The sequence below is a fragment of the Ciconia boyciana genome, chromosome 12 (genome assembly GCF_034638445.1).
Source record: "Ciconia boyciana chromosome 12, ASM3463844v1, whole genome shotgun sequence".
Lineage (NCBI taxonomy): Eukaryota > Metazoa > Chordata > Aves > Ciconiiformes > Ciconiidae > Ciconia > Ciconia boyciana.
In genome coordinates this window covers 5,772-149,305 of record NC_132945.1, presented here as the reverse complement: position 1 = coordinate 149,305, position 143,534 = coordinate 5,772, and the positions used below count along the sequence as shown (strand labels likewise).

The 143,534-nt window shown below is 42.4% G+C and overlaps 4 protein-coding genes and 1 long non-coding RNA gene across 15 annotated transcripts; 2 read left to right on the top strand and 3 right to left on the bottom strand.

Moving 5' to 3' along the window:
• Window positions 1-13,963: 13,963 nt before the first annotated feature.
• Window positions 13,964-22,105, bottom strand: LOC140658672 (voltage-gated potassium channel KCNC1-like). 7 transcript variants are annotated; one of them, XM_072877354.1, is made up of 6 exons: window positions 21,889-22,105; window positions 19,462-19,715; window positions 18,983-19,029; window positions 16,630-17,167; window positions 16,303-16,401; window positions 13,964-16,015 (listed from the first exon to the last, which is right to left on the bottom strand). In XM_072877354.1, the coding sequence occupies exons 4-6, from the start codon at window positions 17,119-17,121 to the stop codon at window positions 15,212-15,214; spliced, it is 1,395 nt and encodes a 464-aa protein (XP_072733455.1). In that variant the 5' UTR covers window positions 17,122-17,167; window positions 18,983-19,029; window positions 19,462-19,715; window positions 21,889-22,105; the 3' UTR covers window positions 13,964-15,211. The 7 variants fall into 7 exon arrangements, with proteins under 7 accessions (XP_072733455.1, XP_072733453.1, XP_072733454.1 ...); XM_072877352.1 differs by having other exon boundaries at window positions 19,467-19,715; XM_072877353.1 differs by having other exon boundaries at window positions 19,467-19,715; window positions 21,923-22,105.
• Window positions 22,106-22,206: 101 nt separating this feature from the next.
• Window positions 22,207-60,748, top strand: LAS1L (LAS1 like ribosome biogenesis factor). The gene is made up of 13 exons (XM_072877099.1): window positions 22,207-22,443; window positions 23,156-23,281; window positions 23,469-23,538; window positions 24,743-24,824; window positions 25,823-26,014; window positions 27,868-27,914; window positions 31,137-31,246; window positions 39,497-39,582; window positions 40,528-40,743; window positions 41,958-42,093; window positions 42,678-43,057; window positions 45,546-45,687; window positions 59,841-60,748. Exons 1-13 carry the CDS (start codon window positions 22,220-22,222, stop codon window positions 59,929-59,931), a joined length of 1,902 nt encoding a protein of 633 aa, XP_072733200.1. The 5' UTR covers window positions 22,207-22,219; the 3' UTR covers window positions 59,932-60,748.
• Window positions 60,749-64,518: 3,770 nt separating this feature from the next.
• Window positions 64,519-99,120, bottom strand: ZC3H12B (zinc finger CCCH-type containing 12B). 2 transcript variants are annotated; one of them, XM_072876563.1, is made up of 6 exons: window positions 98,656-99,120; window positions 76,037-76,811; window positions 72,288-72,427; window positions 71,311-71,545; window positions 71,112-71,218; window positions 64,519-70,565 (listed from the first exon to the last, which is right to left on the bottom strand). In XM_072876563.1, exons 2-6 carry the CDS (start codon window positions 76,645-76,647, stop codon window positions 69,145-69,147), a joined length of 2,514 nt encoding a protein of 837 aa, XP_072732664.1. In that variant the 5' UTR covers window positions 76,648-76,811; window positions 98,656-99,120; the 3' UTR covers window positions 64,519-69,144. The 2 variants fall into 2 exon arrangements, with proteins under 2 accessions (XP_072732664.1, XP_072732665.1); XM_072876564.1 differs by lacking the exon at window positions 98,656-99,120 and adding an exon at window positions 98,176-98,264.
• A 13,241-nt stretch (window positions 99,121-112,361) lies between these two features.
• ZC4H2 (zinc finger C4H2-type containing) lies at window positions 112,362-125,740 on the top strand. 4 transcript variants are annotated; one of them, XM_072876927.1, is made up of 5 exons: window positions 112,362-112,553; window positions 118,541-118,712; window positions 119,902-120,074; window positions 121,167-121,329; window positions 122,510-125,740. In XM_072876927.1, exons 1-5 carry the CDS (start codon window positions 112,501-112,503, stop codon window positions 122,621-122,623), a joined length of 675 nt encoding a protein of 224 aa, XP_072733028.1. In that variant the 5' UTR covers window positions 112,362-112,500; the 3' UTR covers window positions 122,624-125,740. The 4 variants fall into 4 exon arrangements, with proteins under 4 accessions (XP_072733028.1, XP_072733027.1, XP_072733025.1 ...); XM_072876926.1 differs by lacking the exon at window positions 112,362-112,553 and adding an exon at window positions 112,696-112,867; XM_072876924.1 differs by lacking the exon at window positions 112,362-112,553 and adding an exon at window positions 113,432-113,688.
• Window positions 125,741-133,838: 8,098 nt separating this feature from the next.
• LOC140658465 (uncharacterized) lies at window positions 133,839-136,524 on the bottom strand. Its single transcript, XR_012044743.1, has 3 exons — window positions 136,270-136,524; window positions 135,986-136,058; window positions 133,839-134,451 (listed from the first exon to the last, which is right to left on the bottom strand). It is a non-coding gene; the product is annotated as an uncharacterized lncRNA (long non-coding RNA).
• Between the last annotated feature and the right edge of the window lie 7,010 nt (window positions 136,525-143,534).

Sequence of the window (143,534 nt, the reverse complement as noted above, 5' to 3'; positions counted from 1 at the left end):
TCCATTTCTTGGGCACTGACGTTAATTTTATATCCGTCCACTTGTTGTGTGAATCTTGTCTATTGACTTCAGGGCACCTAAAAGGCCAAGTGTGAGGACAGAATATATGTTCAAATTGCCTGACTCTTTTTCCAGTCTCTCCTGAAAAGGGCCTCAGTCAGGCAAATTGATCTTACATTAGCTCGCTGCTGGAATTTTGCTCCCACTTGCACTCACATACCCAGATCCAGAGTGCCCTGGGGGCTCAGGTAGTCACAATTACATGAACATGCTTACCCAGAGAAAGCTGCTGATCTGTACAGCCACCCCGTACAGACAGTGTCCAAAGGCTCTCTTCTTACACAGGTATCAAGGGACTCTTTTTTCCACTATCTCTGATACCACTCAATGGCATTCACTAAGAACAAAGTACAGAGAAGGTTTCCTGGTTCCTGCTAACAAATGTGAAAAACAGACACTCAAGAACCCAGCCTAGTAGACTATTTTAGTGAATATACAATAGAGAGGTATAAAATTATAGAACAGGCTTAGGCGGGATGCTCCTTTGGCAATTTTTTTCCCCTTCTAAGTTAGCAGATAGATGATGAAACAGCTTGGGAATGTTTTGTAGTTCCCTATTGCGGCCTTTAATAAGGTCAAACCAGCATTAACGGCGTTGTCTGGAAAAGTTCAACACAAGCAATCTTGGCTAGCTGCTTAAACACACTCTAAGTCCTCTGGTTTGTGTGACATTCAGTCAAATGGATTTTTATTCATTGTTTTCAGAGCCACATTCCCTTTCTTCATTTTTAGCTACATGGTGCTCCCTAAATGGTAGTATATTCCAGGTGCTGAGCATCACTCTGGGTATTTATCCAAACTCTGCCCCAATCTGAAGAAGCCATCTGTCCTTTCCATGTCTAAGTCACTACATCTGCAACACTGGGGTAATGTCTTTCACCAGGAGCCTTAAACCTTCGGGGGAAAAAAGTACATTAAATACTATCTAGTACTTTCTGGTTTGCCAATCCACGTATGTGAAGTGGGTCAGTTTCCCTCCAGTTGTGTTTTCTTGAAGTTTCCATTTTACAGTATTTAAAGGAAGTAGACCAACAAAACATAAATGAGGTATTTATTTATTTTTAGAAGATTTCCTTTCACACAGGCTGTGTTTCTATGAACACAGAATACTGGATCCAGATGACAGTAAACTTTTCATCTGGAGCAGGCAGGGACATTTCTGTCTGATTAGCTAGGTCATTCTGAGTTTTGCTGACTTCATGCTTTAATGCTAGCACACTTCAGCAGAGATGAGATTTGATCTGGCATAAATCTATAGGGGCATGGACAGGTGATGTTTGATCCATCTCCCTGGGACAAACAAGTTCAGCAATGTTTTTTTAATAAATTTGAATCAGAAGAAGGAGCCACCTCTGGACTGGCTCCTTGTATCACCAGGCCAATGTGTTTCTGGTCTGATACTTAGCGTCTTAAACCTGGATTTACTGCCCTGATGAATGACTGCTCTTACAGATTCTCTTCCACTTTGTTTTTGCCTAACTTTCCACAATAAATGGAGTCAAACTTTCCAGGATGATTCACCCTGGCTATAAGCAGAGATAATCCTGTACAAATCAGTGGGAAGGAATCAAGCACACTTTTCTGCTCTCCCAAACTCATCATCATAACCTAAACTGCTATCATTTCTACTTTGTCATCTTTACTAGTCTTCTCTCTGCACCATGTCATATTTGTCATAAGGGATGAAGTATTCTCACAAATCCCAATCATACTACATCACAGTACTGTGCCATTTTTATCTTTGTCATACCCAGGAAACATGGCATCACATCATGCCATAAAACCGAAATGGGAAATATTTAGCATCAAAGGCTAGCTATGTCAAAAATCACAGAACACTAACCTGCCCTGCAGAGAACCGAAGCAGCCTGCAGTGCATACGCAGCCTTGTGTAGGCAAGTCATTCCTGTGCTGGGGGAATGAAATGGGACTCAGCACATGACCCAGGCTTTCTCCTGCACAAACAAGGATCAATATCCTAGAAACACACAAGACAGCATCTTAGATGAACATTCACACCACACAAAACTCCACAACTACACCACCCCCCCAACCCCCCCGAACTGCAATCATCAATCTATCGCCAGGATGTTTTCGTGTGAATCAGCAAAACTGCCAGAGGCAGAATAACTGTATGCTACATCTGGCAAATTCAGTGCTTAGAAGAAGGAGCTCCTCTCCTCCCCTCCATTGCCAAGCGTGGTGCCTGGCTCACAGCAGAGCTGGGCATAAATATGCAGGTTCCTGATGCTGTCATCAGAACCTAGCCCTTGATTTCACTGGATGCAGAGTCCTGACATAGTTGTGCATAAATTTAAGTTCACTTCAGTTCCCAGTGCTGCACCCTGCAGCATTGGGAATGAAGAGCAAACTACTTAACAAGTGATAATCGTCTTGTATATATAGCTTTGAAAAGAGCTCAGCATGGTGAAGAATTGAATGCTTTGGTTCTCCCATCCAAAAATAGCTCATGGGGAACAACCCACTTTTTCCAGTATTCCAGTAAGTCCAAATGAGAGTAATAACAGCAAAACTTATACATGGTTGTTATTTTTTGTCCAGTAAACTGCAAGACCATACTGTTTCTTTTTAATGTCAATCCCAAACGTGCTTTATTTACTGGACTTGCTTGTATCATTCCTCTCTAGGCTGACTTTCTTCAGACTTTTCAAGTCTACTTTATGGTAAGACACATCTAATTTTCTGATATTATTTGGAGGTATAGGATTGGTTTAAACTCACATTAAGAGAATCCATTCTATCCTGTAAGGTAGTGGCTCATTTAATCTCAGTGCCTCAGTTTCCTTACATATAACATGAAAACACTAATTTCTCCTGTTTCAAGAACAAAGGTACACTGATGTTTGCCAAGCAGTTGGTGGGTGTGCAAGGGAGGGTATGAGTCTAAATTATTATAAATACAGCACTGTATTTATGAAGTTTGTTACCTTGCTTAGGAAAAAAACAGATGTGGCAGATATCCCACTGTGGTCTATCTGAAAGGCTGCCCAAAGAGATCGTAGCTGAAGGGTGTGGGGTGGAGCCTAGTTATTGTTCCTCTCAGAAAAGTTATGAGAGCCCATCTCCGTGAACCTGATTCTGTTCTTCCTTACAGTGATGCAGAGTGAGGGCAGTGATTCAGGATTAACTGTAACCGAGACACAAATCTGACCCGTTGGGTCAAATTCCAGGATAGTTCATGTATGCCGGCTCTGAAGAGCTTGGCTCTTCGCTTTCCGGGTAAATGTCTCTATTGATTTAATGCTCAGGAAAGGAGGAAGAACATGTCACGGGCAATGTCGGCTATATTGAGGGCTAGCTTCACCTTTCAAAATTATCAAATGAATTCCATATGGGACTGTTTTATATAATCCACAGCTTTTGATTTAACTACCTTGTTTGTAGAGTGATTTGGAATAAAAGTGGGTACTACAGAAAAAGTGGATGTCTGGGAACGATGAACTGACGTGATTTCGGTGAGGGGCTCCCCTGTGCTTGTCCTCAGCTAAGAGCATTTCTTGTATTTCAGCTCTGCTTCTAAAGTAACCATGGTTCAAGGCATCAATATTTCATGAGGCATAAACGGTTCCCCTTTAGGAAAAGTAAAAGCAGTTTTTCCTGTTTGTGAAATTTCCACATTGCCAAGAACAAGAAAGCTTTCGAAACTCTATCTTTGCTGCTTGCAGAGCTTCACTGCCTTATAGGGTCTGAATCCCCTGGATTCACACTGGGGGCGGGCTGGGAATGCTGGCTTTTCCTCCTTCTGGGTGATTCTGGGAGGCCCGCAAATGATGTCATGGTACATTTTAGGCTACAATAACAGGAAATCATCAAGTGTTTACACTGGCAGACTGGGCTGTGATGTGATTTTCCTCCTCTTCCTCTCCGCCCCCCCCGCCCACCTCGCCCCTGCCATTGACTTCCTTGATGTATCTGCTTCCTCCGATTAAAATACTACAAGGTGACAACACTGAAGGAGGAAAAAGGAAAGTGGGGGAGGGAGACAGAAAGGCATATTTTAAAAGGATGATTCCCCTCGTATCACTCACACAGAGCACGATCCCCGCCGCCAGCCCTGTACGCATTGTGTTAGTACAGCAGCCCAGACACAAGTCAGAAACTTGGCCTGCTGAGGCACTAGAGAATGTACCTCTCCAAGCTGCAGAAATGAAAAAGAAACTCTCCCCTCCCTAGCACAGATGAGTCACAGAAGAGATCTCCCTGGCAAAGTTTTGCTTCTGAATTTCCCCGTGGCTGGGGAAACTGTGCCACGCAGGCACATCTGAAAATGTATGGCATAGGATGATGGACTCCAAGGAGCAGGAGGCCACACTTTCAGGGCTTGGGTCAGAGGAAGGATGCAAGTGAACTTTACCCAGAGACTGTGCCACAATTTGAGGCCAGCATCAGGTTCCAGTCAGAGGTGAGTGAAGGTGCTGGGGTTGGGCTGAGTTTCAGGCACTGCTTGGACCAGGGATGCACAGCATGAATGTTAGATATTCTGTCCTTTCCAGCTTGCTAATATGGAGGGAAGAAGGAGGAAGATGTGAGGAAGTATCCAGAAGACAAGGGATTCCAATGAGGAAAAACAGGAGTACTGCTAGAGCAATTGGCTTTGGGCATTCCTGTTTCCCTGGAGGATACAGCATGACTCTATCCTTCCAGCCCATTGCTGCTGCACTGGGCCAGCAGAGCTCGCACGAGCAGCTCAGAGCTGGGGGATGCTGAGGAGTAGCTAGGGGTGGCTAACTCTAGTGCGGATATCAGGATTGCTGGAGCTGAAGGAGGATGTATGAAGAGACAGGTCATTTACAGCGATGTGGAAGGAAGTCTGAGATGAGAAAGATGGCAAATATTAGAGGAGTTTTCTGTAAATGAAGATGTGTAAAAGAAGCATACCTCAAGATAAGCTGGGGTCTCCTTTCTACACTCTGTCACGAGACAAGGTACCCAATGAAACGGAAAAGGCAATTCACTTTAAAGATTTTTTTTTTTTGGCACAGTATGCACTTAGCCTGACATAGGATATCACTGAGACCACAGAATTTCTGCCTGTTCAGGAGACAATTGGACTTTTTATAGATAAAAAGGTCCATGGTGTATAACATACAGAAACAAAGACTGGAGCAGCAGGGTGTACAATCAGGCTAATTTCTAACCTGTCTCTTGCTAGACTGTATGCAAACTTATCCTGCTGCAAGGAAATGGTAGAGACCCACAGGAGCCCTGTCTCTATTCCTTGAGCTCTCCTGTCCCTTGGTTTTCCATGACACAGGAATTTCATGGCTTGCAGCCATGTGAAGATCCTGGTGTGTGTCTTACATTTAGCCCTCCTTGTGGAGAAAGGTCTTTTCTGACACCTTCAGCAACTGTGATAGATTTGCAAAGAGTGGGCCTTCTGCTTTAAAATCCTTATTTTCTGTGGATGCCTTTTTAGTGTGTGTTGGCCATGAGCTCCTCTGACTACAGCCACAAAATAGTGGAAAGGGCACCCCCTGAAACCATATGAGTGTCCTCTCCCTGAAACCCTCTGGTAGAGCATAACGTGTGTGCTTCCCAGAAACAGGCCCTAGTAAGCTCACTCAGTGGGACATTTGCTTTCTTTTGCAGATAGGAAGGACATTGCATCCTGATTGAGGAACACATGACTCCAATATGGGAGACATCCGTCTCCCATCCCCTGTCCAGTGAGAGGGTTCACCATCTTGACCTTGGCATGAATCATCCTCAGCCCAAATGATACTTCTTTGGAGCTGAAGAAATGCTGGATAATAAAGTGGTGTGTTTGTTTATCCTTGCCGAGACTCTAAGTTGTCAACCAAGCCTCAGGCACAGCCGATAGAAATGAAGGCAGAGAATGAGGCCACACTTGTCGCAGCTGATGGAGGTAATGGAGGCTTGGCCAATGCAACTGTGTTCTTCCCTTTTCTGCTGCATCTCCCTGCTCCTTTCTTGTCTCATCCTGCTAAGTCTAGACACGAACAGGGTAGGAAGGGAGAGAGTAGCAAATAAAATAATTTTATTTCTATTGTCTATTCCTCTCCATTCATGCAGCATCAGCAACACTGACAGATTTAAATCATGCCAAGAAATCTCCCAAATGGAAAAGGAAAAAGCCTGAGACAGTCACTCTGCAAAACTACTAGGATGCAAGAAGTCTTTCTCAGAGCACCATGACTGTTCAGCACATTTAGAAATTGCAGATCTCCAGTTCATAAAGCTCAAGAGTAGAAAGGCAGGAAAACCTTTCTGAAAAAAATACAGTTAGAGGCACTTACACCCTGCATCTATGCTGCAAGTGTAAAGTGCAATTTACAGCAGTTAGCAGAAGGAACAGGAACCATGAAGATGTGACTTCACCACTTTAAGTTACTCAAATACTTATCTGTGGTCAGTGACAACTTGATACAAACTGCATTAAAGCCGCTGGTGCTATGTCCTCCATGTTATTACCAATGATGTTATTACCTGAGGCAGCTAATCAGGACTGTGAGGAAAAGACCATCCCAGCAATGCTCACACATTCGTTATCCTCCAGCATGGGTCTATCCTGGTCCAGAATAAACAGCGAGCTTTTGCCCCAAGCAGGCAGCTGGGATCTTAAGCCCACTTAAACATGTACTTCACTCCCAGACATGCTTAAAATGAAGCACAATCTCAAGTGCTTTGCTGAATGAGGGGTTGAGGCTTTCCTCTCTTTAATAATCCCAAAGGCAAATTGTAAGGGTTTACCCGCTGGTAAGTTGTGTGGACTAATTAGCTCATCTTGAGGAAGCACTTTAAAGATGAAGAGTCCTGTGCGCTCTAATTATTATTATTAAATACACCTCTGAGGCAGCAATGTGAAAGGAGAGAATTGTGTACTCTGTCACAAGCTTTTTAACAGATAAAAAGCAATAGCCTAAAACTACAACCTGATCTATGCTATGAAACCGTACTGGCTGCCAAGAACCATGTGAATAGCTATGGATATGATTCTTAACACAGAAGGCACAGAGAGTCGACCTCGTGCGAGGCTGGGGTGAGGGAAGGATATTCACTTCATATTTTGCTCCCAAGTAAATGGCGGAATGGAGATTTGTTTCAAAGAAACCCAAGCAAGCAGGAGTCAACCTCGCTACATCATCCATGCCTCCTTCTGAAATAGTGACAAAGGTTGCCTCACTAGAGAATGACTTCTGCAGCCTGGCAGCCAGGAGGGAGGGCGGCTGCGCTTAAGGCCTTTGGCGGGGAATGATGCAAGAGTCACTCCTCACCAGTTTTCCTCCAATGCTCCTCTGCAGGCAGGGGCAGGCTGAAAGAAGGATACTCAGAGTGTTAGGTAGAAAGGATTTAGCCTTACCGCAAGCAGATGTTTTTCCAGTTATAACCTTTAGGCTGAAAACAAGTTTGTTCAACATGTGGTAGCATCAGAGTGGTTACAAGCTGCCTGGCCACAGCAAGTGGACAGGCCCCCCCGTACACACACACTCTCCCATCATTCAGTCACCAAGGATTTTCCATCAATTCTTTGCAAATTTTGTGGGATCTGAATGAAAACCTCTTTGGACAAGTGCAACAACATCAAATTAAGCATGTCCAGGAGAGCAGTGCTACAATTGCCCAGAAGCACAGAGAGGCAGAAATATCTGGAAGGGGCACTACTTGTACTTCAGTGAGCAAAAGTTTAATAGCATGACCATCTGAGAGTCAGTGTATCTCTTGAGGGTGCTTGTTCTTGAGTCCTGAGAAACATCCAGATTTGGGAACTTTAATTCACTTCCCACATATGTCAAATGCATTTGCTTTCTGTGAGTCAGAGCCTGGGGCTTCACCAGGCCCTGACTTCACCATCCGCAACTGAATTTCCCTTTGCTGCTGAGTCACTCTGCCCACAGACAGGCTGTGCAGACGCCCTGTGCAGATTCAGGCTGAATGATTGTGAGCGTGTACGGCACCAGACCCTAAATTTTCCATACCCTGAAGGCCCAGGGAAGGCACTGCCCTCACTGGCACAACAAGCCCTCACCAGTCATGGTGCTGGCAGTATTCAGGGCAGCTGAGAACATGGCTTGTTTCTCTGAAAGTGTCCTGAGCTGCGTCAGTGGCTCCTCTCATCCATTCCATGGGTACAGCAAGTCTGACATCCTATCCCTTCTGTGAACAGTATCTGTCTCTGTAATAGCCTTGGTAGGGGAAGAGAGAAACAGTGGATGGGGTTGGCCCTTCCCATAATGAAACACTTGACCAAGAGATTTCTTGCAAGGGGCTTATGGCTTCTTCGTCCAGCCTTGGGCAGGTCGGGTCCAATAACTGCAGCATGTTCAAAGCACAGGGAGCACAGAGTTGTCACAATCCCAAGAAGCACAGCAGCAAGCACATGCTTTGGAGTATTTGGGGATGCTATGGAGTTAACATGGCTAAAATCACTGGAAATTCAGCCCCTCGAGTGTAGACAGTGTTAAGAAAACAGACTCAGAAGAGAGGAACAAGGGTACTGAGCTTTTAACTGCTTTCAGGCTGTCACCAGCTGGGAAGAAAGCAGGAGTTAAAATTATCTAACAGTGATGAATGGCCACTGTGAGCAGCCCTCTACCTCATTTTGAATCCTGCTCACCTCACGAGCTCTGCAACTGTGTCGGAAAACACAAGATCAAATTGCATCAGCTAATTTGCTGCCACTCTGTGGCAAAAAGGGTAGGGAGACAGAGCATGGAACTGGCTGCAAATCAATGCAAGAAAAGGGTATGGGACAAAGTAACTTGGCTACCTTGGTCAGGCTCCCACTTGCAGTGGCAGCAAAGAACCTCACTTTGTGCAGTTTACGCCTCAAAATCTCATTCAAGCAAGAAAACTGATAACCAGGATGGCTCATTTTGTCTTGCTGCAGAAGGCTTTAATCTTCCTCTCTCTGCTGGTCCTGATCAGTGGACAACGCTAGCCTGAAAGTGCTTGGCTGGGGTGGGGAGCAGCCACAAAACACACTTCTTTAGAAAGCTATCTTGGAAACCAAGCTCACATGGAAGTGCCAAAGGGTGTGCGTGTCTAGCAGAGCCCTCATGACCACAAATTTATTTATCATGCAGGGCATCAGAAACAGCTTGGTCCTTAACCCCCTGTGAGACAATTTGTGTTAAATACTTTATTTTTAAGTGAAAGAGGAAAGAGTTTTGGAATAGGATAAGAAAACAAGCATTGGGGGTGAATGTAGCAACCTAGAAAGATAGTGCCTTCTAAGCACAAAGTGCATGGCATAGCTGGTTAAGGAAACCACCCACTTAAAAATCATGTCTGGGAGTCCAATACAAGCCATCCCCATGCCATTGCTCTCATCTACTCCTAGATCACCTGTGGCCTGAGCCCTGACTCCCTACTCCCATCCAAGCACTGCAAAAGAGACTGAAAGCTGATCAGAGGCTACAGGTCCTGGCTCCCCAGCAGGGCCAAAGGAGCAGGTCATAAGCATGGATAAGCCTCAGTACCTTCCTCTTTTGGGCTGCGCTGAAGTCATCGGGGAATTATCCCACAAACTGCTCTTATGGTGGATAACACCAGCGAGCAGCAATGGTTTTCCTTTATCACTCACTAAAGCACAGCTCCTCGCAGTGCTCCTCTTGCTTGGGAAATCTGCAGCTAAGAGGCTCCACAAGGGAGAAGTGTGGTCTACATAGGGGAAGGGACTCATCTGCTTTGGCAAAGCTGTATTGCCAAGAACAGGCCCCTCTTCCCCATCGCTTTTGCACTGTGTGAAGCTGTGTTGGTGTTTCCCAGTGACAAGCAACTCCTCATCCTTCCACACTGGGGAGCACTGGGAACATGAAAGGAGGGGGAGCTGTACCTATTCCATGCTGATTCAGAGGTCAGCACAAGTTAGCAGCACTGGTCAGCATGTGCAAGGGAATTTTCTGCTGGGAAATCCTAAGCTGTTTTGCAGGAATGTGTTCTTTTTACTGATATTTTCAAGAAAGAAGTCAAAAGTGCTCTTTGTCGTATGATTTAGTTTTAGGTAGTCCTGCGAGGAGCAGGGAGTTGGACTCAATGATCCTTATGGGTCCCTTCCAACTTGAAATATTCCATGATTCTATGAAAAGTGGTTTTTTTACTTTCTGATCAATAGAGATGGAAGGATTTTGATGAGCTAAAAATGCCTCATTACATCTTTCTTATTTTGGACATTACATCTGTATTAATACATTATTATGTTTGCATGTTAAACACATATAGATGTTATCTCTTGTTTTGCCTTTATTGCAATCAAGTGGGTTTACCAAATCAAAATGAGACAATTTGGTATCCTCAAAGTGATTGTTTCACTCTGGACCTACCTGGTGATCACTGGACTGTGTGACCCTGCTGACTGTCACTGGACGTGATCCTGACACTGGTCTGCAGATTCACTTCTTATCACCACAGATTTGCCTCATGATGAGGAGTCCTGGCTGAATCTGGCTGCCACCTCTGGGTCTGCCCTGTTCACCTCACCTCACTTGGTCCTGTGTAGCTGGGTCCTGGCTGACAAGGACCCTGCTCTGGCAGTTGTGTTTTTGTGCTTGACTCCTGGCTCCCTGACCCTTCAAGAGCTGCTGGCCTCCAGTGCATCCTGACAATCTGATTCTTAAGAGATATCCAGTTTTTGACTTTTTATTCTGATTCAAAATAAAAGCACGTTACCAACAGCTGGGATCCAATCTGGGATGGGAATCCTCACAAAGTCCGCTTTCACTGTACATGAAAGACTCTTACCTGCATCCCATTTGGGTACTTACTGCTGTAGCAAAGAATCTCTTGCAATGTCCAGTGCTCTAGTGACTGGGAAGTCGAAGGTTTGGGTGGGGGCAGTGCACTGATGTAAAATGCCACCAGTTTCTCTTGCTTTCTGTTGTGAATCCCAGCCTTCTCAATACCGAAATCTGCTACAGGCTTTTTCACAGTTTGCTGTCAAAGCTCGCATCTTCTCCCCTTTTTTCAGGAAGAGCCTGCCATGCCCTCTGTAAGGGTTGTGTGTCCACGGCACAGCAGTCAGGCTGACGTGAACAGCCCATGCTGGGAAAGCATTTCCTCCGCCGTTTCTAGCTCCAGGACTCACCGACGAAGGCTAAGTCTGCTGCACTGAGCTGGTGGCAGATGGGCTTGTGCGTTAGGGGTTGTTTCATCCTTGTGCTTACTTACCCCAGGGAGCACCACCTCTTCCCCCAGCCTTCATCCAGCCGCTCCGGCACAGCAGGGCTCGGAGAACGTCTGCGCACGCAGCTCGGTGGTCTCGGGACGGGGTGCACGCGCTCAGTGGCACGACTGCACTGGGTGCTGGCAGCGAGGTGCCAGCGGCGGGGCCTGCATGGGTCCTCTGTCAGAGGGGGCCGGGGGCCGCCCTGGGCCGGGCGCAGGCGGTTCCAGCCAGTTCTGGCGGGCGCAGCGCAGGGCACAGCCGAGCCTGTCAGTCAAGCTGTGGTGCGAGGGGGTAGAAGAGTCAGGAGAGAAGGACTGAACCTGAGCCCAGAAAAAATGGGGAGGGGAAGGTGTTGGTTTAATTTTTGGTTTTGTTTCTCACTATCCGAATCTATTTTAATTGGCAGTAATTTAATTTTCCCCAAGTCGGGTCTGTTTTGCCTGTGACGCTAATTGGTAAGTGATCTCCCTGTCTTTATCTCCACCGACAGGCTTTTCCCCTCTTATTTTCTCTCCCCATCCTGTTGAGGAGGGGAGTGAGAAAGCAGCCGCATGGGCATCTGGCTGCTGGCCAGGGTTAACCCACCGCCGTAACACGTCATTGACCAGTCCCAGACAGGCTATAGAGCACCTGGTCCAATTGTCTGCAATGTGCTTGGCTGTGGTAGCGGCAATTAGCAACGTGGCAAAAGTGCGTCCCATCTGCCTGCGCTACGCAAGCAGAAGAGCTTGGCCAGGCTGCTGTGGCTGCTCAGGCTGTCCCTGTTTGTTCCACTCCAGGGCGTGGGCTGAGGTGACTTTTCAGGCACAAACCTACAAGATGGTCTTGAGAGCAAGCTAGACCCGTGCTTCACTGACCACATAGACTCGGATACCCTCAGAGGCCTGGGCTGAGGATGCCTGAAGGCCCAGAGGAGCCTGGATTCGAGAACAGATGCCCGAGTTTTGACTACCAGGGGAGTTCCACGCAAAGATGTCAGTGAAACCAGAACAGTACAGCCACTCCTCACTGCTGGAGTTGAATTAGTCCTGCACCTATACATACGCTCATGAATGCCACAGCTTGGACACGCATCTAGTTTGGGGTGAAGGCAGACAACAGGAGGTATTAAACTCTGAAAACAGTACAGTAAGAAACCACTTTCTGTTCACGTTCAAGTGATCCAGCTGACCTTGTGGCAATGGGCTGGGCAAAGAACAGGATCATCTATCTTGGCAACACCTCTATCTTGGAGCAACTTCTCTTTGCTTTGAGGCATATGTGAAACACACCCTAAGGATTAGGGAAGTTGCAAGGACTTTGGAGTCTCCTGCAGCACAGTCTGTGATCTATCTCCTTCCATTTCAACACGGTTGCTTCTCGTGTTTTCACAAATGGCAGCTATAACTTAAATGGGTTTTTGAAAACCACTAATCTTATTTTCAGCCCCAAGATACCTGTTCTCCAGCGTGAAGATAGTTTTATTATTTATATATTATTAATATACAGAAAGCTATTTTTCCACAGTATCTTCTGGTGACTGGACAAACCTCAAAAGAGGCAACTCCAGCACATAGCCAAGATAATAATTTCTGCCTTTGGCACTTTGAAACTCAGCTGGATGACTATTCTCTGGAGTGAATTATATCATTCATTGCACTGCTCTCTAAGTTAAGTGTATTTTTTAAGTCATTGTTTTCCTTATATATATAGCACTTTGACTCTCAGAAAATGAGACTCTTTCCCCAAGGAAAAGTCATCTTCCCCAAAAAAACATCTACATTACGAAGATCATGAGCAAGGCATTGAAATCCAGCTGAAGCTTGGCAACACTTCATAGATGATGGTTTTCCATATACTGCTCTTTAACTGAACAACAACTACTGATCTAACCAATTCTGCTTGCCACCAACTCCATGCAGGCTTTGTGAGCTCAGAGTACATATTCTTCCCCTGATGAACCCAGTGCTGAGTTCTCAGCAGGGTTAGATCCTTTGATCCAGAGGAACCACAGTTCCTCTATCACATCGACATTGACTTAACGTTGCTGCTGTAACTGCTGTTTTTATGACAAAGAGGAGCGGACACTAACTGATGTGACAGGAATGCACATTTGGATCTCAACGGAGCCATGTTACAGACAGCAGTGTAACACCCTGTTCGGACGTTCACATCATGCTTGCTGTGCAGGAATGGGACTGCCATGTGCATTTAGAGAGCACCCTCTTCTGGGGGCAGCAGTGAAGGCTGCTCTCCTCAATTGCAGAAAACCCGTCTCCCATTGAAGCATCTGCTGAAAAATGGATGTACACCAGTGGAGCTGGCTAAACACAGAAATAAGCACTGCAGCATTCTGAACCACCTCCTGACTTTGCAGCCAGTAAGATGTAACTGTTCCAGTGGATTTGATTTGGATTCTTAAAATGGGGTCATGGCCTATGATTATATCGTGGACCCTTTCCCAGAGTGGGGAAAACTCGAGAACAGGCCTGGTAAATCTCTGATAAACTGTTGTAATTAATATGAATTTCCAAGAAGACTATATATGTCCACAGAAAACATAGCACCACTTCGATCTAATTAAGAAAAATTCCTATGCATCAGCACGCGTGGCTTTACCCTGCTCACCCCCTCCACTCCATGTATAGCAAAGGTGGGTACAGGAGAACATCTAGACCTTCCTTCCACTGCCAGGGTGTCTCCAACTTCTCATGTGCTTTGTGCCTGAAATGTTTGCAGTGTTTTTTCTTTCTCTTAGACAAAAACTAATTCATTGTAATTGCATTGGAATAGAGGGAAGTTACCTGGTGTTTCAATAAAAATAAAGCAGCCTTAAAATGCTATCCTGAACAGAAAATTCATAGTGACAGACAAAACTTAATCAAAATTGCAATTAAAATACAGCCTTAATGAAATTCAAATACATAAATGTTATTGTATACAGAAATTTTTACTTACTGAAGAAAATAATCTTAGCACATCATCCTGCTATATAAACAATGGGATGTGGGGTTTTTTTCACACCTCAACAATATTTGTTATTTCAAAATTAAACATAGGTAACAATTCAGACTATCCAGTTAAAAGATAAATATTCCTAGTTTGTATCTATGCCTTAAGAAAGTAAATGACATTAAAATCATATTGAGTACTGTAGGTTAAGTTCTTCCTTTTGAACAGCAAAAACCATATAGGTATTTTGGCTAATAGCTCAGTGACTTTGTTACATAAAAATCAAGAACTGTTGAATTGTGCTGATCCACTGGAAGTGTCCAATGAAATTTTGATCTCACTGAGGTCAAGGAAAGGTTGCCATTGACTTCAGCAGAGCCAAAAAGGATTTGCTGTCGGAGGACTCCCTTGCTGCTACCCAAATGCCACAGCGATTCCTGTGAGCCCGCAAAGCAGGTTATCAAAGAGTGCTGGCTCTCAGGACCACAGGTATTCAGTTCAGCCCGCTCCCTTCTTTACATCAGTGTGTGAGCGCAGGCAAGTCAGAGGTACTGGCTTGTTTAGGTAAAATGAGGAAACAGAACATTGTTAAAAACAAAAAAAATACCCATGCTTCCTCCTCGCTGCCAGAGCAGGGCCATGCACAAATCTTTCCCAGCATGCAAAATGAGATTATGGTCTGTCAGGCGATGGAGGGCACAGCTAGCATCATGGGTTGTACGCCAGCTGAGGGAATATGTTGCGGCGCCCGGTCATGGAGCTGGGCTATGTGGTGCACATTCAGGCTACAATGCAGCATCACAGCCTGTCTCCGAACAGCTAGATGAGAAAGAGAAACTGTGGCATGTAAAAGAGCATGGCATGAAGTACAATATGGGAAAGACCCATGGGACTCAACAGGTCTGATCAGTTGTGTATCAAGTACTGCAACCTGAGGCCTCACCAATGGTTTGAAACGTGCTAAGGCAGCAAGTAAATGCAGTAAGAACTATTTGCACTCCCTCCCCACCAAAGGGAATAAACCATGCTGAAGGTTTATTGCTAAAGGCAAAGGGGAACAGAGGTTCTGAAGTGTTAATGTTTCTTGCTCCTTTTCAGCTTCTGTTTGAAGATAGCAATGTCATAATAGCTTTTAAATTTCACCAGGAAAATGGGTATTGGGACGATAATAGTTAACATGCCACATACCGCAGCTAAGGCTGCTGTCACTTGGCCAGCAGTGGTGAAAGGGATAATATCTCCATAGCCCACTGTAGTGAGTGTGATCAAAGCCCACCAGAAGCAAACAAGAATGTCAGTGAAGTGCAGCTCCCCTGTGTAGGAGGGATGGCTACCCAGCAACTCCCCATAGAAGAAGAGAGAGCCAAAGAAGAGGGTCTCAAAGGCCAAAATCATCAGCAGGATGCAAATCTCTCTAAGGATAGACTTGAGGGTGTAGCACAGAACCCTGAGGATCAGTGGCGTTTCTATCAGCTTGGATATCTTCAGGAGTTTGAGGAGATAGACAATGCGAACAAAGCCCAACCAAAGCCCCAGGCTTGGCCTTCTCTGAATCTGCCCAGCCACAAAGAGTTCAATATAAACTGGGAAGAGGGAGAGGAAGTCAACCACATTGAGGGGATTTTGGAAGAACAACTTCTTGTCTGGGCAGAAACAAAATCGCACTGAGAACTCAAAAGTAAACCAGAGGACACAGAAAAGCTCCAGATGAAGCAAGTAGGCTGCCTGGTGGTAATAGGGTTCGTGGTCGTCGTGGGAGACTTCAGAATAGCCAACAGAGGTGAAGTTAGCAGTAAAGAACTCAAACTGTGCCTTGGTCTCCTCACAGAATATGATGACAATTCCAACGATGAACAGCAGAGAAACAAAAGCCAAGCACTGCAGAGGGAGGAAAGGGCACAAATGCAATTAGACCAACAAACCAGTATCACATAACCTCACTGCCCCACTACAACCCCAGGATCCCCTCCACAGGCACAGTACAATCCCAGACTAATCTTTCTCCAGTCACCATTGTTTTGCTCACATGGAGTGCCTTTTCTCCTTCCAGATTTGAAAAATAATAGAGAAGACTGGAGTCAAAGCAAAAAACACCTGAACTCCTACATCGGGGTTTGTAAGGAAGGGGGAATGTCTGACAGCTGGAGTAATGCGGACAGACTCACACTGAGGGCCTCTTCAGCACTAAATGTTGGCTCCAGAAATCCCAGCAGGACAGAAAACATCCTCTGCAGTCTCTGACTTGCGTTTGTTGTTCTGTATGCCTGACATTTTAAAGAGGCACTGAGCATGCATTTTGTACAGAGAACAGGGACAAGAGAAGGACAGAAGAAGGCGGTGTCTATTAATGAGAAGAGAGAATTTTATTTTCTTTTTTAATCTAGGACTCAAAGCATACTTATAAAAGCTATGAACCCATTAGTGTTTCTCATGGACCCATTCCAGTAATCCCAAAGGACACAGGCTGTGTCCATCTCCACATATAGTATTACCTTAGAACTGAAAGAGGAAAAGGGTTTTTCAAATATAGACCAAATCTTTGGCTGCCACCTGGTTCGCCAGCTGAAATCCCTTCTTTCTGTCTGGACTATGAGGCACTGGTCATCAGTCTGTTCATTTTCATCCCAAATGTTAAACTCCTCTGGCTGCACCTCTTTGTTATTCAGCTTCAGCCAGCAGCAGGATGCTAGCTGTGTCTCATTTATTTCCCAGAAAGCCAGCTCTTCTTCTAAGACTGACCTACAGGTATCAATGGGGCAGTGGAAATGTTTGGTCCTATAATAGTTCAACACGTAGCTGAAGATCTCAGCACTCCTATCAAAAAAGAACTCTTTGGTGGTGGGATCATAGTCGTAGATGCTTGGGGCATGGGGCTCTGTTAGGCTGCACAGCTTGGTCCCTGGGAAGGTCCGGAGGGTGCTGCTGTATGTCTCATATCTGACTCCCCCAATATTCAGGATGATTTTTTCCTTGGAGCCTTCCATCTGTGAGGGAGGAGGGAGGTGCAAGTCCTCATAGGCTCTTGTTTATCTTCAGTCAAAGAGAGAAGAACACAAATTAAAAGAAGTAAAGAAAGTTTTGGAGCAGGAAGTTTTTCCAGGGTACCTCATTCCAGTGCTTTTAAAGCACATTTCGTACCTGAAACCTGCATCTCCTATAGGGAGGAAGGCACTTCTGCCATTCCCCATCACGTTCAGTGCCTGTTCCTAGACTCTGCTCCATGGCCATATTGTCTGAGCACTTTTCAGGAGATGCATCAAACAAAAAGACAAACATCTGGTTTGCATTGCTGTCTCACTCAGCTTCTCCCCATGGGGACAGAGCATAGAGTCCAGAGTCTGTTTCACCACATTTGTTCACATACTGTAGATAATCATTGCAATAAACTCATTTGAGGTAAAGTTCTCATTCCCAAGACATTCCTTCCACTATCTCTCCCCTCATCTAGTTCTTCCATCTCCACCCCCAATTTGTTTCTCCACAAGCAGTTTCTTGCAGAGACTTCCATGTGCCAAAGAGGTAAAACAGTCATCAACAGCTTATTCTCCAAACAAGTCTTTAAATATAATCTTCTGTGTTGAGCCTGACATAACAAGTTTCACAAGGGACCCTGCTGCCTAGTGGGAACATTTAGGTTGTCCGAATTATGCTTTTTCCTTGAGTCTTCCCTGTACAGAGGCCCACTGAGCCAAATCACCTTTCCCTCTGCAGGAAGCTGCTTCTTACGTGGAATCTATATGCAGGATTCCTGGACTAGATAGAAATGCAGAACAACATACTGCCTCCTCCTTCAGAGCTGGCTGACATCTCAGAATAGCACCAGAACCTGCTGCCAAGGCCTCTGGCATTGGAAAGCATGTTCAGCTGCTTATTTCCTGTAATACATCCCCTGTTCCGCTCTTCAAAATCCAACATACCTGGGAGAAGCTCGAGCCCTGCTTTATGAACATTATTCTAAGAGGGGAGGGAAACCAAGGATCTCTGTAGCCTTAGGAGCAGGTAGGAGAGGTGCAGAATAGGGGCAGGATGTTCTTGAGAAAGTGACTAGGGCTTTCACCCACACGTATCCACTTCTGACTGTCTGTACCCCTCCATTTCCCCTCCTCCATTCCTACACATTCCCAATCCAACCTTCTCTTATGCCCTGCATTTCTAGTTCTGGCCCTTCTCTTCTTGTAACAGAGCAAGCCTATATTTCCTGCTTGGACTCTCTTACCCAGAGATGGCTGCTCAGTGTGCTGAGACCATGCACGCAGAAATTCCAGTTGTCCCTCCTCCCTTTTTTGCAGAAAGTGCTGAGCATGGGAGTCACAGGTCACTTCTGCAACAAACCTTTCCATCCAGGATCAGCAGGGAAACAAGCCCTGCACCAGGGGAGTCTCCGGGAAGTAAAGAACTACATACAGCACCTCATTCAGCTTTATCAGAAAAGGCTGGAAGCTGCAACTTGGTCACACACTCATGGCACAAGAGAATTACTGCCCATCTGCTGTCTTTGACAATCCCAACATATGTGAGGCTTGATGCAGCTTCACCCGAAAACTTTCCACTAACTTCAAGGAGAGCAGGATTGACCATAAGGACTAAAAGTGCGCAGGCATTGCTTAGTACTTGCTGCAGAGGAATCCACACAGCGTGATTCTAAGCAGGTTAGATTAATTCGGCACTCAGCAAATCTGGAGTTACATTATTGGCCTCTGTTGCCTAGCTCTCTAAAGAGCACAGTGATTTTTGAGATGCCAGCTAAACTTGCCTTTATCTGCTTAGAATGCCAGATACCTCTTGCTCAAACATAACAATCCCCATGTGAGAAATGAGCCAAGAAGTGCCATTTCATATGCTTACCTTGGTGCTATTGCAGCAATTCTGCAACCAGAAGAAAGGAGAAGAGACTGGGAAGAACAGAGACAAATTCAGTGAAAACAGGATGTTTGATGGCTAGTCTCCAAAGCTCAAGTCTCATAGATGCCAGAAAACAAAACCAGCCAATAGCACTGAAAAGATGCAGAGGCCCCTCTCCCTTGTTCTCTGCCCTATCAGCAGTCGCTCTCCCCACTCCAGGGAATAACACTCAAACAAGAAGGCAACAACTGCCAGGCCAGATATGCTCTGACTACTCTGCCACCCACTGCTCTACTAACAATCTCAAAGGGCCATGTGCTTGGGAAATACATGGAGCTCATGTCTTAGGACCAATTAAACTATCAAGCCACAGAAGGGCAGACAGAGCATGGTTCTTTCTTGGCTGTGTCTTATTCAAGTTTGATTAAAAAGTAATATAGAAAACAACAGGAACAAACAAACAAACCAACCAAAAAAACCACCTGACCTCCCATCTTCTTGTCACACTCTCTCCTTTTTTGGTTTAAAGGGCTTTTTCTTCATTCCTGGATGACCCAAAGCTTAATCTTTTGCACCCACTGATTTTAAATGCATTTTTTGTCATTGATTACTCCAGGAAGAAGGTTGGCACATAGTTGTTAATCCCGGTCAAGAAAGGCATGCTGCGTGTGAAATTTCCTTTCAGCTGACATTCCAAGGCTGTTTCTAGGTATCACCTCTGCTTACTTCAAACTCTCTGGAAAGAAAGTAGGAAAAGGAATTTCCTTATTCCCAGCAAGAGCAAGACTATTCAGGAAGGCTCTGGGGGCTTCCTTTTCAGTAATACAAATGAAAAGCAGATTCATGGCTCTTTAGAGGAAGTATTATCACAGTTCACCTGCTGGATTTTTTATTTTAATCCACTACCTACATTACCCTGGCACACTGAAATCTCCTTTCTTTTAAAAAATGGGTTTTCCTTTTAGGCCTTTTACCTAGGTAGCAGTCTGGTTCTTTGCTCTTCCTTGGCACTTCACCTGTAGGTGCAAGTAAACTCGCTCACCCTAACCATCCAGATTCCCAGAGTACTACAGGGACACCACAGACGATCCTGGCCTCTTCTCTCAGCCAACACCACAGCAAGGCTGCAGAAACTAGAACTGCAAACTGTTGCCAGTCTTGTGTGGGACATTCCGGGCATCAAGCCATCTTTGCCTATTACCTCCCAATTCTGTACTGAGCAACCTCGTAGCCAGACATCACAAGCAGAGCAACTAGCACAAGCGTAATTCCCCACAGATCCAGACTCTGAATGCACATGAAGCAAGTGAAATCTATGCTGGTTTAGTCCTTGCTCCCTGCCATCTCTATAACAGACACCAAACCCTTCACATCCTTCTCCCTCTCCACAGAGAATAAGAATGAAAAATACTTTTAGTTTAATTTCTGTTATGTCTCCGAGGTTCTGGAAGCAGGTGATCTGATCAAGTTTGATGTATCCTATCTGTTCCACAGCACTGCAGTATTTGGCTTTTACAACCTTTCCACTGCAGTTGATTTCTGAAACCCAGAAGTAATCTGGCAAGCCAAATGACACATGGTGTTCCTATGCTCTGAATGAGACCCTTTGATTGCAGTAAACAGCTTGTCCTTTTGGAACATTTTTTAAGCAGATGAAAAGTACAGCTCCATTTCCAGAGAACAGGGCCTTATTCCAAGTTTTCTCCCTGCCTCAAATCTTCTGAGAATTCACTTTCACTGCATGAGGCACTGCAGGAGTTTGGCAACAAATGTCAAATCCGTTCCCTCAACCTTACAATTCTTTTGAGTAATGAAACTCGTTTCAGTTTGGCTTACATTTATTTAACACCAAAGAACAAGGTAGACTTTTTTGGGGGGAGGAGATTGAAGCTGTAATCAACCGAGGTATTTTTCAAAGATGGTATTTTAACAGAACTCATTCAGCACTTCTTTCCCATAATCTTCGGTACTTAATAAAATAAATACTTTGTACAGGGCAGAAGTTCTATAATTTTTTCCCGTTCACTCATATTCAGATGCACATGGTCTGAACTATGCACTCAGGCACACTCATGTCAGTCTAAACTGGGGGGGGGGGGGCTTCATTAACTGCATTTGTGCTAGAATATAAGAGGAGTTTTAGCTTTCCAGTATAAGCATTTCTTCAGAGAATGTTCATAAAAAGCAAGTGAGGATGATTAACAGTTTTGCAAACAAAATCTTGCTTCAGAATATTGAACAAAAAAGCTTAAGCTATCCTAAAGTCCTGACAGCCTTGGGGAAAGACCAAGCTACTCTTTAGGTGCTGGAGGTAGCACCAGAACCTACAGGCTTAGCTTTTCTACTAGCAAAACCAGTGTAAGCAGCTTCTGTGGGCTTCCACCTCCAGTGCTTCTTTCCCATCCCATATTTCAGTTCTACCTCCCCTCTGACCTCTAACACAAGTGTATTCCTGCGATTAGGCAAACGGATCAATGAAAAGAGAAGCTTAAAAAAAAATCCTCCAAAAATACGGTGATTTATAGCCTGGAGCATTTATTGGTTCAGCCTACTGCAAAAACCTGTAAAATGTTGCAACTGGAAAAGGAGCGCAGTTACGCCTTCCGCACCCCGCAGCGCACCTTCACGGCTGCCAGGCCAGGGGCGCTGAAAGCACGGCCACGACGCGCGCTGCTGGGGCCAGCAGAGCTGCCTCCTCCCTCGCCCTCCCGGCCCCGGCAGGCCCCGTCTGCCCAGGGGGGCCGAGCTCGGTAAGGCCACCAGGTACAGCGTGAGGCCCCGCGTTCTCCGGCTGCCTTCACCCCTTGCCGCGGGGACGCGCCGGCATCCCGCCAAGTCCCGCACCCCGCCCTGACGTCCTCTGGCCGCCCTCCCCCACACCGCTCTCCTCGCCCTGGCCCCGAACACACCTCACCCTCCCTCGGCTCCCCCGCAACAACGTACGGGGAGATGCCTGTCCTGCACCGGCCTCAAACCACCCCGGCCCCTTTCGGCCGTGGACCGCAGGCCCTGCAGCGAATCCCTGGAGGAGCCCTCCTGCACTTGGGAGACGAGTCCTACAGCCCTCGGGCAAGCCCGGTCCCCACGCGGGCCGAGGACCCCAGCGGCCCGGGACGCGCCACCGCCGCCGCCGCCCGCCCCCCGCCCCGGAAGCGGCGCCCGCGCGCCCCGCCCCAGGGCGGGGAGCGGGAGCCCGCGCAGGCGCGGGGCGGGTGGGCGGGGCGCGGGCGACGGCGCCGCATGGCGGGCGGCATGGCGGGTGGCGGCGCGGCGGCCCGCGCGCAGCTGGCGTTGCGCCGCGGGCGGCGGTGCCTGTCCCCGGCCCGCAAGCGGCTCAAGCCGCTGCGGACTGTGGTGGCGTGGCGGGGCAGGGCGGAGTGGGACCAGGTGATGGTGGGGCTGTACTGCGGCGACAGCCGGCTGCAGCAGGAGGCGCTGGACCGGGTTTCGGCCTGGAAGAGTCGGTACGTGCCGCACATCGCGGGCGGGGAGCGCGCTGCGGCCCTGCGGGGCCGGTGCTGCCTTCTAGGCTGCCTGCTCTGTCCCTGAAGCGGCCCTGCCGGCCCTCCGCCCCGGGCTGCTCTCGGCGCTCTCTGTCCTGGGCCCGCAGGGCGCCCGGGACCCGGCCGCGGCTCCCCGGTGCTGCTCCGCGGCCGGGGTTGGGTGTGCGGATCGCCGGTGCTGCCGGGCAGGCCGCTCCGTCTCGCAGGGCGCCTGCTTCACGCGGTGGGCTTCGGGCATGTAGCTCCTGCCTGAAGTGGGCTGGCCCCGTGGGCTCCAGGGGAGGCAGAAGCCCTGCGTGCCCGCAGCTTCACAGCCTGGTTTCTCACGGCAGAGCGCTGCAGTGAGCATATCCAGGGCCCCCAAATCGCCTTATTCCGTTTGTGTTGCCCCTGCTGCATCCATACACAAGAGCGGTCTAGGTACGGCGTCTTGTTTTGTGTATGTGCTTAGCATATCGGTACGCGCTCATTTAACATATGCTCGGGAGCAGCCATGTAATCACTCTGTTCCAAATAAAAGCCTTCTGGAAAGAGCCTTTGATGCTGTCTTTCTGCATACCGTTTCTCAGGGTGTTGTGTACCACAAGGCACAAAAAGTAGCTGGAAAGGCACGCTTTTTGCAGAGGGAGTGGATTCTTGTGAGGCTGCTCACCTGTTTTTCCTTTATCTCTAGGTATGGTCCCAAAATGCCTCTTGCAGTGGATTGCACCGCTGAACTGATTCGTTGCAAGGTCCTGGATTCATCTGGCAGATTGAAGTCGCATGAGCTCATCCTGTCTTATGGGCTGGCTCTTGTAAGGTAGGGCTCTGAAGGCCTGTGTGCTGTGCGAGAGCGCGACGTGGACAGAACGTGATTCGGCTGTCTAATTTCAGCTTGCGTTTCGGGGACCACAGTGTCGTACAGCATGTGGGGGATTTGTCTCTGGGGTTCCGAGTTTCTCTGCAGCTCTTGACAGTCATTTATCTTTTCTGTAACCTGCATGCAGGTTTGTCAACTTGATCACAGAAAGGAAACAGAAAATGGTCAGCATTCCTCTGAGACAGTTAGCCAGAGAGGTAAATATTTAATAAGAGTTACTCAATAACTTATGTATATACAGAGAGCATATGCATTGTCTGTTAACAATGGGTGGAGGGAGTTGTGGGGGGGGTCGTTCTTTTGTAACCAAAACAATGGATATAGATGCCAGTTCTTTCCAACCGCAAAGTTTTAGAGGCTTGTTGTAACTAGATCTAAAACTTTGTTCTCTAAAGTCGGATTAGGAGTAACAAAGGCTGATGGTCATTAAAGCGTTTTGAATCTTGTGATCAAAAGTCTTGATTTACATGTAAATAGTCCCACTTGACATATACACCACACATTTTTGTTTCTTAGCTACTGAGATATGGAAAAAGAGCTAAATCTATGGTTTATAAAGTCTAGACTTTGGCAAGCAAGGTTATACATAAAAAGCACTTAATCACATTTACAGGCATTTTCATCTCATGTCTCTCGCTTGAGGTGAGCTTGTCTGCTTCTGTGTGGAGGAGGGAGGGTTCAAGGTGTCGTTGTAGTAGCAGGACCAACCTGAGTCCTTTTATTGCCAGCTGCACTGAGCATCATATCTGGGTCTGAACAGCAAGTTTTGAAAGTGAAGAACGGACAGTATTTGAGACTATCCTATATATGCAGCCTTGTCTGGGGCCCCTGTGTGAGAATGAAGAATTGATTTTTTTTTATTTTTTTTTTTGCTGGGTTTTTAAGAAAGGTGCTGCTTCTGACCTTTTAAAACTGCTCAAGCTTAAAAATAGAGGTCTTACGTAGTTAAAGTTAGTTGTCCTTAGGAAGGTTGCAAAAAATTGCGTGCAACTTAGAGTGTGTATGATTAGAGTATTATATGTAATATGATTTGTATCTTTGATATACAAACTGTCATCTAGAATGTTTCATCAGTCTAAATATAATTTAACTGCTTCTCAGTATCTCATTAGACATAGCGCCTCTGTCTAAAAAGACGTCTGTTGTTGCAAGTAACGTTGAAGAACTTAAACTGTAAAATCCCAGGTTTGTATGGATCCTAGGTCACAGGAGGAGTGAGATCAGAGAGGAGGGGATCTCAGCCCACCCTTGAAGTGGGAAACTGGGGGACTGCGCTGCAGGAGTGGCCCGGCAGAGGCCATTCCCACCCACGTAGAGGTTCTCTGCAGCCTTCAGGGCTGCATGCAGTTGCGGCGTGATGCAGTGGGAACTGTGGGGTAACGTCCGTGGCTGTTCTTCCAGGTGGATATCCCCATCTGGGTTGTGGATCTCCGTCATGAGCTGACCCACGGGAAGCTGCCACGGCTGGCTCTGTGCCGCAAGGGTGAGTGCTGCCGGCGGGCGGCATTGGGAGGGCCCAGTCTGAGGTGCGCTCGGGGCGGCAATGCCAGTGCCGCAGGCCCTGAGGGGAGCACCCCTCCCTCCATTTTGGGGTGCTGCAAGGCAGGCAGCGGGCTCGTCCTGGCAGGGAGAGTTGTGGTGTGAGACACTGGGAGGGTTTGCCACTGCCCTGTGGGGGTAGCTGAACTGTGTCCGGTGGCTCCAGGCTGTGGTGCATCACAGGGCAGGTGGTCAGGGACTTTCTCGTTCCCCTGAAAAAAATACTGGAAACAATACTTTGGCCCTCTTGCTTCTTTACAGCACAGGAGGTTCGTCTCAGGGAAAGAGGTAAATGCTTTAGAGATACCTGAGACTCTTGAAAATCCCATTTAGGCAGAAATGCAGCAGGTACTGCAAACCTGAATGAATGACCAGCTCGTGGCATTTGAAGGGATTCCTGGGAATTTGGGGTTAAGCACTGAGGAGCCAGTTAAATAACCAGGGTCCTTAGATTGAGTTGGGTAGTGAAATAGTGATGGGAGAAAAGGGGTTGTCTTTCCATTCTATCTAATGTATGCCTAGTGTAGTCTCTGCACAAAAAATTAATGTTATTGTTATAGGCACTATGTTGATCGTGGTGATACCAGAGAATTAACTCATTTCCTCATCGGAATCCACTGTTGGGACTTAGTTGCTGCTTAAATTTGGCCTGGCTTGAGCGTGGTGCAGCGCTATAGCAGTGTCCAATCTTTTTTGTTGCCAAAAAGACAGTGGATGGGTGTTACCAGGCCTGTGGGGTGTTTTTGTTGTGTTTCGTTGTTGTTTTTTTTTTTAAAAACTCATTCACCTTTTCATTAATGGAATTGTATGTGATTTCAGGGTTCGTAACTTGTTAACAGCATTTCTTTTCACAATGCAAGTTAGCGATGTGCCAGCTTTTTTTTTTTTTTTTTTTTTTTAAATAACAAAACCTCACTGAGAATGTTTTCTGTTCTCCCTTAGGTTGTGATGTTGTGCTGGACTGGCTACGAAAGACGTATTGGAGCCGTCAGCTGGGCAATAACTTGTGTGAAGAAAGTGAGGATGAGGAAGAGGAGCAGGAAGGTGCAGAAGGAAATGCAGAGTTGGACAATGACACATGGGAGATTCAAACCCCACAGCATGAGGCCTGTCAGAAACACAAGGAATTCCATGGTAGGTGTCCCTTGAACAGTGGCAGATACAAGGATTAGATATGTCCCATGCTAGAGAAAGCAGTTTAAAAGCGTCATCTTCTAGCCCTGACAATGCATAAAGATATATCTTCAGCTCAGGTCTTGGGATTCCTCTTTGGGCCTTGGTGGATTCTTGGGGTGATGGACTTTTTTGGTATTAGTTCACTGAATTTGTAGCATAAAATCTTTTACTTCTGTTGGAATATGCAGTATCCTAGTCAGTAGCAACAGTTATACCATTTTGGTATTGAGGCCACTGCTGACAAAGACGCTATGGTCCTTTATAGCCCTCAAAACTGTGTAGATTCATAACTTGAGCAAGAGCAGGATAAAGGCAGTTCAGCCAGTTTCAAAATACTTTGTATGTGGACAGAAAAATCACTAGCTGCCAATAGTATTTAAAAAAAAAAATCACAGGTAACTCAACCTGGACATAATCTAAGATATAAAGTGCAAAACAGTGGGAAAACTTTGGTAAACTGTTCCAGTGGTTGCTTTTCCATCACCAGAAGTATTTGAACCCAAAATAAGGAGCTTTTCTCAAAGTGGATTTCTAGTTTGAATGAGTTACTGGAGGAAGCGGGAGTTCAGATTAGATGGCTGGTCTGCAAGTTTGAGGCATGTGAGGTACCAAACAGTACCTCAAGCAGTAAAACCAATTAGTCATAACTTTTTCTGATGAAACATGGCATGCTTATGGGGCACTCACCCAACAGATTAGAGCAGCCCAATACAAGGTCCAGAGAGTGTGCAGAAATGCTGAAGTGACCTTTATTGCTTCCTGGAAGGTCACACTAGGTGACCATAATGATCTTTCTGGCTTTAGGATCTATGGATTTGTTGCAAGTCTTTTCTAGATTCCTTTATAACAGACTCATACATAGATACAGTAGCTGTGATCCAGAAAATATTAGCTAATTTGTTGTGCACTTTGAGTTTAATACAAAATTTATTAGAACAATCCAAACCTAGTGGCAGTACTAAACTTTGGAACGCAGCAGCACTTGCCACTTTTCTTGTCAGAGTGTATGTCTGGGCTTCTGTCTGACTTCATGTTGGATGAGATCCAAGCATGTGCTATTCCTTCTTCTCCCTGGATACCCTAAAAAAAAAAAAGAACATCCCCAGTTGCCAAAAGAGAGAACCACGGAATGATACAGTAGATTCTGTGATTTATATGGCCAGAGTAATGGAACGGAAATGGTATATCAGTCCTACAGTTCAAATGCATCTGAAGTTTTAGCTAGCTGATACTGGGTGGTGGGCATCCTGATAGCAGGTGACAATGACACCTGAATGGTGAAATATTTTGAAAGATGGTGCTATTTCAGGTACACTAAAAGTCGTCCACAGATAGAGAAAGCACATTTCCTGTAGATGGTAAATTAAAGTTTAGTAAAGTCCAATATGGATATGGTTGGTTTGTGAATAGCCACGGTGCTGTTGCAATAGACTTAAAATGCAAGTATAAGGAATACAAATATGCATCAGGACATGAACTGCCTATGGGAACAATTTCTTCCTAAACTGATCTATTTAGGGTTTTATTTGGAGCTGTCTGGATTTATCCAGCTTGGCTGTCTGTGGCCACTGGTAGTGACGAAATAGTGAACTCCTGGTTCAACTCCACTTGATAAAATTTATGTTGCTGGAAAAGTCTGGGAGCTGTAGGAGTCTTCAGAGCGTCGTCTGAATCGGAATTTATTACTTCATTTGACTGATGTCTTCCTTGAGTGTATATTGAGCAGAACTAAGCAGCTTGCCCAGATACAAAATTCCCTTATAGAGTTGATCCATTCCCTGTTTAAACTATATATTTATGTTTATTTCTAGAAAAAGTCAGAGATGTGCTGATATCCTACAAGAACGAGCAGTTCCGGGTAAGTGCAGTCTGATCATCTGGACTTTCGGTTCTTCTCATTTCCTGCTTGGGGCGTTAAGTCTTCTCTTCAGTCTTGCCCAAACTGAAGAACTGGTGCTCTTGGCCAGGCCTCATTTGAAGTACCTGAGTGCTAGCACAACTGAGTTGCTGTGCCAGGAGTTTATTTCATATAACTGCAGGGATCCCTTTTTTCTCCCTGTAGCGTCCTCCCACAGTTAGAGTCTGTCCAGAAGCGTCAGTGATACAGAAGTGGTATTTGTATCAGTGCTGCAGAGGTGGTGGTACGCCAGTGTCCACAGTGCTACCAACGCTTGCCAGGTTGTGCACTGTTGCCTAAAGTAGTGCTGCCGTCTAGTGCGTAGCCCATAAGGGACCTGTGAGTGCTGCATGTGAGGGGAGAGGCTTGGTTAGTTCCTTGTTCAGATATCTCTTCTAGTGTTGTCATGCATGGCTTGCCGAAGTAAAGCTTCACTGCAAATTGAGCTGTGATGGTTTCTAATGCGAAGACTTTGTTCATGCTTATAAATGATATAGGTACTTGTTGGAGATCCCAAGTCTTCCTTGTCCAGGTGGGTAGTGCTCAGTTTGTTTTCGTTCATCCTAGTGTCTCTGGAAATTGAGTCCTGTCATTCAGAAGTCATTAGCCCGTGTTTTCTATCATCCATCATGAATTTTTGCAGTAGCCCAGTGGCTGAGGTGCTGCAGTTCAGATTTGTGAATAATTTACCTCAGGAATCTCTCTCTGCTCACCTCCTTCTTAATAATGGGGTAGTTCTTAACATGTGTTGAGAGCTGGATTATAGACCCTGTAAAATGTCTTCGGATGTGACCTCACCAACGTACTGTTATTATTGGGGAGCTGTTCTCACTTTTATTTCGATTAATATCATTAGGGGCTAAAGGAGAAAGTGTGCTAACATTCCAGTGAAGTGTAGACTTAATCAGCAACGAGAACTAGGGTCAGGAATTTTATTGAAAACCAACATCCAGTTTCCTTCATCATCTTGGTTTTGGAGTATATGATGGGATTCTCCTTTGTTCATCCTTCGCTTTCCGTAGTTGGTGCTGGCTTACTTTGTACGTTTTGCTTTGCATCGTAAAGGAGACAAATTGATTATATGTGGTGAGTGACCTCTTAACATATTAACAGAACAGCGGGAAGTATTTCAAACTGAAAAGGAAAACGCGACTTCAAAATTTAAACTGGCCAGGGTTGAATGGGGGAAAGGACTAGTCAGTCAATGGCTAAAGAGTAATTTCAAAACTTTTGTTTCGAAGCTCATATGAAACTCTCCTTATCCCATCAAAATGGTGTAAATACAGGCTGAGGAGTAAACTCTACGTTATATGCCTCAATTTAATTGAATGCGGCATACTGTGCTTTTGAAATTTCTCTGTTCACCCTGTAAGGCTGCCTTTCTTGTTGGATAATTTCAAGTGGTGCACTTCTGTCAACTGTGACAAAATACAGCTGAACTGTGAAGAGCGAATGCTCTGTAGATACATGTGTTGTGGATATAGCTTCTTCTAATATATCCTTTTTGCCACTCTGAGGTATGCTGAGTAAGGTTACCTAAGGTTACCAAAGGGCTTGCCAAGATCTGTTAGTGGCAAGGAGTGTTACTCCTTATGGCTCATACTCATGCAAGTTCTTAACTGAAGTTTGTCTTTAATAAAAAACATAATACTATTTTTATGCATTAATAACTATTGCCAGTAATTTGAAGAGATGCAAGCATATTGGTCCTTTGTTGACCTCTGAAACTCTGTTCTGTACAACAGTAGACCTGTAATTTAAAACTGATTATAGCTGATAAAATCTCTGAAACTTAGAAATGGATTGAAAAAAAGATGACATGGTATTGTTCTTGTGTCCTTTAAGGGCAGATGGTTTGATGCATCCAAACAATTTCCTAACCATGGCAGCAATTGAATGTTCCAAATATCAAATAAATACTTCTTGGAGCTTTTTTAGACTTATATTTAAACACTTACCCTGCATTGGCATAGCAAGAGTGGTACGGTATCTTTGCTAGTCTCCCTGCAGGGAGACTGCTGTGAGTCTCCCTGCATAAATGTATAGTCTGTTTCTAATCTTTTTCATGTAAGAAGGAGAATCGGTTATACCTAAGTCATCTTTAAAACAGTGTAACTGTACAGTCTCTGATCCGGGTACTTCTCTAGCTATTTTGTTAACTACTTATTATACTTTAAAGTTTATATAAATCTGTAAGGTGTAAACTAGGCCAAAATAAGCTCTGTCATGGGGGCTATGTACTTTGTTGTCTGATTGTTTGTATGGGTAGGCTAGAGGTTCTTTAGTCACTTTAGGTCATGTCTTTATACTTGATTTGTCATCTAAAGTATCTTTTGCATGCAGTGGTAGCTTTGCATATGTAGGTTTAGAGAGCTAGTCACAGTCCTGAAAAATGATACCTTGGTTTTCCAGTCTCATTTTACATTACATTCCTACCTGGCAGGGAAAATAATTTATTCTTTTCTCTTGGTAGTTATTGTCTTCCAGAAAGAATCTAGTAGATACTTGTTGGTGATGTAACATGCTTCATGCCAATATTTTATAGAAGGTGGTGATGGTAGAAATGCCACTTGGATAGGTTGTGAGCATAAATAGAAGGTATGTCTCGCCTTGCTGGACAGACTCAGATAAGGTATACATCAAACCAAGAAATCACTAACTTTCAGAGGAGTACTAACCTCCAGTATTCTCCTCCATTCTTGGTACAACTTGGTAGTCTCTTTTGTGTATTGCTCCTACTCATCAGATGCTCTCAGCTGATTACAGGTTGCCTAGATGGCTGTGTTGATTTGACATTTTGATCTACTGTATGCATAATATGACTGGCAAGAACCTTGTCCTGCATAGGCAACCTCCTCCTCGCCCCACGTGTGGAGTTAATGATTCAAAATGAGCCTGTCCTGGTTTGTGCTGAAGTTGGGGAGAGCAAGGTTTAGAATGAGAATGAGGATGCCATGGCTGTGACTCCTTGGTGCTTCTGCCTTTTAAATTCAGGCCTTTTCCAAGTATGACATGGCTTATATTAATTTTTAATATACTCCTAGGAAGGGGAACTTTTGTGAGATTTTTGAAGTGCCGTTGATGAAGTACAGATGGCGTGTACATCTTCTCTTCATAGCAGCGCCCTTCTGTTCACCATTGGGGTGTATTTTCTGTTAATGCTTGCATTTTTCCTTCACTCAGGTTATGCAGACTGTGCAGTCTGTTTCGAAGTCTCGAGAACTGTGGTCCGATTCCTCTTCAGAAGTGGACTGGATTTTGGCTCAGATCAAAGACCTGATGCAAGAGAACAGGTACATCTCTGATAAGGAACTGAGGTGAAAAGTACAGTGCAGAGCTGGGCCTGTAGACCTGTTGCACTACCTTTTCACTGTGTTTTTCAGCTGATTGTGGAGAAAGTAATTGGTTGATTTCCTCAACATCTTTGAGGATTGAGTTGTTAATCTGTGTCAATGACTAATGTTTTCTGTGCCGGATGGTCTCCACGGTGTTGTCCCTGACTTAGCTGTGCTGGCCCTAAGGCATGTCAGCGTTCTCAGTGTTTTCAAAAACTCTCCCAACAACCTTGTGTAGACTTTCACAGTAACCTTTAGAATCAGTAACCTGATTTCACAGTAACCTTTAGAATTCTTCAAAATTGCAGGGCAATACTTGGCCTATTCTATACTTTCTATCTATCTTTCTATTACTACAGGGCCTCTAGGACCCAGTGTGTTGAGACTTTATTATTACTGTATACATTTGCATGAAGATCTTGTCCCACTTTGAGAAATGTAATCAGTGTAACTCTGTAGAGGGGAGAGAGTATCATGTTACAGATATGAGCTTTAACTCCTGATGTTTTGAATAAAAATATATATGCCATACAAGCTGCTGATTAGTTTAAGAGGTTATCGGATGTTGTGCCAGAAGAAAACCCTGAGGAAGAGACTCGCACCTTAGTGGCATTGCCCATCGGTTGCTGAGCGTGGAGTAGTGAGCAAGAAGGCATGAAGATTCTGTAATGAGAAGCATAACTTACTAAACACAGGACTTCTATATCACTTAAACTGCCTGCTTCCACCAGTACCTTCAACTGTCTAGCAAGCCATTGTACCTACCTGTGGTTCTGATACTCTCTCCCGAAGCATCCTCTGTTAGCCACTATCAGAACACGAATGGACCAAGTGCACCTGCTTTTATATATAAATAGATGTTTGAACCTGGCATCAGCTACATGGTAGAGGGGAAACAGGCTGCCACAGTACAAAACAAGGATTTTGAAAGGTTCGAGTGAGAACAAGAGACTTCATCTTATGTGAAATGGGTTTTGCAGGAAATGTTCAGGCAAGAGTTGTAATGCATTGGTAACAGGTAAAAGATCGTAGGAAGTCCCTTTCCATATAGGAAAACTGAAGTAGTGAAGATCTTAAGATAATCTTGTGTTTGAAGTCTCTCTAATGCTGCCTTGTTGGCATGCTTTCCTATTAGTTTATGTCTGTGCAAAACTTAGTTTTCATAACAGTACTGTCCTATAAGTATATGATCAAAACAAGTACTTAATTTGGAAAACATTGTGCTTTTGATTCGCTTGCTGTGCACTGATTCCGCAAAACATGCGTGGTATCCCATGAAAGTGTGTTAAATCACATTCTAGCAGTGCTTTTGTCATCATCTTTGTATGAGCCGCCTGTTACATCAGCTCTTGCTATTTGTGCCATGCAGCTGCACAAAGTACATTCAACCCTGATTGTGTGGATTTCCAAAAGAATCAAGAATCTACTTCATCTGCCAGATTAAATCTTCCCCCAGAATACTCAAACTTAGAATTTAGATGCTAGTGACTGTATTTGTGGCCTTTGAGGCACCAGTGTTTCAGAGTTGTTGTCCTCATCAAGCTGCGAAAAACCATACTGATGGCATATTTAAGAACAGAAACACTTGGAATACCCAGCCAGTTCCCAGGGCTCTGCAATGCTTGTTCTTTACTACTAGCACAACCAAACCATGCTAACGTTTTTCCCTTCAAATAATCTTAAGTTTCTATCTTAAGCGCATCACGCTATATCTTTATATATTTCATTGGCAATTCTCAGAACTCTTTAGGCTGAAATCACCATCTCAGTAGTGCCCGAACTGTTAGAATGGACAGCGAGTGAGTGGGATGGGATTCTGAGGCAGGGCTGTCGATTTAAACCTTCCCTACTGTGCCTGTCTGTGTACTGGCTGGAGGGCAGGTATGTGGGGAAGGGAAGCCTCTTTGGAGTTCGGTAACAGATGATCCTAATATGGAGCCGCTGCTCACCCAGGAAGTGTGCAGTAAAAAGGGGAGTCTCTAGTCTGTCTTTGGAAGTAAATAAAACCCCCAACCCCCTAAAGTCAATAGCCAGTTTTCTGCTTTGCAGGAGACTGAATGTCTCCAGAGCACTTCCCAACTCCAGGATACTGGTAGTAGTCTGACTCGAAGTGGTGCTTGTGTACAGCATCAACAGTTGTCACAGCTTGTCATAGTTAGCTTTTCTGCTGATAAGCTTGGTTACGTTTTTCCTCTTGCTTCTGAAGGGTGCTCCTGACCAAATAGCAAGTACTCTGAGAGCAGCATAGTGGGGGGAGCCTGCATAGGCTTGCTTGTGGTGTATCTGGCCAGTGGGCAAGTAAGCAAGAGTTTGCTTTCCTGTGGTCAGCCTGGCACCTCTGAAACAGTTTAAGAGGCTTGAATGCAAGTGTGGCTTTAAGCTGCTTGAATCTGGTTCAGTGGAATGCTGTTCTGTACGGGGTGCTGTCACCAGAGTGTGGCAGCCTTTTTTGCGTTGCTGTTTCTACAGGAAACTCTGGTCTGGCAGATGTAGAGAAGACTTGAAAAGTAACCATCTTGCCCCCAACACCACCTCTAGCTTGGAAGGAGTCTGTGCAGTTGTCATGTTCTGTTAAACAGCTTCTGTTAGTCCAAAAGTGCCTGTGTGTGAATCTTTTCTTCTGAAAAGCTGTTATTCTGGATGAGTAGTTATGCTTCAGTGTTGTTACTGCAATGTGTAGGCTTGTGTCCTTAAACGTTGGTAAGTCAAATGGAAGGGGTAGACTTTTCCTGTCTTTCAAAAAGACCTGCCTGTGGAAATACTTTAGGATAGCTGTAGACTATAAATGAAACATTTAATTCCTGCCCAGCGTGTTGGGAATTTCACTGATTTGCAGTCATTTCTTTAGAAGGTAAAGTGGCAGTAGGATAGAATTGTTTTTACATCCTTCCTTCTTCAGGTGTATGTGATAGCATGGATTACAGGACACCAATGAATTGGTGTGCTTAGGAGATGCTGCTTCCAAAATTAAAGCAGTTTAAAAAGTTTGTCATCTATCTGGGAAAGTCCTAGAATGAGGTGGCACATCTCAGGAGCCTGATTTAATTTCCAGCTTTCACTGTCAGTTTTCTGAGAGCTTTGTTTGGAATTCCAGCCCAGTAACTTGGGTAAAGGTATGAAACTCAGATGCTAGGTGTAGCCTAAAGAAACTTCAAAGATGGGGCAAGAATCTGTGAAAAACAGCATCACCGGATGCTTTGTTCCAACAAAAAAGTCTGATGGTATAGTATCTCTAGGGTATCTGTCATCTCTTAAGTAATCAAAGATGTCAGTAACGCTTTCATAAGAACTTCGTCTTCACTGCATTGTGCTACATTGAATGAGACTTTTTTGCTGGTTCCCTTAAGCACAGGCTTCAAATAAGACAAAGAAAACAGAGAGGAGGAAGCCGGTTTCTATGACTAGAAAAATGGGGTTTTTTCTGTCTTGTGGGTTTGGTTTCTGTTAGCTGTTTCATAGTTTCCCGAGTGACTCCTAATGATCAGGCTACTTGGTTAAAATAGCTGCTCTGATATGCGGGGAAGTCCCCAACTTAGAGCAGCCAGGGATGGGGGACTGTTTCACAACTCACAGCTTGCAAAACTAGCACAGAGGCAAACCCTTCAGTAGTGACATTACTGCAGAGAGATTTTGTAACTGCATTTAACTGCCTTGTGTGTTCGCTGTTCAGAGAGAAGTTTTGGCAAGAATGTTTTTATTTTTATATATATATATGTGTGTGTATTATTTCCAGTAAGTGCTGGTTCCACAATTGCAGACTTTGAGCCAAACTTGCGGAAAGGAAACATACATGTTTCTGGATCAGAACAGCTTTGGCAGTGAGTTTCCAACCCTTATTCCTTTTGCTTTACAGGCTCTCGCTGCACTCCTTTTGCGTCTTTAAGCAGTATTAGCTCCAGAAAGCCCCGGGAGCTGGGTGTCAGGTTACCTACTGCTAGTTTTGGTACTTTTCTGTATTTTTCTGCTCTTGTCAACAATAGATGTCAGATAGGCCAGCTGCTGTAATGAAGCATTTTCCTTGATTTTTGCAGAGCGGTTTGACTATATTCACACACGTGCTTATTCTTGGGAGCTGGCAGAGCCCACGCAGGGAGGGGGCATGTGTTACAGGAGAATATAGAAGTCTGGTCACTCAGCTTAGTATTTCTCCTGGTGAGTTTCTCATTCCTTTATCAGGAGATAGAGAGAAGTGGGGCAAGGGACTTGATGGACACCTTTTTTCAAAGCCAAATAGGTGGCCCTTAACCTTTGCCACCTTCGTTCTAGCTAGCACAACTGGAAACCAAGTGCTGAGCATGGCCCTGGTGCTGGGTACCGCTGGGCATGGTGTTAGTTTCCAGGTCCCTGGGCAAGATCCAGTCATGCATCACGTGGTAGCTCTGCACGGGTTTTGTTGCACTTCTGCAATGCTCTCTGCGAAGTACCTGAAATAATAGTGATGTAATGGGAATGTTTCACCAGAGTGACAGTACAGGCTCAGCTCCACAGTTGTTTCAATGTGAGGCAACAGTCATTGGAACCAGATTCTGGAAGGGTATTGAGATATAGTCATTTTCCACTGACGGTTGTCTTACCAAAGAGCTACTTTATCCATTCTCAATCTTCTTTTTTGATTCAAGCAATGTAGGCCAGATGCTGCCATGCTTCCCCTTATTTAAGCCTTCTTTATGCCTACTTTTCCCATTTTAAGCCTGCAGGGTGAAAATTATTTACTTGAAAATCAATTTAAGACTTAAAAATAATAAAAATTCACATCTTGAACCTTGCTGGAGTGTCCTTTCTGCAGACCAGCTATTTAAAACAAAGAAACCTGCAAGCATGCAGTTGTTGGGGTTTTTTTCCTTTTTTTTTTTTCCCCCACAGCAAGAACTTGTATATATTATAGCAAAGACTGGGACGAGCACCGCAGTGAGATTGCTGCCTTCACTACACTTTTAAAAACACCTGACTGTGTGTCAAAGTTGAGCTGGAGGGGAGAGGAAAAGCAAAAAAATCCTACTAACCGCTTGCCTCTTGCCATCTTGGCAGCCTGCTGACGGAACCGTGATGACTTATTCAGGAAGTTTTGGAGTTTGGTTCATGCAGCCAGGTCCTTGTTTCAAAACTCAACTTTCCCCATTCTCCTGTCTGGATCCTTAAGGGAAGATCTTGATATAATACACTTATTTGTTTTGCAACATGCAGGTGGCTTAATAAAGAATCCTATTCCAGGCCTTTCTGTTGTTTAACATTAGAAAGTTGCTTGAAGAATACAGTTTTGCTTGAGAGAGAAAATGATTTTTCCATTAATCTGCATTTCCTACTGAAGCTCTCCTCTGTTGGAAGACTTCCACTGTGTTGCTCATTTCAGAGTAGTAACAGGACAAAGGCCACATGACATCTGAACAAATGCTACGTTAGCTTACATAAAACAAGTGTCCTTATGGACAAATGCTAAATCCCAGGAAGAACCAAGTTGAGCTGGCTGAGCATGATGGCCAGTCAGGCAAATCACAAGTACATTCTTCTTGTGGAGGGGGAGACAGAGGTGGGTTGGAAGCCTCAGAATGGTAGAGCAAACTGTAGGATTTGGCACTCACGCCCATATTTCATCCTTGAGCGCCTACTTCATCTCATGCTATTTTTATTCCAGCATCCAGATGCAACTTTTAAAGAACACAAGCTGTTGTACTTATAGTTAATGGAAGGCTGTGCCTATATCCAGCTCTTCAGAAACACCTACACATTTTCTTGGAGAGCCCAAAATGATTAAAAACAGTTCCCAGAAAGGATTCATACATGTACCTTCTGCTTCTGTTTATTAATAATAGCATGTTAACTGTGTTGAAAATGAGACCCCATTGCACTCTGGTTTCCATTGGACTTTACATAGCAACATAAATACAGAGATGTGGCATGGGGTTTCTCTTAAGTGCAGATTTATCTTTCTTTAGAGGGAATTCTCCATTAAATGTTCTTGTGTGAACGGTCACAGATTCTCTTACTTCTTGAGAAACTCAATAAAAGCTCTACCTTCTGTAGCCCTTGCTACCAGTCCATTCTCCACCACGGCATTTGTTTGAGAGTATGAATAGTATTATGCTACCAAAGGAGCAATGAGCGTACAAGTGCTTATAAACAAGTCACTCTGTTACTTAAAAAAACAAAGAAACTCCACAAGCTTTAAATATATGTTTGTGCATATATGCTTATATAAGTGAACGCAGAGATTCCTAGAAGTTGTTTTTGAATACCATTGTGGTAATTGCTTCTGCTTTGCTTCGTATCTGTCCTGAAATGCTGCAACTGCTTACTCTTTCGGTCACGTGGAGCCTGACATGTATCACAAACGCAGCTGGGCTAGTGCTTCCCAGTGGGCTCTGTGAGAGTCTAGTTTTCTGAAGGACTGACTCATGGTGCTTTTGTTCTCAGCTGAAGACAGGGTTGTTCCTGCAGTCTCCTATGTATTTCTGAAGATGCTTAATTTAAGGACTCAGCTTCTGGCTTTCATTTAAGAGAGAAATTTTTTTAAAATTTTCTGACTCTCAGAAAATAGACCACGTGGGAGGGAGGAAGGCTGGCATGGAATGCATTGACAAGGTTGTGATTTAATTAGGTTTGGAAACTGGGATTATGGACTCAGGGATAACAGAGTTTATGAGTTCTCTTGAATATGTCAAGTGACCTGTGAAAGTGCTTTTTTAGTTTAGAATGCCTATGTAATTCTGAGTAAAGCCTTTCATTTCCCCTGTCGGCATACCCTGTAATTTGGATTGTGCAGAGGGCAGATTTCTTTAGACCTAAAGCAAAACGAGCTAACTGCAAAGGATCCTCTCCTGTCTGCTTCAGAGAACTGATCCAGTGGACCTCTCTTAGTCAGATGATGTTCTGTTTAAATGGTTCTCTACTGAAGCTGCCATCTGCATGGAGATGTCCTTAATAGTTGGTGATGATCAATCGTTGCATGTAGGAATAATGGTAATTATGCTGGAACGGTTTCCAGAGAAGAGAAGGACTGGATTTTGTTTTTAGAATGAATTACGTTCTACCACTTGCCTTCTGATCTCCAGCCACATCATCTACTTATGACAAAGTGGTCTAGGGTTTGTCTGTGTTGTTTCTGCACTCTGAGATCTTCAGCCACTGTTTGTATTTGTAAAAATCCTGTTTTGGATCTAAGTCATGCCTGGATGTTTAGATTTGGAAGTCATCCCTATTGGAGAAGACATTTTCTCATCCGTTCTGTACCAAAATATGCCGTGTTTGACATGGGTACTACCATTCCAAATCCAATGAGCCTAATAGCAAAAGCAGTTGTTTCTGTGGAATTTATTCAGTGTTTGGAAATGGCCACCTTGATTTTTATTCTGAGAAGTGTTTATTTTGGTGCTGTATCTTTGCACAGATAGAGAAGCTCATGGATAGAAGTGTGAACAGAAGAACTCAAGAGAATCCCATGGCTGGATATTGGGGTAGTTGTGGGAATTTTACTTCTGTCCCTTTTGCTGTATTTTACTTTCAAGTGTCAGTTCGGCCTACCTCTGTGGGTCCCCTCAGTCTTCCACTTGCATTAAGCCGGCCTGATAGGAGATGAAGCAGTCCTTGAGCGGGACTATCCAGTGCTGTCAGACTAACTGAAGTTCACAGGGTAGCTATAAGGGCAGGAGATATCCAAAAAAGAGCTGTAGATGCTGTAGGGAAGAACAGTTGTGGCCCCACTGCAACTTACCTGCCGAACAGCTGTGTGGACTGCACCTTAAGCTGTGCCTTGCCAGCAAGTCAACAGGGTTGGCTTTTCCCCTGAAATTTAACCTAGCTCTGTGGGTCAGAGATCCTCAAATCTTGGCTGGCCTGCTGGCAGAAGACTTGGATCGTACTGCAAACCATAGGCATTTCAGTATGATAAATGTTCCTGTGCTTTTGAAACATTTATGACAAATGTTCCTGTGCTTTTGAAATACCAAGATATTTGCCTCTGCAACTCGAGCGGAAATGTTTCCTTCAAGGTTCTGGTTCTGCTCCAGTTTGCACAACTGCACATTCCCTGCAAGTCTAGTGGGATATATCCAGGCCAAAATTGGCATACGATTTTAGTGCCTTACAACAAGCTACATCACCTCCTCATAGTTCCAGGTATTTGGCGCTCAAACTTGTTTCGGAACTGCTGCCAGTGGTTTTTTGACATGTAAAGGAGTAAGTGGCATTAATAAGACTCTCTGATTGCTCCAGGGAGACAGTGGCTGAAGCTCTTCTCAGTGATGGCTTTCTCATCCCAAAGATGGACTGTCTGAAGATGCTAAATATCAAGTATGAAGGTCAGTGTTTTGGGAACCACATAAGTAAAAAGTGCATAGCTAGCGTTATGTCCAAGTCTGTTCTTTTTTTCTCATTATACTGAAATCTGTAATTCTCTGCATATTTTTCATATATCTGGGTCCTTAAACATCTTTTGACCTGTTCTCCAGACCCCTTTATGGCCGTGCTTAGCTATTGCTTTTGCATAAAACTCTTAGCACTGAATGCTGCCTGGCCAAAACATCTTTTGAAGCTTGTGTCTCTGCCCTTAGCTGCAATAGTTACTGATTTTATGAACTCCCGCTAGTTTCCTTTCTACATTGAAGATTAGAAGCAAATCTAAATGGGTTTTCTTGAGCCTCATTCACCAGTTGCTTCTTAGTTACATGCTGCTCCCCGTACATGTGGAGTTGCATGAATTTTCTGCAAGAGAATTAGGTACTTAGAGGCAACGCAAATAAATAATTTGTCTGTTTCCCTGGCACCTCTTGGAAACACCAGACAAAGAACTTTCCAAGAAAGATCTTCAAATTTCTGTGACTGTATTACAGTAGTAAAAATTTAGGAGCTTTTTGATTCTATCTTGCTTTGCTCAATGTGCCTTCTCTTTGCAGTAAATTTTTAGACGGAGTAGCTCTTCATTATGTGTGAAATAAGCTGAAACGGGAAAGGGATTAGCAAAACAGGTAGATTTTCCTGTGGTTTACCGTGCCATTAGATCAGGCATTGTATTTTTTGCTTTCCTCAAGCTGTTGTGTTAATTATCAACTTGCTGCTTATTTTACTTACCCGGCATAAGAAAATAGTAGTTCCAGGTTCAGTGAGGATCCCAGGAAATACCCTGGAACCAGTGATCTCTGAACACACTACTTTGGAACAAGTGTCACACCCGTGGTTCACAAAAAAACTATAAACCAGTGATTTTTGGCTTCTCTTTTTCCCCCCCCCCCCCCTTCTTATTGCAGCAAATAAAGAGGTATGGCAGTTCAGAATTCCTCAGACATTTTACTGCTTTTGGCAGCCTTTGCTGACAGGCCTCCTTTCCCGAAGTTTTACACAGATCCTAATAGAGAAAATGTTTATGGAGTTGAAGGAATGTTCTGACTCTTCAGAACTCCGGCCTCAGTTCTTGATCAACTGGATTTCTGAGATGCTGACTGGCATTGCCAAAATAAACGCTGGTGAGTACGTATGGAATTTCTGTGTGTAAAAAATATAAGCGTCTCTTCTGTACTATTGCGAAAACTGGGACAGTGGTGTGACCGTTAGGTGTAAAGTGCAATAACCTAATTATTACATTTTGTCATGTGAACGTAGAGCTTTTATTGTTGCATTTCTTACACTTTTCAACCTGCAGGTTTATGTTATGTCATGCATTTCTTCGCAAAAAAATTGAAATTGTTATTGCCAACTTTGTTGCAGCCTCCTCAAGATAGGAAAAGCCAATCTCTCCCGTGAAAGATCAGGCCCTTAAGTGCTATTTTTTCCCCGATATTAGTCCTTGTAGGAAATAACAGTGGCAGATAACAAATAAGATATTATATGCAGCCTGTTACGAGTTCCCTGTTCCCAGTTCTTTCCTCACTTAACAGAAGCCTGTCTTTACAAGATACTTATATAGTCTTGCTGTCCTTTTTTAATCCTATCACAGGATTTTCATGCCTTCTAAACTTACACAAAAGTAATAAGTAGTGTTTTGTTTTCTGTTCCTAACTCCTTAGAACTGTTTAAATTGGCAAACTGTATGTTCCACTCCAGAGACAGGGGCACAGAAGAGCTTTAATTATTTGAAGTGTGTCACAGGAATTCTATTAACAGGACTTTTATACTGCAATATAGTGTATCCCTGAGGAGGTTTCCAGCTGGGTAATTTTGCCACTTCTTCTGTCCTCTCCCGGTCTGGCTCAGTCTGCACCAAGATTTTGCCAGTATCTGTGGCAGTCACAGGTTCGTGTTTGATGCTTTCAGTTAGCGCTGAGCATACCTATTATGTACCAAGATCCCTGAATGGTAGTAGTTCCCAGCTGTTAAGTCTACTCATTGCAGTGCTATCTGGAATGATCTCAGGTCCCAGAAGCAGTATACTGCATTTATTTGGGACAATAACGTACAAATACATCTTGTGGCTTTCCTGTCTGGGATGGCATGCGCAGAACCAGCTTGGGAATGCCCACACCTCACTGTGGTCACGTCTTGTGGAGCTAATCTAGCTGTCAGTGCATTGGCAAGTCCCTGGTAACAGCCTTGATGTATTTGGTCGGTACGTCTGGTCTTGGACTTTGACTGGAATGCGAGCTTAGGTGAGGACGAGTGTTCCAGTAAAAATGCAAAGGGATGAAGGGCATATTTTTAATGAGTTTTGAGCACCTTGTTGTTTTCATTATCTTCTTTGAAGGGAAGAAAAGACAACACTGTAATAAACAGGTGTCCGTGAAGGAGCTGTTCCTCCATAAAGTTCCTTTGCAGTGGATAAGACTGACTGATAATTGCTTGGAAGCTCCCTGCTGGGCAACCCCACACCTTCTTCAGCTGTAAGTTTGATCCTGTGACCTAGAAAAGAGACAGCAAACAGTGCTGTGTAACAGCCTTGGCCAACTCCCTGTGATATGCTGAGTTATCGCTGCGTTCCCTTCCCTTCCTTTGAAATTGTGGCAGGTGCATATAAAACCCTGCTTGTTGCTGCTCATCTCCCCGTTGATTCTACAAAGAGAAGAAGGAGGAGAATTTAAAAAGATTGCACCTTCAAAATGAAAGCGGAGATTATCTGGGGTGGTATTAAAGAAGCAACCTGGTCAGAAGAAAAGTGACTTACTTGGTAGGAGAGATGTGACTGCTTATACAGGTGATACAAATTTAGCACAGGTGGTAACTTTTTCACATGAAAACAGCAAAGCAGGAATTCAGTTAGAAGTATCCCATGTCCTTAATTTTAATCACAAAGAGGGAGTATTCCAGCATCCACCCACCAGGGAATAATCAGATTTGCCTGTTTAGAGGAGATATGTGAACGAGCTGTCCTGGAGGAAACACACTTAAAGGGTTGCTCAGCTTGATAAACCTTCATCTGGAATATTTTTTGCTTTTAAGACTTTTACATTGCCCTTTTCCTTTCCAGGATCCTCACAATCATGAGACCTCGCTTGCCACGTTCTTCACGGAAGAACCTTCTCTATCTTGCTTCTGTTTACACGGAAGGAGGTGGCCCTTTGTCCAGTCCAGGCCTCTCTTCAGACTGCAGTGAGCAGCCAATTTACACTATAGAGAGCTTACAATGGAGGGCCAGGCAAGAAAATCAGGTTAAAAATCAAGGGCAGACTGTAGAGAAACAAGAAGATGTGCTGGAGAGAGATGATGGTGTCGAGGAGGTGGAGGAGGAGGAAGAAGAGATGGTAACTGAAACAAATCCTTTGGAAGGACTTGCTCATTCTGGTAACATGATGGCTATTGCTGAGAAAAGGGCAGCATTGCAAGGGTCCGCCTGGCAGATCACTGCAGGTAAAAAGTGACTTTGTGAGACTTGGACAATCTTCGTCACTGGCAAATGTTAATTGAAATGCAAAGGCATCTCAGCTCTCTGGGCCTGGCCAGAATTGAAGTGTGTTTCAAAATCATCTAAATGCCAAGTCACTGAAAACTTTTTTTTTTCCAGTCTTCTGTTTATGTGCAGGAGTCATCTCTCTTAGACTCTTAAAATACTGCAAGTGCTTTTTCCTGGAGCATGTTGTTACTGCCTCATTAAATTTTTTATCAGGCTTTTCCAAACTGTTTAAAATTTCAGTGTATCCAGTTGATGGGGCAGCATATATGCCAGCTGTGAATCGCAAAGAAAATACGGATGTTTCTTGGACTTCCCTTTGTCAGACTTGGGAGTATTTGAAAGCACAGTTTGGCTGTGCTGGAAAGCACCAGTCATATGCTCATAAGTTCCATGCTCCAGGAAAACTGCTGTTATGACATGGTGGCAAGAAAAAGAAAGGAGCCAGGCAAGTTTTTAGAGGGAATAAACAGTATATCCAGTGTTTTGTTAGCTTTATTATGGTAGCTGTACTTTCTCGTTGAGGTGTGGAGGGTTCTGTAGCTAAGGTGGTTTTTGGATGAGTGATTTATGGAGGGACTTGAAGACAGGAGGAGGAGGTTGGTGGAGAGGAGTTGGAGGCAAAGTAATATTTAAAGGAAGAAGAAGAAAAGCAGCCGTTAGAAGACAATGAACTCTTGTACCCCACTCACAGGGATAGTTATGGCTTAGTTAGGCTGATGTGAACAGCTTGTAAGAGCTGGACATTTTGAGAACAGAAGCAAAATTGTCCTGTGCTTCCATGACTTTGGTTCAGATCAAGCAAAGCTTTCACTGAAGGAACATGCATTGTGTCCTGAACCACCTGATTTTTGTGAAGATTCTGTTTATGTAGTTGTTTGTGGGTAAACTTAATTTCTGTTTGAATAACATCTGTGTAGTTACCATCCTTAAACAATTTGAAACTATAGCCAATAGGTATGTACAAACCCATGACAACATGTGGTATATCACCTATTTACTAGGTTGTTCCCCAAAGAGAGGGCTTAGCCTGTTAAATATATATAATGGTAATTTGTCTTACAGCTGTGTTAGATGTTACCAAATGCTATTTCTGCCCCTTTTTTAATTGTAAAATGGTAACACTTAGAAAGCACTATCCTATGTCAAGTTTTTTTGTTCTATTAAATGCCCAAGAATGGTATAAAAGGAAAAGCAAATAAATCTGCTGGTTCTTTAGGGCAATGCTTGAGTTTTTGAGCAGATACCAGGTACACAAAACAAATCAGTTTCAGGCAAAGAGAAGGAAATGGCCAAGTTGTACGTGATTAGCAGGGGTCTCAAATAGTCTGTGTAATTATTGCTGGCTCTCTGGAGTGGAGTGCCTTATCTTCTGAAGGCTTCTGTCTGCTGGTCTTTGAGCTGCTAGTAAGCATTCCAGAAATAAGTGTTCTGGTATCAAGAAAACACATAGGCTTAAGAAATCTTATTGTCAAAACAATTACACATAATAATTTGTATCTTTCATTTAGTTACATATGAAATAAGAATGAAATTTAAAGGGAAGGTTCCCTATTGGAACTGCCTTTGAAATTTTGGCACCACAATATAAAGGAATGGAGTCACTGATGTTATCAGTTGTGATGGATGGTTTCCCGTTGTGCAGTTTCTGGCCCATGTTGGAAGCCAAATTTAACAAATGTGAAGCCATGGAGAGGAAACAGCAATAGGTGCTCATAAAAACAAATAGCAGAATTTCCAAGACATTGTCATATTCTTTTTCTTTGCCATCTCATCCCAGCCCGCCTGTCTGTCCAGAATTGCTTTATTTGTTAATTAGGCTTCCCCAACCTTATACTCTTCTACTTTTGTGGCTTCAGTTCTTCTTTAGTCACTGTTGCGCTGTTGCTGTGCAGCTGCTAATCTCAGTGAGTCGTTAAGAAGCTGATGCTTAGTCTCACTGGAGGAATGAGCTACTGGATGCAAAGGTGCTGTTTTGTATCTTCATATGTGTACAAACAGCTCTTTCCATTTACAGAAGTACGCAGAGTAATTTTTTAAAATTAACACATGTAAGTCAATGTGCATGTTTCAAATGAAAGAGTGCTTAAAAGAGGAAGGTAAATATGAAGGGTTGCTGTAGAATACTGTGGGGTTTCTTTTAATGGACATTGTCTCACAGTGGTTTGGATGAGCTGCACTGTCTAGACTGTGATGTTACATGACTCCAGGTGTGTCCCTGTTGTCTCACATACTACAGTGACTTTCTTTGGAAGAGATAGTAAGGTTAGAAATAAAATCAGTTAAAACTATAGTTGAAACTTATTTTTGCTGAGTACCTGAGACTGTTCATTTTTGTTGAATGGTTGAGTTGTGTGAGACAGTATTTGTGGACTTGGGGGGAATCTTGTTTTTTGAAAATCTCTCTGGGGAGCTCAGACTCCTTGTTTATGTACTGTTTTTACCCAGATGAAGTACGATGGAAAGACTTTCCTCTTGGGAAACTCCCAGGTCAGACGGATGACCCTGATGGTCTCATGTTGGATAATTATTCCATGATGTCCCTGCTTGATCAGCCAGTGGGAGATGAGTGGAAGTCTCCCAATACAAAGTGAGTAATGGTGTGGACAGGGCTTTGCCCCTGAACCATGAAATGCATTTGTGTCTCTGTGCCTTGTACTCTATGACATGAAAAATTAAGGATGAGATTTCCTTTTCACTTCTGTTTGACTAATAATTCGACCCAAATATCTGCTACTATCTCTAATATCTACTAACTGCACTTCTCATGGATTTTTCAAGTAATGTGTGCGTTTGGAAGGACCTTTGTAGTGCTGGTGTAATAGCATACTGTGCTGACACATACTGTGTAACAGTATACTGTGCTATGCCTTCAGACTGTGCTGACAACTTTCAGTGCTGTCTGATGCTGTTAGTAAGATACCGTCTGCTGATCCCTTAGAGTTACTAGTCTGGAAGCGCAGAATTTTTAAAACAAGCTGATGAGAGCTGGTGCAGGATCTGCCTGGTGGTACACCGGGATGAATAGCTTTAATGGGAAGAACTGTGGCCTTGCAATAAAAGCGTTCAGGACTAGAAGCCTTGGAAGTCATTTAGCCTCCCCCAGTGTCAGTTTCCTAGACTAGCTAATCTTGTATAGGAAGGAGGAGTCATTCTAAAATGCACAGTGGTTTGCTGAAGCACTTTGAGGTGCATTAGTGGGAAAGGCTGAAGATGAGGAGAGAAGTTAGCCACAGGAAGTGGTTCACTGCAGATTACTTTTGTAACACCTGAGGAAGGAATTGGCTGTGCATAACGGGCAGGGTGAATATGCTGAGAGTTTCACATCAGTGAATGCACACGTGTCTCTCTTCTGTATGCTTGAGATGGAGACTGTAGCACGCTTCCTGAGTAAGGTCTATGTCCACTGCAATCCCAGTTATTCTTCCTATGGTTAACCCCGTGTGAGACAAACTCTCTTCTCCTCACCCTCCGCCACCACAACAGAAACTCTTCCTACTTGTTTGCACTGCGTTAGTCTGACAGTATGCTTGCATTGTTGATGGACACAGTCAGACAGAAGTTATTGCTACCTGTATTGCTGTGACAACTCACCAGTATCATAGGAAATTACCCCATGAAGCCCTAACAGTCGTCCTTTGAAGCTGAAAGAATATACTCAACACTTACCTCTCTGCATTTGTCTCCTTCATCTTTTCCTGTCATCAAGTCTGAGAGCTGCTATTTGTAATTGCTGCTGTTCTCATTCCCTTCTGGGAATGTACTTTTGTTTTGCACTCCTTGGGTCTTTTGCACTATCTGAAAATTAAATGAAGTGGCATAACTGACAATCAGAAATGTGATTTCTATGGTATCCTTTGAGGAAGCCAGCTTATAATCTTAACATCTTCACTCCTCCTGCTCTTTCTAAAAGAAACCATTGCAAGGATTATGAGATACTGCTGTTTAACAGTTTGGAAGTTATTAGTACACCCTCAGCAGGCTTGAAAACTCAGTTTCTATTAACTGGGGCTGTGATCCTCAGCCACAGTATGTTGGCGTTGCCCAGTGACCTTTTCAGAGCTGCAGCTAGTAATTTAAGCTGCAGGTCTGACCTCGATAAAGAAACACAGGTTGTCATGGAAATAATGGTAGCATTCTATAAAGCTTTAGTTAGATCACCTCTGTTACTAAATGAAGCTTATCCAGTTAAACTGTCTTCCTGAAGACATTTTAATAGGGTCATGATTTCACCCTTTGAAGTCAAAGGAACTTGAATGCTGTAAGCTGTCAAATCAATTTCATCACATACAGAATAGGAGATGGGCTTATATGTGTTTTAATTCAAGGAACACTTCAGAATATAAATGAATGGCAGTTATTTTCTTAAACACTTGATAGAATAACTTTCTAATCAGTCATTCTCTCCCTGTAGTTGATGGGCCCAATCTATTAGCTTCCCAAAAATGTGAATAAGTGACAGTCATGCAGCCTGGGGTGTTGCATTGGGAAGAGCTCTTGCACATATTCTTATTTTCACATATTCAGAATTGTCTTCAGATTAGCTTCCAGTTCCAAACCTTCCAAAGAGCAAGGTTTCCATTCTTCTTGATTCTCTTGGTTATCCTCTCCGGGACTAGTCTTCTCTTTTGTCAGTTCAGGCCTGCTGAGAGGGTGTTGTTTCTGCTTGATTCATCCAGTCAAAATGTAGAATTACCATCTCAGAGATTGCTAGGTAGTCAAAAAGAAATTATCCTTTCCTACTGCTCGTCTTTCTGACAGTCCAAATATTTAATGAAGTCCTTGGTTCCAACACTTCTACGAGAGGCAGGACCAAACCTGCCTCTCTATATCGAGAGGTTAAATGAGTTATCCTTTTTGAGTCCTCTTGAATGATGTTAATCACTGACAAGACCTGTGCTTTCAGCGCTGCATGAATTTCCTCTCGGACTTTGAAGAGAACAGGTAACCATTTGTCTTCTGATAGTTTATCATCCCAAAAAGAAGAGTAAATCTATACTAGATGCAAAAAACCCCTTTTGATTCAGCGGAAGAGCCCTTTGGTGTCAGCCAGCCATGAATCATGTTTCTTGCAACATGTTCCATGTTGGGAATAAGGCAAATTTCTGGAATTTGCAGATCTACTTCTAGTCTGCAGAGCCCAGGCACTCTCGCTGTAGTCACAAATGATAGAATACTTCATCTCAGAGACTTTAAACATAAAGCTGTTTAACTTGATGTTTAGGTAGGTGGGGTCACTGATAAGAACAAGGAGCTGCAGCAGAATTCTACTTGGCTACAGTAATCAGTACCATTTGGCATCTAGCCAGCGGGCTCTGACAAGAGATGGGGGGGTTCTTAGTCTGATCCTCATTGGCTCCGTTGATTTTTCTATGCACAGTAACTGGAATCATCATTACAGAGGCTGCAATGAAGTGTATGCGGAGTAGTGTGATTCACTGTTCTGGCTTGTTTGTAAGCTGCTACTTGAAACCAGCTGTAGTATGTGCCCTTTCTGACTTGTGTGTTGTAGGCTTCAGGTGTTCTATAATCCCACTATATTTCTTGGAGTGGTTTCTAGAGTAACAGGAATTTAAAATCACCTAATGATTCCAGGTTCTGCTCTACAAGCAAAGGAATTCTTCTAGATATAAACTTTGTCATACCACTGATGTAGATGTTAAAGGAGCTAGAACTTGGCCATACTAAAGTCTGCTGTCTGAAAATCCACAGCACGTATTACTCAATTTATTAATAAAAATTCACTAAAATTACTAATAAATGGGGTTTTGTCACTTTGCTTTGGACATCAACAAAATCTTTGCTAGTGTCAGCAGGAGTTAAAGTGAGTGCTAGTATTGAAATGTGATTAGTTACAGCTTTACTGTGAGTGTGGAAACATATCTGTTAAATAAAATTTAGAATCGAATTAAGAACAGAAAATTTTGGTCGAATTATCATGGAATATAAGTAATCTCACGTGCATCTCTGTTCCATTCCAAGTAATGTGATACAATGATAGAATATCCCAGGCTGGAAAGGACCTTGAAAGATCATCTGGTCTAACCTTCCGTGGGAAAGGGAGCCTAGATGAGATTATACAAACTCCATCCTTGCCAAATTCCTCTTATGTAATAGGCTAAGCTTGATAGCAGGAGGGGTAGTGCAGAAGACCCCCAGAAGAGGGAAGAAAGCCACCAGGCTTTTCTATTTCTGGATTCCTGAGAAATGTATTTTTGGAGATAAAACAGCAAGCAGAAACTATTGCTATAGTGCTGCCCAATTTTTGCAGCTGATGTGCTTACCAATATTTTATCCTTGCTGCTTTTATTCCACACATTATGTAGTAACAGCAGTGGTTTGGGATCTTTGGTAACCTGTGTCTTTTTCTTTTACCTCTAATCCTCTAGTTGGAGGTGGCTGGAGGGATGATTTTGTTGTTCTTTTGTTGGTCTCCCAGCCCCAGCTGCTTTGCCTCCTTTTCCCTCCCCATACCAGTGGTCATTCTGCTGCAGCTTCCAGCATCTGTGGTGGTGAGAGCGAGCAGGTGGTTGGTTGTTTTGTTGAATACAAGTGCCAACAGTGGCAATATGCTCCTGTACTCTCGCAGGGAAGGTGAAGAATTGAGATTTATCACCATGACAACATTCTCCTGTATCCCAAATTCCTCAAAAGTCTGTGCCATCAGTATACTGCTAGCTGCTCCTGCAGCTGGCAGAACACCTTGCAGTTTCTATTGCTTCGTCATCAGCAAGGTAATTAAGTGTGTTCTCATTGCTTTTACTTTGGTTTTGGCTGCTTTCATTTAATCCCCACTAAATCTTTCTTCCTACTATTACAAGTGTTGCTTGCTAGCCCTTCCTAAGAAAGACTCAGCTGTGGATCCTGGCAGCTAACCTGGAGATGTTTTCTAGATAGTGTTTCCAATGTATTTTGGTTATGTTCCAACAAGAAAAAGTCCTCTGTGTTTAGAGTTCCATCATAGTTCCTAACAACTAGAAAGCAGAACCATGAAGCAAGCAGCCACTGGGTGCACCTGGTCCTGCTGCACCTTCAGTGTTATGTTCCTTTCTCCTTCTTATCAAATTTTGACACTTGTAGCTGCTTTTGTGATGCTCAGTTGTTGCAGTAAGTCATGTGAAGCAGTTCAAGTCTCAGCAGTTTTACAGGACTGCAAGCAGCATTTGAGTGTTATGATTAAATGGTGACTTGGTAAAGCTTCCAGTCTGTCCCTGACTTAGTATCACCTCTTGTGACTTCAGAATAAATATGATCTAATTCTTTGGATTTGAAGGGCATATAAGGGTAGTAGGAAGGAGTTTTGGGAGGTAAAACTTGTTAGGAATTTTGCAGATCCATTAAATGTCCAAAGTGGGTAAGATTTCTGGTTTTCTGGAACTTGCTTTCCTTATGTTTCAAGAGCAAAGCATCACAGTGTCATTAACATGGAAGCTGGAACTGTGATTCCAGCAGTCATGATGTCTGTGAAGGTGCTTTGAGATTCTTGCTTGAATAGTCTGCAGAGACACATATTTAAGAGATCTTAAGAAGAAACCCCAAACACAAAACAAACACCCACATGTCAACAAGTGCATCTAAACACAAGACTGACCTTTGGCTCAGCAAGTTTCTGATTCACGAACTGCTGGCAGGTGGGAGGGTAATTGGGAACACTGTTCTTCTATTCTGTGCTTGTGTGCTTACTTATGCATCTGCTTTTGAACATGGTTGGAGACAGGCAACTCAGACATTTGATCTCGGCTAGTGAAAACACTTTTACCTACTGGAACTGATGTGCAGCTAAATCTGGACCCTAACAGCATGATGCACGCTCTGGAAGATCTCCTAGGATGCATTCATTCTCCCTTCTCCCTGAATGTTAACAGTCTAGGAAATATGCATGGCTGTTTTTTTAAAAGGCCTCTTTCTCATAGCAAACTTGTCAGGGGTATTTTTCTCCCCTCTATGCTGTAAAAAGCGTTGGGAAGTCAGATTTGTACTTGGTCACGAACAACCTGCAACATGCAGGTTTAAAAAAAATGCATAGCTACAGAGTCGCTCTAGTTTTAAAACAAAATGAGAAAAATATACTGCTTATTAGATACTGAAATGGATTCTTATAGTTACAAATGAACCATTTTCTTTATTTGTAAGCTGTTCTTTGGAATGCACTGTTCAATGATTTTTCCACAGGTGAGCCGTTACTTATCCCTACTTTAGGTAATGGTCTCTAGGTTTTACTTTCTAGGATTTGTTTATGATTGCAAGTCATAGAGACAGACATGGCTATAGGGAAATGCTAGGTCAACCTGTCTGTACACAGGAATTTCTGCTCTGTACCATACTTGTGTAACTGTAATGGGAAATTTTGCTGAAGATACTTAGCAGAGGCAAGAACCTTGGAATAACATGGGTTATCTTCAGGAAGCAGTGTGCTCTATGCCGTAATACTTGCCTACACACTTGACTGTGGCCCCTACCTTGAGTTGGAGAATAAGCTGCTGGTAACCCGAACAGAAATGTTTGCCAAGGCTCACAGCTCCTCTGTTCCTGGAAGACACAAACCTAATTTTCATTATAAATTCTTGCTCACACGTGCCAAAACACTCCTCTTGATATCTGCAGATAGACAGCTGGAAGGACCTGTTTTTTCCAGTTTCTTTGGTGCTTTTCTTGTAGGTAATGCTTAGTTATTGGGTGCTTGCAAGGATATGAAGAAACATGTGGTGACATTAAGGAATTCATGACAGAGTGGTTGGTGTACATTGATTGTTCACAGTTTTATGGTTAGGAGGAAGCTGCCATTTCATTTTATAGTCAAAGTAGTAGATTGCCCTGGAGAGAATTAGACCTTTTCTGCAATGCCTGTCCTGGGGGCAAGGGTGGAATTTCTATGGTGGCACTTTGCAGAGAGGCTTATACTGATGTTGCCATGGAAGTAGCCATCAGTGAAACCAATTGCAGAAGCTGGTTTAGAAACCTTGCTTTAAAAAAGGGAGGGGAAGCCTGAGCCACCAGTAAATACCTTGCAGTTAAGGTTGAGGGTATAATTCACTTTGTACCTACAGTATTCTGTTCTCTTCATGTACCATGGAAGTAAAAGAAGAGGGAAAGTGATGTACACGATGTAGCTGACTTCCTGAAGAAATTGCGTGAGAGCTCATTTCTGCCTCATGATTATGTTACAGAAGCAGAATGAGTCTCCACTCACTGCTGCATTGCAGACCTGCACTGAGTGTGTTGCCTGTTCTGTGTAGCATAGAATTACTTGCACTTCTTGAACTCTTACTGCAGAGAAAACCAAAGCAATTTACAAAGCAGGTGCATAAGGAATCATCTTGCTAACCCCAAAGTTCAGCCACTTCTTGGATGGAATGTGGTAGCAGCTAAAACAAGCATAGCAGAAGTACGCGGGAACAGTAGTATCCTGGAATCTTAAAATAGTGAAGGTCACACTTACAAATTTCTACTCACTGTAGGCTGTTTTTTTCATATTGTCTTGAAAATAGTCATCTGCATAGATGGCTGCATGCCTTTCCTTCATATTTTAATATGAAACAATTTCAGCATATATTCAATGGTGAAATTGCCATAGAGGTATTTAATTAATTGCTTCTAGGAATTTGTAATTTGTTTTGAAACTTGCTTTAATCACAATTTGCTTCTGTCATCTTTGAAGAGACCTCACTTTAAATAATGTCAATTGCAAGATTTATAATTGCTCTTACATGATTCTCCTGTAAGTTATAAGACCTTGTGGTCCAGAAGGTGCCTCAAAAGAACCTGAGGCTTTGCTTCAAATCATACCGTTCTTCCTGTTCGTACCTCCTTGGCTTCGACGCTGCGTGTGTTTGTGGCACAAAGGTACTGAAGTGCCTTAAGGCACCGGTGCTGTCATGACTGTAAAGCTATACAAGACAGTACCAGTTCAAAGAGTTTTTCTAGCCTAAAAGACAGGAAAAAGAGGAGTCAAAACCCACTGGCAAATCCAGAAGGTGGATTAATTTTAATTTATTGTTGTTAACTGCTTTTGATATCGGAGAAAAAGCAAACCTGTGGGAAGGAGCATGGTTTGATGGCTGGAGGCGTGTTTCCTCATATTGTGTTTAGGCATGAACAGGAGCAGGGAGAGGTGACAAACCATTTCTCATGACAAACCTCTGTTCCTGTATTGCCAGAGATGTGGGGATGGAGAGTGGGCTGGAGTAGTTACAACAGAATCTGAAAGACCTAGAACCAGTGCTCATTTCAAGAACAGCATGGTTACACCAGCAGAGCAGGAAGCTGGCTCTAGCCTGCTTTTGAATGCTGGAAATAAAGAGGCACCCTTTATTTGGATGCTGGAAATAGAGGCACCCAGAGGAGAGAATCTCATTGATACTGTGAAGAATTAGCATGGCAGTATAGGTGATTTTTATACTAGAAAAATAGGATTGAGTTGGTGAGTAGAAAGGTTCATTCCTCCTTACTACTTCTCCTGGTGTGTATCCCACCTCAGCTCTATCTGCCCTGGGTTGTCTTGTATCGAGGGAGAAAGTTTTGTTTTCAACATTAAGCTCTGTCTGTCCCTAAACTAGCAAGCAAACTGAGATTAAGCTCAAAACATTCTCTAACATCCACATTCATTTGAGCTTACAGCAGTATTTTGCCTGCACGGTTCTGTACTGTTAGATACAGTGTTTAATATAGTGTTTTCAAGCGAGTAGTGTTGTGGTGCTCTGCAAAAGCTGAGTTGTGCTACCAGAGCAGAGCTGTTGGGCCCTTCCTTGAATGGAAGCAATTAGTGTGCTTGGGGTTTTTTTTCTTTGGAGAAGGCTTCGCCCCTTCTTGAGGGGAGAGAGAGGTTCCTGGGTTTATTAGGAAATGACAGGAGATAGTTGGAATCCAAGAAGACAGCAGGGGAATAGAGGGAATATGGAGGCAGCTTCAAGGTAAAGTGGAAGATATAATTCTGGAAATGACTCGTCTGTTGCAAAGGGGATTAGGATGACCAGTTTATCTGTTCTTCCCTAGTCTGGTATATTTTATGACTGTGTGTGCAGTTGAATTTGGTTATCTGCATGCATTCCAATGGCGTGACATACTTTGCTTGCTTCTTATGGTAGATACTTTCTGATATCCAACTGCCTGATACTGTTTGCCTTGTGGTTTCCCAGTACCATCGAGAACTATTTTGTTGAAATGGAAGAAAGGGCATTTAGCCGAAGACACCTAATCAATGCATTTCAGTTAGAAGCAGTATCTTAAATGTTGCTGCATGTGATGGGTTTTTTTTTCCCCCTTCCCTTAAAACCAGGCAATTGGGCGATGCAAATCAGTGTGAATAAATGCACCGTGATGCAGCACTGGACACGATTTAAACTACTGATAAGCAGGGAATGGCCCTCGCTTAGCTTAAACTATTCAAGATCACTAGTAATGGTGGTCACTGAGGACAACTTCACGGAAACCTTTCTGTGGAAGAAAAGAATAACCTCAATCTTTTTATTTAAAGATTTTTTTTTTAAACAGTAAAAATAATATAATGGCATCAGAAGTATGCAGTGACCTGGTGTACTACACTGGCTTTGTTTTCTAGAAATTCAGTCTCAGTGCAGTAGTAGAAAGGCCTGGGACAAATCTGAATTACAGAAAGCAGAGTCCTCAAAGAGCAGGAGCGAGCGCACAAAGGTGACATTTCTTATCCTTAAGAAAAAGGGCATGCTAGGCATAGCTGCCAGCAAATTGAGCTGGGTCACTCTGAGTTTTAAAGGTAGCTAATACTGGAATAAATTGCCCAGAGAGATTGAGCAGTCTCCATCCTTGGAGACATTCAAAACGCAGCTGGATGTGGGCCTGGGCAGCCTGTTCCAGATGACCCGAGCAGGGGGATTGGACTTGACAATCTAGTCTAGACAACTCCGACCTCAGTGATTCTACGAAAATATCTCTGCTCATTTCTCTTCCTACTTCCTCAGTGACAACTGATAATAGCAATAAACTGCTGAAGTAGTTTTAGTAATAACCAAACAACTAACTGAAAAGAAGCCTCCACATGTAAGCACTGTTGGCCAAAACAAAAACTAATTTGAGGTGTTTGTAGGAACAGTAAGACTGCCCTGTGGAATCTGGTTAGTACTTGTTTTCAGGAGTAGTATATTTGAGGATGTGTAAATTAACCACAAAGGGCCTGGGATTAGGAAAAAGTAACTTTGTAATACATATATTCTGTTGTTTCTGTTTGGTTTTGTCCTGTCTTCAGAAGCACCTAGTTCAGGCTACTCAGAGAGCAAACATGGGAATATTTAGGTTGTGGATTTGATTTCATTGTGCAACTTCTGTTCACCTAACAGTGTTTGGAGTCTTATAGCCTGCAAAAGAAACAGATATGTCTTTTTTTTCTCATTTTTGAAAAGATGATCTTTTCTTTACTGGCTTCAGAATTGAAGATCTTTTGTTCTGTGATTGACTGGGGGAAAAAAGTATTTACATGTCTTTTATTTTCATTAAATGATAGAGTTCTCATAGGTTAGCAAGTATTATGCTGTCCTTTCACCTCTGTGACTGAGAGTTCTTTCTAGGCCTGCCAGTAAACCATTTCAGCAAGTGGGTCACAAGCAGCAAATAATCTGTCAAAAGAAAAGTCTGGTCTCTTGTGTTGGCAGATCAAATTCTGCAACAGCCTAGATCAAACTAACTGACCAGGTAATGTTTCCTTCCCATACCAGTAGCACTAGTTCCTTTGGAGCAAGATGCCTGGACTGCACTTTGACATAGGATTTAGTCATGGTGAGGACTGGTTGTGTATTGGTTGCAGACTAAAAAGTTGCAAGCCAGATGTATGGATTTCGGTGCTTCATTGTGTAGACTCCGAAAAAAGCCAGCAGGTGTTGTTTTCCCCTCTGCCCCCAGGAATTGCTTTCCACTTGGCCTAAGGTACAGAGAGGAGCGACTGCAAGAGCTCCATCTGTATTCAGCCAAGGAGGTGGTTTTCTTTTTCTCCTCATGTGCTGCTTCCGGTTGGCTGTTTTTTGAACATGTAATGTGTCACGCAGCTCGTATTACTAGAAAATACTCATGTAGAAAATGAAAAGGCACATACCAGGCCAAAAGTAACACGTTTCTGCATCTCTGTGTGTGGGTGAAAGGGGCAGACAGTTTCTGCCACTCAGGTCACAGCCTGGCAGGAGGCCAAGGAAGAAAGCTCAAAAAGAAGCACGAGGAAAACCTGTTGTTACCACAAATGAAAAGGAGCAGAACCTGATTTATTCCTGTAGCTATGCCTGGAAACAGTCCAAGTGTCATCAGGAGCGTTACAACAAGAGCTTGTTCATTCTTCTTATCTCCCTTGCATAGCAGCTTCTCCATTTGCCAAAGGCCGTGTGGCATCGGAAAGGTTGTCTGACTTGCCCAGAGGCAGAGGGGAGCAGATTTTCTTGGCTGCTGCTCATGTATTCTTTTATGTAGAAACTTTGTCCACTGTCTTGCAGCTACCTGGGTTTTCTGCTTCCCCTTCAAAAGGGGTTTGTATGGGCTATTCCAGAAGGGGTGTTTGCTATTTACTACTACTTTGATACTGCCTTCCAGCTTCTCCACCTGCAGAGAGCTGTTCTGCCAGGCTCACTGTAGGGGTACTGCAGTACGGTATGAGAGATTGTGAAAACCTGACCCTTTACTTTGAAAATATCCATAAGATGCTTGGAAAAAGCATCTGCAGCATAGGCAATGGGACATGGCCTTTCTAAAAGCTGTGGCCATCTTTGTCTTTCTCTCTGGCTTCACAGACTTAAAGCAAACTAAGGTAATGAACTGCAGAAGGGGTATCCTGGAGCATGGAGTTTGACATTAATTTGGAAAAGGGCTTTGGACCAGTCATGTAACAGAAGCAGAACCTCTTGCTGCAGCCCTAATTCACTAGGTCCACAGATGAGAATGGAGCACTTCATGATCTTACAATGCATTTAATCTATGTTGTTTAACATCTGCCTGAATTCTGCCTGCCTTGTTTGAGGTCTGTGCTTCTTACTAAATAGTTCCTATGAATCTGTAGCAAAACTTGATTACATACCAGGAAAAAACAGGTTTCAGCTGACAACCTCCCTTCCCTTTTAAAGATGAACTCAATATTCAGAGACAATCAAGACTCCATCTCAGTTCCTGTGTTTTACTTCTTTTTCTGCTTTTGTTGTTGTTTCTGGAGGTTCAGAAAATCAGAGAATGTGCTTTTCCTATGCTGAAAGCAACAGCCTAGCTATCCACAAAGCTTTCCCCCACAAGGCTGCTGGATAAGTCATTTTTTGTTCTTTCCCTGCTCCTGTTTTTCTGCCTGCCACTTATCACACAGTTTGGCCTCTTGTGGAACCCTGTACACACAGTTTCTCTGGTTTGCCGTCAGATCTTCCCAAAGACAAGCATGCTGTTTCCAAAACAGAATAGCCTGAATCTCAGAGAAGCAAAATAGTTCAAAAAGAGCTGAATCCAGCCAAAACCAGTGAATTTTGAGGCTGTACTCCATTGTCAGGTATTTAGTTGTCTTTGCAGACATACTATTGGAAAAAAACTAGTGGCAAGCAAATGGCTGGGGGACAAAGTAGCACTGATTATGGAAAAGGCACTTTATCCCTTGAATCCCAAGCAATAAAGTGCTATTACCCTGCTTGGTGATACTCTAGTTTCATCTCTCCTGAAAAGCGGTTCATCTGCTGTGATGGGCTTGCTCTTGGCAACCTTCGTGCAGTACAGTTAAGGCAGAGAATGATGTCAGTGTCTGTTCCGAGTCCCTGTCCTGGGAATGACAGCAGGTCTGTGAAGTCGTGAATGATGAGGAGCATACATCACCAGGGAGGAAAAATTATCCCATTAGTAGGCTGAATTCAGGATGGTTTCCAACAGCCAGAGGAAGACCGTCAGGTCATTACACAGGGCGTGATAGCTGTGATGTTTCTGCATTGGCTCTGTCTGCAAGGCCTCTGGCAGTGTTTCATCGGAACAGGGAGTGTCTAAGAGGTGTTTTGACCGCGAAGGAGAAATTGTCTGTCTTTGAGGAGCTCTGAGCAGCAGCCTCTGCTATATAGCCAGTTATTCCAGTACTGAACATCTGGAAAAGGCATTGAGTTTTTCAGTGTATAGCTTGAAGTTGCTGTATAAATAAAACTTTCCAAACATCTCGGTCTTGTTTGCAGAAATTATTTTCTGTCTTCAGAGGTTTTTGGTTTTGTTTTAACACGAGATGTAAGTTTCTGTGATGCTTGGATGCTTTGGAAAAGCTTGCAGTTCCTTCCTGGTCCCAAAGATTGTGTTCTTTAGTGGGTTTTCTGGTGTATGCCCTGTATGTGTGTTGCCAAAGCTTGTGTTCAGTGTTGCAGTGGCGACCTCTGAAGCTCTGAATAGCTGCTGTCATCCTCAGGCAGACGTTTTGCTTTTTGTGATAAGCGTATGTGCTTTTTGTTTACTCTTGGTGTCAGTTTTACCTGACAGCAGGGGCAAATTTGGCAAATAATGACCATTTGGAGAGTTATCTGAGGGTGGAGTTGCTGACATGCAATTGCTTTAGGGATTGCATCAAGCGGTTGAACTGCCATTTCAAAAATGGGATTCATCCTTTGATGGTCATGGATAATGACTGGATTTTGTTGTCCTAAGGACGAGATGCATAAGCAGGTAGGTGAGAGGGGTTAATGTGTGCCGAGGGGTAAAGACAGTGAGTAGGCAGGGAATATATTCTTATCCTGGAGGATGCTAGGGTGTAACTAGGAGTGCATGTGCTCTCCTTGGGCACAAGGAATGGAGAAAGTTAAAAACATGCACAGGACAACCAGACTTCCCCTTTTTCTCCTTCACAATGTCAGATACCAGGCTTCAAGTGGATCCTTTAAAGATTCGTTTTATTGATAAAATTTATCTTTCACCTTTACCATCCTCATAAAATGAATAAAAATAATAAAACAAATCCTTATCTGACCTACTTAACAGTATGGTAGTGATTTAAGTTCCTTCACATAGTAAAACTTTGGGTAACGAAAGGTTTCCATATGTTCTCCAACTGTTCTTTGAGCCTTGTGTTTGACAGTGCCTTATGTCTGGAACACTATGTAAAATCTTACTTGTTCTTTCGTGTTAGCGAGTCACGTAAATGGGTCATTGTTTGGGGGATCTCCTGGGACTCAGCCCTAACTGGGGAACTTCTGCAATGCAAAGGGATTTTACACCTTGTTTCTGTGAGCCACCTTCTAAAATTAGAAATCACTTAGCATGCTGTGGGTGTCACCAAACAACAACTTCCTTTAAAGTCTCTGTAAATACACTAGTTTCTGTGACTTCTTTGTAAAGCCATAGGAATGGCTAGTTTCCACGTGCAGAATGTGTAGGCGTTGTAACATTTGTAACTTGTGAGAGGGTGCTTTTGTGTGACTGGGGCTGTGTTAGCATTTCACCTGGTTAGCTTGTATTCCCAGCTGCAAAGGGCAGATGAAGGTTCAGATGAAAATTGTGTGTGGTTATTTCTGAAGTCATGTCTCCCTCACAGTTGTTAGTAACTGGTCACGTTTCCTTTGGTTTGTGCTTTAGTACCTTTGGCACCTCGGGACTGTTGCCTCTCTTGAGCGAACTGATTAAAAACTGAGGACATTCCAGCAGCTAAATGGTCAGAGCTACAAATGAGAAATGACGTTTTGTTTTGGAAATAAAACTTGTTAACAAGTTTAAAGTGCTATCAAAAATATTTTGGTGATGGGAGCTTCTAAATCAGCTCAGTGCTTATGTGCTCTATTTCTCTTCCTCTCACAGCTCTGCAGAATTGAATATTCCTGTGACAGGAGGATTGTTATGGACCCAGAACGACTTCCATAAAATAAAAAGTGGCCTTCAACTTTTCTAAGACAGCAGAGTGCTCTGCGGCTTTCAGTATTGCACAGGATAAGTGGCATGTAAGAACTAGTAATGCTGATGGGGAAATAGCCATTCCAAGATAATTTTTTTTGGTGAAGATTTACTGATTTTTACCATGTAAAATCAGTATTTTATAAAGGCGGCGTGTTTTAAGTTCCATGCGTAGTAACCATTGTCTTGCTTAACCACTATCATGAACTTTTAGCTCTAATTGATGTTTGCCAAGTAGAGTACTTCAGAATCCCTCAGTGTTCCTTAATTTTTTTCATGGTTAATAAATACAACCGACTGAAGGCAAGCCTTCTTTCTGGATCCTGTTTTTCCTTTTTCACTCAGGTATTCTGGAAAGTGTTCTCTGGTCCTTGTTAGCCAGACTATTGAGCCCTTCCTATTTCAGTGACACTAGTATTGTCCTGTATGAGTTTGCATGATTTTGCCACGATAAGAGTGTGCTACAATTTTCATCTAGTTAGGTGTCATGCTTTAACCCCAGTCGGCAATCAAGCACCACCCAGCCGCTTGCTCACCCCCTGCCCCACCGCCCCGGTGGGATGGGGGAGAGAATCAGAAAAGCAAAAGTAAGAAAACTCATGGGTTGAGATAAGAGTTTAAGAATTGAAATAAAATAAAATATAATAATATTAATAATAAATTGTAATGAAAAGGAAAACAAGAGAGCAAGAGAGGAACAAAACCCAGGAAAACCAAGTGTTGCAACCCCTCACCACCCGCCGACCGATGCCCAGCCCATCCCCGAGCAGCAATCGCTGCCCCCCCGGCCAACTCCCCCCAGTTTCTATACTGAGCATGACATCCTATGGTATGGAATAGCCCCTTGGCCAGTTTGGCTGTGCCCCCTCCCAGCTTCTTGTGCACCTGGCAAAGCATGGGAAGCTGAAAAGTCCTTGAGCAGTGTAAGCACCGCTTAGCAACAGCCAAAACATCACTGTGTTATCAACATTATTCTCATCCTAAAATCCAAAACACAGCACTATAGCAGCTACTAGGAAGAAAATTCACTCTTATCCCAGACGAAACCAGGACACTAGGATTTCACATGAAGCTTCAGGGGTCAAGCCTCATTATAGCATGGCTGAATGCACTGTAGTGCGTAAATGTCTTCGAAAAATTTTTTTCTCACAATTTTTTTCGAGTGATAGTCTTGAGGCCCCTGCTATATTTTTTTAATTAAAGTTTTCTGCTTGGTGGTATTTCTATTCGCGATTTTGCTGAGGTTGATAACTAATACTGTGGTCTTTGCTGACAGCTAGTGTGATTACTGCAGAAATGGACTTGACTACCTTGTTGGAAAGTTGTTGAGAAAAAGGACTTCCAGGGAGTTTTTCCTATATTCCGTTTTCTTTACCTGTATTAAAGGTTCTTGGAACTTGGAGGCTTCTGCAATTACCTGTCAAAAAATAGGAGTTTAAGCATATATTTATAGCAGGACTCCTCAGTAAGAATTTGTTGGAGTGTATCTGCTAGCGGGTAAGAGAGTCTTTCTCTGAGTCAGTCTAATAATTTGCAGTATTTACAAACTAAACAGGAACATGTTAGTGCAGCATTGTGAAATGGAATCTTTTTAGTTCTTTAGAGCTACTGCTGACGTGCTAACGTTCTGTAGAAAGAGATACAAAAAGGGACATAAAACTTTAGCAGTACCTTGGATAGGATTGAGTTGCAAGTTTAGAACAGCAGCTTCATGGATGCTTTGGGCTGGCTCTCAAGTAAAGCCTTAGCTAAATGTCCATAATGTAAGTATTACTTCTTTGTTCTAATTCTTTGTCATCCTGTTCTGCTGCAGTTACTCTTTACCAGACAGCCAAAAGTTGCTTAAAATGGAAGGTATGTTGTACATTTCCCTCTCTAAAAACAAGCAGTGCTAAGGCAAAAGAAAACAAACTTCTCTTTCTGTTAGGAGGGATTTTTCATGTAAGCCCTTCCTTTTCTAGTATTTTTAGAAATTTCTCCTTTTACCCAGCAGTTCCTCAAGCTTGCTTAGGAAATTTTGAGTGAAGAGGATTTGTTCTTTTATTACTGTATTGGGTAGAGTATGAAATTGCTTAAATTATTGTATTTGGTAATTCTGAGGTCTGTCGATGCAAACAGTTAAAAAAGGGAAGCGTCATGCTGGCAAACACTGTGCTGTATGTAACCTTTTTCCCCTTTGGTAAAGGTTTACTTGGTAAAACCATGAGCTACTATACTTTCTTTATCAGCTCTAGTTACTGCCCTGTGTATCTGCCATTACCCCACCTAGTGAATTACGGAATAAAAATCCTGGTCTTTGATCTAATTGCAGAGTCAAATAAAATAGTTACATCCAGTGCTGTGGATGACTTGTAGAAAAGCACAGAACTGCCAGATGCTTTAAAAAAATAGCAAGACTTGAGGAGAAGCCATAGTAATGGCGTGAGCAGTGTAACTCGGGGGCAGCAGGGAGGCAGGCTTGAAACAAAGGAAAAAAAAAAAGTTGGGAATGGCTGGAGAAAAACATAAATGTTTCGATTTTTAAAAAGTGAAGAGGCTTCTACTAGAACAACAGAGGTGTAAAACCTAGACAATTATGTATTGCTCTGTTCAGGATTATGAAACTTGGCGTTTGTTTGATCCGATTAATGCACGGCAGGAACAATTTTGTGGCTACTTTCCCAAGTACCTGGAAATTACAATGTTACTATGAATAATACATAATAAATGCATAGATAGCCTTAACATTTAAAGCCAGCTGGTTCAAATGACTTAAAAAGCAAGTAAGTAAACAGTTACTGTATTTGGTACTTCTGAGGTCTGTCAATGCAAACAACAGTTCAAAAAGGAAAGGGTGATGCTGGCAAAATACTGTGCTACATACCATTTTTTTTCCCCTTTGGTAAAAGTTTATGTGGTAAAATTTGTTTTCAACATGCTTATTACTTTCTTTGCTAGAAGCATATTCTGAGTTGGGATAGGAAAGGCAATGTTGATGTATTCCTAAATTACTTGATTTTTCCTTTGCATTGGGCAGGGCGTCTTGAGACTCTGCTTTCTCCCTGTAAATTAATTTCTCCAGACAGATTTTTTACTGTCTGAAAAAACATCTCCAAAGGGAAGCTGTAGAAAGGATTGGAGATAGAAGCTGGGACTATATGGAATAAATCATGCCAATAGGAATTGCTAAGGAAGTTAAGGCCTGGGTCCACTGCTTTTGTGGCCTGTGACCCCTTTTGGCTTTATCCGCTTTCTGAATTTCTTTTCAATTTAAGTAATTGGACAGAGTACTGGAACCTTATTAGGATAATTTGTTCCTGGCTGTTCAAGTCTTTAATAATCTGTTTCTCATTCCCAAAGGCAGCTACTCTGACAAGGACCTCAGCTCTATCCAGGGGTTACAGTTTTGGGGAGAAAACTGGAACAGTAAGAATATCCTGTGGAATCTAATTATTACGTGTTTTCAGGAGTGGTATATTTGAGGATGTAAACTAAGCACAAAGGGCCTGCGATTAGGACCGAGCAACTTTGTACTACAGGTATTTTATTGGTTTTGTGCTGTCTTCTGAATCACCTGTGTCCTGGTTAATTTTCTTCCTAGTAGCTGGTATAGTGCTGCGTTTTGGATTTAGTATGAGAATAATGCTGATTCCACACCGATGTTTTAGTTGCTGCTGAGCAGTGCTTACACTGGTCAAGGGCTTTTCAGCTTCCCATGCTCTGCCGGGCGCACAGGAAGCTGGGAGGGGGCACAGCCAGGACAGCTGACCCCAACTGGCCAAAGGGCTATTCCATACCATATGGCGTCATGCTCAGTATAGAAACTGGGGGGAGTTGGCCGGGGGGCAGCGATTGCTGCTTGGTGATTGTGCATCGCTGGCTTTGCTGGCATCGCTGGTGATTGTGCATTCTTCCCCCCCCTTCCTCTGCTGTCCTACTAAACTGTCTTTATCTCAACCCATGGGTTTTACTTTTTTCCCAATTCTCTCCCCTATCCCACCGGGGCAGCGGGAGGGTGAGTGAGCAGCTGGGCGGTGCTCAGTTGCCGAATGGGGTAAAACCACGACAACCTGGTTCCTGGCCACTGCGAGAGCGAACATGGTAACAGTGAGAAGTTCAGGCAAATCCAGACAGCGATGGTCTTTGTATATCATTTTCTTTTCATTAGCTTTACCAGCCCTCCAACAAGCTAAAGCAGTTTGAGTCAAAGCAATGGCAGTAATAGGCGATAAATGACATTGTGTCACCTCCCCCATAGTACGGGAGATGATTAACTGTTTAAATAGTGAAAGAAAATTTGTGTAATACAGAGACTGACAAAGGATGTTATTCTGACAAGACAGCAGGACCTAAATAGTACTTCTTCCTCTGCTTTTTAAAGAAAAGTAAAACTCTTGTCCTGTTCTTTCACAGATTTAAGCACAGATGGAAAATCTGAGCATTATGTATTTCAGAATCTGTGTATTTTTTAGTAAATCAGCTAAAAATACTGAGAAATAATTTGGACAGACTACAACAGTTGTTTTGGACAAAACAGCTTTTTGGGGCTCTTGCCTAAAAACGGTTACAAAATAAAAAGCTAGAAACAAATAATCCAATGGCTCTCAGTTTTATTAAATACGCAAATTTTTATATATATATATAAAGTATAACAGGTTTCATATTATTAAATAATTGTGCAAACCTTTTACACAGAGCAGGGGGGGAACAGCCTATATTTCTTTTAGATTCTTCTCTCAGTTCTTTTAATACATTTACAAACTTTAATACCACAGACCAAAATCATAGATATCGTATAATGGCTCTTCAAAGGCTAACCAAACACTGGCATGAGAATAATGTAAGTGACAGCGCACTTGTGTTTTTCCAGTCGAAATATTGCAAGAAATACAGTTAGTAAGGGCTCTGTCACACACAAGCTCTGGGCACGTTAGAGGAGTATTAAAGCTGAACACTCACCGTAGAAATAATAGTGACAGATCTAATGATCTGACTGCGGCCTGTAGTACTAATGCTTCAGGTGAACTTTTGGCAAGTCAAGATAAGGTAATATTTCAACTCTGTGGAGCAAAGTCTCACAGAAATGATGCATGTTCCTTCTCTTGAGCATGGAGTTCAAAAAATTACTATAGTCAAAATATGTCCCTTGAAATGTTCCGTTTGTGGTTTGGTATACATCACAGGTATATGTGCATGTCACCAAGTATTTTTTAACTGAATTATTTGGACAGATTCTTTGCGTGTTCTGATTTTATCATTAAGAATTTCAAAATGCCAAAATTCACGATTTGAGGCAAACTGGCATTAAAAGTATGTAGGGGGGAAATTCACCTAGGTAGATGGTGTGGTTTGGTTTGTTTTTTTACTGAGGATCCTTCTGCTTGTTCTAAGCAACCACACCCACACCTTCTGTTTTTAAGTTTACAGTTAAAGCATTTTTACAAAAGCTAAAACAGACTCATGCTAGTGAATGAATTACATGCAGCAGCAACTAGAGCAGTGCACGCTTATTACTACAGAGATTTACGAATACCACGTACTGGTTGAACATCCATTTTCACTCATTTTGTCATTAAGACTTACATTATATTTGGGTCAACCAAAAAAAACCCAAAGAGATTTATAAAATTTTACCACAATTAAACAGTAATGTTTAATTCTACAAGTGAATAAAGCCAACTACTGCAGCTCAATACAACAACAACAGGACTAACAGTAGTGAAATCATCTATATATGTACAATTTAATATATTAGTGACATGTAATTCTTACAAAAAACATTAAATAACTTAGACTGACATCCCATAAAGCATTTGATTTTTGATTCATGAATTTAAGGTTACTCTTAAGTGACAAATTATGTGAAAGTAATATAGCTAAAGATGAAAGATCAGTAAATCAGAACTCCCAGAGCATGCTCTGGCCCCAGTAAAGCACTAAAGTCTACTGCTTCACTCTCACTGATTGCAGCAGGCCAGGATTTTACCTTCCCACTTTTTTTTTTTCCTCTCATCTAGAATTGTAATTTCATGGATTTTATTAAAATATAGTTTCTAGAACTGTTCTCTTATACTTTTAAAAACATTTAAATACCATGCTCTCAAAAAGAGCATTTATACAAAGTCTTATATTTACAATATAGACAGTTATGATCAGGTGTTAGTAAGATCAACTCTTCCATGTAGGAAGAAATCTAAGCTTATGCGCTGAAGATTAATGAACGTGTCAGTGTTTTGAATTGGCTTGTAAACATACCTGAAAACAGATGCGGATGACTGGATTATCACTTAAAGTAGTTGATGAGGAAAGACGACATCACATACAAAAGTTTCGTTATCTCTAAGGAGGACTAAACAAGCACAAAACTTGCAAATTATTTCCACAAGGCTACACTGCCCATTCTGTAACTCCACGCATGAGAGATGCTAATAGCTTCTTGGAAAAAGACAATTTGCCTTCAAAGTGCCTTAGGGAAATAGTGTGCTGCGTTTGTATTGGCATAGCATTCCCGTTGTTTAAAAAGGAATTATTCTATCAGTAAGACAAAAGTTAGTGAAAATAAAAATGACTACACAAATCCTACAAATCTCCATAAACCACCCAACACTTCATACAGAAATTTCTGCTCGGTTTTCTACATTAGAAAACATCAAAAACACCTACTAAACCTCTCTTAAAATAGCTTATCTTTATAACTGGAGAAAAGGGGAACAAACATTTTTCTACATACAAATATTTAATTCCATGCAAGATGGAAAATGTGAGTGCACAATAAACTTCATTTTATACCTAAATAATTTATAAATTAATCCATTAAGAATAAAGCAGGGTCTATAGCAGTTATATTGTTACAGTTTAAACACATGCAGATGAGTTAACAGCAACATTTTTACATAAAGTTTAGTGCAAGAATGTATCTGTGTAATAAATAGACTAAAGATAACTATGTAATGCTTTGAGGTGTACACACAGTATCTGTGCACATAATAAACTGGTTCTGAAAAGTTGTCCTTGTTTGTCTATAAACTACAAGTGCCCATTTTAAATAAAAAAGATCCATAATTACTCATGGGCTACTTCCCTGTGACACATGGTGTCACAAACATTGTGGTGAAAATGTAATACTGAAGTTAATCTAGAGATTATTTTTTTTTTTATACACAGTTTTTATACAATCAAGAAAAAGAGATACAATTTGTATCAACAAACAAAAGGTCATTTCTGGTTATTTGAGGCATTGCTCTCAGCTGCTTATACCATGCAAGAGAAGAGAATAAGAATTAATTGCAAATTAAAAATATAAAATGCTGGTTAGTAAGAAATGTTTTTGAAAACTGGTTAAGAGTTAAATCTATTTTCCCCAACTGTTATAAATGTCTGAAGATTTATTTTTTTCCCATTAACAGAGACAATAAACAACTAATTAAAACTTAAGTTATTTTTAAACACCAAGTGTAAATACTAAATCACCTTCAAGTTAACTCATTTTAAATACATAATGACATGGTCATTACGTATGTTACCTTTTACCAACACGAGAATATTTATCCTGTGTGAAATGATACGGTTGTCCAGTATCAGTAAATTAACTGTAGTTGCACCTGTAATTTTGGTTAGTTGTTGGTTTGGTTGGTTGGTTTTTTTTAATATGACAGGAACATATTTTGCACATGATAAAGAGCCCACGAGATATTTTGAATCAAAGCAACCATTGCAGTAACACAAGTGGAGGAAATGATATAACTTTGTTCCTCAGACAAACAGATAACTAGAAAGCAGCATGCAAGCCATTATCAAAACACCAGAAACAACCCTGACTGCAGCCTCACGTTCCGTGTGTTTCACAGTAAGAAACATTTAGGCAGTGTCACACCTTCTCATGAAGAAACAAAAGGCCATAAACCAGGCCTTCTCAACTTTCATGAAAAAAACTACAGTAGAAGTCAACAAGTCCTAGCTCGAGACGTATCGAGTTAGTAATGGTTTGAAATGTTGAAATATACAATGGATTCAAAAAAGGGCGTCCAGTCAGTGCAGCTTAAAAAACAATAAACGCCTCTTTTGGAGACATTTAGCTACAAAGGTTCCCACCCTGAGCAAGATACCAGTTGCGCAAACAATGCCACACAAAATTATGTCACCTGTTGAAACAGGAACTCTAAAAGCCTTCATGAGGCAAATGCACACCTTTGCGTGGATCTGAAGAGCAAAAAAAACCAGGCCAGCTTTGCCACAAACCCAAACTGTAGCATCTCTTTTCAAGAAGCAGCCTTCCCCCTCCACCCCCTTCTCAAGTTGATCTGGTAACAGCCATCCCGAATGCTAGGCTTATTCAGACACTGTCCTTGCCCCCAGAGGAAGGGCTGTAGTTACTGATGAACAGCCATGTTAACATCCAGTTTCCACTGCTTCAGGTTGAGTAATCCACGTTACATAAAACTGACAATTTACTTTCAGCTTGTCTAGTCATCTGGGCCAGCCGCTGCTTACTGCACAGTTGAGAGGCGGTTCTGAAGAGAGATGCTACAGTTAAACTTCTTCTAGTTTATTGAATGGCGCTCACACCTTCACACTCCTTAATGTTTTGGTCCTAATTTAATAAAGTATTTGGCTTCTGCTGGATTGAGCCAACGTATTGGACAATGTACTAGATACTCCAACTCTTGGGGAACAGGTCTGAAATTTAAGTACCAACAACAATACTGACATTCAAAAGCTGAGATCAGTTTTTCCTTTTACAAATTGAGTATTTTAATTTTTTTTTCAAGTTTACTTTTTCTTCAATGTTTAATATGCCAGTAGGCAGTGTCAAATGACAAAGCTGAAACCCTAAAAGTCATCTGGGTGTGTATAGCGCATACTTTTAAAGGCCGATTAGGTATTTATAAGCAAATTGAAAGTGTACACTACTACATGCAATATAATTGCTAACAATTTTGTAGTAACAGCTTTGAGACACTGAACGTGACATTGTAGTTCTTAATGAGCTATCCATGCAGCAAGGTATGCATTTCCTATAAAATACTATTAAAAATCCCTATATTTAAAATCTTAAAATTTACAATACAATCAACTCTTATATAGTGCCTCAGCATATATATGATTGCTACTGTGTACAGAATTTTATACTATCTTAGTAGAAAATATTTACAAGAGATTGGCCCCTTCCTTCTTCATTTAAGTTTTCCTCCAGGTCCTATAGTTTAATTTATCCAAAAGAGGCTGTAATGCTTTAACGCCCTGTTCTTAATTTGGCAACAATCATAGCTGCCAGCTGTTGTGCATCTGTCATGTGGGGATTCTTTTCCATCACAGAAAGGACAATGCTTGGAGGGAAAATATTGCAGAGGTTCTTGTATGTTTGATACTGATGTTCTGGGATGATATGTGGTTCCCGTGGCTCACCACATATCCCAATCCAGGGATTCCTCCAGAGTTGCTCCATCTTCTCAGGCATGCTTCTTACCATGACAGGTTCATAACAAGGCTGCATGAGGTTGTTACTCAATGGGTACGAGTGGTAAGCATAAGAGTCTGATGCACATGGTAGTGGATCCCAACTAGCATGCTGCTCTCGACAGAGAGGTGGTCTTCTCTGCCTTGTAGGGTTACTTTCATAAAGCCGTGAGTCAGAAATACTGTCCATTCTTGTCATGACCAAGGCACGGCTTGGTTGCGCAGTTGATGGATGAACGTTTTGAGGCACAGGGTATTCTCCTGGACAACTGGACCGTGCTCCAACAACTGGATGCTGGGCATGTAGGCCTAAGTGGGAAACTGACTGTTTGCGAAGGGATTGCTTAGGCTCTTCAGTTCCATAACTCTGAACTCTATTTAAGGCTTCATGGTAACCATGGGAAAAAGGCTGAAGACGATTTTGCGATGGCAGTCTGTGGATCTTCACATTGTCTTCTGGACTGGCATCTGCTACACCCAGATACAAGTCATTGTAAGAGGAATAAGAATCATTACTTGTATGGCTTAAGCAATTGTCAGGACAGGGGCTTGAGTTTCTAGAATACATCCCCTGGTCCATATCAGCCCCGTAATAATCTGTGTTACGGATACTACTTAGGCTCAAGTTGGAGAAATCACTGAGTAAGGAATAATAGCCATGGTCCCCCAATGATTCATATTTGGGATACTGGTCAGTATAGCTAACTGAGGTGCCATGGCTATTGGTGACTAGTATAGGAGGATATTGCACACTGGACATATGTTCCAGTGAGGATTTCTGATGCATGAACTGTGAGGAACCTGGCACCGGACTGCTTGCAGAACGCGTATTTAATGCACCAGCTGCATGGCTTTTTGGTGGAGGGAGCGTTGGTACACTTAATGCAGAAACCAGAGACGGGACAGAGCTGGCCTCGGACTTCCGGGCTACTGATAACTTTTCCTCAGGTTCCACAGCTACTGATCTAATGCTTGGATCTGACTGACGTTTTGGGGCAATGCGTTTCACTTCAGAACTGATTTCTCCTTTGGAGCTGGATGGCCCTGTGCCACATTTGGCCAAGGCTCCCTCACTCATAGTTTTCACAGCAGATAATTTGGCACTTATTCGAAGCTCATCCGCTACTGACCTTTGAGGCTGGTTTGCCCGTTCTGGGTGGTAATATTTACATTTGTGCCCATAGGTGCACTTTTTACCTGGAAGAAAAGTGTTTTCAGGTTAAATAAACCAAAAACTAATCAACATCACCAGCTGCTATCTTTCATGACTTCTCAATAGTAGTATTTCTATATTAACCCCCTAAGGAATAGTTATATATATTGTATATACAGGCAGTCACAGACTCTGCTACCTGTATCCACATCACTGCATCAAAGCAAGACACATCAACTTTTCTTCCTACTGGCTCATGATTTCAATACTGACAACATAATGCTATATAAAAAAAACACCCCAGCTCTAACACAGTTTGTATAGTTATGAATCTCCTTCCTCGAATACAAACCAGAAGAAAATAGCAAAAAGCTGTGTTATCCACAAGGTATATCTGGTAATCCTTAACTTTCTGCTACATTGTTTTTATTAATATGTGTATGAAGGGTATAAACATGGATATAGTGCTTGGATGGCAACATGAAAAATGGCTTCCCCCCCCCCCCCCCCCCAGTAATGACAAGATGTTAATTAACTGCTTGCTTCACCTACCTTTGAATACAACAAACCAATCTGACTTCAGCACTTACCATAAGGACACGGTTGTTTCTTATGTTCAGGAATAACTGGCCTTTTCCTTAAGAAATTTTCAAGGCTTGGACCATGGCGTCCTAAAGGATCATCGGGAGGCATAAATCTAAGGGGAAAGAAATGAAATGTGAATTTCAATTTTTTCTGGGGATTCTGAATTAGCAAATTCCCTTACTTTTGAAGAAAAAAACAACATACTTGTCATTCACAAAAGAATACATTAGCAGCCGCTCCTCTATGAACTTCTTCCATTCTGGTTTTTCATTTTGAAGATCCCGATAGTTGTCATTTGATACAATGATGCCATCTGAGTCGAAAGCAAGTTTTACTATGAATCGATCATCATAGCAAACTACTCTTCTTCCCTGAACTCTTCGAGATGGGGTGAAAACAAGAATTTTTTCTTTCTCCAATTTACGTAAGATTTCTTGATCTGTAAAATAATTTTAGTTGAGCTGCTTTTAAAAAAGTTTTAAAAGAAATAAATGCAGCCTTTGAAATATGAAACTTCTTGCCCTCTTTTCTGACAAAGCGTTTTGTAATTATGTTCATATATGGTCCCCATTATCATTAAAAAATACCTAGATGCAGAGTGCCATTTCTGAGGTTTCAAAGCACTGGGTAAATATTCAGTATTTAAGCTTCATAACCACTCTACTCCTCTGTAAACAACCATGTACCTTTACTCAATCTTCCTGAACACATCAAAAACTCGGTTGTTACTGTATTACAATAACCTTCTTGTTAGCCTAAAAGTACCTTCTATGGGTCAAAACACATGCTGCCTCTTCAGTGTTCAAGATAATGCTACTTACATGAGTCCCTGGTGTGATACTACTTATTTTATACTCACCTGGCAACTAAGAATCGGTTCGTATATGCTTAACAATGTTTCCTAATGGGAAAATTATGACTACTGCTTCTCAAAAATGTTGAAATGATCCAGTAATGTTACAAAAAAACAGCATTGTTTACAGGTGCAGCTACTTAAATGCTTGTTTCCTCACCAGTGAAATTGTGTTTTCAAACGAACAGTTGAGTGCAATATCATCATGCAACATCACATCCACAGCCCAGTACGTAGTATCCATCAGAAAGATGACATGCTTGTGTCTTAACGCAATACTTCTTTTTTCTTTTTAACCAAGCGGTCAAAGAAAATCGTGATCTGTTACCTGTAATTGGTGCATCAGGTCGAGACTGTTCTTTTCTCCACGCAGGTACAAACACAGTGATATCTTTATGTCCTTTTTCCAGAAACCAATCAACAGCTAGTTGAATTCCCCGACAGGAAAATCCTTCTTTATTCCCATGGCTGAAGAACATGCAAAAGTTGTAGAAACAGCAAGGACAAAAGTTACATTTGATTTTGGTTTTTGTGTGGTGGTTTTGGTGGTTGGTTTGGTTTTTTGTTTCTTCTAAAGCTGCCATGATCTTAAGGATATAAGAGAAACAAAGTCTGTGAAGATAGGTAAACCTTTTTATTAGACCAGCTTACATAGTTGGAAAAAGACAATTGTCCAGAGCTATTCAGCCATCAGATTACAGCAGCACTGCTACTTAAAACTCTAGAAATGGTGACATTTCACTATCCCAAAAGCAAAAACAAATAAACATGAAGTTTTCCTGCTTTTTCATTTTATTAGCTGAGCTAATGAAAAATACCACTTTCCCCAACAAATTGAGCTTACCTTAAATAGTACCATAAAAAGTTATCAATGACAAAAAAGGAATGAGCTAACAATGCTGGCTATCATGGGTGATAGGTGCTTTTAAACATCTAGATTAAAAAATATGTTTCTCTAATACTAAATGTTCTTCATTTCTTATTAGGACTTTTTAAGGGAAAGAAATAACTCTCTCAAAGTTGTTTAAGCCCTGCCCCCATCACAAATTTGTTTTCTGAAACACAAAACAGCACACAATTCAGATAAAGGGGTTTAATTTTTAAAATGACCTAAGATGTTTCCGCAAAGGAAAAAAATAAATTCTTTAGAGGTTTGATAGAAACTAAGTAGAATCTTATTCAGGTGCACCCATGAGGTAGACTATCCTGATTTGCTAAACATAGAGTGAACTAAAGAATCAGGATTTAAATCCTCTCAGGAAACAGTTTAGGGAATGCCTGAATAATACATAAGCACACATATAAGAACAAGATGACATTTAATTAAAATATCCTTAGTAGTTCGTCTACACAGGTAAGAGAGAGACACAGATCTTTGCATTATGGCTGGATTTCATATTTAGATTCAAGCCAACATTTTCTTTGTCTGAAAAACAGTGCATATATTACTGCTACACCACATAATTGAATAATAAAAACTAAGGGTTCTGGTTCTTTTCAATTAATATTGGAACTACTTGAGGAAAAAAAAAATTAGTATGCCCTTTTTACTAAAAAAATCCAAAAAACACAAAACACCAAACACAAAACCCAAAAAACAAACAAAACCAACTTTTTGTTACACTTCAGTTTGGCTAGCAAAGTGAACTACTACCAAAATTGCGTTTGAAAATGGTCGACTAGTAAACCAATGCTATGCTCCTTGATGCACACTCTTCAAAATGTATTAATTCAATTGTTTTCTCCCCTTTCTCAACACAGCTGCAATTTCTCATCAATTGTGATAGGAGTGATGCTGCCCAGTTAGTTTGGTACCTACCAGTCATTATTTCTGAAAAGACTTCTATATTAATTTGTGAAGAAAATTAATTTCTTTAAATCATTCCATCCACTGCAACAGGTGCTAACTGAATCACATCAGTGATGCCGTATTGAGGAGTGAGATCCTCACCACGAAAAAGTGGCCAGCTCAGGGAGGGTTACAGAAAGCCGTAAGGGCAGGGGAGGCCATGCGCACCAGTGATGCTCCCTATTAGGAAAAAACCACAAGGGGCCTAGGTAGCAGTGCTGGCAAGAAACGCAGGAGAGGACTCTGCTATAGCAGCCCTGAAGTGCGTGGGCAGTCCGCGCAGCTGGCTGTAATTAAGGAGGCTTTGTGGTGCTGTGTAACGCTAGGTACTCCTCCCACTACTTAAAGCAGCTGGCATTTGACTCTACACAAAGTGGCATGCAGCTGCTGCACCATCCTCTTCCAAGCTGTTAGTTCTGCGTAGCATCCCCCAAAACAGTTTGCTTCAAGAAAATGTCAATACTGAAAATGGAAATGGTTCCATTTTCCATATATAGCCACCTTTCAGTTACAACATACACATTTTACCGTAAAGGCAAGGCCTCCATTTGCATCATCAGTAATTGCAGTATTTTTAAGCATGAGAAGTGTAGAACCCTTGCACTTTTCAGATATTCTCAGTCTGTAGAGCAGATGCTGCATAATTAAGAGATTTGCATCGTATTAAAATTGTCTTTAGCATTATTCTATGGACTATCATTCAGAATTTTACTTCAATGTTGTTGTTGTTGTTATTATTATTATTATAGAACAACATCACAGATTACTGGACTGTAGCAAGATGCATGCTCTTCCTGGGCTCACAATGTTACATATAAAGTAACACTGAAACAGACCAAAGGCAGACAGATCTAATACCATCTGTGTAACTAAGGCCTATGGATCACCAGCGTAGTCCAAATCCTTGCAACTTAAATAATGAATACAGAAGACACAATGTTGCTAAAACATTTTTCTTTAGATTTTTTTACTTTTCAGATTGTACAGAATTTAATATCCTTCTAAATTTTCAGATGCATATGCATTTTGTTATGAATTGGACTCGATGATCCCTATGGGTCCCTTCCAACTTGAGATAATCTACGATTCTATAAATAGAGCATCAGTTCTAAGTTATGCAATAGTAAGAGTACACGCACACTTTTCTCCAGTTGCTGCCACATTATGCTCAGGAGCAACTCAAGCAGTACAGAGACTGTAAATTCAACAGGCACAGAAAAAAAGGAAAGAAAAAAGTTAAATCCAATATTGGTGATGTTGCTTTACAGACACATCTTTTGGACTGATGTAACCACAACTTGGCACTGGAAAATCCTGTATATAAAATATTCTTAGAGGATCTGGAGGGTTTATGTATTTCAAAACTCAGAGTACTCAATACACCTGTAAAAATCTGAATTTTCTTAATACATTGAAAAAAAAAATAATTCAGATCACAAATTCTTTTAGAGCAGAAAGCTGATACCAAAGGAAATCTATTGTGCAAACATTACCTGAAGAACTCTTGGTATCACTGATCACTGAACAGACTGTTTAAAGAACTCCCTCACAGAAAATCATACTTTCTCAATGATAAACAAATCACTGGCTAGCTGAACTGTGTACTCTACAGACATGCTCGAAAGTGGCACGGGACAGATATCTCTTGAGTTAGTGTTGACCCAAGCAGCCAAGTACATGTGTGTACACACATCTGAAATTACAAGCACCATAGCTGTGTGAGTCAGCATGTTCAGCTCATGCATATGCCTGTACTGACACAGCTAAATTGCTTTAAATTCTGAGCAGGCTTGATCAGCAGGAGCTCAAATACCCTGAAGTCCACTGCATATCATCAGCATACACTGGATGTCATTTTAGAAAGAACCAAATTTTCCTCCCCTATTTGGTTGCCTCTGGACGTTAAAGAAAAATAATTTTCAACATTGTTCAAGGACTTAAGAAAATTAAACCCATCCACACAAAAGCACACTCCAGCTAGATTGCTAGAATAAAAGATTTGAGGGGAGAACTTGGTTTGAAAAGGGTGGGAAGGGGAACTGGAATATGGATTACATATAAAGGAATAAGAGCATAATTAAAAGCCTGGACTAAAGAGTCCATTAAAAATATGTATTATCAGTGTAAATATACTACACAACTTAAAATGACTTTGCCATCAACACTGATTTTTCTCATAAATATTTTAGCGATTTATTCTTTTCAAATGTTGTGACAGGGAGACCCACCTCATAGCCACATTGCTTCCATCAATGACAATTGGCCTCAAGTTATCACTGTTATCCACAACTTCATCTTCAAGTGACAATTCAGGGCTTGCTATTTCCTTTGGGCAAGGGCCTCTTGGCACCAGAGTACTGGTGGTACTGCTGGCACTGCTCTGTCCCTCTGATTCACTTTTGTTGCCAAGTCTCACAAGCTCTGCCAAAACATCATTGATGAGCGCATCTGCTCCCAATTTATTCAGTACAGCCTGGATCTGATCTCCTGCATACCCAAGCTTTAAAGCAAAATCCATTTTAGCTTGGTATTCCTTGTCCAAATTTGTTTTGCATTCGTCTAGCTTCAAGTCTTGTGTGATACTGCTCTGTGAAAAACTTGGGCGATCCAAACAAGGGGATCGACAGAGCGGCCGATGTGGTTTAGTGGAAACCTCCTTTTCTCTCCACTGAGTATTGCTACAGCTGCTTCTGAAGTATGGTTGCTCAGGTTCACTTTCTGAGCTTGTCCATTCCTCAGATTCAGCACTGCATTCCCCAGCATCTTGTTCCACATTTCTGTCTTCTCTGGAGTGCCTCTTCTCCATTTTCAGCTTCCCTACCATAGACCAGGCCGTCATCACGTTCAGCTTCCAGCCAGAGAGCTCAGTTCTCTTTCATTTCCAAAGCCACCTGGAATTTATACTCAGTTGCATCATGTTGGCCAATTAAAAGTTTACACGAGGCTGGAGTTAATTTGCCTTGCTTACTATGTTCTGGCATAAACAACACCAACATGAGGTTCCTTCAAAAAAAAAAAAAAAAAAAAAATTAGCTTTTGACAAATTCTGCGAAATACTCAACTACAGTGATTTTGTTTACAAGTCAGTAGAGGTCCCTAGTCATTCACATTACTGTGTAAAAATTGATCATAATAAAGCATATAATTATGTTGTCTCTTTAATAACAAATTAAACTCTCTTTCCCTCCCCCAGTTACTCTACCTAAAAAAAAAATTACACTTCCCACACAATAAACTTACAGCTGGAATTAATGGAGTATTTCTGTAATATTTAAAGATAATAAAACAGAAAAGGGTGACCCACCACTTTCACTAGAAACCTGTCTTTACAGCCTTCTACTGCAGGAACAGCCTGTCTACATCAGGAACAATTGTGTGGAGTTTCAATGTGCATAAAATGCAACACAAACCATTTCAGCTTCTTTCAGTAAGGGCTTACTATCAGAACCGACAAGTTAAGTTTACTGCAAGCTGGCTGCTAGACACGTAAAGGTCAATAACAAGATGCACAAAGGTTCTACATGATTATCAACTTGGGCTCTGTTTACTGTACACTGCACTGAAAATTCCAAAATCAAGGATGGATATTACTGCATTTTGTCAGAAAGTCAGGATAGATAATTCTTCTCTTGTATCAGAAGAAAAATTGTTAAAGGAATTCTAGTGAGAGGCCTGACAAACTAGAAGATTCAAGTGACCTGTGAAGGGCTGAATGGACATCATGGAGCCTTTGAAAAATAGTTTTTAAAAGGAATTGCACCTACAGCAGTGCATGTTTTAGATAAAATGTTAAACTAAGACCTAGATATAAATGCAGGTAACTGGAGAAAATTGATTACCAAAGTAATTAGCTAGAGGTCTACTTTCAGAAAGCTGCAAGTCCCACTTTCCTCTCCTCTGTAAAACAGCAGACGTGAGCATGCAGGATCCAGCGTGAGTAACGAAAAATAATGATTTAATAGTCTTGAAGAAACCATTTATTTTACATCCACTTTCTCATTTTGATAAATCTTGCTTTTGTTAAAGTCACCTCTTTTAGATGTAACTACAGACAAAGAGAAGAAAGACTGAAAGACAGAAAAATGAAAAGGTACCAAACTTCTGAAAGAGCAGTTTCAAAGCTGCATCTACTGCAGAGACTTCTGTCAGCAAAGACGTAGTCCAAAGAGGCATGAGAAGCATGACCCTGGATTTAAACAGCAATCACAGAAGAAAGACCTAGTATTGACACCAGTTTTCAATATACCTTTGCTTTTAACAGTATAGCCAGTTACCTTTATGTTCTGACAAATGCTGTAGATACAAGCTGTAGGTGCATGAAAAGCTTTCCCAGGATTCCTATGAGAATTTTTGTGACACAAAATAGGCACGACTTTGGCACTGGGACAGAGATTAGTCAAAGATGTCCTTTCCTAATAAGCTCCTCATGCATGCAAAGAGAAGTGTTAAAAAAAACCCCCAACATCTAAAGTATAATTGGGGGGGGGGGGGGGGGTGTTGGCCACTAGTGTAACAGAATAAATTTATCTCTCTTTCATGCACCTTTTTCATCTCCTCTCATGTCTCTTTCACTCCTTCAGGCTATGAGCAAGCATTAAAAGAAGACAAAATTTTCCTCAAAAGAGCATAAGCACTCAACCAAGTACATGAATTATTTATATACAGGACATTATCAAATACACTTGTATTCAAAAGCTTTTTAAAAATCTGATTCCTATCTCCCCAAGAGACGACAGTGGCTCTTATTTAGTTACTGTGGTCTACCAAAACAGCAAATAGTGGGAGAAATGCTCCCTTACTGTACAGAAGTGTAACTCCCCTGATGTACAGTAATGCCAAATCTAGGGACTAAAAGTAAGTACTGGAATCTGTCTTGGGGGGTGGGGGGGGAAGTTGTGTCTAGTGTAGCTAGAAGAAGAACATCTCTGACATTGTTCATTTTATTATTTATTTGATTTTCTTCCTAAAAATAGAACTTTAAACTTTTCCACAGAACAAAGTAGATACTGAAATCAAGATAATGACAACAGAATGCTGACATGCATGAATATATTAATTTAGTAATGTAAAACAAATATAATAAACATAAAAGCAAAATCTTACATACTAAAAGCATCTTTAAAATGAAAAACTTATCTTTTTTTTCTGAAAAACAGTATGGACATTTTACAAAGCATTATAAGCCACAAAAGAAAAATGAAAGAACCACCAGTGTGGACATAAGTCAAAGCTTATTCATTCTGAGTTTTCATATCCTTTTGGTTTTAGGTAATAAGATGCTGAAAATCATAGCCCCTAATATACCACTCATCTCAGAAAGCTTTCTTCCTTGACTATTTCCCTACATTAAATGGTGGTTTTCTGTTGCCTATGGGAGTATTTCAGAGAACAAGAGGTCTAGAAGAGTGATAAAATTTGATAATCAAAACCATAGTGATGTCAAATTATCTCTAAGACAGGTCCCTATTGGCTTAACAAAAACAATAACCCTAAAATTGTCTCAAAGTGAAAGAGAGATTATTAATCTGTGAAACACACAGTAATAGATAATTACCTTAAGCAAGCCAAACAGTAACATTCTACAAAACTGCACTCTAATTTATGCTCTTTAGTTACACATCTCACTTGGCTGTGGTAAATTTACATACTGGTGGAGATGGTAGATATATATCCAGAATACAATGAACTTCAACCCACATTTCCAGTGACACTGGAAAGTACGCACCTACTAAAGGTAGGTATTTTAAGAATATGTATGTTTTCAAATGAGCAATTTTAGGTAAATATCTTAGATTGAAATTTTATTTGTGTGCTTTGTTTGCTTTGAGAATAAAGATCTTTCATATTCTGTTCAATTCCCTTGTGACCTCTTAAGAGCAGCTAAGAGGGAATTACTCCCATCATTAACTGTACAGTGGAAAAAAAAGGTTTAGAAGGAAAAAAACAGAATATTCTAAAATATAGTCCTAGTTTTCATATCAGGTGAAGCACAATCTGAGTGAAAATCTCTTCTGATGAATATGAACATCAAGATTTTTCAGCTACAACTGGGTGGTTCTTAAGTGAGCAAGAAAAGTACATAGCAAAGGTGGCTAGCTTGACCGATAACCATTAATGGTCTCAAAATTACTCCAAACAGTGCCAAATGTAATGACTCTCACTTGTTCATGCTTTTTTTGCGATGCACATACATGCAAACACAAACACACACAGAGGGCTGCTCAAAAGCTGAGTTTCCTTAGGAAATCAAGCTAACTAAAGAAAATGCTAATCACATCTAAAAAAACCTAAAAGGCCAAGTTTTGAGTTAACCAACACTATTTTTTAATAAAGAACAACCATATTCTAAGTCCTTTATGCAATAAGGAATAAAAACAGTTTCCTTGTATTTGAATGGAAATTGCAATGTTGATTAGTTAGGTTTAGGTTAGACTTAGATTAGGTTAGATTTAGATACTTGCTATTCTTTAATACTATGCATTCAAGGAGTATCCCTCTAAATACTTAGATGTCATTATTATTACAGTACTCTCTATTTTCATTTGAGGTGATTTCTTCTCGCACAGCACTAATAGCAGTGTATTTACAACCCAAGTACTTGCCAACATAGATGTATTAATCAGCTTAATCTGGAATGGATTTTAATTAGGTCTCATGTATAACCTTGTACCTTGCCAAAACTAAAACAAAGGATATAAAAACTTATTATAAAAGAAGATTTAAAGAAAACAGGTTATCAACACACTGCACCCTCAGCTTACAAAATATTGCAACTAAGGAACCCTTTATAATACCTGTGGTAAGACTCATTTTTTCAAATTTATGACACTGTACTGCTTTGGCACTGGACAAAAAACAGCGTGATTCTGTTGGTCCAAGTTTAAAGGTCTCCATTCTTTTTCCCAAGTTGTCATCATTTCTTTAAGCATAATGTCACAAGAATGTTTTTTTGTTAAACTTACCATGCCTGTTTTTCCACCTCTAGTAAATAATTGTAACCCCTTTGCCAGTGGAAATCTCATAAGAATGACCAGCCAAAGGTTCTTAAGACTGGAAATAGCCTTGAAAGTATGATGAAGAGAAAGGAGGTTGTTTAGGTTTTCAAATTTACTGTTAACTTCTCCATTGGTTTTATTTCAACAAATGATTTTCCAGAAGTAATCCATTTAAACCAATTTTTAGAGGACCAAATTTACATTCCCTTATAAACACTTAAATATTAATTTAAACTACAAGCAAAATATGTTCCTTACCAACTGGAAATTAAATCAACTGGACTCAAAGAGACTATTATTTTTTTAATACTAATAAAATAATCTGGGTAACACTATCACTATTACTTCCACATTTAGATTTTTCAACCTTTTTTTTTTTTGTAAATGACAACTATACAAGTTTTGCTTTTAATTTTTTAACCTCTTTCTTAGCTGGAAAATAATATATCTTATCTGCATATAAACCGATTTCACCATTTTGTTGCATTGTCCCAATTCCACGTATATATCTCTAGTTTTCTGTTATTTAGCATCATATAAGCAATTTATGATACGCTTCATTTGTCCTTTCCTGAAAGTAAGATTTTATTTTAACAAGAAAGTAGTTTGATCATAGTCAAATCTAAATAATCCTGAATTCAAAAATTATTTAAAATATAAAAAAGAAATTTAATTCTAAGAACAATTTCTGTCACTGCTGCTGGCATACTCACTTCTGTCGCGCTTACAAAGAAAGCGGCTCAGATACAACCCGTGTTAGGAAGTAGTGGTGTGTATCTGGAGGGACTGCTCTCTGCCAGTCCTGTGCTGTGGTTTACTATTCTTTGGTCGCTAGTGATAGATTGGTGGATCTGTTATGAAAGCTCACTCTATGGAAACGCCCACTTCTATGACTCATCTTGGAGTTTCTTGCCTTTTTTTTCATTCATGTCAGCCTTTGGTTGAAAGCCACTAGCTAGGGAAATTTAGCTGTCTCATCCCTCTCTTGCATAGCAGTGGAAAATATTTGGTCTGTGATGTAATGATCACCATTATCTTTCAAATATTTGAGATGGGAATTAAAAATCTGCTGAAAAAGAAATAAATCTCTAGTTACCTTCAAACTATTTAAAAACTAAATCACAGTGTTTTATAAAAATCTCCTCTTCATATCCATCTAGGATCTTGTGAGGGAAGCACTAAAAGTCAGAAGGTCCTGTCTGTACCAACTATAGTCATTTCTACCAAGGTATATCACAGATCTTCCACAAAAGAAGATATAATATGTAGACACTGTAACTTCTTGAAAAGTAAGGAGTTTTTCCCCATTTTCTTTAAACATCCAGCACACAAAGCCCATTTCTGAAGAGGCAACTTTTGTCAAATAGCTTAGATAACCTGTTTTAGCATCAACTGCCATGTTGACAGAAAATAAGGCAGGCAGTCTCCAGAGCCCCCGTCTACAACCCTGTACGCTTCTGTACAAAGAGCTCCTAGGAAACAAGTCAGTGCACCGAAGCCTCTCCACCCTTAGCCAGTCGCTCCATCTGTGCAACTTAACTGTTCCGCTGCATCCACAGACTTGGGACATCGTAGGATTTGTTCCCAAATGCATAAGGTTAAGATTCTCCAACAATGAGGGTCATCTCATTGTTGGGTCAGGAGCACCAAAACAAACAAACAAAAAATCCAACAACAAAAAACAGCAACAAAAATATTACAGCACAGGACCAAGTTTTCCCACTGTCCATTGACAGAGGGCACCTCAGAAAGAAGTGGTGCGTTGCTCCTAAGCCAGTAAACATAGCGGAATGAAGAACTAAGCAAGAGAAAGCAGCAGCAGCAGCAACTACCACTACTTTAACACAGCACCCTTCCCAACACCCTCCAGATTAGAAATCAGACTTGTAATACCATCATTCAGCTACAAAAACAGCACTATGGTCTCTCCCTCATTTCTTCAGAGCCCTGAACAGTCCAATCTATACCTATTGCAACCCCTGGAACTACCTATAGCCCCACAATTATCACTATAGATTTACTAGATGTGTTCACAGGCTATCATCCAGACCCTTGTCCCTGAGCAAGCCAGCTCTCAACAATGAGAAAAGGCATAGCTACACAAACTGATTAGTACTTGTCCTCAAATTGCAGTCATGTTTTTTTTAAATAATTCTGCAATCCTATTCTGGAGGCCAGGATCACTACAGTACAGATAGTATCTCTTTTCAGTCAGTATTTTGATCTAACAAGCCTGTCAGTCACTGCCTTTGTCAACGCCAGCGATCCAGATGTAATCAGTACCACCACTCTGAAAAGGCTCAGATGCCCTATCCTTGGAAAGCTGAGGTCTCTGCTCTGTACCACTCTATGTCTGAAACCATATTTGGTCTCAGTTTATTTCTGACTTCCAGTTAAGTACTTCTACTTGCTATCATTACCTCTCCACCTACAGTGTGGCAAGCATTCAGTATATTATCCCTTCTTAGTGGATCACATGGTTGTCCTTCAAATAAAGGAGTCCTCTATTATGTAGGCATATCAGGGAAAATAGTTTTCTATATGTTTAAAGCATTTAAGCTCAGTGACTTGAATTCACCACCTATCTCAACTGTTCAACTGTTTCCTTTGCAACAGTCGAACTAAAGAAATTGCTGATTAAAAACTGTAAGTAGGAACTTAGGAAGTTGTCTAAAAGAAGCTTGATGCTGTCAGGAAATAAAGAACGAATGAGATACCGACCAGATTCTATCTTGCTACCTCAAATACAAGAGGGGCCCAGGGCAGAGTTGTGGCCACTGCTCTTTACACCTGTTGCCATTGAAGCCTAACCTAATAAAGACTTTTAAAACACATTTATAGTTGCCAGCATTGTTTCCTGTTTCCCATGCTGCTTATAGATTCTTAAGTATCACTTGTCAAATACACGTCATATACTGTACCAAATAACTACGGTTTCTGTTCAGGAAACCCTGAGCAGCTGCATACCCCCAGTTCCAGCCATTAGCAAGGCTGAGCACATAATCCCAGGTTTCACACACAAACACACACATATATACAGCACACACACGTGGCCAGCCACACTGATGTACACAGACACGAACACTCAGCACTCACACAAAAACAAGCAGTACCAATGGCCTCATCTTGTCCCCCTCTCTGGCTGATAAAGATGAAGGTCTGTTAGTGGGAAATATATATATACATATATATTGGGTTTACGTGGCAAGATTTTGGTAGTTGGGGGGCTGCAGGGGTGAATTCTGTGAGAAGAGACCAGGAGCTGCCCCCATGTCAAACAGAGCCAGTTTCAGCCAGCTCCAGACGGACTCATCGTTGGCCAAAGCTGAGCCCATCAGCAATGCTGGTGGTGCCTCTGTCTTCCTCAGTCTCCCGTTACATCCTCCACAGACACACACACCCCCCCGAAACCAGCACTCTCAGTCGACCCCCAGACCTTACAGTCTCTCCAGCAATTGGCCTGGACCTGCTGGTCCGTCTGGTAGCCAACTCTTCCAGTTGTTTCACTCCAGAGGTACACATATATACATGGCTTCCTAGCCACTTAAACTTCTTGCCAGCTAGTTCAGTTTGATATTTGCTAGCAATCATGCACCAATATGCATATCCTCCACTTGCTTGCACCACAGACACACAGGTCCCTAGAGAGCCCTTCACCCACAAAAATAGTTAGAAATGGAGTTTAATGTGAAGACAGGACGGTGTGCGCTGACCAGGTTCATGACAGGGCCCCCCAAGCGTACTGATCAGCAACCCCTTTACAGGCAACCTGTCCCTTTTACCCCCTTATCCCTCTATTTTCCCGTGGTGGTTCCTTCACAAATCATCTTGAAACCTTTATTCTCTCCCCTGACCCCTACAATGCCTTCAGTTCCTCCCCAGACTGCCCAAGTCATATGCAATCACAAAATGCTCTTTCCTTGCATCCCCCAACCGTGTCCCCTTACCCCCTCAGCCTGTGAGGCGGTCCAGACAGCCTTTACCATTAGTTGACTCATCGCAATGGGTGTCACCTCCAGAGCGCAGGGCTGATGGCTCTCCTATGACAGCCCCCAGAGAAGCCTGCACTGGGTCACCATTTCTCTGACTGTGTTACTGGGGTCCCCTTGCCTGTCATTGTGACCCCACGCTCCTTTGTGGTTGGGGAGACAAGCTTTTTATCACATGCTGTAACAGTTTATTTCAAACATTTCAGGCAAGATGCATTTTTCATTATTATGTGTACATAAATATCTACATTTTTGCTACTTGAGCTTTCGAAGTAATTTGTTACAAGTATTTCTGTTAGAATGTTTTCCATACAGCTGAATGAACCGTGACTGAGAGGACAATCAAATTATATTCTAGCATCATAATAAACAAAAGGTTAGGAAAGGTTCAAACAGCAAAAGCTAGATCTAATACTAAATTCTTAATATACATAATACCATTTACACTGCAGTTCTTAAATATTAAGTTAAATATTACACACATTTCTCAACTTAAATATCATGTTTTGTCCAAACGTAATTTTGCCTTTTAAATTCTTTTAAAAAAAGGATTTAATAAAGTACAAAATGCAAAAATACAATGCAAAGAACTTAACATCTGAATTAATGTACCTTTGTTACTGAGTTACAAGCCTATCTTTGTTACTAGTAACTGTACAAAGCACACATCTCTTGTGGTGCACTTAAATCTTCAAACTTCCATGTTTTGTAAAGGAAACGGCTAAAGCCATATATATTCAACTTCTTTTCTAACAATGGCATCAGGTCCCACACGATTAATTTTTTGAATCGGCCAAGTCACCGCTGTATTTTTCTACAATAAAAAAGATGGAGTAAAGATAACATCCAACTTTCAAAGTGATAGCCTGTATGCATATGTGATACAAATATGCATAATTTGTATACAGATAGTCTAAAAGAAAGTATGTGCAAAAATATAAAAAATTTTTTTAAAATAAAAGATTGTTTGGTAGTTCACATTTTCCACATCCATATGAAAACAACTCCTGGCTATTAATCTTCCTCCTGCTTCCTACTTTAAGTGACAAAAGTTCATCATTTCTTCGATACATGTAAAAACAACCACAATCAGTGCCACATCTCCAAGAGAAATTCCAGTCAGCAGCAACATATGTATGCAATTAACTCACTGGCATTTCGACTAAAAAACCTCAAAGCTGCAATAGGATAGTTCATTTGTTTTTCCACACTGCACTTCTCAAACTCAAACACATCATCTTGCAGAGTGCTGACAATAATGAAGAATTTCTTTTCTTTCTGATTTACATTATCTAGCAGTGGTAATACAGCTGTACCTAGGGACCTCAATCAGTTCCTATTCTATTCTAGCTATATAGCCCCTGCCCAAAAGAAAATACAATCTAGAATTATGATGACAGGCTATGGATGAATTAAACAAGTGATAACTGGAAAACCAGAAAGACTACATGAAACATTTTGGTATCGTTTCAGTTCACTGTTTGTCCAGACACCTTTAGAAGGTAGTACTTTGTGGACACACTAAGGGAGTTCATGGATAGGTTTTAAAGGGGAAAGTGGAAAGAAATTATGCATTTAATATGCATGTGTGCAAACATACACACAGACATCAAAATAAGCATCTTTGGAAAGGATCTCTAGATGAAGTGAGAGCCTGAATAAACGTTTTGGTGGATTAACAGAAACAGAAGACTATCTCAGCCATCTCCCTGGCCATAACATTGAGAAATCTCAGAAGTAGTCTGGCTGCATGGGTCTAAGATGACAGCCAAGTCTAAGAGGACTCCTAGATTTCAGGCCCACATATCCAGGAGAAATAAAAGCAGTGTTTCAGCCATTTTCAGTTTAAATTAGAAGCTGAACATTTAGGGGGAATTGTAAAATTCTATTCAAGCCAGAAGCTTGAAGCAAAAAGGAGAGATCTGTAGATGAGAAATTTGTGAAGCATATAAACAGTTCAAGCCATTTGAATTAACTCCCCAATAACATGGTATAGAATAAAGACTGAAAGCAAACAGTGCTGAGACTCTGGGACCCTTTACAGAAGGAAGAAGGATGGGAGGAGGAGGATCAAGTGAAGAGACAAAATGATAATCTCAACTCTGCATACAAAGTTAGCTTGCAAACACAGTATATCTTTATCAGGGTAGTATCGGACTGAACAGTACAAGAGTGAACTATGGATTGCATTTAATCTAGTGCAAGCAATTCATGCAAAGTCTTTGGACAGGGATGAGCTCTATTTCTGGAAGCAATAAGTGATCCACTGAGAATTCTCTATTATCTCATTGCCTTTATGCTCACTTTGCCCTTACGTGCACAGAAAAAGTTACTGGAAAAAAGCACTAATAATCAGTTTACAGAACTATCTTTGCAGATAATTTTCCACTTTTTTGCTTTGTTATTGCTTATACTGTACACTTTTTAAAGTTCGTATGGATGCATTAAGGAGTTATCACACATGGGTAAATTTAAAAAAAGTCCACTTACAAGCAAAACCAGAACAAACATTAAAAAACATAAATAATTTGAGTAACACTTGGTTTTGCTGATAACTACATAATTGAGAAATGAGTCAGTGTGCCTCACAATTTTCTCAAAGATGGAATAAAAGCTCATCTCACAGATCATAAACAATAACATTGTGTCACTGAAATTTTAGTGTTTGTTTAGTATGAGTTACATTCTCTCCAAAGACAGACAAATACAAACACACACTTAAGGAGAAAAAATAAAGCTATTACCAATTTCTGATTTGAAGATATTATAACTCAGAAATATATGTACTGCAGCTTTAAAATTTTAATTCTCATGATACTCATTGCTAAGCAACAAAGTTTTCTTACTAAACACCTCTTTCAGCACAGTCACGACTGACTAGTAGAATTGACAATGTGATTCAGAGAAAAGAGACAAAATTATCTATATTTTGTTCATAAAGGACCAAACTGAAAGCATCTATTTAATTTTGGTGGTAATAAAACAGAAGGAAAATGTCTGCTCAGTAATAAAGTACTGTAATATTTATGAAAAACACTTGGGAATTATTTAACAATTACTATTCAAGTGACAATGGCTATTAAAGAGCTGGTGCTAGAAACACAAAGCCTGTTCATTTCAGCAGGACCAACAGAATCAGAGAAGACAGGGTGAAAGAATGGATTGAACAACTTCTTTTGGTCCCTTATGACACTATCTTTCCACCATCTCAGTGTGCTCTGAGCCATGCCCTTCACAGGGGCAATTATATGATACACACATCTATTATGAGGAACAGCCTTTAAATGAAAAATATTTTATTAATTAACTCCTTTCATAAACTTTTCATCAACTTTTAAGCAGCTTCACTTGTCTTCTGTCATTGCAGATACTAAAATACAAAATGAAACACTAAAACCAAACCAAACCAAACAAACCAAGTATTTTCTTAAATGTCTCTCTCAACTGGATAATAAATACATATGACAATGATTCTATAGTATTTACTTTAAGGAGGGAGAGGATTGATTGTTTGTTTTCCCTTGTATATTTTTGAGATACATATAGTTAATAGGAGGGGGGTTTTTAACAACACTCCAAGAAAAAAAAAAAAAAAAATCTAACTGAACACTGACACATGAAATGGTAACATCCAGGGGAGTTCCATATGCACAGTGAGGAATAAATTTTGCAAGTTTCTCCTTTTGTATTTCTTAAACTGTCAAATAAACATCTTCAAAAGAATTAAAAAACCCGACATGTTTTTTATTAAGAAAATTAAGTTATTCCCTCCATGGCTTCAGCATTAATTTTAACGTCTTAGTATCTCTCTTTACTCTTCATTTCACTAACTTATCATTAGCATGCTCCTCTGTATAGATTCTTCCCTGTAAGACAGGCGTACAGGAAGAGGCATCCTTCTGAAAGAGGGCTGTTCTAAACAATAGCCAAGTCTTTGATCACTGTGGCTATTTCTACATCATCAGAAGCTGACTGAAGTACACAAAGACATATATCCAGACTAATATTCATGTAGCTAGCTCAGGCACTAAGAGCAACCAAATCATAACAACATGGACTTCAACACAAACTGCGTAAACCTAGCATGACCCCAGGTTACTTGTTGTACAGCGCATGAACGAATGAAACCCATTCTATCATCTTCACAACTAAACAACAGGTAGGGCTGGTATACTATAGACCTACTACAGCTACGCCTCGTGATTGCAGTGCAGACAGCGTATAAGCCTGCTAACACAAACGCTGACAACTTCCTAGTTACACACACACCAATTACGGTAAATTAAGAGTCTAAAACCATGGAAACAATACGAGTAGAGATAAAGAGAAAGACAAGTCTTTTTAAAAGCGATTCAGTGTTCAGAGACACTACATCCAAAGGATCTTCAACAATGCGGTGTGCGACAGCACGGACTAGTGGTTACTCTAAAGGCACGTTCTCGGAGCACGTTTTTGTGGTCTTTAAAAACTTCCCCAACACATGACTAATTGCCATTTTAAAGACATTACAATTTGGGCCAGCAGCACACACACACCCCCCCCAAAATGCATTGCACGAGTCTTCAGGAATGTGACAAAACAGTATTTATTAGGCATTTATTAGTATTTATTGTCAGAGGACATAGACAAAGAGCAGGTCAAGATGCATAGATGGCACTGGACTTCGGACCAGCCCTTAATTTTGAAAACCGCATTTCTACAGTGGTCATGAAAAAAGTGACACAACTCAACATTGGTGTTTTCATGGCACTGAAGACACAACCTCCTTGTTGTATTCTTGTTTCAGGAGCAGTACAGATATTACACATTACTGCTGGCTGCTTTGAATATTTTCTGAGGTAGTGAACTATTTTATCTACTGAGAAAGAAGCACTTAAAGCTGACAAAGTATATGAGTCACAAATAAAAATGGTAGCTTTTTCTCATTCTAATTATACACTTAGGTGGTACCCATCTGCTGGGACAGATTCACAACCAAAGAAAATCAGAAAATACTCTAAAATTAACATTTGGGTATTTCGGAATGGATTAAAAAAATTTGAAGAGTCGCGCTGCATGACATTATGTGCAATTCTCTTTTGTTCTTAATAAAAAGAAAAAGGGTTGGTGATTTGTAGCATTTTGCCTGTGTGTTTATACACCTTGAACCACTTATACACCCTTGAACCACTAGATTTCCATATTTATCATTATTTTTAAACAGAAATAACAGGAATACATCACAGTTTACACATGCATACCATAATAACACATATGTTGTAATTCAACAGGAATTAATCACTTTCACCAATTTATTTTTGAACCTTAGAATGAATTCTTTTCAGCATGTGACAAATGTGGTAGCTTAGCATATTTAATTTTCATTTACTGTGTCAAGTGTTGCAAGACTGTAGGAAAACAGAATAAAATAGGCTTTGTAGAAAATTTTCCTATTGAAGTTGGCCATTTTGATATTAAAGTGACTCCAAAGTGTGATGCTTTTGCAAAAATACAATATTTATAATTTGTAGTCACAGTTTCAAGTGCACCTCTCAGTAATGTCAATAAGATCATAGGACCAAGCACTCTGAATTTATCTAGCAGGACCTGGAATACAGAATTCTGCCCTTTTCTTCCTTTTAAAACTGTATTTTATGTAGTCTTATTAAGACTGTACTAAGAGCTTTTGTACTTAGCAAACAACACTCATATAAGCATCATATCATTGACAGATGGATAGCATATATGTTCTGATACAGCTTCCATAAAAAGTCCAAAATACATACAAGTCACTCGGTGAAGGAAAACAAGTGTATCAGGCTTTAACCAAGATAAAAGCAGATGGCTTTTGATACAAATATCTGGCATTAATATCACATAGTATTTTGCTTGCTGAGGAGTGAGGAATCTTCCTTATTTAAAAGGAATACTCTCATTTTAAGATACTTAACATTTGAACACATGTTGAAATACTTTTTGTACTTTTTAATCTAACAAATTAAACCAACTCATTTCTCCATTCCAGAAGAGATGGTCTAAACCAAAGACCTGAGCACAGATCTGCAGCTCATTTATACATTTAGAGACATGTATAATCAGTATTCCCGGAGTATGCACTAAGTCAAATAGCATTTTTAACAGAAGCATTAAAATGGCAGATCAGAGTTTTTAGTCCCTTGATAATTACAGCCATATAAATGACAGCATTTTGATTCAGTTTAATGGATTTTTTCTTAACTTACTATGCAATGTCAGTCTCAACACGTTAATGGGAAGTTTCAACACTGTCATTTTGATGAACAGAGAAACCTTAAATTTACACAAATCGAAGGCCTAATATTGTATAGTCTTTTATCAAGCCAAACTCAGAACAACATCAAGAAAAACATTTTACTGTTTCTACTCATTATGACTTCTCTGAAATAAAACACTGATATACACTAAGTCTAAACTAAAGTACTAGCATGTAACACCAGTAGTGAACACCTTGTCCTTAAAATTAATATTGAAACCACAATTGAAAAATAGCTTGCTGGCTATGGTTAGTAATGATTTTTCTTTAGAAGCTTCCTCCTTTCTGAGTCAATTCAGATGTAGTATTTTAAAAGAAAAGCAAATTTGCCATTTCTGTTTCTGCATCCGTCTCCCTCCCTTAACCACCTTTGGAGTAGAACAATAAGGAATGTGACTTAGCACACTTCTGTTACAGAGGCAAAGAGCCAAGGAAGATTTTCAGCGTTGACTCACCAGTTAAGATTAATGTAATCATCACCACCACCCAACCTTGAAGGGGATATTCTTTCTTAACAAATGCTGAGGGAACACTTGTAATGGCAGAAGAGGTCCAGCTGTGCAGAGAGGACTGAATTTGAGGAATCCATACACCAGAATATATAGAACTAGCAATGACTTTAGAAATACCACTAAGCTTTACCTTTCTGATCTTCTGTATCTTTTTGTGCCTACATATGTCCTGTCTACACAGAACAGCGCTGGAAAAAAACCCACCATATTACACACGCACACAAACATAGACAGATAGATAGATATGCCCATATATATACGTAAGTTCTGAATCTGTCAATGTATCACTTGATACATTTCACAGACCAATTTAGAAAAGTGAAATAGAGTTCTTCCTTCCCAAATGCTGCAAAATCTTAAGTCACACGGTTGTTCTATTTCCTCACCAACTTCTAGCCCACTGTCCCTGAAATCCCTTTACCACAGTTGGCTCAGTTTAAAACAAACTATGAACGCTGTGCGAGAACTATGGAAATTCAAGGTCACTGCCAATGATGTAAGGTAAGCCACTGAGCTAGCAGATCAGTTAATTTTCAAATTTGATGAGTATATCTGTGGGTATGAAAACCTAAATTCATGCAATCTTGCCATAGACTCTTAACCAAAACACCTAAGCTAGGAATCTACTTGTCCATGACTCTCCCGACAGTATGAAGAGGCTGATGGGCTCATGCATGCCAGCTGGAAAAGGGATTGGCTGTGGTTTTTTTGAGGGGGGAGTTAGGGGAAAATTGTTTGGTTTTAAACACAGATCAAGTTTACAGTGCATGTCAAAAAAGTAATTGCGCCTGTGCAAAGAGGAACAACATCCTGCAACACAAAGGCAAGAAAGAACCATCATGGTAGAAAAAATATCTTATACAAGCATTGTCATGCAAGAAAGTAATTGTGCGACTACCCCCCTAAGGACCTCAGTTTCTCAATTTCCATTTCAACATTGCTGAATGCAAGGGATTGGTGTTTGGCTGAACAAGGTATCAGAGAATGACAGTGTCATTCAGCAATGACAAGACATTCAGCTGAATTACATCCAAGAGCCACTACTTATTTCCCAGACTGTGAAAGTTAATGAGCACAACTCTGCCTTTTTACGGTCTTTTTATTTGAGCACAATTAGATTAAATACTACAACAATTCTAGTGATCAAGACTTAAAAAAAAAAAAAAAGAACGTCCCATATCTGCCACTGAGTTCCAGCAGGTTACAAAGTTACAGATCTTTTTTTGCCTGACCTTGATGAAAACTAGCTTGTTCAGCTTAGCAGAAACCCTACTGAGTTACTATGCTATTATGCTCACCCTCCCCATAAACAAGCAAGACACTAAACAGAAAAGCATAGCACTTTGCTGCACCAGAAATAAGACCTCAAAGAAGGTGCTCAGAACTTCACTTTTCTAACTCTGCTCAAACTGTAGTATTGTACATCACAAACATTAGGTATCTGCCCTGCCGGATTGTCTGACAAGTTTAAAGAGCATGACTGAACATCTGTTACACTCTTCCATGGCTAACCTTTCATAAAGGAATCAGAAATGAACCTAGAGACCATTTTAGACAATGCCAGGAAAAGAAAAACATGATCCTGTTAACAGACAACAGGGAAATTGGTAAAAGCATTTTGATTAGCTAGAAGTTTGAGAAACCACGGCCACTTCTGAAAATACAAAATAAAACCTATTAAACACTAAGGTCACAGTAGATTTGGAACATTAAATAAAACAACGTGTTCTTTACTGTGCAAATATGCAATCAATCCCTAGGCCCAAATCTACAGCCTTTACCAAGCCTAAACTTGCAAAGAAGTAATTTTGCTCTGGTGATGACTACAGGATTTAATTTAAAACATATGACAGAAACAATATCATAGAATAGAAAACCTGGTAGGAAGGCATCCATTTTCACCTCATTCTTAGCATATTGTGGAGTTTTGTTAAACTGAAAAATTGTACTAGGAAACTACAATATCACCTCAATGTTTGAGGTACTTCAAATTTATTTCAGTAAATACTTAAAATGATCACTGGTATCAGTATTAGACTACACATAAAAGGAAGCTGTGTCTAGCATATCACATAAACAGAGGACTTGAAATCACTTGTGAAGGAGTCAACTACAAATCACGTGTGAACTGAAGAGAAATGCGAAGGTAGTTTAGAATTTAAGCATCCTACCTCAAACTTCATTCATTTTGTCACACTCATAAGTACGAATTCAAAGGGACAGGATGGACATAGTTGGAATTATAAATAGAGGAAGTGGCATTTTGGCTGTTTCTTAAGATATATGATTTGCATATGGAGTTAACCAATTTCTTGACCTAGAAAGAACAGGTAGTGCTGAGCACAAGACGAGTATAAAGTACAGGGCAGACTTCTGAAGGGAAGGAAATGGCGTATTTCTATTGCATTAGGTATTCAACCATAATTCATAAGATAGGGGAAAAAAAAAATAATAAAAAAGTAGACAGTAAACATGCATTCAGAAAAAGGTGTTCTAACAATAATATAGTACCTCTTTCCACCAATCTTCTCTTTCTAATAACTTAAGCAGTTACAGCTAGCATTATTGCTACTCAAAAAGTCTGTTGTCCCTACCAAGGCAACATTTACACTTCAGTTGACAACATGACATAAAATAGGAGCAGGAGCGTAACCCCTTAAAAGATTACTCTTTAGCAGTTCCTTATAAACCGAGATCATGTATTCAGATCTAAAACCACAGCAATACACTGGTTCTCCTAATCCACATTCTGACAGGAGGCCGTTTGGTACTACCTACTCTGCAGATCTAAATGACTCATTAATGCTCTGGGAAGGAAAAAAAAAAAAGTTGTGATTGCAGCTAAGTCAAAGACACATCAAGGATGTGATGCATCTTATCATCTTAACTTACACTAATTCTAATTTTGTAATTGCATATTTATAACACTACTTTGATAGACTAAACCAAATGTTCCTTTAACCAAAAATCTCATCCAGAAGCAGTCTTTGAGAAACCTGAAAAACAAAGGGTATTCGGTTTCTAAAGGTCTCAATACCCTGGGTGGACCCTCACATGCTGTGCCATCCAGTAAGAGGCAGGATGTACTCAGCTGTTAGGACGTATGCTTTTTGATAAACTGAAACAACCGCTTTAGAAGCCACTAAAAAAAAAATACCAGAAGCACAGAGAGGCACCTCACTCAGTAAGCATCAAACAGTACCTTTATAGAAAGCAGCAAGAGGAGCTTAAAGGCATCTTGTGACTTTAGATTTTCACACGTTACCTTGCTTTTGTAAAAACACAGTGAGTCCGTCGCTAATTAGGCCTGCTTTGAGCAAGGCGTTGGACTAGATGACCTCCTGAAGTCCAATCCAAACCAATTATTCTTTTATTCTAAGATTCCCTCGTTCTTATCATGACAACACTGCTCATTTCCAAGGTGAAGAAGCTGGAAAGTCATCTTCAAGAACACAAGAGAAGAAACCTACTGCTTTGCTTTTGAAAATGAAAACAGCAAATCCCTATGCTCCAGCAACTTCACCGCTCCCTTTCTAAAGGGAGATCTATATATGGACTAAGCCTGAGAGAGGAAGCTTTTTTGGTGTGGTGGGTTATTTTGTTTTAGGGGGTGGTTTTCTGTTTATTTTTTAAATCAGGACAACCTAGAAATCAGAAAAGGGAAAGACTTGGCAAAGAGTCTGAAATTAGGGTTTGATCTTAAAAAACAAAAAGGCAGGGGGGGCAGAAGGGGCAATTGCATGTGGTTTTTAGTTTAAAATTCTCAGACTTAGTTTTGACTTTATGTGATTTGGCTGAGGTGTCTGTGGGCTCATTAAAGGAGCGTGTATGTTAAATTTCTTGTGGATGTCCTTACTAAAAACCATTAGAATCTAAACTTTTGGCTTTAGCCTAAGGTTGATACTCTGTCCCTGTTACAGCATTCTGCTCCAGACAACTGAAATGGAAGTTGATTCAGACAATCAGAACAGATGTTAACCTTGATGAGGGGACTCTCTCCAGAGGGACTGAACGTGGACAAGGAGCTCTTATATTTCAACTGTGTAACCAACAAGCACCTTGGCCTATGCTAGGATTTTTAAAAGGCTTTAATTATACTGTACCATGATATCCTAATGAAATTCTAGAAGAGGCCCACAACAAACCATGTAAAGCCTAGGTTTTATTTTGACATAGTGATTCAACCTGCTTTGCTAGCAAGCAATGTCAAAAATAACTAATGTAAAAAAATGAAATACAATAGCTACCTTTAAAACTCAAAGACACTTAGCTGAAGCACTTGTTTAAATATAGAAAGATTGTATATATTTGAATCAAAACTGCCAGCTAATGAAGAGTTTTTCTTATTGTGGCCAATCTCAAGAATAAATTGTTCACCTCAGAACAATAAAACTACATCTTTGGAGATGCTATACTGCTTAACTCTGCACTTCCAAACATGTTTCCTAAATCTGAAATATATAAAATGCAATACTACATATCACAGCATCAGAAAGCCTAGATCTGTAAAGATGGTCATGGTATTATTACTTCCAGATGAATTATCTGTGTTACCATTAATAAATTTATCAAATATAGCTGACCAACAAAAAGGGACAGTTCCCAGGAAATAAAAAAATCATATTAACAGATGTAAAGAATTTTTAAAATACCAGTATTATTACTCAAACATGCTTTTCATTTACAATGCCTAGGAAAAAATAGCCTTTTACAATAAACTTACAAAAAATATGTTTATATATCTAAAAATATGTATTTGTCCAGCCATGTACACATGGGTCTTAAAAGCCCTTTATGTCTTGCAGATTCCATGCTCAAAAGAGGAAAGCGTTCTCAGGGATGTGTGCGAGGTCGAGGTAGCATTACAGCCTTTTTTTTTTTTTTTTTTACATTACAAGATGGACAAATCAATATATCAAACTAATTTACAATGTGGCAACACCTGGAAACTTCTTCCGAGTTTATAAATTACATTTCTTCACCTTTCCAAGCCCTGCTTCCATAACTGAACTTACCTGCCGCCTTCCTTATTCCCAAAAGCTCTAATGCTTCTGCTCTCGATGTAAATGGTAACAGAGTGCAAGTGACAGAAGGAATTTGTTTTATTTCTATTGTCCACAGATCTATAGTAGAATTGTAAGTGTTTAACAAAATGACGTTTCAGTTGCAAACTGTAAAGTGCTGAGGAAAGTCAAAACCCACAGATGTCTACAATGGAATAATTTGCATTGGAAAAGGCATCCAGAAAGATCAAAGAACAGAAAGCCAGAACTTACCTTATTCACAGCAGTTGACAGTAAGAATTCACTTTCTTACTAGTTCATCTGCATATAAAGTGTCATTGGTATCCATTCACCCTCTTAACACCTTTTGTTCCCATTCTTTCTGAATAGTGAGTTTGGATGCGGTTAGATCTTCTGGTTTTTTTATACATCTTAGAGAGGTCATTCAAATGAAATGGACTTAGGAAGCTTTACAGATTGCTTCTATTAAAACTCGCTAAGCATTAGACCATTTTAGAAGACAAACAGATCACAGGTCCAGAAAATGTCAACAGCCACAGCATCGATATACGGAAAACATATGACAGCGAAGAAGAAAAGACATATTCCTACGGCAGTTAAGTTGTTCTAAATTTGAGGATGACCTTGACATTCCCACTAACCCATTTTTCCAGCAAGAAGCAAAGATAATTTTATAAGTGACATTAGCTACACTTGTGAAATACACCTTTCAGTTCTACATACCATAGTCCATTTATAACATCTGGCAAGCAAAAGATGTATCTCATCAATAAAGGATTCCTCCTATACAAAAATTACTACTTGACAGACACATCCATTTCAACAAACAAACATATCGAGCATAAGAAATCAGATGGATCTGGAATGCTGCACACTCCCAGGCGCTCAGAACTACTGATATGCATAATGGAACTTCATAAGTGACCAGTATTTTAATTTTCTCTCTATTCCTGCTTCCCATTTATGACAATACATGCTAATCACTGAAATACATTGCAAGATTTAAAAAAAAAAAAAAAAAAGGTAAAAAAGTATCACATGTATCTCAATACACCCGAATTAATTTAGATCCACATTTATCAACTTAAGAAGACACAATATAGCTTTTGATTCAATTTTACTGTTTGCTAACGTGCAAAGGAAATATGCAGCTCTCGTGAAATATAATCCCCAAATGATTAAATGACAATTAGAAAAGCAGACAGCTATGAAAACAACATTTTAAAATTAAGCGATTAGAAGTATCTCAAACCTCACGTACACCGCAGCAAGTGACCAGTTCCTTATTCACATTTGCACTACAAAGCAAAATGGAAGGATGCGAGCAGCGATCATCAGGTACCCTCTACAAAAGTAATTTCCTTATTTCACCACCTTGCTTTTGTTAACGCGAGTTTCTTGCTACCCATCCTATGCTCCGACACTGAACACCTTCTCAAACAGCGTGCTAACGCAGCCTTCGCGATCCCGCCTTGGCGCTTGTAATTACTAAACGAAACCAGGCGGATTTCCCGACTCCGTTCCCAACCCTCTAGGCCATTTCAACCGCCCGGCCACAACGGCCTCCTGCACCCACCGCACGCTCCAGCAGGCAGCTGCGAGAACAACAGCGCCAGGTCCCGGCAGGGCCCCGCGGCCCCTCGCCCAGGCAGCACCTGATGCGGGGCGGGCCACAGCACGCCGCGGACCGCGGCCACGCTGCGGGGAGGGAGACGCCAGGCCGAGGGCCGCCCCCCCGCCCGCCCCGCCCCGTGCGCGCAGGGTGGCGGGGGCACCCCCGGGGCAGCGGCGCTGCCCACGCCGCCGCCTGGCCGGGAGAGGCGGCGGCGGCGGCTCGCCGCGGAGCCAGGCCGGGCGGGCGGCCGAAGGCCGCGCCTCGACGGCTGCCGGGCCCGGAGACCGCCCGGCGGGGCGGCAGGGGACGTCGGGCCGGCCTCGCCCGCCGCGCAGACCCCCTTCCGCCGTGCCGCCGGCGAGGAGGGGGCTCCGCCGGGGCGCTGCGCGGGCGCCCCCCCGGCCACCCCTCGCCACCCCCCTTCCCCCAGCCGGGCCTCACCCGCTGTTGTCGCTGCAGACACCGCCCGCGGCTCCCTGCGGGATCTGGCGGTGGAGAGGCGAAGGACGGCGGGGCTCGGCGCGGCCGCGGCACGGGCCCCACTCCGGCCGCTCCCGCCGCATGGAGGGGGAAGGGCAGGCCGGAGCGAGGGGAGAGGAGGGGGGGGGGGGGTGTGGAGGAGCAAAGCCAGGGCGGGACGGGGTGGGGAAGGAAGGGGGAAGGTGCGGGAGTGGGGCTCAGCGCCGGCGGGAGCCCGGGGGCCGCTGCCTCCACCTCATCCCTGCCTGCGCCTCAGCCGGGCCAACGCCGCTGCCCGGGCGCCGTCGCCTAGCAACCGCGCCCGGCCCCCGCTGCTGCAGGCGCCCGGCTCCTCGCGGCGCCCCGCGCGCTCCCGAAGGCAGCGCACGCGCAGCCTCCACGCGGCGGCGCGCGCCAGCCTTCCCCCTCCCGCCGGGCGCGGGGGCGGGGCGGGCACGTCCCCTCCCCCCGCCCGCGGGGCTGTGTGCGCGCGCAGGGGGCGGAGCCGCGCCGGCGGCAGCCGCCCGCCCAGCCCGGGGCACGCGCGCGCGCGTGCGCGGCGGCCCGTCGCTCGGGGCGCGCGCGGGAGCGCGGCGGCGGCGGCGCTGGGGTGGGTCCGGTGCCGCCGCCGCCGCCGCGTGCCGGAGTCGTCCTTGCACGTACGGCCTCTCTCGCTGTGCTTCTTGCTCGTCGCCGCGGCCTTGCCGTCTCGGAGTACCGGCTCTCGGAAACAAGCCGCCAGGCGGCTTGCGTGCTCAGCTCCAGAAAAGAAGGGGGAAAGCGAGGCAGTTCCCCTGGGCGCTGCCCCCGGTGGACGGCTGCCCCCTTGCTAAAGCACGGTGGGGAGGATCCGGGAGGGCAGGTGGATGGCCGGCGGTACTGGCGAAAATCCTGCGTTTTCCTGGTGTTGCAGATTGCGGGAATGGAGGATGAAGTGAAGGACGTGACTAAATTCAGATGCGTTTCGGCCCGCCTTTGGAATGGACCGAGATTAACACACGCAGTTACTTAAACCTTTAGCTCGCTAGGATGCTAATGGGCACCGTTACAGTATGTAGTGAAGGATTAACAAAAAAAATTGCAAATGCCTTAGGCTTTGCACAAATTTGACGTTTAAAGACTAGGTGCTCGTAAGGTCTCAGGGCTAGCATGTAGCTGCCTCCTATCCGTTTCAGTGTTGCTGATGACTGCCCTCGGCTTCCCAAAGCTTCCTGAAACCGGTATCAGCTTTCCCTTAAAACATGGAGTGGGACCATGCAATTGGGGTGGCCCAGCTGTAGGAAAAATCTTGCAAATGTGACTTGAGTACATTTTGAAGACTCAAAAACCCAATGGGTTACAGAAAGAATCCATTTCCATTTTAAAAACTCAGGAATTTAAAGCAAATTTCACAGCTTAGGATGCACCATTTTGACTCATCCATTTTCTGATGTTTAGGTTTGACAACATTGCTCCCCGTTCTACTCATGGTGGCTTGTACCTAATCCAGCAGTATGTTAGGCAAAGTTCAGTCCTGTTGTATGTTTTATTGTGGGCCCTTCTCCATTAGTCTTTATTCTCTAATATTTCTTTAAATGCTATTTGTTTCATAAAACATGCTGCACACATTTTTTTTATAATAGATTAGTCCAGTTGGAAGGGACCTGCAACGATCGTCTTGTCTACTGCCCGGCCACTTCAGGGCTGACCAGAAGTTAAAGCACGTTATTAAGGGCATTGTCCAAAAGCCTCTTAAACACTGACAGCCACGGGGCATCAGCCACCTCTCCAGGAAGCCTGTTCCAGGGTTTGACCACCCTCTGGGTAAAGAGATGTTTCCTCGGGTCAAGTCTGAACCTCCCCTGACGCAGCTTTGAGCCATTCCCAGGCGTCCTGTCCCTGGATCCCCAGGAGAAGAGCTCAGCACCTCCCTCTCCACGTCCCCTCCCCAGGAAGCTGCAGAGAGCAATGAGGTCGCCCCTCAGCCCCCTTTTCTCCAAACCAGACAAACCCAGCGTCCCCAGCCGCTCCTCAGAGGACATGCCTTCCAGCCCTTCACCAGCTTGGTTGCCCTCCTCCTCACGTGTTCAGGCATCTTCACATCCTTAAGTGGCGGGGCCCAGAGCTGCACACAAGGTATTTTAATGTAAATCCTTACAAATTTGCACCTGCCCTCATGTCTCCAGGTTTCCCCTGCCAGCTGGGCAACCCTATGAAATACTAAATGTCTGAGTTTTATCATCTGCAAGAAAGAAATTATACAGGTTCGCTGCTTTAACTCGCTGATATTTGTCTGTAAAGATGTTTCAGATGCTCTGATGAAAAAAATGCAAAAGTTGACAAAATATACAATATTACTATATATGTAATTTTTGTTATATAAATTGATCTGTCATACTGACTCATTTTAAATAAACTCTGATGATAGTTTGTTGTATCAGGGTGCTCTTTATAAAATGTGCCAAGTTTTCTGTAAATAATAGTGAAGAAATGTCCAAATTAAACATCAGTACACTCTTGTTAGGGTCATTTCTTCTGTAGCCAGAATTTTTTTTTAAAGAAAATAGTGAAGAAATTAAAAAGGAAGAGAATATACATTAATGTGTTATATCTAGCATATACTGAGAAAAGAAAGAATATTTTTTATCATTACTTGCAGTCTTGTAGAATTGATTGCTCTAGCCAGGGTGATTACCTAGGGGGGGGAAAAATAATTCTTGCAGTTGGAATTGTTCTGTACCAGATTTGTTGTCACAATGATAAGGCTGTGTGGACTGATGTTAGACTGTTAAATGGAAGCAGCTAATTTTTTTCATGCAGCCAAAGTCAATCCTGTGCTCAATGGAGTAGGGGAGTATTTTAGCATTGATTTCATTCTGCGTAATACTGCAACTTGTTTTGAAATGTATCTGCCTATTAGCTTTTGGTTTAGAAAGGATCAAATAGAAACAATTTTTCAGGGTCAGCTGAAAATTTTTTTTCAATGGCAGTTTTGTGCTTAAGTCCCTTAGCTCTTTTTGAAAAATCTACCACATGCTGGGAAAAACTGATCGTTATTTGGATCCCACATGTCAAAGTTTATAAGCAGCAGCAGAACAGACATTAAACATCAGTGCAGTGATTTCACATCATATAAAGAGCCCATTTTGTATACAAGGAAAAGTGAAACACAGACACAGTAAGACATGTGACCAAAGCTGTGAAGCAAAAGCTGAATGCTACCAATTTGAATGTGCTTGAACTGCAAGTATTAGCATCAGAGCTGAAAGAGCAATCCTGATGTCCAGTCCCCTGACCTTCTGCTCTACCCTCAAAGCAACACGCCTCATGATACACTGATTCTTGACTTTGCAGTCTGGAAAAGGATTTTCATCTCTAGAAACACTAGGGATCTCAGAGTGTACATCTATCAGAATACTGACAAACCTCTCCAGGGTACATTGTGCCTTTTCCTCACCTTGTTACCTCAGCTGATAGCCGTGGTGAAAGTACGTACTTCCCTCTTCTTCCTCTATCACTTTGTCTGCTGAAAGTTACACTGAAAAAATATTCAGAAATTTGGCAGCAATAGCAGAAGCAACATATAAAGGACTGTATTCTTCAATTGTGGGGAGGAAAAATGCCACTACATTATCAAATCCAGGGAGAGTTGAGAGGATACAAACAGCAAAGAAGATTCACAGTACTTCAAAGGCAGTATAGGGAAGAGAGCACTAGAAAATAGACATGCTGATTCCACAACTGAGAGAAGCACAGGATATGTTACCACAGCAGGCACTGATTTCCTGTGGATGCTGAGCTCAAGCTAATTGCATGCTCCAGAAGACCGCTGTTTATCTAGAGTCTGATTTAAAACCTGCTGAAAGCAATGGGAATCTATCTACTGATATGAAATATAGTTTGCCTCAAGCCTTCATTTCTTTTGAATGCTTTTAAGTATTGTTTCTTCCTCTCATTCGTCTGCACAGCTCATTATTTGTAGTTTTGTACAAATGATGAAGTTTGTATTCCTATATTTTTAATTACTTTATATGAGACCTAACACACCTCACACCCAGCTGGTTTTTGACCCTTATGCATATTGAGCACAAGTGGTACTTCTTTGACCTTGCTTTTATATAAAACAGATGTGTATTGTACAAATAAAGCAAAAACTAAACTATATAAAAACCTCTGAAGTCTCATTCTTCTGAGGAAATAAAGGGGATAGACAGGCTTGCATACAGCACCTGCTAGTTCTACGAGACAGTCTTAAATATGCTCCAATAACTTGTTGATGGGTGTGGTGGGTTGACCCTGGCTGGCTGCCAGGTGCCCACCCAGCTGCTCTATCGCTCCCCTCCTCAGCTGGACAAGGGGGGGAAAATATGACGAAAGGCTCATGGGTCGAGATAAGGATAGGGAGATCACTCACCAGTTACCGGCACGGGCAAACCAGACTTGACTCGGGAAAATTAATTTAATTTATTACCAATCTAAGTCAGAGCAAGATAATGAGAAATAAGAACAAATCTTAAATCACCTTCCCCTCACTCCTCCCTTCTTCCCTGGGCTCAACTTCACTCCCAACCTCTCTACCTACTCCCCCCAAGCGGCGCAGGAGGACAGGGAATGGGGGTTGCGGTCAGTTCATCAAACATTGTCTCTGCCGCTCCTTCCTCCTCACACTCTTCCCCTGCTCCAGCGTGGGGTCCCTCCCACGGGAGACGGTCCTCCACGAACTTCTCCAGCGCGAGTCCTTCCCATGAGCTGCAGTTCTTCACGAACTGCTCCAGCATGGCTCCCTTCCACGGGGCGCAGTCCTTCAGGAACAGACTACTCCAGCATGGGTCCCCGACGGGGTCACAAGTCCTGCCAGCAAACCTGCTCCAGTGTGGTCTCCTCTCTCTCCACAGGTCCACAGGTCCTGCCAGGAACCTGCTCCAGCATGGGCTCTCCACAGGGTGACAGCTTAGCATAGGATAGCACAGCATAGCATAGCATAGAGTAGGAATAGAGTAGAATAGAATAGAATAGAATAGAATAGAATAGAATAGAATAGAATAGAATAGAATAGAATAGAATAGAATAGAATAGAATAGAATATTTTCAGTTGGAAGGGACCTACTGTTGTAGAAAAAGTTAGTCAAAACGTAGAGCTAGCAGCTTAAACATTAATAATAGCTAGAGTAGACAAAGCTAGCAGCTTAAACATCAATAGCTAACGTAGACAAAGTCTATAGATCATGTATATGAACTGTAACAACCATATTACAACATGCCAAATAGCTAACTACAGAATCAACCGAAACCAGCCTAAGAGGATGTGCTGTTGTATAAGAACATGACCACTCAGCAACTGCTTAGTAACAAAACAGCAAACAAATCAAACCAATAAAAAAGCAAGAAGACCCCAGACCTTAACGTTACTATGGGGCCGAACTATCACGTGATGGGTGGGGAACTTAGATTGTAGGGTATAATTGCCCAGGGGTTTCTTTGTTTGGGGTCCCTCTTCGGAGGCACCCAGCTCGAGCTGTAGTGCTATAATAAAAAGTACTTTCATAAAGGAATCTATCTTTCGGCTTATGCGGACATCTAGAGTCGAACCCTGTTACAGTGGCTGGCATGCGTAATTTCCATAACACCTACAATGATCATCTAGTCCAACCGTCCAAAGCTTCCTTCAGGGCGCATGCGCCTGCTCGGGCGTGGGGTCCTCCATGGGCTGCAGTGGAGATCTGCTCCACCGTGGACCTCCATGGGCTGCAGGGACAGCCTGCCTCACCATGGTCTTCACCACGGGCTGCAGGGGAATCTCTGCTCTGCTGCCTGGAGCACCTCCTCCCCCTCCTTCACTGACCGTGGTGTCCGCAGAGTTGTTCCTCTCACATATTCTCACTCCTCTGTCCAGCTGCTGTTGCGCAGCAGTTTCTACCCCTTCTTAAATATGTTATCACAGAGGCGCTACCACCGTCCCTGATGGGCTCAGCTTTGGCCAGCAGCGGGTCCGTCTCGGAGCCAGCAGGAACTGGCCCTGTCTGACATGGGGAAGCTTCTGGCATCTTCTCACAGAAGCCACCCCTGCAGCCCCTCCACTACCAAAACCTTGCCACGCAAACGCAATACAATGGGTGAATTATTGGAATCACAGAATAGCCCAGGTTGGAAGGGACCTCAAAAGATCATCCGGTCCAACCTTTCTTGGGAAAGGGAGCCTAGATGACATTATCTAGCACCCTGTCCAATTGCATCTCAAAAGCCTCCAGTGATGGGAACTCCACCACGTCCCTGGGGAGGTTGTTACAGTGAATTTTACAGTTCTCACTGTAAAAAAAGTCTTTCTTACATTGAGATTAAAACTGTCCTGATGCAACTTTTACCCGTTGCCCATTGTCTTCTCCATGTGGCTCCTTGTAAAGAGAGAGCCTCCATCCTCTATTAAAACAAGAACAACCCAAACACATAAGTGATCTGAATTTTAGCAATGCAGGAGTGGACTGGAAGATTCTATCGCAGAGGTAAGGAAGAAAGGGGATAGGAATTGTTCCTCAGCTATTGTTTATATAACATTAAAAGCATCCCTACATCTGTATTACATCATTAAAAGTATTCCTAAATCCATGTAACACACCATAAGTATCAAACTTTGTGACCACTTCGAAGTACTTTGAAATATGTAGATGTAATGTTTTCTGTCTTTTTTTTAAACACAGAGAGAAAAATAATTGCTAATGCTTGTGGGTAGGCTCATGTCCTGTCTAAGAACTTCCAAATATTTTAAAGCACTTTGTGAAGTGGTTTTCTTTATGTCATTCAAAGCAGAGTGAAGTAACAAGTTGAACATCTGCATTTTCATTTTCTGTCCTTGACCTTTTAGTTTAGCCTATAAAATCAGAAATGAAAAAAAGGATAAACATTGCAAATGTTGGCTGGGATTCTCATCACTCCTGTTAGAGGGGACTTTCCTTCTCTTCCGCTCATATCCTCACCCTGCCTGCTCTCACTTCCTCAGTGTCTTAGCAACAAGATTCGCTGGCCCACTGTAGCTAACTTGTCTCCTACCCCCTCAAATCAATTAGTTCATCTATTTAAATCACGCATCAAAGAAGCCTGCCCCCTTTGAGCACACAGCTCACTTAGGGCTCAATCCTACAGTCTTCAGTTTTTAAGGCAGGTTTTAAGAGTTTGCAATTGACTCAAACTATATCAGGATCAGACCTTGCATGTTCTAATTCCTTTACAAAAGCTGGGGGATGATGAAGAGGATGCTGATGCCTATCACCGTTTTCCTTCATCTTCTTTTTTCTTTACTTGCAGAACATGACATCGTAGGGAGAAGTCCTTAAATAATGCAGAAAATAACTAAAACATCTCCCCATTCACAACTGCTGCTTATTAATTATCTGTTCCAGAAATACGCCTTCTGCAACGTCAGCGAGAGTGCATTTGCAAAAAACTGGATTTGTATAATACAGATAAATCCTCAAAATCATTACTTGAAAGATTCATAAGAGTAATGAAATAATTTTTATAATACCTGACACCTTCAATTTATTTCTTAATTTATTGTCTAGTGGAACTGATAGAAAATTAAGGTAGATGTTTTGTGCAAGTCGTCTGAATTTTAAACTCTCTTTAACTATTTGATTATTTGATTAACTCTTTGATTATTAATTGTAATTTTTGATAAATAGATTATCAACACTAATAATCTTTTGTCTGAGGGGGAACGTTTGCTCACTACTGCCACTTGCTCAGGCGTTAGGTGAACCTCAACCACTGCTTCTCATGATGCTCAGTGCTCTCATCTTTTTCTTCATTCTCTCTTCTTGTTTCTTGCCTTATATTTAGATAAATTATTTGGAACAGGAACCACCAGCTTTTGTCCTTGGGTTTCTACAGTGCTAATTATGAAGGGACCCCGCTCCATAGCTTAAGACTGTAGACCCTAACGTGATGAAATTCATGACAGGGAAGATCTTGCTGTTCAGAGATACCAACTACCTACAACTTGGATGGTCTCAGAGCTGACACCTCTACTCTCATGAAAACCATTTCTTGAAAACCAAATAACAATTTACTAATGAAGTTGTTGTGGTTTAACCCCAGCCGGCAACCTGGGCCAGTGCCTCACCACCCTCATTGTAAAAAATTTATTTCTTAAATCCAGTCTAGATCTGCCCTCCCGTAGTTTAAAACCTTCGCTCCTTGTCCTGTCACAACAGGCCTTGCTAAAAAGCCTGTCCCTGTCTTTCCTATAGGCTCCCTTTAAGTACTGGCAGGCTGCTATAAGGTCTCCCCACAGCCTTCTCTTCTCCAGGCTGAACAAGCCCAACTCTCTCAGCCTGTCCTCGTGGGAGAGGTGCTCCAGCCCTCGCATCATTTTCGTGGCCCTCCTCTGGACCCGCTCCAACAGCTCCATGCCCTTCTTGTGCTGCGGGCTCCAGAGCTGGACACAGTACTGCAGGTGGGGTCTCACCAGAGCAGAGTAGAACGGCAGAATCCCCTCCCTCGACATGCTGGCCACGCTTCTTTTGGTGCAGCCCAGGACACGGTTGGCCTTCTGGGCTGCGAGCGCACATTGTTGGCTCATGTCCAGCTTTTTATCCACCAGTACCCCCAAGTCCTTTTCCGCAGGGCTGCTCTCGATCACCCAGCCTGGGTGATCCCCCAGCCTGTATTGAGGATTGCCCCGACCCAGGTGTAGGACCCTGCACTTGCCCTTGTTGAACCTCATGAGGTTCACACAGGCCCACCTCTCCAGCTTGTCCAGGTCCCTCTGGATGACATCCCGTCCTTCTGGCGTGTCAACCACACCACTCAGCTTGGTGTCATCTGCAAACTTGCTGAGGGTGCACTCGATCTCACTGTCAATGTAATTGATGAAAATATTGAACAGCACTGGTCCCAGTACAGACCCCTGAGGGACACCACTTGTCACCAATCTCCATCTGGACATTGAGCCGTTGACCGCTACCCTCTGGATGCGACCATAACCAATTCCTTATCCACTGAACAGTCCACCCATCAAATCCATATCTCTCCAATTTAGAAAAAAGGATGTTGGGGGGGACCGTGTCAAAGGCTTTACAGAAGTCCAGATAGACGACATCCATTGCTTTTCCCTTGTCTACTGATGTGGTAACTCCATCGTAGAAAGCCACTAGGTTGGTCAGGCAGGACTTGCCCTTGGTAAAGCTATGTTGGCTGTCCCAAATCACCTCCCTGTCCTCCATGTGCTCTAGCATAGCTTCTAGGAGGATCTGTTCCATGATCTTCCCAGGCACAGAGGTGAGGCTGACAGGTCAGTAGTTCCCAGGGTCATCCTTTCTACCCTTTTTAAAAATGGGCACAATGCTTCCCTTCTTCCAGTCCCTTTTCCCAGATTCCAGTCCAGAATCTGACGAGTAAAAGTGAGAAAACTCGTGGGTTGAGATAAAGACAGTTGAATAGGGAAAGCAAAAGCCGCGCATGCAAGCAAAGCAAAGCAAGGAATTCCTTCACTCCTTCCCATTGGCAGCAGGTGTTCAGCCACCTCCAGGAAAGCAGGGCTCCATCACGCGTAACGGTGACTTGGGAAGACAAACGCCATCACTCCAAATGTCCTCCCCTTCCTTCTTCTTCCCCCAGCTTTCCATGCTGAGCATGACGCCATACGGTGTGGAATAGCCCTTTGGGCAGCTGGGGTCAGCCGTGCCAGCTGTGTCCCCTCCCAGCTCCTTGTGCACCTGGCAGAGCATGGGAAGCTGAAAAGTCCTTGATTTAGTATAAGCACTACTTTGCAACAACTAAAACATCTCTCTATTATTCACACTGTGTTCAGCACAAATCCGAAACATAGCCCCATACTGGCTACTATAAAGAAAATTAACTCTATCCCAGCCAAAACCAGCGCAGAAGTGTAAAAAAAATAAGCAAACTATCCACTATTAATCCTTGAGAGAATGTGGCTTGCTTCACATCCTGAATCAACCCAGGTGCTTCAGTGGCTGGTCAAAAGCAATTCATCAAGGGATTTATCTTTATTATGGTTAAGATTACAAGAGAGTGAAAGGCAGGACATACAAAAATCAATTCAGCTATTTTCCCTAACTACGGCTATTTAGGGATCTCAGTTTGGGACTGTTTACTCCAGCTGTTAGGAACTTCCCTGCCTCAGACTGAGGACAAACCTCAGTCACAGCAGCTCACCTCTGAAGCCTGTTTTCTGGCTTTTTATTTCTTCCAACTCCAGCACCCTCATCCAACCCTCTCCACAGCTTCAGTTTACAACTTCCCTGGAAAAAAAACCCACATGGGTAGAAAATTGGTGAGGGTGATTCCCAGCACCTCGAGTCCATTATACTGCACAAATCTTCCATGTGAAATGCTGGGGACTGTGGCATGTGAAGAGTTTCCAAGATCAATTTTTAGCTCAGAACCAGCTATTTGACCTAGACTATGTGAATTCAGTTACGAGTATTGCAGTAATACATGGCATTAGTTTCTGAGATTTGTGTTGGCTTCACAGCTTCATGCAAATTTATATTACTTTGCAGGTGTATACAAAAATGGGGTCCCCGCTCCAAAGCAGCACAAGGGACAACAGTGGTAAATAGAAGCAGCAGTAAAAGCACTTAGAGAAAACAGACTGCCACAAAGAACAAGAGAATAGTAAAGAGCAGGTTGCAGAATACAGGTAAACCAAAGGGGAAAAAAAAACCCCTGCTTATCTGTGCTTAATGAAAACTAATCATTTTTGCTATTAAAACACCCAATTTTTAAAATAAATGGGGGTCTGATACTGGAGTCTGCATTCATTCCAAATTCCCATTTTCTTCACTAGGAATTAAAAGCATTTAAAAAGATGACTAAAGCTATTATTATCAGGGAAAAATGAGCAGAAAGCTGCAGTGCACTGGTTCTGATGTCGTCCTTGAGTGCTGAAGAGTTTTTATGACTGACCTGATTTCCTGGATCATTCGTTTGCACTGATCAGTGAAAGCAGAAAAAAAGGGCCACACTGCTTCTCTGGGGAGTTTCAGCTTCTCACAGTGCCTGGGACAGGGTCTGATCCGCATTACATTACATTGATCACTCAATGTAATTTGTGTAGGAAAAAGAAGATCCCACTGGTAAACATTTGCTGCCTCAGTTACAAAAGGTTTGCTTAAACATCATCATTAGGCAAGCAGTGCAGGGCAGAGAAGGTATATACTAGCAAAAGTTCTTGGGAGACTGGCCTGGTATCAGAATTCAGGGACTTAAGCCTTTTCTTCCTTCTTGACAAGAACTCAAGAGAAAGTAGAGGGAATGTTAGCCCGTCACATTCCCTTCTACAGGCCTCAATCTCTTTTGTTAAACAGAACATTTTGCGTTTTTCTTTTTCGCATTCATTTTTGTGCCTGGTTTCTCAGTAGGTTTTCTATATTTGTTTCAGACTATGCATGTCATTTCCAAAGGTAGCAAGTGATATTTTTATTGTAGTTTCAGTTTTAGCTCAGCTGACTGCACAAGAGAAGACTGTGTGATTCCTCACCATAAATGGGAAAGTTCCAGACAATATTTGATATAAATGCATCAACAACTGAATGAGAACACACCTCAGCTTCTTTAAAATAAATGAGCAGGAGTAGAAATATTTACAGATAAGTAGCAGTTACCCCTCTGAAGCCTTGGATAGACAAAAATTCCAAATTAGCTTTATTTTCATATCTGTTTGCCTGCCTGCCTTCCAGCTGCCACTCCAGTCTCAGGCCCCATCCCTTCGCCACACAAACCCTCCTGGTTGCCTACCTAGTTGCCAACCCTCCTGGTTGCCTACCCTTTTTCATTCTCAGTGACTCCTGGTGAGAGGTCTTCCTCTGCCAGGACACATTCTTTCATTTTTCAGCCATCTCAAGAGGGAACTCTCTGACTTGAGAACCTAACGCAGACACTTCAATCCATGCTGACGTGTGACAACTCATCCAGGCCCCTGGCCATGTTGAGAGGTCACTAAAGAAGCAGGAGCAGGTCATTGTAGTGGCCAGCTATATGCCACATTTGTAAGGGTAACTCAACCTTGATCAGGTCAAAACCCCTACCTCAAAGCAAGGATCTGCAGCACTTGGATTAGTATGGAGACACTTTTAGCTAAGTAGTTCTTAAAAGCAATACGTAGACTGCTCCACCTCCCAGATGGCCTTTCCTAGTGAAGCACTCTGTGGTCAGACATTTTACTGAAATCTGTCCTAAATTTTCTGTATTGCTCATTACATAGATTACTTTTTAGACTTCTCTCTCAGCTGACCTAGTGGATTATTTGCTATGATGGCTCTTCTAACACTTTTTTCACACTGAAAGACTGTTATTATTCTTATGAGCTACATCTATACCATCCTATTTGCTCAGTGCTGGAGCCAGAGCACAACACCCCAATGGCTCACGCTGTTTGCTTACTACCACATACTCCAGTTTGCTAGCTTTCCAGGCACAGATACTCATACACGAGGGGGACCACTTGCCCTTTAGTCTGCAACTGTAGATGCAACTGGGTCGAGACATTCAGTTCTGTGACCATAAGCCCTAACTCAAGCACATCTACCACATGCCATGTAAATATGGCCACACTGCCTTGCATTCGACCATCTTTCATGTTTCCCAAAACTCTTACCATTTTCATTGCTCTCCTCTGCATTCTGTCCATTTTTATTTTTCACCTCCTTTTCAGAGCCCCAGACCAGACACCAGCAAGTTTGATCAGTGCTGAGTAGAGGCCAAGTACTTCCAGTACCTTCCATATAACATTTCTGTAATATATTCCAGAAAAATTGCCCTGTTCTCATCAGCCTCACGCTACTGACTGATGAGTGGATTTGCTAAGACTATGGTACTGCTGCTTGTACATTTGTAACACACAGAAGTTTATGTTTGCAGAATCCAATTTCCCTGCTGACTGTATGGACCTTGAGCTTAACGTTCATTCTAATGTGCTGACCCTTCAGCCCAGCATGACCGTGAGAGCTGGTAAACCCCAGGGTAAATGCTTGGGCATACAGGTGAAGGATCATGAATTTACAGGGTGGATCCCTTAGGACAGATCCTGGAAGAGACCTTCCGAAGTGTTGAGATATAACTGTTATCTTCATAACTTAAAACACAGTGCTTAGTACATTACAGAAGCCGCAGGAAAATAATTACCTGCCTGAGGAAAGACTGAGAGTCTATTCATCAGCCTCTGTTAAGTGCTCTTGGCTAGAATGTCCTTAGAAAGGCAAATGGTCACTTTCCTCAATCCAATGGTTTTATTTGCATACTGTTTTTCTTTTCCATAGTTACCAGTGCTATGTACAGTAGCAGAAATAACAAAGAAAAACCTAAAGAACAAAGTATGTCTTTTCTGAGCTCCAGACAGAGTCACATCACTCAGGGCATCTAGTATAAAACAGCATGGTAGTAATAATGGCTACAGCATGCCTTTGTGTCAAAAAAGTTTTAAATCAAAATCGTGAACTCATTCAACAGTCTTTTAGTGCGTATTTGGTAATTTTAACGAAAAGCTAAACATTGCACAGGTCTCAGGAGGAAGCCTCCTGCCCCTTTTGCACTCCTAACAACCTTTGACATAATGAGGTGTGACAAATGGATTTAAAATGTAGTTGCAGGAAGAAGGGCAGGAACGCTCTGCTCTGCCTTGTGGGTGCTGTAGTCCTGCTGCTGCCGGTCTGCCTGGGCAGCAATAGGAGGCTGGACTCCAAGTCCCACAGCTCCCACTCGAGCCTACCGCACAGGCTCAGAGACCGTCTGCTAGGAGGGGGGGACTACATTGTGTCTATTGTATGTTTTTTCTTTTTTCCCCTGGCATTTTGTACATTTCACGGGAGGTTTGAATCGGGAGTGGAAAGCATGGCAGATGAGCAAGAAATTATGTGCAAACTCGAGAGCATCAAGGAGATCAGGTATGTTCGCTTTGTGCCGCATCAGTTACACGAAGCAGCTTTTTCCTCGGGGGAGCGGAGGAGTTGCATCGGTCTGAAAGTAGCTATTGTGCTACTGAGGGAAGGAAACCCACTGCTGGGCTTTGTGATGAGAGCTGAAAATACATTTTTCTAAGTAGGGAAGGAGCATCTGCTGCTGGGAGTCGCCGCTGGGATGCGCAGTGAGGGGCGGCAACGGTCGCGCATTTCCAGAGAATTGGCCCCGAGCGGTGACACGAGGGGTGCTGCGGGACGCAACAGCCCCACGCAGCCGGGGGAGCGGTGTCGGGCTGCGGGTGGGTTTTTTTAAGCCCTTCGAATCAGGATTTCTCATTCCCGAGGCTCTCTGTCATAAATACGTTGCTTTGCCCCTCTCGCTACCCGGCAGGAGCCTTGGCGAGCTGGCAGAGGAAGGGGGTGGCACGAAAAGCCGAGAACGACGCGCGCAGCCGGGGACGGACGCGCCCCCGGGCACGGCTCGGGCAAGCGCCGGAGCGGGGCAGGGGCAGCCGAGCGCGGCCGGGCTGGCAGCGCGGAGGGCGACGGGCGGAGAGCAGCGGCCGGGCCGCTCTGCCGCCGGGCGCGGGGCCGCTCTGCCGCCGGGCGCGGGGCCGCTCTGCCGCCGGGGCGGCCGGCCCTCCGGGCGGCGGGAGCCGGCGCTCCGGGCCGAGCTTGGCGCCGGGGCCTGGCCTCCGCCCGCGTGCTGCGAGGGGAGCAGCTGCGGCCGGCGAGCAGCGGCGCTCGGTGGCTTCCTTCGGGCCTGCCTCCCCGTGGCCGCGGGCGGAGAGGCGGCTGAGGCGGGCGGGGAAACCCCCGGACGTCTCCCGACCTGCTGCTCCCGGCCACCGGGCCGGAGCGGCGAGCAGGGCGGCGAGCGGCGGGGCGGCGTTCCGGGGAGCGAGGGGCGGGGGACACGGCGGCACGGGGCTGGTCCCGCCGTCCCCTCCAGGGCCTGCCGCAAGGCTCCCGCCGGCTCTCTGCTGTTCCTGCGAGGCGGTACGCCGGGGATTCGTAGGCAGCGTCCCCGACGGCGAGTGGCAGGGTGCCCTGGAAGAGGGGGCTCCCGCACTGCAAGGCACGGCACACCGCCTGGGGGCCCGCCTTGGCGTAGCTTGAGGTAGGGCATTCCCACTCCTTGGCTCAGGATAAGCCACTGATTGCCAGGATGAGGCCTGAGCCGTCTGTATGTAGTAGGAATTCGTGCATCCAAAAGCCAAAACACGCTACAAAGAAAGCGAGGGCGGTGATTCTGGATGTAGCTGGGGGGTGCAGGACATGCTGCCAGTGGGTGACCCCGGCGCGATGGGAATTGCTTTGGGACGCGACAGCTGGAGAGCGGCTGCTGGGGAGAGAGGGCAGGGGACAAAGGCGCAGTGTGCGCAGGTGCCCACAGAGACTTCTGGCTGGTAACGGCACCTCTAAGCAGCTCGTTTTACCCACAGAAGAGGTGAAGTAGGCAGCAGTGTATGGGCCTCGGCCTTCTTCACACAATGCCACAAAGGTGAACAAAGATCAAGCAAAAATATTTGTGTGTCTAGCATCCCAGAACTGTTTGTAGGAAGAGATGGGACAACACGTACTTGTGGAGTAAGAACAATGCTTTTCTACTCCACTCTTAGGCAGGCTCTGTTTTAAAATACAGATCTAAATATGGCCTACTACAGTTTGTGGTCCAATTATAACACTTAATTTAAATACCTCATTAAAATATCTTTTCAGAGAGAGTGGTATCCTGTATTTGGAAATTTATGGTGCATTCAGTTTTCTGATAATATATATTCACAGGTGATATATATACTGTAATTAAGATATTTTTGCTATTAGTTTGTGGCATAAGGTACTGTAAAGGTGACGTTTCTAGCTTTAGTGTACAATGAAGTATCAAGAAAGTTGACTATATTTTAAAATAAAATGTCAAAAAGTCAATCCTACTTGCAACATTGATGTCACTTTTTAGTTGCCTTTAACAACATCTGATCAAATAAACCTATTTTTTCATCTCCAAATCTTTTAAAAGGAACTTGCATTCTATGAAGAATTTCCTTCAAAATAACCATGAGAATTTCTTATGTTTACAGACATACTTTTGATAGATTTGACAGGCTTTATTTTAATCTGCATTCCATGTATGCAGATTATTCTCTGCCTGTATTCTACAGGCAGAGAGGAAAAAAGCCCTCACAATCAAAATCAAAGAAATTGCCCATTCCTGTGGTTGATCTCCATCACTTACTAAAGGCAGCTCAGCTGAGTGTTTGAAGGGATTCTGGAATCTGATTTTGAAGACCTGTATCTATATCCATATCTGTATCTATAGATACATACATATAATTTGTAGTCAGTGGAATACTGCTGTCGGGAAACGTTTGTATATGCCCACAATCCAAACATATCTGCACATGCTTATTTATATGCATGAAGTAGTTCCACAGAAATAACCCCAGTAATAAAATTAAGCCATACATAAAGACTGGACCTCAGTGTTCTGACTGGGAGGAGATAAAAGAGAATGAGAATGAACTTAACTGATGACAGATGCTAGTTTCACTGCTTAATGCCCTACTGGGACACACTTAGTGACTACTGTCATCAATGCAGTGTATGAACTTAAATAGAAGGGAAAAGAATATGAGGACAGAATTCATTAGGCAGTCTAGAAATCACACTTATGGTTTCTGTTTTAAAACATTACTGCATGTTGCCTGATGCTAACAGGAAGAGTTCTAATTTGTGTGCACTTTTTATTTCCTAATATCAAAAGCTAATCATTCGGACTGAAACAATCCCCTGCAGCTCATTTTTTGTAGCAATTTGGCAGAGCATGTGACTAGTCATGGCAGCCAGTGACTAGGAACAGTGAGGAAACTGATCTATTTCCATTGTCTTAGGTGAACGCATGCCATACATACAAGAGAGGATACAGGGAGGAAATTGGGGACAAATACTCCCAGTTTCAGTAATCAAAGCTGCCATTACTAAATAAATGTTTTAAGTAAATGGGAACAATGACACTTGATGAAAACAGGGGTAGATGGTTGGATGGTACTTTTTAGTGGGATATTGCCACATTTAAAATGGAAGGCAGAGAGGATCTCTTTCACTGGTTTAAGTCCAGTATTTACATTCAGACTAGTATATGCCATTGTATAGTAAATGACAGAACACCTTCAATGACATTGAAGATTACAATGTTGTAGCCACATATTTGAATTCTAGCTACATCCAGGCTTCTTCTGCACTTCATTCATAAAACTTTTACTAGTTGACTTCTTATTCCATCAGCTATTTTTTACTCCAATAGTGAGATACCAACTTTTCAGAACTGGAATGACTGCGTACCTTTTAAAATAAATGTATGCTCACAGGTATACAATTCGTATTTTCTATAATAAACATACTATATGAAACAAGGTGAACTCTATGGTGAGCTGCAGTACAGACAAAATAATCGTACTTACCAAGTAAATTTTACCAAATTTGGTTTTAAATATGTCTTCCACAGTATCTGTAAATGTCTCTGAGTGACCTCTGACATGACCTTATTTGTCATTGGCTTTTTCTGTATCTGTCTTTGGTCTGGTATTTCTATTCTTAACAGTCATGGGTTGCCATCACTGGGAATAATAATCTGTATCTCTTACGATTTATTTATATAGAGGAAAGAACTTTTCTGTTAAGATTATTTCTGAAGTGCCAATGGAAGGCAGAATTTTGTCTTATTTTGTTCTAAGGAAAGAAGCAGCAATCCCTCTGACCTTCAATTTTTTAATTGTTCCGTTTTAAATCTCCTTGATTCATATTATCCCTACCAGGCAGCCCATTTCTGAATACGTATTGGAGAAGTTATTTATGAAACCATTTTTATCTCTTGCAGCTTTATAAACTCCTGAAATCAGAGAGGGAACCCTGGTGACATTACTAGCTATAATACTTGGAACAGATAGCCACCATTAGTTGTCCCAGGGACTGACTCTGCTCTCTGCCATGCTCTTCAGCAAACGGTGGAAGCCCATTGTGCCAGTGATGTCTCACGCACTCAGGAAAAGGTTACCGAAACTAGGTGCATAAGCAGACACTGAACTCACAAAGACTGATTTGGAAACAGGCACGAGGGGACTGAGAGGAGGATTCACAGGCACAACGTCAGAGCCCCCCCAAGAGGGATGGTGACGCAGGGTGAGCTTCAGTCAAATGAAAGCAAGAATAAAATCTATACAGACACCTGCCATATACTTTAAAGAAGAGTCCTCAGGCTAGCTTTAAAATTTATTTGGGAATTTTGGTTGGAGTGAGAGAAAACAGTAACTCTGTTAAAGCCCAGGATATAGATATTCTCCTAGTCTTACAAGTATGATACAGAATAACACTGAGACAAACCGTCCATTCCTCAGTGCTGTGGGAGCAGTTTCAGACAGAGCCCTTGGGGACCTGGTATGGAAACAGTCTGTAAAGGGAACAAATGCCCCACAGAGGTTTAGGAGCCCCTTTCCCAGAAACAGGAGACAGACCAGCTCCCTCCCGGGGGCTCAGTGCCTTCTGCTTCCATTAGAAACGTCAGACCTGCGTTGCTTGCTTCAGTGGGAGCAAGCCTGGGCCTAGTGGGAAGGAAGGAAAGCCACGTACCCTGTTCCAGGATCGGGGTGAAATCCCTGTTCTGGGATTTCACTGCTAATCTGACAGGCAGCCTCCTGTAATCTACAGACTGCATTCCATAGTCAGCTTTGCTGTTTACGGTGAATTTGAATCAAACTTACCCCACTTTGCATTGGGATACAAATAGGGTATTTAAATATGAATGCAAATGTCTTCTTCCCCAGCCCCCTCTTACATCATGCCTGTAGGAAGTCTACTGCGTTATTCAGTAGCACACTTGGAAAACAATATGGATCTATTTGTACTAGGTCTTAGGTGACTAAAAAGGAATGCTACATTCGTGTTTGTTTCACACAAGGTAAAGCAAGGAGTCCTGGAACTCTTGATTACATGCCTGAAATGTGACATTGCAGCCTCTTGTTAGAAACATTTAAGTGTCATTGACACATTGGTTACCCAGGATCATATTCTAACTTCCAGTACAGGAAAAATAGCTAAGGCCTCTTCATTAACTAAATTGCAGGAACAAGAACAGTTTGTTTGTTCTGTTCAACAGCTTGGACAAGTGTTGAATCACAACAGCAGTAGGCTGTTCTGCTGCTTAAAACTGTCCCATGACTGAAACCCACACTCTTTGATTATTAGCTTTGAAGAGAGAGATAAGGACTGAGTATCTAAACATTTTTGCTATGGAATTATGGATTGGCACAAATGAAAAAAAAAAATCAGAACGCAGGATATGGGCAGAAACATTTACAAATATGTGACAGATACTAGATCTTAGCAAAGAACCAAGAGAATGCAGAGTTACTTGCAAGTGGGATGTTGATGGCCAGTGTCATCTGAGTTTTTACTATTCTGATATGTCATTGCTCTGGAATTTTCTTTAACCTGAAGTTGAAGTTAGTATTTTAGCAGTCCAAATTACTGTACACATAGTTTTAGTCAGTGTATATGACGCTATAATGAGCCCCAATTCATTTTACATTTCTCAGAATCCTGTGCTAAACCTCCCAGATTTTCTGGATTCCTCTGTTTTGGAACTAGGATTTAATCCGAGTTAACTGATGCAGTAGAACTCTATTGGTACAAATTCTCTGAATCTACAATAACTGTTAAAGTCTGACAATGTTCTGTTAATTTCATAATTCAGTATAAGAATTCTCATAGCCCTGAAAAGCTCAGCAAAAGAGCTGGAATTAGAATTCAGTTCTCTCATTGCACCTCATCATTTCTCAGACACGTTTAGTCTCACCCTTGCCTATTACTGCTATTACCTTCTTCCATCTATTCACATACAAAGTGGCACCTCGCAAAAATATGTTGCAATGACTTACTGTTGTCTCTCTATATTTTTAATTATCACTGGGATCCAGGAATAAGACTTTGCAGATGGAAAAAATAAAGGCACGGCTGAAAGCAGAATTTGAAGCCCTGGAGTCTGAGGAGAGGCACCTGAAAGAATACAAACAGGAAATGGACCTGCTGCTGCAAGAGAAGATGGCCCATGTGGAAGAGCTGCGACTGATCCACGCTGATATTAATGTGGTATGCACCAGTCCAGCTGCAGACAGCCTGACTAAGACACAGTTGTATATGAATCATTCCACAGGTTGTAGAATTGTGCACATCAGTGAACTATCACTGGTTCAACAATCTGGATTTTACACCACCATCCTAGGATCATACAAAGAGTGCAAAGTAAATTTACCTGAGGATAATTGTTTTTTCCTGTCTGTGTTGGGCAGGATATTTTGTAATGTTGGCATAGTAAGCATTTGCACCAAGAGGACAGATAACCAAGCCCACTCTGGCTACAACTTTACCAGTAGCCACCGTAATGTCACGCTGTCAGTCCCACAGAAAACTGTTCTTCCTGTTAGTCTTTTCTCATTTAGCGCCTTGAAACAGACAAACTTTGGCAGCTAGGTGGGACTTTTGATTGGAGGTTTTTGGAAGAAAAGAGATTTGGGAAAATATATGACATCTGTTAAGTTCTTAGTAAGAGCTGACCTTCATCACTGAGTGGAACCACCAAACATTAAGAAGCACCAGCCTGAAGGGAATTAATACAAAGAAAAGAAAACTAGTTTATAAACGCGGAAGATTAGCCAATTAGAGGGGCTAAATGGGAATATATTTTTAAACCTGCAGTTTTTACATCATGTTAGGGCACTTACATGACTGTACAGTGGTTTCTAGCTCTGAAGGTATCTGTGCTTTGCACCAGAAGAAAAAAGCTCCCACATTGTAGGCAAGTACAAGCTATGTACTGGATGTGCAGACTGCATTTATCACTTGAAATTTCCCAGCTGCATAACCCCAAGGGAACATAACCCAGTAGGTTCTGTTCCCCTACCCAGCTGCACAACCCCAGTCTCTGTTTCATCCTCCCCTCTTTTTCCTGTCAAAAGACAATCGTATTTTTCTCTGCTGCTTTTCCCATTTACTGCAGTAAGAGAAGCAGGAACCTTTCCTTAGCTTGTTTGTTAACTTCTAACCATCGGTGTTCAGGTATCTTAGAAACAAAGAAAATTAGTTTATTCTGCTTTAATTTATTTTATTAGCCCAGTTTTCATCCTCCCAGGATCTTAACTCTTTGTTTTACTATTGCATTGTCTCCAATCTCTTCCAACTTGAGTAAGAAAAATCTCTTCTTTCTGATACAGTCTCTTACTCAATCAGAGAGCTATTAAAGGAACAGTTCTCTAAAAGCATGCCCATCCTCCTGTTTCAGATGGAGAATACTATCAAGCAGTCTGAGAATGATCTCAACAAGCTCTTGGAATCTACTCGTCGCCTGCATGAGGAGTACAAACCCCTGAAGGAGCACGTAGATGCTTTGCGGATGACTCTGGGATTGCAGAGGCTACCAGATCTATGTGAGGAGGAAGAGAAACTGTCCCTTGAGTAAGTCTCCAAAGCAAACATTATCTGGCTTTATACCTTCTCTCGATTCTACTGGTTGTCATTTTGCTTTTGTCGGTAGGTGGAAAAAAGAACAAAAGTTAACAAAAAAGGGATGTGGGAGCACATGTATTTGATAACATTCAGTCTCAATTTGTTGGAAGTTAAATATGACATGCAAAAATTCAGGGGTGGTTGGTTCTCCAGATTTTTATACTGTATGCTGCTTTTTCTAGCAGGACTTTTTTTTTCCTGAAAATATTTTTTTTTTTGCTTGTTTAGCAAGCAGAGGTAAGAGGCAATACAAGAAAGGGATACAAAACAAGTATTCTTCAGTTGGTTTGCGCTACTGCTAGTCAGAATTTTACTTTTTGCTGTGTGCACATGGCAGTGGCATTTAGCCATATACCTATGACTGTCAACAAGTAAGTTTTCCCTAGATGTGGAATAGATTTGGGTAATAAATGACAGTTTTTTAGGTATAACCTAGGTGGGGAAGGGTGACAGAATTAGCTACTATTCAAAGAATGGTGTCCTTTGTTTAACAGATCAGTTTTAAATGCAAGTGATGTTTTAAGAAACTTAGATTTCTCTTAACGCCCAGCACATTTGGCATCATTTGCACAGACACACAGTTTTCAAGATTTCTTTTGCATTTCTTCAGAATGCTGTTTTCCATTCCAAGCACCTTGATGCTACAAAGAATGTAATAATCTATTGCATACAAAAGTTATTCATTGTAACAGAATAAAATATAAAAGCTAAGTTTGACAGAGGTGCATCTAAAGCTATTAAAGATTAAATATATATGTTGTCTATTTTCCATCCTATTAGATGTATATCCAGTTGTACATCAAGATACCTTAGAAGCTGACAATCTGGAATCTGGCTGAAGTGTACAAATGCAGAGGAAAATACCACCAGTTCTATTTGTGAACTAGTCCAAGTGGTGTCTAAGCATAGGCAATCTGACTCTAGTGGAGGAACGTGATAGGGAAATGTGATCCATTATATTTTAACACAAAATATCCTTTACAAACTAATGGAATATTCCAGAAGGTGGTTATATTTTTTATTTGTTTTTCTTTTGTCTAGCTACTTTGAAAAGCAGAAGGCGGAATGGCAGACAGAACCACAGGAGCCTCCCATCCCAGAGTCTCTGGCTGCAGCTGCAGCGGCTGCCCAACAGCTGCAAGTGGCTAGAAAACAAGATACCAGACAGACAGCAACTTTCAGACAACAGCCACCTCCAATGAAGGTCAGGAGATGGAATGCACTGGGTTTTCTCTTCTGTCATTGGAATGTGTTATGTTTATAAAGTTGATCAATATTTACAAAAAGGAAAAATGATGTGTCCTGATTCTGATTTTTCCTGCAGTGGTTCAAATCAAGAGCAACCCCAGTAGACTTAAACTAGTAGCACCAGTCATCAAGGGTCAAGGACAAGGCTCTGTATTATTTGACTCCTTTATGACTTAAGAGTCTCCATCAACAGAGATGTAGGCAATTCCCACTCCTCTTGTTTCGTGTAGAAGAAAGGCATGTAAGACCAAAAAAATGCTGGGCAAAAGAAAAACTAATAGCTGGGAGTTAATCTTGAGTGGATTCATATTAGAAGCAATGCACATATTTTATGATAGAGAGCAATTACTGATGGTACAAATTACCAGGAAAGGTGATTGTTTCTGCACGTCTTGGGATCTTCAAGTCAAGACTAACATATGGATTAATTTAGCCTAACCACAGGCACTTAAGTGATATTTTTACTCATTTTTACTGTAGTCGGTAAAAAGAGCTAAGTAATTCCATAGGGGTATTCATCCCACCCAAGTTCCAAAGATTCACTGACTAAGGAGGCAAACTGACGTAGGTACACTCCCTAGTTATATACTTACTATCTGGAGTTAGGCCATCGAAAAGCCTTTCTGAAAGTAATATGCTTCAGTCAAATGGAAGTTAAAGGGCTTAGTATGGAGCAAAAGGGCAGAGTTCTGTACCTTGTGTTAAATACGTGGAATTCGTCTGATCACCTGCTCCTGCCTTGAATTCTGTGACATCTTTGTAACTGTAACTGTAACTTTGTAACATCACTGTAACCTCTTTGACTCAGTGAGCTATTACGCATGTCAACATCTTTAAAACACGTGGAACATTTAACACTAAATAGAATTTGATGTTGAAGTTATTGACACATGCCTGAACCAGGTGTCTGCTGAACTGTAGTTTCAATTCAATGAGATGCTCTAGTTTTTCAGTTGGCCTGAATTACTGTACAGTCCAGAGACCTGGATTGTATAGAATGTAGCATTGGTTTGCCTTTGAAAGCAAGAAGCCTTAGGTATTTTTTTTTTCTGTACCATAACTTAGAATATGATACTCCATAACCCGTGTAACCCACTTAAATGTTTGTAACAAGAGGCTGCAATGTCGCATTTCAGGCATGTTTATCGTGTCACCAACAAATCCATCGGAATGCACCCATATGTCCACTCTGCAAAGCAAAGAGCCGATCTCGAAATCCCAAAAAGCCCAAGAGGAAACAGGACGAATGAAACCCAGAAGACTGACAAGCAAATGCGTGACCTGTTCCAGTACTCTTCCAGTAGAACTGCAAATGTGGCCAGACTTTACTGAAGTGCAGACTCAAGTATGACCGACCCATTGTTTTCTATTTAAGGCAATGTAAGCACAATGTTCCTGTTCTGTCTTAATTTCCTTCCAGTCCTTAGGATTTGGTTTTAGGAAAGTAAGTATTACTGGTGCTAGTTTAACATTTCAATCATTCCATCTTTTGGACTCCTAAACAAAGTAGAATTCTTCTGCAAGTATCCTAAATGCCAGGCTATTCCTATTGGCCAAATGTGATTACCACAAATGCTTTTATGGTCTCTTTAAAAACAGATGTTACTAAAATATTATTCTGTTTTCTCCTGGTAACAGGAGACTATTTGAAGTGCTGAAATAGAAGACTCTTTGTTTCACTAAAGAACAATTTGTTTTCCAAGCTAGTAAGACTGCATGGATTTGGGTATCCAGCAGAGCTCTTTTTATACAGGAAATGTTCAGGGAAAAAAAGAAATTGATTATACAGGAAATCGGTGCATTAAGGACACACGTGAGTTTTAATTTACTGAAGTTTGATTGTACCATTCCCTCAAACTTTAGTTAAAATTTGGAAGGGGGACCGAGTTGCTGGCTGTGTATGAATTTCTAAAAATCATGTAATTTGTGATGTTTTAACGTCTTAATATGGTATTATTTTCAGCAGTCAGAAGACTGATTGACTTAAGTACAAGGCTCAAATGAACTGTATTAGTGGTCCACCTAGGCTCTATGGCCAACCAGCTCACTGTGGTTCTCTAGGAAACATGCATTAAATACCGCAAATCTCTATCCGCACAGACTGCAACATCAGCCATTCTGCACATCTTCTATTCCTGGTTTCTACAGCCAAAATCTCCCTCGGCAGACATATGCTCCACCAGAGCACAGGAAAGTTCAGTAGCATGCACCAGGAACAGTGTCAACTAAAAATGATGTATTTCACCAGAACTGCCTGGCTTCGGTATCATCATCCTCCCTCAACCAAAACTTCCTATTTTTGTATCTTTTAATAGGTCATTTTCAAGTAAGCTTTATTTCAGCCCAGGTTTTTTTCTTGCTCTGTATGTGTGCCAAAAGAACCCTGACTAAAGGATCCTTTAGACCACTCCCTGTATCCGTGTCTTCCCTTTGTTTCACCTCATGTAACGACAGTTCCTCCAATGGGGAGGATGGCAGCGACCCAACTACAGAACCGGGACTTAAAATTTACTAATTTCTAATCCCGGTTTTGTCACCGCCTTTGTTGTCTAAATTGATCTCAAGTATTAAATATTCTTTTCACTAACTTCAGGAGGCAGGGACTGCCTGTTTACATTCTTCTCTCTTTAGCCCAGGTTTTCCTCTGATATTATGCTGGAGTGGTTATATTGAGAATTTTGCTTGTTAAACAGGAAGAACAAGGAAGCCCCAAGTCTCCGGTCAGAACTTTGCCAAATGCTGGGGACTGTACAAATCCACATAAACCAATTTTGCTGGCCAAATCACATACGTTGCCATTAATTTCCCAACTCCGCCATAAAGTATGAGTATTTTATTGAATATAGTCCTATAATTTATGCCAAGTTCGGTTGGTATTCTCCCAGTTTAATGGTTCATAGCCAAATAAACATCTGTCAACAGCAGAGACTGAACGTGGACCACGTGCCCCTGAAAATATGTGAAGAGCAGATTCTGCTAGCTGAATTACTGAGATTCAGTCTGTGAGACAGCAATAATGGAGGATAGTCTGACCCCATGCTCCAAGTGGCAGTAGTGCGCTAACTCTATCGTTGTGCATGTTTCCTAACACAAATACTGGATTCTACTTTTAAACATCAGAGCGGCCACACACTGTGTGCCCAGTTCAGAGCAATTCCTATTGAGTTTAACGGAAAATGCACACAGAGTTAAATGACAGTATATGGACTCCCCCAAAGTGCATGCATGAGAGCAGCATACTTTGATAACAGTTGTACATAAATTTAAGAAGTAGTGACAACGGAGAATGGGTGAATGGTCTGCAATTAAGTAGTGCGAATAGAAGGATAGATTTGTAGAAACTTCGACTTACAGTTCTGAAATAGATAGGGTTAGTCGTAGCTGCTCTCACTTCACTGTTACTTTGCCAGGTTCTTTCTTTCTTGGGAGACCTCTAGAGCTCTAAACTGAAGTATGCTTAAGGATGCACTGTTTACTAATTTAGTATGGCAGTTTTGTATTTTTACTTTTTAAACTAGTCTCTTGTGCCCTCATGTTTACCAAGGTTTGTTTTTTTAAAAAACGAAAAAAATGTGAATATGACATACTGTGTTTGTATCAATCATGTACTAGCGTTTATAAATCTGTTTTCACATCCTTTACGAAGTTCTGCCATATGAATAGTGTGCATTGCTGAGAATGACTCTAACTGAATACGAGTCAACAGTGTGCCCTGGCAGCCAAAAGGGCCAACCGTGTCCTCGGGTGTATCGAGCACAGCACAGCTAGCCGGTGGAGGGAGGCGATTGTCCCACTCTGCACTGGTGCGGCCTCGAGCACTGTGTGCAGTTTTGGGCGCCTCAATGTAAGAAGGACATCAAACTGTTTGAGTGTCTCCAGAGGAGGGCGACCAAGATGGTGAAAGGTCTCGAGGGCAAGACTTACAAGGAGAGGCTGAGGTCCCTTGGTTTGTTCAGCTTGGAGAAGAGAAGGCTGAGGGGTGCCCTCATCGCAGTCTACAGCTTCCTCAAGGGACGCAGCAGAGGGGGAGGTGCTGATCTCCTCTCTCTGGTGACCAGCGACAGGACACGAGGGAATGGAATGATGCCACGTCAGGGCAAGTTCAGGTTGGACTTTGGGAAAAGGTTCTTAACTGAGAGGGTGGTCGGTCACTGAACAGCCTCCCCAGGGAAGCGGTCAGGGCACCAAGCCTGTCGGAGTTCAAGGAGCGTCTGGATGATGCTCTTAGTCATATGGTTTAGTGTTAGGTAGTCCTGCGAGGAGCAAGGAGTTGGACTTGATGATCCTTATGGGTCCCTTCCAATTCAAGATATTCTGTGATTCTAACTATTTCAAGGAGACAAAATCTGTATCGTGTATTAGGGGATCCTGGGAGTGGAGGGAGGGAGGGAAGCAGTATCTTTCATAGGGAACCAGTGTTCTCCTTTTCTCTCACAGATTAATTAAGGAAGTTTAACTGAAGAGCTCCTTCTTGTGACAGCCCTGGGCCCTTTTCTCCCAGGCACCTTTCTCAAGAGACTAGAGGGATAATTATGAAATACTAATTTCTTGTTTTTCAGTCAGAGGAGGAAGCTGTCTGAAGTACAGTTCTTACCACAAGTCTACTGCATTTTTGCTCCATGGAGCAACAATGGCCTCTTCGTTTGTACCTAAGGTTCTTTGAGGATACTTCTTCACTTGGTTAAATTCATTTTTATTTGGGTTAAATTCTCTTAATAGCCACAAAGAGACCCTTCTCAAAGCTTACAAGACTTTTATATTACTAAAGTCTGGTTTAACCCTGGCTTTGTCATTCCCCTTTCAATAGGTATTCAAGTGACAACAAAATCACTGGATTCTTTTGTTATAGATGGTTTCCAGGGCCTTTTCCTGGTTCCTCACTTGCCTCAAAGGATAGTCCTGTTGTTCTGCAACCCAATGACAAAAAAATCACAAGCCTCTCCCCCTGCCCCCCACCTTAAGCTCATGCGAAAAGCATGCGAACACTCTAGTGTGTCTAAAGGCTTTGCTGTAGAAATTTTCGTACGCAAGCTGCGGTAGATCAGTTGTTCAAACTTTAGTGCCAAGGACCCCATTAACTATAGAGAAAATGTGAGCCAAATTTTAATACTTGCACTTGCACGAATTCAACTTTAGCTTTCTAAACAGGACACTGAATGACTGAACCTGCCAGTGGCTTCAAGTTACGGAATCTAATTTTGAAAGAACAGCCACTAATACGTTACTCTAAATAGCAAATTATTCAAGAAATTAAGACTTTACTAGCACTTTAAATAAATAAAAGTGCTTTCCTGTATTTTACAGTTTGCTAATTCCTCTGACATAGGTTTTCATTTTAGCATTTAGGTATTTTAGCAATATCTGGCATTTTCACTGGCTTCTGTGTTTTAAGTATTTTACTCCTGTGCCCAGTAGGAGTAACAGTGTGCTACCTGTTTAATTTGTCTGTACAGTCCTTTTTAATAAATGTTTGTTTCATGTCATGCTTTCTTCTTGCAGAGTATTCTCACATCTGTTATTTGCTTATTCTACTGAGAAGCAGCCATATCCCGAAAGGTAAAACCCAGCTCTCTAATTTTACAGGATGCAATTAGCCACAATTCTGGTATACCTTTATAGAAACTTTATGGAGGTAAATATGGGGAAAGAAATATCCGTTCTAATGAGCTTTAGAAAACAGAAAGGAAAAGGAGATAGCAAGACAGGCTTTAACCTAGCCAAATTTCTCAGTCACATTTCTGGAACACAAACCACTGTGTGCTTAAGCTCCAAGCTTTCTGCATCTCCGTTAAAAGCAACAGAAACAGCATCTAATTCCCCAAACCAGGTACTTCTGAAACAAACTTATCCTCTGCTACCACTGGCTACTAACACTGGAATTGGATAGTCTGCATGCATAAAAATGCCTAATTTGCACTTGCAGGTGTCCAGTTATGAAACTCAAACAGACCCAGAAAAATAACATGGAAATCGAGTCCCTCTGCTGCAGTTCAACCACTGAAAGCTCTGACTGGGGTGTTTATTTCAGTTTGTGACTGATTCACAGAGCTTCAGCTTGAACTAGTTCCCAGTCAATTTAAACTAATTCAAAACAAACCACTCTTAGGTGGGAACAAGTCTTGCTCAGACAGGTTTCAGTTTAAAGAAAAGAGTCATATCCAACACTTTCTGTCAGGTGCTAGATTGCCAAGAGGCCAAAACCTAGATGTATTCTTCACAGTTCTTTACTACTGAGGAACCTCCTGTCTTGTTTTGCTTTCTAAAATTAAACTGAAAGCAGCAAGAAACATGATTCCCCCTCTGATTTAAGGTAGGGGATAGCTGTCTTCCAAAGAGTCCTGCTTTGCCATTAGGAGACTGTATCTTCTGCTAGTGCTTGCTAGAAGTTACTTATCTCAACAAACTGGTGACTGAGGAGCTTATGGGAGCACTCTCTAACCCAGCTCTGTCAGGAAAGCCCACATATGATGTACACTGCCAGCAAAGGAGGTAACCTACTGCATGGTAATGAAAACAGTTCTGAGAAATAACCTACTCCATTGGCATACCTGGATTCAGAGAAGAGTATCTGTCCAAGACCTCACAGAGCTCAGAACCTGAGCTTGGTTAAATATAAGCAGCATGATTTTTTTCCATAGGTACTGTCTTCAAACACACATAAACCACAAAACCTAACAACAGCCATTCCAAGATAAAAGAAATTATTTTGACTTCTGTTCATTTTGTTTACTGCCATCTGAATTGTTCAAACTTTGAAACATCCTGCACTTATCTCTCTTCATCCAGCTGCTCTTTCCAGTTCCTTAATTCTAACCCCAGCTGTAACATTATTTACAACATTAGTCACAAAGCTAATGCACTGACTCATACCTCCCTAAGAACTAACCCTGAAATATTCCCTATAACTGACATCAGCTTCCATTGTGTTTTCCTGAGCTTAGCAAGATCCTGCAGTAAAATGAGCTCCCAAACCCCTGATCTTCTTAACTCAAATATTTAAATGTAGCATTAAAAATCACCTAATATATTTCGGGGGGGGAGGGGCACAGCGGGAAAAACCCCCAAAACACCGAAGCTTGTCCCAGCCTTAAATCCACTTCTTAAAAATTTCTACGATTGTGCTCTTTAGCCTTTACTCTCACTAATCTTACTCTAACTTCCCTCTCTTCCCAGAAGCCAGTAAAAAACCAAAAGATCAGTGATATCTACTTATTTATGACCCACTAAAGATCTTCAGTGTCTTGCAGTACTTGAGTTTTTCTACTTATTCTGTCCCACTGCTTAACTCTTTGTTCTTTTTCCTCCTTTAATTGACACTGTTTTACATGTTTGTCACCGAGACAAAATTGTCCCAACTGTGTAACAGTAACTGAATCCAGTAGACCACAGTAGCTCTCAGGATGAGGGAAGGATAATTCTGGAAATACAGCCTTTTTTTAGCTACAGTCAAAATGGTAATTTGTACAGACAGCTATTTTAAAGACTCATTTTCTGAATGGAAACAGAGCTTTAGAAGGGCTTTTTTTTCTGTTCCTGATGCACACAAACTTCCATCACAGTATAGACATTAGACTACATACATGTAGTTAGAAGAGATGATTTCTTACATAGGTTTTCTCCAAGAGGTCTGCAGCATCTCAGTTCTGTTAGTTTGCTATTCTGATCAAGCAAACAGACTGAAGTTGCATTTCCAATGGTTTAAACTTCAAAATTAATTCCACTTAACATAAACATCATTAAATAAGTAGTCTCATTGGTGATATAAACCTAATTTAATTCAGCCAAACACAAGTACAGTCATCTGTGTTGAAGCTCTGAGTAATGGACGAAAACTGCACATTTCTGTGTCCATTTTCCCAGAAAACTACCGCTCTCTGCATCCTTACTTCCATCTTTTTTCCCCTTAATTTACCTAAAGAGATCCCCAAAGTGTCTCTGTTTTTCAGACAAATGTAATCATTCTTTGGTTTGTTTTCATTCATATTTGTAAGAGAATAATAAAAACTAAGAAGTTTGAATCAGTGAGCAAACTTGGTTCTGCCACAGCTCCAAGCAGCTTCTGGTGTTCTTTTGCTCAGTACGCCCTCTCAAACTTTCATATAGAAACACTTAACCCACATTTCTTTCAGTGCTTAACTGCCTAGAAGAGTGATAGCACTTAACTAATTTCCTGCTGTTTTAAACCTATTACCTTTTTGATACATCTCCTATACTTGGATGCTTGCCTCAAAGAAAACGACTGAAATGAACTACTGTATTACTACATCCAGCTGCTTCTCTTCAGGTGTCCTCCTTTGGAGGATTACCCTGCCAAACAAAGCAAAAAGAATGTTGAGACCAATTAGTCTATCATACTTTCAGAGCACTTTTCCAAAGCATTAACTGTGATTGATGGAATAACCTCTCATTACACAAAGCTACACAGTTCCGTTACTGAAGCCCAAATAGTTTGCTTTAGGTTAACTGCTTGGCGTGTTCTGTTGTTCTTGTTTGTTTTTTTTTGTTTTGTTTTGTTTATTTGTTTGCTTGTTTTGTTTTTAAAGCTTTACATGTGCTCCATGATCTGCTGGGTCAGAGAACCAGACATCTATGGTTCCTTCTGCTTTTACAACACTTCTGGTATTTAAAGTAGGTAATTAATAGCGCCCATTATCCCATCAGCTGGACTAACACACTTCTCCTTCCCCGAGGATGTGCCTAAAACCCACGCTGTATCCTGCAGCATGGCTGAGATTTACCATAGCCCTTCAGTGTTCTCTTTGGCTTTTCCTGAGCCTTTTATTTTCTGAGGCTATTCCTTAGCTTGAAATTTTATCTTCATGTTCCCTGCAAGGATTTTGCAATGTGATACTATACCAGACCAGGCACATTTAGAGAGTTATATAGACAGAGTGTTCTGAAAGATGGCTTGGAAAAAAAGGAGAGAGAAAAACCAAGCCAACAAGCAAGCAAACATTATGCATCCACCCATCTTGTTCACCAAAAGAGATGTTGAAAATTCCTTTTTCTGCAATAGGAAAAAAAAGGAATTTTTGCGGGAGTGGGGGCGGGGGAGGGAAACACAGATCACCTGTAACACCCATGGGAAAACCTTTCAGAAATCAACGTTGTTATTAATAAAACCAAGCTGTTATGATTAGCAGCAGGTAACTACATCGGGCGTTTGGGGCCGGTGGGGAGTTCGGAGGCCAGCGGCCGCGCTGGGGCAGGTGCGGAGCTCAGAGACGGGGGGTGCCGGGCTCTCCGCTACAACGCGACCCTCGCCCTCCCCCGCCCCTCTCCAACGCCGTCACGGCCCGGCCCGGCCCGGCCCGGCCCGGCCCGGCCGCACCCACCAGTCCGAACGCTCCCGGCCCACGCCGGGCCTCCCCGGGCGGCCCATCCACCACCCACGCACCAGGCCGCCGGCCCGCAGCGCCCCGCCCGCCCACGGCCTGCGCGCGGGGCGGGCCTTCCAGCACGTCGCGGGCGACGCGCGTCACCCGCCGCCGCCCGCGCCCCGCTCCCCCGCGCCTCGTCCCCGCCGGCGGGCCGGAAGGGCCTCCGGGCCGGAGGGGCCTCCGGCAGCCGCCCGCGCCCGGCGCAACCCTCCCCAGACGCGGCACCCGCCCGCGTGTTCCGAGCAACCCGCTGCGGCCCTGAGCTGCCAAGCGCACTGCGAGGTCAGACGAAGAGCTGTCAGTCAAACCGATCTACACAAAGGCCGCGGCCTCCTTCATACAGTCACCACGGCATTAGGTTATTCTTACTAGCGCCAAAGGAAGCGGGGAAATTAATTACCCGTGGGGCCATAGGCTTATGCCATATTAAAACAAAGTAAACAGACAGTCCCACCTGGCCACCCCCTCCAAAAGAAAATAACGGAAGGACACAGATAAGCTCGGTGTAAGAATGGGAAAACAAATGCGTGCTGTGCACGACGCTTGGAACACCCGGTCTTTAAAGTCAGCAGAGAAACTCCAAACTAGATGGCCTCCCCAAAGGCATACCTTCTTTGTGGCACAGCGTTGCCTGTACGTAAGCAAGCTGCCTCTCCCTGCTATGGCGGCATCCAATGCCAGCCAGGACATGGTGAAAAATTTAGGAAACTACAGTATTTACCAAAAACATTACCAACACATTGAGAAGACCATTCAGGGTGAGGATCACAGAGCGTGCAACTACAATGAATACTCTCCACAAAGGCTTGAGCTGACCAGGGACTCTTGGGGCACAGCGCATACTAATTGACTCTGAAGCCCATTTTCAGAGCGTTACGTTCTCATGGTCTGACTGAACATAATCGCTGCTTGTGGAATACAGTACAGCACAGAAACATTGAGCTTTGGGTGTAAGCCTAGAGTAAGAGTGAAAGAAAAGCATGCATTGAAGACAAATAAGAAGTTACAAGCCATATGGAATTCAGCCGCGGTCTTCTTGATTTACTGCCTATTTAAGTACATGAATTCTGGAATTCTCTACTAGTTTATTTCTCCAAAACTGCTGATGCGAGAATGAAATGCATATCAAAAAGATGCAGCACAACTGCTCTGGTCTATAAATTATTGGCGTTCAATGCTGCATAGTTATGGTGCTACATTCTTCCTCAGAATTCATGTCAAGGCAGCATTATAAAGTAGATTATAATTCTGAAACTGGGTACAAGAGATCCTGGTTTGCAGTCAGGAGTTGAAATGCAGCATTCTTGCCAATAACCCATTGCAGAGATCAGCAGCTATACAGTGGCTTCCACACTTGTTGTGAGTTAACTGCCCAGTCTAAGCCACACTCCAGCAGGATGGGGGGAAGAAGTGGAAGGGTAAAAGTGAGAAAGCAGTTTAATAAGTAAAGGAAAGCAGTGTATGCAAGCAAAGCAAAATAGGGAATTCATTCACTACCTCCCATCAGCAGGGATGATGATGAAGTTTAGCCATTTCCAGGAAAGTGGGGCTTTGTCACACAAAACAGTTACTTGGGAAGACAAACACCATAACCCCACAGAATGGTTGAGTTCAGAAGGGACCTCTGGAAGTTATCTGATTCAGCCCCTCTGCTCAAGAAGGGCCTAGAGCCAGTTGCCCAGGACTGTATCCAGATGGCTTTTGTATATCTCAAAGGACAGAGACTCCATGAGGTCCCTGGACAACCTGCTCCAGTGCTCAGTCACCCTCACCCGCCCTTCCTCCTCATTTTCGTGAGCTTTTATTGCTGCGCACAATGCCATGTGGCATAGAATATCCCTTTGGCCAGTTTGGGTCAGCTGTCTGGTTGTGTCCCCTCCCAGCTTCTTGTGCAACTCCCAGTGTACTTGCTGGTGGGGAGCAGTGTGAGAAACAGAGAAGGCTTTGACACTGTGTGAGCACTGTTCAGCAATAACTACAACACTGGTGTGTTGTCGACACTGTTTTGGTTGCAGATCCATACAAGGTGCTATGAAGAAAATTACTTCATAGCATCCAATTCATCCCATCCAAAACCAGTGCAATACTACACAAAGGAGTTAGATACCTAGTAAGTGCCATGCTCTGGGCGTGGAAGTAGATTTGAACACACAACTTTAAAACAAATGCCTATGGTGTACCAGAGATCAAGTGATTTTTTAGGTTTACCAGATATCACTTCTCCTCGGTGGGTACACCGTCTTTATTTGGTAGCTGACAGACACTCTGCAAGGAAGCAAAGAAAGCAAGAAATTAAAAATGAAATCAAACAGATTTGAGGTAGTTTCATACAGTTTGATTGATGCCCTGTCACATCAAAACCACCTTTAGAAATACACATCTCTGAATACATGCAGTTCTTCCAGGACCTGCATTCTTGAGAAACTAATAATAGATAATGCTTGTCAAACAGGAATGAAACTGTAACACAGACGTTTAACAGTTTCAAAGGGATTTATGACACATACACAGTATAATAAACCAAAAAGGAAAATCAAAACACTTTGAAGAAAGCTTTAAAGCTTTCAACAACAGCATGTTACCATAGCTTATCTGTACCTTAATTTGGACTTTGAGTGTAGGTCAGCATTTAGCAAGTTACTGAAATCCACATTCATTAATGGTAATGTATGTCTGGACACAGAGCTGATTGCCAGTCATCCTGGAGATCAAAGTGAAATCCCTGCTGAACTGATTAGTTACATATTCCATTAGAACATCCAGATGACATACAGTACTGTGAAACACTGTTTTATACTACTACGAGTAGTGTTGTTCACCTTAGTGTACATCTAAAGTGATATTAGAGCAGGAAGGACCATAGGACTTCCTACTTTCCGTTCCTCAGCCCTAATCATTATAAGGCTGCTCACTATGCAACAGCGTGAGCAAATCAGAGCAGCCTAAAGAAAAATGCAGATAAAGCTTGTGCTGATAGATGCAAGAAAGCAAACCTCTTTCTGCAGGCCTCTTCTGCCACTTTTCCTATCAAACTGTTTTGTAATCTTTACACAATTCAGCTTTGTTCTTTTATGTCTAGTCTGTCATCACCTAAAATGATAATGCAGCAAATGGGGGAGAATGAACCATAACAATTAGACGTATTTAGACAGTACACAGTCTCATAAATGTATCCTCCAGCTTCATGCTTCCCCTTCTATTCTTAGCTTTATTTTGAAAGCTCAACATTGCCTGTCCTTTGAAAGGTATGCAGTCTGTCTCCATACTGAGACACGCTCCTCTCAGATTCTCAGCTGCAATCACATTTCCATTTCTTGCAACATTCCTTTCTTACCTTCTACTTTGAAGACAAGGACTATTCCAGAACAATTTCTTAAAGCAGACAGGGTTACACAGAGAAAATGGTCAAATTATGATGAGCTTGCAGAACTGTGAATGCAAACCAAGATCCACACACACCACACGAATAAATCACAATCTAAGGCATTACTTTTCAGTTTGCCCAGCTAAGCCATGATCTTAGATCTGTCTGCATTACACATAAGCTTTTCTAGCAAGTGATTTTTACCAGGATGGTCATAGTCCCTTAAGTTAGACTCTCCTAATCTTCTACACATTCAAGGCAGTTTTGAACATGGTGCTCATGGTCCCACCATGGCCACTTGAGTTCTTCTCCAATTGCTACCTGTAGCAGAGCTCTGTAACAGAAATGAAATTGCAGTCCAAAACTCCTAAGAAGCCACCATGCTTCTGGACGAGACACCCCTCGTCCAGATCTATTAAAAGTCACAACCAGAACCAACCCAAGACAATGCACAGTCCCTGTTTAAGAAAACAAATAGAAGTTGTGCTGTAAGTAAAGGACCTAACAAAATGTAATGTCATCACCTCCTATAATCCGCTACTCTCACTAGGCACCTCCCACATTACTTATTATATCCCCAGTCTACCAGCATATCCTCTAACTCTGCTCTGCAACAACATCTACAGAAAAGGAGACAAAAGTGAATTGTGTGTTAGCCAAAATATGGTAAAGATGCAACTGAAATCAGTAATCAAGTTCAAGATGGTTAGGTCACAGGAATGAGAGGGAAATGGTGTGGCTTAAGAAATGATGAGGTAGTGCCAAGCTTGTGGGGAAACGTTAGGCAAAACAGAGACAGGGTCAACATGATTTTAGTGGGTTTCAACTACAAAACATACAGGAACAACTACAAAAGTATCTGTACATTTTCTAATACTGAAATCCTTGAAATAGATTCACTAGGCAGCAACTGCCAAAATCTATAAACAACATATTTTGTAAATACATCCAAACTTCTGTCATGAAATATAACCCCCACCATATCCCTAACCTCCAAAAAAACCCTTACCATGAATTTGTTTTCACCTTTAGACAGCATATCTGTGACAAAGTAGATTTTTTTCCTAGTTGTTCTACAACTTGATGCAATAGCTTTGGCTAGGAATGGTGGTAACACAATTAAAAAAACCCCTAATTTACAAATCATTAGTATCTTACTTGTTCAGGAATGACTTGCATTAGCACTGTACTTCACTGTTTCTACATGAAATCTGAACACAGAAATATGTTGCAACAATATTGAGAAAAGCTAACAAAATTTTAACTGTGAAAACATAATAAAATATTCCACTGATATGTCATCAGATAACTTTCATTAGACATGACAAAACTTGCTTCTTAGTTTGAGTGTTGAGCTTTCAAAAATCATGACTCCATAGGAAAAAAAAGAAAAAATAAAATCACAAAATATGCAAAACATCATGAGTATTTTCCAGAGTTATACCAGGAATGTTAGAAACCACAGCAGGATATTCGTTTCTCCTCCCAGGGGTTACAACCACATAAAGAGATACTGAGTTTATCTTTAATCACTGCTTTATTCAGCTAGTTCTTACAATTAGAGCTTGCTAAAGTAAAACAAATTACTGGAGGGAGAGGAGGAGAAAAGTAAAGGGAGGGAAGGATAAGAGTAAGCAAGTAAGTATTTCTGCAAGGACATCATAACATAAAATACATAGACATGAGAAGTGGTTGTAACTCCTTAAACAAAACACGTCGATCAAAGAGAACAGGTCACTATTACAGTAGCAGAGAGATGCAAGAAACCGCAATACCTGTCTGAGATTGCACACCTGCTGAATTTCAAAATATGCACCATTCTAGTAGTAAGGCATAGTAGTATTTGACAGTAACGCAAAGACACATACCTGTTTGGATGATTCTTGTGTGAAATTTGGACCAGTTAGGACATAATCCTTATCCCCTGGCTTGGCTCTGTGCCTAGGAAATTAAAAAGCAAAGAAAATACCTCAGGGTGAACCCTGCCATCTGCTTTAACAAGGCCAGTTAAAGCTAAGCTTTCTGTCTAAACTCTAGTACTCATCACTAACTATAGTAACACTGACAGATATTAATCTAACCTGTTTTATAAATGTGTTTTTCTAGTAGAAAACATTCAGTGACTATCCAAGACACCTGTGGAAAAACTGACCTTTAAGTAAGAGAACACTGCTCTTCCATCACAGATGACTTGGCATCACCTTCCATCTCAGAAAGTACCTGAGAACTTCCTGCTGTACTCCGTAGCAATGAACACTGTAAAGGTAAAACAAAGAGAACAATTTATACTTTGCAATGTACTATTTGGGGTGGTGGTGTGGGGAGGGGCGGAGGAAGCAGTGAAGTTTGTGGGAGCTTTGTCACCAAACCAACAAGCCCAGTTAATTCTAAAACAGACAGCAGGGATTTGACAAACTGTCTCTCCAGAAGAACACCACATATTAAAACAGTCATAATAGCAATTTCCAAGTCATATGCATACTGGTAAATTCTACATCTTATTAGCCCAAAATAAACATGAAAATGCCACAGAACATCAATCTCATGTTCTGCCAGAAACTATAGCAATACCGTTTGGATCCAGTTTCTTTAACTCTACCAGTACAATTTCCTGTAGAAGGAGGGAAGATGAATCATTCAGTATGCCAGCCATTCCTTTGCCCTCACTGCCTCATGTCCTCAATGAAAGCTTTCTAACGTGCATTTTCAGCATTTCTTCCCTCAGGATTCTTTTCTCAAAAATCTTCAAAATGCCAGCAGGAAATATCAGCCGAAACTGTTGTAAGTGCTGCATCTTAAAGCTGTAGTCAACTAAATGCGTATCAGAAATAACAATACAATCTGTATTACTGTTAGGTCACAAATAAAGCTCCCCTTTCTCAGCACACAGCGCTTAGAAAACAACATTTCACAATTGCAAAACAACAGCAAGACTCTCAGTTACAAGTTTGGCAGGTCTCAGACGATGGCTTCATTGCATATTTTTTTCCCTTTATCTAAAAAGCTTCTGTGAGCAGAGAGTAATATTACCATATAACAAACTGATTTATATTTACACAGTCCTCAAAAAATACAGAAGGTATTTGACAAAATTCAGTCTATGAGCAATTGGCAGGAAAATGTCCATCACCCAGGGCCACAGTTGACCTGCAGAGCCAAAAGCCAAATGGATGCTCACAAGCCAAACACACCTCCTGAAATGTCCACACAGAGAGCTGTAGAAGAGATGGACTGCCAGGGCTCTGCTCAACTGCTGAGGGAAAGAGGTCAGATGAAATCATGGTGCACTGCCTGCCCAACCAGCTGGCACGTTTGTCATGTCTCTTGCCCCAGAACCATTGACAGGAATCACTGGCAACAGCACAGTGGCCTGGAAGCACCACACATGCACCGACAGCCTGATCCAGCCAGTCTAAGCCCTGTATACCGGGGTTCTGGATATGAGACAAGAAATCACTTTTTTTCAGCCGAGTGTAGTGGAACTGGGGACAAAACCAAAAGCCTATTGCACTGAAACCGTTCTTACAGTTCAGCACTTTCTGGTGGCTGTGAAACAAGATCTGAACACAATGCCAGGACAAGACCCATGGGCAAGGCATGCACTAACAACATGCAGGAAACCTGGATGGATTGCCTGCATTATGTTGTATTTATTTCCACAAGGAACAGTTTTCCCTTAAATGCTCATACACACACAAAGGTGAAGGTGCATACCAGATAGGGGGCTCAGAGATGAGCAGTGAGAAGACAATCATTGTGTAACATCTCTCACTCAATAGTAGGCAGTTTGCTCAGGTCACACATTCTGGGATTTTCCAAGTTTTCACCTATAGTTTGATTCGCCTATAGTTTTTCCAAGACCAGTACAGTGGTGGCACTGGCAAGCAGCATTCATACTAGTAAGTACTGAGGGAGAGGCACACACACTGAATAACATTCTTAAGTTTAGATATTGCAAAGGCCTCATCTTGCATGCAGCACAGGAGAAAAAACACCTTGGGGCACCTATGTAGCATTTTGGTCAGAGCGCAGGCCATTTCAGAAATGGATCATCAAGGAGCACAATGCAATCTTGTTAAAGCAATCCTCCATGAGACAACTGAGAAGTCATTCAGAAATCCCTTTAAGGTGGAGATTAAACCTACTGAATTCTGAATCCAATGACACAAGACCTGTGTTGCTGAAAAAAAAAAAATCATAGAGCACAAAAAGAATGAGACCTAGCTTGGCCTCTGCAACCTCAAATAACATCCTGCTGTCCACAGAAGTAATTCGAAAAGCTAAGCACTGGCACCGACAAAGCTTACTTCAGCCCTGTTTGCAGATGATGGGTCAGCTTGTGCTCATTATTCCTTAGAGTTACAAGGAAAAAAAAAATAATCATGTTACCTGAGGACCAAAATTTGGACAGTAAGTTTCCCATACTACAAAGATGATCCAAGTAAAAAACACATAATAAAACAGCAACTTCAAAGTCAAACACCAAAGAAGGTATTTTAAGCAGAGCCTGGTCAATACCTTATGGTACAAGTCAGAACACATAGAGAATCATCTAATAAAGCCATAAGACTTTAACAGACCTTTCACGTCTATTACAGAATCTATGTTACTCTGGAAACATCTTATTGTGGAAATGTATATAAAACACTCTCTGCACTAACTTTAGATTTTTAATTCCTCAAAACCTCAACATAACTGCTAACACAGTATGACTGTGAGGCATGCAGCTTGACAAAAGAAACACTATTTGGAGTTTGAGGACCCAAAGTCAGTGCAGTATATGACACACACTCACCTTCTGAAGTCTTAATTCCTTCCTTCACCAACTTCCTGGCAATTTGTAAGAAGAAACAGGAAAATTCTCATAACACTGAAAGGAATTTTAGAATTCACTGTCACCCACTTGGCTCTTCAAGATCAAGGCTAAAGTAATTTTTGACATTTGCCTTTCACTTGGCAGACATGTTTTCAACCTGTATTTTCAATCAACAGAAATGGCCGCTGGAGGTTTGGCACGCACAGATTTAGTGTTAATAGAACCACATACTGATAAGTAATTGTTTAAAAAAACCCCAAACAACACAAAACATCTCAGTCAACAGACTTTGGACAACAGAGATCTAACTGGCTGCATGCTAACGTCTACTTTCACCATAATCAGTTTTTGAATGAACTTATGGTCACAGCAGCAGAAATGTCTTTAGATTAGTACTTAAGAAACAAAGCACCAGCTTGCAGCCTACAGTACAGCAGAGCAGTCCAAACTCCAGTTTGGATGCAGAGTGCATCATAAGCACAACACTCCAATGAACAGTTGAACTTTTTTCCCATTAAAAGTTGTGCAACTAGATTAATCTTCACAATTCTGCTGGAAAAGACCAACGTTTCAAGTAGAAGGCAACTAAAACATTTTATTCCATCATCTAAGTATAACACTTTATTCCATTATCTGTCTGGTACCTCATAGCACCAACAATGGTCAGCCTGGAAAGCATAACACCTTCCTGCCCCCCAACTCCAAAATCCCAGTTACAGCTTCACCACCACCTTTACAGATTTTGAATCTCCTTTGTCCCACCAGAAACCTCACCCCTCATGTTACCACAAAACTGGCAGATCTCAAATCATCATGTAATGGTGGCAATTCTTCCCATTATCTTCTACCAAACTCCAGACCAAGAGAGGCATCTTTCACTGTCCTGAGACATGCACCCAAACTTCACACACTGCATGCAACCCTGATTTCTCAGGTATAATCTCAAGCCATTATGTATCTTCAAACTTTGAAGAAATCTTCCAAACACTTGCAAATCATTGTGGTCCTCAAAAAAGTCATTCTATTCTCTATACCAATACTTTACTCTGCTTTCTTTCTAAGCATAAATTAATTTTGCATTCTCTCTATTCAGCCAAACCTGTTCTTAGCAGCCAGTATCACAGCCCTCTTCGCTTCCAAGGGATCCATTTCTATTGCTGATGACTTTGATGCACCTGCAACCTCCATGTCTGTGAGCTGAACTCTCTTCTGTTGGGAATTCTCCAGGCAAGGGACAGAAACTGGAACAAGCCTGGGACCTTCTTACAGCACCTTCCTGAACAGCCCTGGATTTCTTTCTGCTTCAGGGCCCTTTTGCTCCTCTGAGAAACATACCATGGAATACCATTATTCTTGTCCCGATCTCCCACCGTTTGTCTAAGGCTCCTACCCTGCCTTTCCACTTTTACTACTCTCAGTCTTTCATGGCTCTCTTTTTGACCAGCTCCTCTCTCCTTCCCCTCTCAACTTGCACACACAAACTCACCACTTCTACTTCTCTACTGCAAAGTCCATATTGGGCAACTTTGTACCTCTTCCTTTCAGTGAATTTCACACCTGGTGTCTCAGTTTGAGCACTGCAGCATAAGCCAAAATTCTTTCTTCTCATAGTCTCTAGTCTCACAGTTTCTGTTCGTAACTCCATCAAATAAACAAGGCAAAAAAGGTTGTACCCAGTGCCAGTAACTCAAATCAGGAATTTGACCGATGCACTTGCATCATCCTGACAAAGCTGCAGAAACAAACAAGTGAAACATTCCCTTCTTTACTCCAGTTGCAATAAAGAAATCTTCAAAAGACAAAACAGGCTGATGAGATTCTATTCTGGAGCCTTATTACAAATCACAGCAGAACAAGACTGAGGATAGCACTGTGCATCAGGAGAAAGCTGTATGGTCCGAGCTGGAAAACTAGCTGCCGTAACTACCTACACTAAAGTGAGTGGTATGGTTAAAACTCAAAATGCCAAATGTCAACATCCAGACCTTCTTTTCTCACAGAAGACATTCATACGTTACTGATATAATTTAAAATATTTTCATAAATAGGGAGTTTTGAGGCTTTTGCTGAACTTCCTGCTCTCTGCTCGCCATGGGAACCCCTGCCTCTAAGGGAACCCCTGCCTCTAAGGGAATCCTGACATCAGTCTCTCCAGAGACAACAGCAAAAGTTTCCGAAAGCATGCAGATTACATTGCAAAGTACACAGAAAAACAGCTACTGAGAACTATGTGCAAATTAAAGAAAACCCTCCTTTTCCAACTTTTATAGTTTTTCAATGGACCAAAAATCATCTGTCTTCTCAGGTATTTTAGTACCCGCTCCACTCTAAATATCAACGGGGGGTGGGGGGGACAGCACACAACTTAACTTCAGGGTCACTTGTAGATTCTTATATCTAGAAAAAAATAAAAAGCAGAATTCAGAGTTCATGAAAAACTATGACTACTTACTGAGACGCCAACAAAGTATTGGGCAATAAGGGAGAGCTGATGCTCCAGGGTACCATAAGAGGAGCATAAGACAATGTAAATCCAGGGCTGTATTAAAAGGTCCCTGGAAACCTTTGTTTTGAACCTTAATAGTAAAGTTCACGGAATTACATGAGCAGCGCAGTAACAAAGTGCTTCTCTGACAAGAAACCCTTTACACCCAGTGCAGGGCCCCTGCCAGACTGACCAGGCAGCCCCAGTTCCACCTGTAAGACCCCCACTGCGCTCTCCGGGCCGCAGTCCCGCCCAAGGCCCTGACCAGCGGCCTGGCCACCGGGAAGGATGAGCGCCACGGCTCGGCAAGGAGGCGGCCGCTCCCACGCTGCTTCGCCCTTCCGAGGGCCTCGCGGCTACCGTGCCACAGACCACCCCCAAGGGATCCTCCCACCACAGCGGAACAGACACAGCCACTGGCCCCACTGCGGGTCCTGCCGGGTTACCGAAACGCCATCGAGACGGCCCTGGACTGGGAGGGAGGGTGGGCGAGGCAGTCCTGTACGCGCTGCACTTGCCGATGGCCCAGTTCAGGTTGCGCTCGTAGCTCGGCAGCTCTAGGAGGAAGAACAGTGACGGAGCAGCCGCACCGGGCCCAGCCACTGCTGAGAAAGCCCCCGGTGCCCTCGGTGAGGCTCTCCAGTGGAACCTTCTGCTTACGCATCACTGGCGGCCGCACGCCGAGGAAGAAGACCTACACACCGGATGTGGCAGGGAGGCTCTTCCGGCAGTAACGCCAACAGAGCACAGACTGCTTCAGTACACGAGTGAGCTGGCGCGCACACTCGCACCGGCAGCCGGCCCCGGTCACCGCTGACCCGACGGGCTCGAAGCGCGGTACTGCAGCCTGCCGGGCGCCGCACACATGCGCAGTGACGACTTGTTTGGAGCAGTACTGCCCTCTGCTGGCCACAACGCAGTACTGCGCACCACAGCACCGCACACGCGTAGTGCAACCTGCCAGGCGCTCTGCTGCCGTCTCGAGTGCGACGAAGTACTGTGGCTACCGAGAGCACGCATGCGCAGTGTGACCTGCCGTGCGTGCTGCCCTCGATTGAGTACACCGGGACACTACAGCCGGCGGCGTGACGCATGCGCAGTACAGCGTGCCCCGCACTGCTGCGCCTGCTGGGTTATGGCGGGATACTGCTCACGGCCGTGTTCGCTGCTGCTCGGCCGTTTCGATAGCGGGTGAGGTAACCGGCCGTTCCCGCCACCCCTTCCCGGTGCTTACAAATCGGTAGCACAACAAGTCTTAGCTCTTCTTGTTAGTCCCTGTTGTCTGGGGGACGTGAAGTGTTTTCTCGTAGCTGCTTCGCGTCGCTTAGACGTCAGTACAGCCGCTCACCCTGTTGATCGTCGCCGAGTCCGCGGTGTGACCAGCGGGTAGGAGCGGAGTGCGGCCACCTGCAGTACGGGCTCGCTGGCCCGGGGTCAGCAGTGAGCACGCCGGCCGCAATGGCGGGCTCTGAGCGCTTGGCGGCGCTACTTCCCGCCGCCACGCGTCTTGGCCCGCGCATGCGCAGTCGTGGAAGGCGCACCGCAGCTTCTGCCGTGTTCGCGGCCGGTGCATGCGTCGTGCCCGAGAGTAGGCGCGCGTGCCTTGGGCTGCGGTAGATCGTGGGGGTGATGGCGGCTGCGGGGGCGGTCGCTGCCTGGAGGCAGGGGTGCACGGAGGGCTCGGCCCCGCCATGCTCAGCGCTGGGACACGTGGGGAAAACTTTCCCTTCTCCTTATGTTGCTTTTGGGTCCCATAGGCTCTTCCCCAGCGTGGGCCTGTGCGCACACTCGGCTCTTCAGACGCCCTGGAGCTGCAGAGCAGAATTTTGGCACAGCATCCATGGGAGGAGGTCAGCTGGTTGTAGCAAGCATGCCTGAGAGTGCTGGTGACCAACACGAGAGTTTAAAACTGGTGAGCCACCCAGATTTAAGGTACTTTTGAGTAAGGGACAATTAGTGCAGCCCCAAGTTAGTTACTTGAGAACTGAGGAAACAAAAACAGAGAGAGGAAAGACATCCTTGGTCACTCTGAAGCTACTTGTGTCACTGCGCACAAAACGTAGACACCAGCTAAACCAGGTACTAATTAAAACCTCCACTGAGCCTCCACAAGCCT

Coding starts and splice junctions, on each gene's coding strand:
- LOC140658672 (XM_072877354.1), bottom strand. CDS start 17,121: ATGGAAGGCTCCAAGGAAAAAATCATCCTGAATATTGGGGGAGTCAGA. Junction 16,402..16,629: donor TTTCCTCTTTCAGTTCTAAG/GTAATACTATAT, acceptor TTAAAATGTCAG/GCATACAGAACAACAAACGC. Junction 16,016..16,302: donor GTGCTGAAGAGGCCCTCAGT/GTGAGTCTGTCC, acceptor CTCCCTCTGCAG/TGCTTGGCTTTTGTTTCTCT.
- LAS1L (XM_072877099.1), top strand. CDS start 22,220: ATGGCGGGCGGCATGGCGGGTGGCGGCGCGGCGGCCCGCGCGCAGCTG. Junction 22,444..23,155: donor GTTTCGGCCTGGAAGAGTCG/GTACGTGCCGCA, acceptor CTTTATCTCTAG/GTATGGTCCCAAAATGCCTC. Junction 39,583..40,527: donor GCTAAATATCAAGTATGAAG/GTCAGTGTTTTG, acceptor TTCTTATTGCAG/CAAATAAAGAGGTATGGCAG.
- ZC3H12B (XM_072876563.1), bottom strand. CDS start 76,647: ATGACGGCCTGGTCTATGGTAGGGAAGCTGAAAATGGAGAAGAGGCAC. Junction 71,546..72,287: donor ACCTGATGCACCAATTACAG/GTAACAGATCAC, acceptor ATTATTTTACAG/ATCAAGAAATCTTACGTAAA. Junction 71,219..71,310: donor TATTCTTTTGTGAATGACAA/GTATGTTGTTTT, acceptor CTTTCCCCTTAG/ATTTATGCCTCCCGATGATC.
- ZC4H2 (XM_072876927.1), top strand. CDS start 112,501: ATGGCAGATGAGCAAGAAATTATGTGCAAACTCGAGAGCATCAAGGAG. Junction 112,554..118,540: donor GAGAGCATCAAGGAGATCAG/GTATGTTCGCTT, acceptor ACTGGGATCCAG/GAATAAGACTTTGCAGATGG. Junction 121,330..122,509: donor AACAGCCACCTCCAATGAAG/GTCAGGAGATGG, acceptor GTCGCATTTCAG/GCATGTTTATCGTGTCACCA.